The 144,179-nt window shown below is 42.7% G+C and overlaps 3 protein-coding genes across 11 annotated transcripts; all 3 read right to left on the bottom strand.

Moving 5' to 3' along the window:
- Positions 1 to 24,485: 24,485 nt before the first annotated feature.
- On the bottom strand, positions 24,486 to 46,553 carry Sohlh2 (spermatogenesis and oogenesis specific basic helix-loop-helix 2). The gene is made up of 11 exons (XM_034501415.2): positions 46,474 to 46,553; positions 39,273 to 39,487; positions 38,339 to 38,400; positions 38,152 to 38,256; positions 36,366 to 36,462; positions 33,320 to 33,433; positions 31,606 to 31,753; positions 31,395 to 31,483; positions 30,448 to 30,569; positions 26,422 to 26,678; positions 24,486 to 25,579 (listed from the first exon to the last, which is right to left on the bottom strand). The coding sequence occupies exons 1-11, from the start codon at positions 46,519 to 46,521 to the stop codon at positions 25,433 to 25,435; spliced, it is 1,404 nt and encodes a 467-aa protein (XP_034357306.1). The 5' UTR covers positions 46,522 to 46,553; the 3' UTR covers positions 24,486 to 25,432.
- Positions 46,554 to 56,891: 10,338 nt separating this feature from the next.
- On the bottom strand, positions 56,892 to 88,520 carry Ccdc169 (coiled-coil domain containing 169). Of its 3 annotated transcripts, none has more exons than XM_034501416.2 (8): positions 88,385 to 88,520; positions 86,185 to 86,264; positions 77,522 to 77,632; positions 77,386 to 77,426; positions 70,834 to 70,932; positions 69,399 to 69,452; positions 65,111 to 65,187; positions 56,892 to 57,185 (listed from the first exon to the last, which is right to left on the bottom strand). In XM_034501416.2, exons 1-8 carry the CDS (start codon positions 88,465 to 88,467, stop codon positions 57,086 to 57,088), a joined length of 645 nt encoding a protein of 214 aa, XP_034357307.2. In that variant the 5' UTR covers positions 88,468 to 88,520; the 3' UTR covers positions 56,892 to 57,085. The 3 variants fall into 3 exon arrangements, with proteins under 3 accessions (XP_034357307.2, XP_034357308.1, XP_076788517.1); XM_076932402.1 differs by having other exon boundaries at positions 57,059 to 57,185; positions 65,101 to 65,187; XM_034501417.2 differs by lacking the exons at positions 86,185 to 86,264; positions 88,385 to 88,520 and having other exon boundaries at positions 56,953 to 57,185; positions 77,541 to 77,615.
- A 2,430-nt stretch (positions 88,521 to 90,950) lies between these two features.
- Positions 90,951 to 117,617, bottom strand: Spart (spartin). 7 transcript variants are annotated; one of them, XM_034500024.2, is made up of 10 exons: positions 117,467 to 117,602; positions 114,188 to 114,271; positions 111,693 to 112,498; positions 107,695 to 107,892; positions 105,099 to 105,272; positions 103,518 to 103,641; positions 102,370 to 102,564; positions 101,625 to 101,783; positions 101,408 to 101,498; positions 90,951 to 92,859 (listed from the first exon to the last, which is right to left on the bottom strand). In XM_034500024.2, the coding sequence occupies exons 3-10, from the start codon at positions 112,494 to 112,496 to the stop codon at positions 92,589 to 92,591; spliced, it is 2,016 nt and encodes a 671-aa protein (XP_034355915.1). In that variant the 5' UTR covers positions 112,497 to 112,498; positions 114,188 to 114,271; positions 117,467 to 117,602; the 3' UTR covers positions 90,951 to 92,588. The 7 variants fall into 7 exon arrangements, with proteins under 7 accessions (XP_034355915.1, XP_076788514.1, XP_076788513.1 ...); XM_076932399.1 differs by lacking the exon at positions 117,467 to 117,602 and adding an exon at positions 117,075 to 117,396; XM_076932398.1 differs by lacking the exon at positions 117,467 to 117,602 and adding an exon at positions 117,154 to 117,396.
- Positions 117,618 to 144,179: the final 26,562 nt, after the last annotated feature.

Genomic DNA, 144,179 nt, shown 5'->3' with positions numbered 1-144,179 from the left:
GAAATTTGATTTAACTACATCTGCCAGAAGTTTATTAAAAAGACAAATAATTCACTTGTTGTATTCATGAAGACACTTATATTAAATCTACTGCTTTGGTAATTATCATTTCCTGTGAACTCTCAGTGATCTTATAGAACAGAAATATAATACTGAAAAAGACATAAAAGTTGAGTTAATTCTCTGGGAGTGCAGCACTCCAGAAACTCCACAAAACTTGGACCTGAGGCTCAGAAATCCTTTCACTGGGTATGTCTACCAGCTGAAGAACCACATCAGAAAAGTCCAGGAGCCTTGAGCAGGTTTTTAACAAATCCCAAGGTGTCTAGTAAAATAAAAAATTTAATTAAACTTAATTTTTATTTAGTATAACTTCAACTTTTAGAAGTAGATTTGTGTGTGTGTTTGTGTGTGTGTGTGTGTGTGTTGAGCATACTAGTATGTGGGTACACTTGCTTGTGCAGCTACATATGGAATCAAGAGGCTTACATCAAGATGTCTTCCTCAATCCATTTCTCCTCCTTGCTTTTGAGGCACGATCAGACAGTGTGTCTCCAAGATCTGCCTGTCTCTATCCCCAGGCACTGAAGTTACAACAGCATGCTGCCACACCTAGATTTCTACATGGGTGCCAGTGATTTGAACTCATGTCCTCATGTTTGTGCATCATGCACTCTACCCATTAAGCTATCCTCTAGCCCTTGAAATCGATTCTTAATATATCTTCTAGGCATCAAAGCATTGTGTCTCCATGTAGAATTCATTCTCAAGAGATTTCCAGTTGAGTTTCAAAAAGTATCACATAATGTCTAAGTAATTTTTTCAATGTTGTGTTGAGCCCCAGTAATACCTACCCTGGGCACAGGCAGTCTGTGTGCCTCCAGTCAGATAGTCTTATAAGGGGGTAAGGCCTGTAGCCCAGTGGAAAAGCACTCCCATAAGGCCCTGTGTCCAAGCTCCAGTCCTGGGAAAAAGTAATGGAGCACTTGCTATAATTCTACTGCTGATAAACTTCTAAATTTGAAAAAAAAAAACATGTGTATGCTTTTCTAAGATGTTTCTTTCACATGTACATAAAGCAAAAATATAATTTTAAATAAAAATGTGAAATGTAAATGTAATAATACTTAGCATTATTCATTTAATAATTGACTGTAAACATGTTGGATCTAACCTTAAGGGTGGACACTATAAAAAATTCCAAACAAAATATGAAGGAAATGAACCTTTTGTGACCTTTGGCTATGCAGAGGTTATTTAAAGAAAATGCAAATTATGAACCATACAGAAGTTACTAAGTTGCCTCCCCACAAAATTTTAAAGCTTACACTCTATACAACTCTTAAGAAAAAGAAAAGGATATCACAAAGCAGAAATTATTTCCAAAGCATGTTGAAAAAAGATTATTAATTTCAGAATAAAGATGCCTAATAGGTCAACAATAAAAACATAAAAGCGGGAATATTTTAATAAATATACCACACAAAAGGTTCAACATCGCTAGTCACCAGGAAAATGCAAAACATGCCACAATGAGACACCAGTACAGTGCCAACAGCAACCCCCAGTAAGACTGTTGGAGTGTAGGAGCGGACAAAGAGCCACTGCTGAAACTTGTCACTCTTGCTCATGAAGATAGAAAGTAACACAACTATGTTATAAATAAGTTGCGGGTTTCTTACGTATACACCCACCCTTTCACTCAACAGTCCCAGTCCTGGGCACAAAGGCTGGCAAGCAAATTTTCATGGAAGGTTGTATTCACAGTATCTAAAATTTATCCAAATGCCGCTCTAATGGCGAATGGATAAACAAATTGTGGCTTGCCCACACAGTGCACACTATTCAGCTAGTTTAAACCTGGGCAAGCCGGAACTCGAAACACACAATGACAGAGATCTCAAGCAGAATAATAAAGTATTAACTGAAAGAAGTCTGGCCCAACTGAAAATTCAGCACTGACAGGAGCGCTAGCTGGAACAAGCTTGACTGTAAATGACACACATGAAACTGGAGAGATAAACTATGCTACATCATCACTGGGTTCTGGCTACATGGTAGCTCCCATTTGTCAAAACTCAACACATGGCACACCACAAATTTGTCATTTTAAACATATGGAAATTATAGCTTAATAGAGCTGATTAAAATTTTCCACATGTTAAATACAAAGTCAAAAGGCAAATGACAGTCTGAGAGAAAATATTTGAAAGCTATAGGGCCAGCAAAAGCTTCTGATTCCTAACTGAAAGTGCAGGTCATCGTAAACGAGACTAAAACGAAACGCATTGTCTCTCATCAACCTGGCATCTACAGGAAACAACTGATAACAAAAGTTTCTGATGAAAATGTGAGGAACAGAGATTCTGATACAACTGTGATATTCGCTGTGGAAAGTAAATTAGAAGCAAACAGAGCCTTGGATTCAGCAGACACCGTCCTATAGGGTTAAAAGCATCTATCTATGAAGACCGTGTACAAAAACGCTAATTTCTGTACTTTCCCAATCTGTAAATAGAGAAATTACTGATTACAGAGCTACAGAATATAGTGAGCTATAGACTACCATGCTGCAACTGAGAGCATACGCTAGGCTGTATGTACTGCAGGAATGAATTGATATTCTGGTCTCCGGAAAGCAGAACCATAGAAATGCATATGATGTGAGCATTATTTGGCCATGAAAGTGAAGAAGACCTGCATTATGTGTCTGTTTGTGTATGGTCCTCTGAGTTTATAATATTAGAAAGATAAGTATACAACTGAAGGTATTCACCTCTGCTGCTTGGAGAGGAGGGGAGAGATGGGTGATTGACCTTTGTGTATCCTTCTAGTGTGTCCTGCGGTGGTGAAGACTTGCTGCTTTGATAGTCTGAAAAGGAAACAGTTCTGAGAACTGGGTGCAGAATGAATTTCACACTCTCACTCCTCGTGTTGGGCACTTTCAAAATTCTAATGTACCACAGATGCACGTGACAAGGACCCTGAAAAGTTATTCCATCTTTGGTTCCAGTAATATTGGAGGCCACAGGATAGGATCATAGAAATTTTTTTTATGTTATCATTTGTTTTTAATTCAGAAGGTGTGGTTCAGATAGCAAACATACAGAGAGATGGGAAAGAAGATAGATTGGGATTAATTCGCAGACTCCGGGCTTCTGCTCTTGTGGTTTCAGGGAAAAGCATGGGTAGCTTGACCTACTGACCAGGGAGCTGCATAGGGCTGTGACCTTAAAGAGATATACTCTCAGGATGGTGATGTCTTAATGTCAGGTGCTAGCCAAAGCTGCAGACCAGAAGACTGGGTGGGTGGGTGCACTGTAAGGATGGGTCCATGCTCTCTTGACCCTTCCCATACTCGTCTCTGTTGTTATTTGACTTGCTTGAGTATAGAATAAAAATGAACGAATCACCCCAAAGACATAAAATACTTCTAAAATAAAAGCAAGGCAGGGATTCCTCCTAAGAGGCTCTATAGTAAGAGCCTTGTGGGTGAAAACAGGACCTTAAATCTTCACAGTAGATGCAGCAACAAACTCCAGAAGACTCCTTCGGCTCTTATCGATCTGCAGAGACCTGGCAGCCCATCACAGGTGAGCTCAGCAGCATGGGAGGGACTGCACAGGACACTCTCCATCCCAGGGTGAGGCAGCCATGCTTTAGGCATGTTCTGCCTTGCCTGCTGCGGCTGTTATGGTAAACACCATGGCCAGAACCTACGTGGGAAGAAAGAGTTCATTTCACTGTACACTTTACAGTCCATCATGGGGTGGGGGAGGCTGAGAAGGGAACTCAGGGGTGGCACCACCCACAGTGAGCTGGGCCCTCTAGCCTCAGTCATCAACCAAGAAATGACCCACTGACTTGCCCACAGGCCAATCTGACAGGCAATCCTCAAGTGAAGGTCCCTCTTCCCGGGGAAGTCAAGTTGACAACCTTTTTAGACAGCACAGGGTCAAGTTTTGTTATGGGGTCAATTTAAAATTTGTTCTTCTACTTTTTTTTTTAATCTTGGTTTTAACTGACACATAGTAGCACTCCAGTGAAATTATGTAGCTTGCCCTTCTGGGTCTGGCTTATCTCACTAAGCCTAAGGTCTTCAGTTCAATCTATGTCGCCATAAATGACAGGATTTTGTTCTCTATTGTGAGGAAGCAACAGCTTGCTGTTTTACTTACAGCACTTCAGCTATGTGCACTCATTACCTGATGGGCACTTAGCTCAACCTGGTATTACAGTGTTGTGAATAACACGGACATAAGACTTGGTGTGCGGCACACAGCTTTGATCCCAGCACGCTAGAGGCAGAAGCAGGAAGATCTCTGAGAGCTCAAAGGCCAGCCTGATCTATGTAGGATGTTCAAGATCAGCCAAGGCTGCATAGTGAGGCTCCGTCTCAAATAAATAAATAAGCAGACATCCCAGTGTTCCCATGGAAGATGGGAAGTGGGGACCAAAGAATGTCTTGGAAGTTGGAGGGCAATGTGGTAGGAACAAGAAAGACCCTGTCCTGGACAAGGAGGATGATGGTTTTCTGACTTCTGACCTTTATGTGCACACCATAGCACACAAACACACATGCTCCCTCTTCCCCCTCTCCCCTCCCCTCCTCCGCCCCTTGCACAAGTGTGCACAAATAATTATTTTCTGTTTGGTTTTTTATTTATGTGTCTATGTGTATATGACACTTGCGTGTGAGTGCCCAAGAGACAAGAGGGATTTAGGTTCCCTTAGAAGTAGACTTACAGACAGATTCGAGCTGCCTAGCATGGTGCTCTCACAGACAGTCTTATTCTGCAGGTAGGAACACTAAGAAACAGAGAAAGGTTTCCACCCGGGTGCAAGGCACTAACAAAATAATCCTAACTCATTTTCCTTGGACATATGTCATCTTGTCAAAGAAGGACTGTGTATTTGGAAGAACCTGGCCTTACTAAATTTCAAAGTGGGCAAGTTACTGGTTTTATAGACAGATATTTGTACAGATAGATAAAGATTTTTTTCTTTTCTACTTTATGGTAAACTGATATACACAGCACACATCTTGGGTAGCGTGTCACTTTCTGCAATGTTACCAGGTAGCATCTCTACCATGTGTCAAGACTCTATGGATAAGAGGCCATCCTCACATGCTCTGACAATCTACTGGTTTGTTTGTTTTAGTGCCCAGAAATCGGTTTTTTTTTTTTTTTTTTAATTTATGGTGACTTTGACAATATGGTGACTTTTGACTTTGAGCCATCCACTGAGCCACCTTTCATATGTGCAGGAAAATATTCATTCACATAAAGTAAGTCTGATAAAGAAGAAAATAAACACATGCATAAAAGTCAATCATACAAATTCAAACATTACTATAGAAATAAGGCACACTGTGAATCTGCCATCCTCAGAAGAAATACAAATATCATGCATATAAATTTATATTTGCATGTACTTGCATATACACACATGGCATGTGAAAATAAAAATTAAGCACTAAATGACAATAACAGGTCTTAATAGTATCAGATCAATAAACGAAAGGACCATGTTCTATTATGTGACTATCAATTCTAAGGGAAACACAACCCTTACACACAAATGTGTACTAAATGGTTACAGGGCTGATTCATCAGGGCAGGAACAGAGCAAGTGACAGTGAGGGCTAAGCACAGGCTCATGATGAGCTCAAGGCGGCTTAAGCCACTTCCAGGACTGAAAGCTTCCTCCCCTGTCTCAGCAGAAGTGGCCTGGAGATCTCTGATGTAATCCCTTACCGTGATGGAGTAAAGGTTAACAAAGCCGGTAGGCGGGAATTCAATCAAAGCTCATTCTCCCTTGCCCTGGGGTAGAAACAGCAGATAGGCTTATTACTGGCATTAAGGTGAAGTTTTTTTGAGTCCCACACATGATTAGAAAGCCACTTAAATTTAGAGGCTTATCTTAGAATTGAGGAAGCTGGGGGCCGGGAGTTTGCACCTGTCAGTGATAACTCCCATAGTCTGGTTATTGCCAGCTGCGACAGTCATATTCTGTCACTGTCTTTCTGGTCAGAAAGGGGGGAAGAACTGAGAAAAAGACATATGTGACCGAGGTAGACTAGTTCTTCCTCAGGGAACAAGCTTTTCTGAGCTGTAGCCTGGTCTCTAATCCAGGGGAAGAGCTGAACCCCCACAATTCAATCCTATTTCAAATGCAGAAGCATTAAGGAGCTAAGCCAGGCACCGCCCAGTGGGTGGTGTCAAGATGACTAATCTCTAATTACATCCTAGGAGTGACAGCAGAGGCGGTGAGCCTAGGCACTCAGCTGTCAGGCGAAAGGGCAGAGGTCAGGAGGGAGTGGCTGGTGACAGGTGCAGTTGGGGGCAGACCCGGAGAGGCCTGGAGAAGGTTGTGGGGTGCGCAAGGCGCAGTCTGGAAGCTCTTGAGTGCTCATTGCCCGCAAGCCCCGCTGCATTCTCCTGGTTCCCAAATAGCAATACCCCGCCCCGCCCTCTCCCCCCCCCCCATCCCTACCACTGCTCCCTCACTGCAACCCTGCCCCAGCCAAGTCTTTTAAGAGCTCTGCCAGTCTTCTCAGAGCTGAGCTAGACCCCACAACAGCTGCTCAGGCCACGTGAGACCCACAAGGTCTGAAGCCGCATAATAAGGGGATGAATATTTCCACGCAGGAATTACGCGACTGGATTAGGGAATGTAAAACACCCGGCCTCTCAAATAAATAGCTTTGTGGGTAGAATGCTTAGAGTAAGACATGGCTTCCCAGACTCTCTCTGACATCAGCCCTATTTATGTTCTGAAGAAGCTTGGGAAACCACGGATGCTGCACCCCTGGCCAATAGGGCTAGTCGGCGTTTTGCTACATCTTCAATGCAAGTGGCTTGGTTTTGTGCTTCCCTGCGCAGTTTTCTGTAATTGAGAGCAGACAAAACACAACCAGCCAAACAGTACATGCGTGAAAAACAATGGTTACAAAGAGGAACGCCTCTGCTTGGATTTAAATTTCTACAGTCCTCACGTGACCGGCTCTTTAAAATAAGAAATGCTCTAAAATGGAAAAGCAACCATGTGTTGAAGATAAGGAAGAACAGACAAAGAAAATTTACCTCACTCTATCTCTGAGACATAAGCTTTCCATTTAGGCCCTTAGACCCTTCTAGAAATGCAGCCTATTTGATCTTGCAACTTGCTCGCTCCTGGGTGTTGGCTGCAGAAACGAAGACACCCATACGAAAGGGGAGGTTTCTACCACAGTGAGACCCCCGAGCAAGGACTTGAATAGAACGTTAGCCAAGCAATGTCTCCAAGTAAGTGGCACACAGAGAGAGAACTGTAAACACAATGGCCCTGGGGAGGCCAAGTCCAGAAGCTGAAGCACAGCACAGGAGGAAGAATGCTGTCAGAAACCGTGTTGTCTTGGGAGGATCAGGACTGTGAAAGGTCTCCTAACCTGTGATCAGGATTCTGTTTTTTCACCAATGGGTTGAGACCCCACTGCAAAGGGATGAATGGGATATTTGGAAGCTAGGGCTATGGATCGATCAGTTAGCAGAGTGCTTGTGTGGCTTGCCTGAGGCTTTGGGTTCTATCCCAGTATCCCATGAATTGAGTGTGGTAGTACAAGCCTGGAATCTCCTTACATTGGAGGTAGGAGCAGGAGGCTCCCAAGTTCAAGGTCATGCCCAAACAGTGAATTTGAGGCCAGACCCTGTCTCAACTAGTAAGGAAGTAAACAAATAGGTAATCAGATTTAAATATTGAAAGATCATGCTGACTGGTGCTGAAACAAAAGCAAACTTTTAGTAGCAGGGGGATTGGGTGAGAACAGCTACATTGTGGCTTAGATCAGGGTGGTCACAGCAGAGTGGATAGGAAGTAGCCAGGTTTAGCAATCCAGCACTTAGAAACAAAAAGACCAGCCTGCCAGACAATCAGGGCGAGTAGAGAGCCAAGGCTGAACCAAAATCTCCTGGCTTAGAAACAATGGCCTTGCTTTTGGTAAGTGGGATGGAGTGCAAAGGTAGAACAGACAGAGAAGGGGTCAGCTTGTGTCTCCATCTCAAAGACCTCTCCTAACCCAGCAAAAAAAGTTTGATTAAACAGTATTTTCAATGAGATCTTTTTTTTTTAAATCTTGTGCATGAGACATCAGAACAAGAGTCACCTTTTATTTTTCTTGAACAACAAATTCCTGCTTTCCAAGCAGATCCTAAACTGTTAACAAGATAGTAGACTTCAAAGCTCCTTCAGGCAAGAAATCTCTGTACCCATAGGAGGGTCAGTCAGGCCAAAGACAGAAGCCCCGAGCATTCACAGGGAGCCTCTTCTGGGCTGAGGTTCTAGTGCTGTGGGTTTCGAAGACTCTTGTTCTCCACAGCTCTATAACTCCCCAGGTAAATGAGACACTCACTTGTGCAAATCCACAGGGGGGTAAAAAAAAAAAAAAAAAAAAAAAAAAAAAAAAAAAAGACTGAGGCCAGCATCCTGTGAAGGACAATGGCTGGGTTAATGCTGTCATTACCCACAACAGGGGTGCTGTTTTTCAGACCTGCCAATGCTTTCCTCCCATCATTCTTTCCTCTTTTGCCTCTTCTTCTCCCCCTCCTCTTCCCCCTCCTCTTCCCCTCCTTTTGTTCTTCCCCTTCCTCCTCCCTTCCTCCTCCCCCTCCTCCCTTTCCTTCTTAAACCCAGAATCAATACTTATCATCAAAGGTTTTGATTTCTGCCTGGAACACTCTGGAAGTGGCCTAGCAGCTGCTTCACCAGTTCTGGGAGGAATTCACTGGTGCAAACCTCCTTGCTCCCATTGGCCTCAGATAGAAACAACAATGACAACATCAGCCACACCAACAACAACAGAAGCTGACACACACGGTGTTTCTGTGCACTTGGCCCATTCTTTAATCTGCCCACAACCTTGCCAAGAAGGTCCTACTAATTCTGTTTCAACTGAGCAGGACATTGAAGTGTAGGGGTCTACGTGACCCTGTCTGACCACCCAGTAGTAAATTATGTAGATTGGATTTTGGCTTGGGTTTGTAGGGTTCCAAAGCTCTTGATCATTGGCTTCTGGTCCAACCCAGGCTAAAGTGATTTTATGTTTTAGTCAGAAGAGAAGGCAAAGGAATTATCTGCAGAAGGTTGATAAAAATCAAACAGCTCATCTGAATGATTGGCATAGCAGCAGCCATGTGCAGGGCTTGGGTTACCTTGATGGGACCACAATGGAGACAAAAATCTGTTTGAGTCACTATAAATAAACCCCTTGAAAATGTTTGCTCCAACAGAGAACACTTCTTTAGAGGGTGCTCAAGCTAATGCAAAGGTGTGGGTCAGGGCATTCTAGTGAAGGCAGCCACCGGTCTGTGGTTAGTAAATAAGCAAGATCAGTTTTGAGACTGTAGTGGGCCTCTGTCCTCTGACCATGACATGACTAACACCATCTTCAATCAGAGCAATATGAAGGAGACATTCATGAGATCATGGCTACTGCCTTACCCCAGACTTGGGGAGTCATCAGACTCTCATCTGAGGTTCCAGTCACCACTCCTTCCTAACCCCCAGCTTAATGTGCTTTTGTGGGGAGATACAAAGGTGATTGTGGTTTGAGACCACAGTGATTTGGCTTTCCTGAGTCGTCTCCCATTCTGGGGTAGGGTTTTTCTGTCATGTCCATCTTCAGAGTCTCCCAAAATCCTCTAAGTGATTTAATTCTGATTAAATCCATTAGTTCACCCAGCTAGACTTGGATGGCATTGGGTTTTGTGGCCTGGTGGGTATCTCATCTCAGGCAACTAGACACTTTCTGTATCTCCCCAGGAGAAATAATCCAACAGGGATCAATTAAAAATTAAAAATTAATCACTTTTATTTATCGAGTGTGATCCCACTAGAATGCCATGGTATGAGTGGACGTCAGGAGACACCTTGTAGGTATCATTTTCTCCCTCCAACAAACAGATCCTGGAGATCGAACTCAAGCTACCAGGCTTGGCAGGGGATGTTTTTACCTGCTGAGTCCTCTCACTGGCCCTGCAATCAATCAGTCTCTGGATGTTGTCATGGTGTGAGGTGGCTAGGTGTCTCTACAAAAGTGCCCACTGGTCCCACTGACCTAGGCAAGTTACAGAATTGGACAAAGCAGGGTGTGCTATTCTTACCAAAGATCTAGATTTAAAATAGATCAACTTACAGGCCCAGTTTTGCCCAGAGTCCTTTGAAAACAACGTAGACTCAGATAGATAGCCTGATATATACTAAATGAGAATATTAAAGCAAAATATTAAATGAGAATACCAAATGGCATTTCAAAAGCTTGCAATTCTCGGCATCAAGAAAAATATGCAGGGCTGAATGAAAACCAGACTTGGCTTTGTGTGAATCATGTGATGGTGCTTGTCACCATTGCAAACCCTCAAGACTTTGTGATATTTCCAATGTTAAAAATGCAGAGCCTTGGGGCTGAGAGATGGGTCAAGGGTTTCTAGAGAGCCTGGTCTTGGTTCCTGCGTGGTGTCTCACACCTGTCTGTAATTACAGTTCAAGAGGACTCTGACGCCCTCTTGTGGCCTTTGTGGGAAGTGCACACATATTGTGCACAAACACAGACGAGGGAAAAAAAAAAAAAAAAACACTCATGCACATGAAATTCCAAACAAATAAAAGGTAACTGTGAACAGCAATGCAAACAGCCCTGGCCAGGTTGTGCCTCTGCATTCCTAGTTACCATCTCTAAGGGATTCATGCTTTCCTCATTATTGATCAATCAGCCTAGTCATCACCAAACTGTCCTTGCCATTATAACTGAAGTTATTCTGGTCTTCAGGCCTTGAATAAGCTTTCTGTGTTTGAAAAAGTATTGATTTAAATATACAAGGACTCAGAATATCGAAGCTTCTATTTATTTTCAGTCATAAAGTATCCCATTCTCATTTTAAGAATTACAGTTGTTTCCCAGAGTTATTTTTGTTGTGGAGGTGTTAATTATTTCCTGGGCTAAATCCTAACAGCTGACCTAATTATCACAGGTCCATGCCTGAGATTGCTATATTATGGCTCTGACTCAGCTCCCCTGAGGGTCTGACCTAAAACTTTTCTTTTTAAAACTGGAAAATGCAATCCTACCATTGGTTAACCACAACAGTTTCCATCCTCTGGGTCTTCATCCTCCACCTTATCCTCCAACCCACAGTCTGCCCTCAAGGTAGCAACTAGGTGCAATAACAGTCTGACACTCCTCTGTGAAAACCTTCATTTTCTCAGGAAAATGAAAAAGAGCAACTGCTTAGGCCCTGAGTGGCTCCTGTTAGGTGTAGCAACCAACGCTGAGCAAAAGAAAAGCATGCAGAAAGAAAAACAACATTCTATGATAATTTTCCATAAACATGGCTGTAGCCAAGGCAATGGCTCATTAGGGTCGACAGGGATGAACTGTACTTGAAAGTGTGAGCAGCGTTTGACTTCTTGTCCTGGATGTTGCTTTGCGGTGTTTGCTTTTCGATAACTCATTGAGTCACAGTCCCAAAGATGTGTGCACCTTCCAGCAGGGTAACTGCACTGGAGCACGTATGCGGAGCCGAAAATTGGAGAAGAAACAAGTGTTAAGCAACCCTTCCCAGGGGCTGCTCCCAGGGAAAGAAAGGCTGGTGTTACAAGTGGGCTGTGTTTTATTTCCTAAGTGGGAGACTTTAAGGATGTTTATTTTGTTTTAATGAGAGATTAAAACTATTAAGTAGTGATGTGCACTGTGCTACAGGACTTATCCTACATAAAGCAAGCCTACGGTGTTCAGGACCAGCATAGCACAGCTGCTGGAGGCGTTTCCTTGTACTTGGAAGAGTGTGAGACAGAGGTGGACAGAAGGTTCACAAGGGAAGTGCAAAGGGGGATGACAGAGTCACAGAGCCACAATGTGGAGAGGGCAGTGCTTCGCAAGTGACACGAGAAGCCTTGTCCTCGGGTTGTAAGCAAACTGAGCAGGCAGCAGAGTGATGGGGCTGGTTATGTTGGCCTTTTGTGTGACCATTTCTAGTCAAAGCTCTTTGGGGATTGCTTTTAGCTGACTGTGGTGAAGCACACTGAGATACAATGTGGATAGAAAAGTCCCTGGCTGTCTCTGGAGGAGGAGGAGGAGAACTTCAAAACACAACAAATTCCTAGAAATGAAAATGTGAATCAGACTTAGGGCCACCAGAAAGGTAACTTCAGCTGAAGTCCTGTCCATGTGTAATAAGTATTTCACCCTCCCTGGACAGCATCACTATCTATAAACTGTCAAAGAGATGAGAAATGCTCGGTCTCTCTTTTTAAACTGTTATTGTTTTTGCTGTTGTTATTTTATTTATTTACATTTCAAATGTTATTCCCCCCCCTTCCTGATTTGTCCTCCACAAACCCCCCATCAACAATAAGAGAACTTCTAGGAAAATCACCATCCCTGATCTCAAGCTGTACTAACTACAGAACAATAGTGAGAAAGATTTAAAAAACAAAAACAAAAAACAAAACCGCATAGTATTGGTACAGAGACAGACAGGCAGATCAATAAAATAGAATTGAAGACCCAGAAATAAACATATTTATGGTCATTTGGTCTTTGACAAAGAAGCCAAAACCATTCAGTGGGGGGAGGGAGGTGGAGGAAACAGCATATTCAACAAATGGTGCTGGTTCAACTGGAGGTCAGCATGTAGAAGAATGCAAATTGATCCATTCTTATATCCTTGTGCAAAGTTCAAGTCTAGGTGGATCAAGGACCTCCACATAAAACAAGATACAATGAATCTAATAGAAGAGAAAGTTGGAAAGAGGCTCGAACACATCAGCACAGGGGACAATTTCCTGATCAGAATACCAATGGCTCAGGCTCTAAGATCAACTATTGACAAATGGGATTTCATAAAATTGAAAATCTTCTGTAAGGCAAAGGACACTGTCAATAGGACAAAACGGCAACCAGCAGATTAGGAAAAGATCTTTATCAACCCTATATCGGATAGAGGGCTAATATCCAATATATACAAAGAACTCAAGAAGTTAGACTCCAGAGAATCAAATAACCCTATTAAAAATGGGGTACAGAGCTAAAGAAAGAATTCTCAACTAAGGAATCTTGAATGGCCAAGAAGCACCTAAAGAAATGTTCAACATCCTTAGTCACCAGGGAAATGCAAATCAAAACGACCTGAGATTCCACCTCACACCAATCAGAATGGCTAAGATCAAAAACTCAGGTGACAGCAGATGCTGGAGAAAATGTGGAGAAAGAGGATCACGCCTTCATTGCTGGTAGGACTGCAAGCTAGTACAACCACTCTGGAAATCATCCTCAGAAAACTGGAAATAGTTCTACCTGAAGACCCAGCTATACCACTCCTGGGAATATACCCAAAAGATTCCCCGACATATAACAAATACATACTCCACTATTTTCATAGAAGCCTTATTTATAATAGCTAGAAGCTGAAAACAATCAACAGAGGAATGGATACAGAAAATGTGGTACTTTACACAATGGAGTTCTACTCAGCTATTAAAAACAATGACCTCATGAAATCCTTAGGCAAATGGATGGAACTAGAAGATATCATCTTGAGTGAGGTAACCCAGACACAAAAGAACATGCATGGTATGTACTCACTAATAAGTGGATATTAGCCCAAAAGCTCAGAAGACCCATGATACAGACCATATGAAGTTTAATAAGGAAGATGTAGTTGCTTCAGTCCTACTTAAAAGGGGGAACAAAATAATCATGAGAGATAGACGGAGGGGGCACCTGGGAGGGAGAGAGGAGGGGGAGGGAAAAGGGGACAGAATCAGGTATGGGAAGAAACAAGAGAGAAGTAGTGAGGGTCAGGAAATTGAACAGAAATAAGTAGCAGTGGCGGATGGGGAACTGGGGGTAGCCACTAGAAAGTCCTGGATGCCAGGGAAGTGAGAGGACCCAAAGAGATGACATTAGCCAACTGTTATTATTAACATCAAATATTTTTTTCTCTTATGTTGTTCCTTAATGGCAGGCTAGCTATGACCTCTGCCCATTTTTCTCTCTGGTCACTTATCTTTTCTGTATGAATTTGAAGAGGACTTTGCATGTTAGGGAAACAGGTCATTTGACAGTCATATTTATTGAAAATTTGTGCATGCATGGGTGGGGATGTGTAAACATGTAGACTTAGGCATCATTGTTACTCTTTGAAAGGAGGCACCACTTCATATTTATAAAAAATGGATGCCTGTTTTAAGGGCTTTACATCTTCATTTTAAAATTCCCAACATCTATCACATACCATGGATTGACTTTGTTGGCTAAAATGCAGTACAGCTTTACTCCTGATTCTCCCCTCTAAGTGGCTCTCCTCTATCAGATTATCCTGCTTTCCCCAGCATCCCAGAGATGCCAACTGCAACCTCCCTGTCTCAGAAAGCACTTATAATTTACCACGAGGGGCAAGGCTCCTCGAGATCCAGTTGTAACTCATCTATCTAAGGACTTGAACTTGTTACTTCCCACACTTACATAGGGCTCTGAATCTGTGTCTGAAACTACATAAATCTGAGTCTCCTGCTATGCTTCTGGGTCTTTAATGCATCAATGCCCTTCTTGGACAATATTGACTGGAGGTGGATGAGTACTCAGCAAATAATTAATTAGGTCCCTCACTACTTGTTGTAAAAATGGAGATTGATTACCCTGGGAAGGCTCTGTAAGTCCCTGGAAATGGCTGATCTTTGTAAATAATGCTACATCTTTCCTTTAGACGCTCACAGTCCTCTTCCTGTCTTGTTTGTTGGTTGGTTTGGTTTTTTCCACTGCCCATGTATGCTACTCTATGGTAGTGTGATTGAAGCTTCAAACAAAGTGTTTACTGGAAAGAAGGCCATCCCAGTCACTAAAATTAAGTCCGTGCTTTACCTATTTGTCTTCTGAACTGTTCACACAAATATGAACATCAGAGGCCAGAGTGAATGAGTTCTCTCCATGTGACCACAAAAAGGATAGAAAAAAAAAAAAAAACATTCACACATCCCTAGTGATGACAGTGGTCAACACAGCCATCACTATAATCTGGCTTACTCCTCAAGCCACCCATCTGCTCTTCCACTACCGTCTGCTCCTCCTCCTTCTGCTACTCTTCACCTGTCCTTCCTCCATCCTCTGCTTTTCCTTCATCTTCTGCTCTTTCTTTATGCTGTCCGTACCTCTCATTCTGCTATCCACTTTGGTGTCAGCATTTTTTGCAAGATATTGTTATTTATGTGTATGTGTACATGTGTGTGTTTCTGTGTGTGTGTGCGCGCGCGCGCGCGCCTGTGTGTGTGTGTGTGTGTGTGTGTGTGTGTGTGTGTGTGTGTGTGTGTGTGCGCGCGCGCAAGTTGTGAGTATGCAGGTGCCCAGGCTTCTGATACCCTGGAATGGAGTTATAAGTGGTTGGCATGGGTGATGGAACCAAACTTGGCTGCTCTAGAAGAGCAGGAAATACCACGAGCCATCTTTTCAACCTCCTGATATCAATCAACAATGTTCAGACACACAGCGATGAGCCTCGACTTGCTGACAATTGACTTCCAGCACCATCTCTCCTGATGGTGCTCCTCTGGCCTTCCTCCCCCACTCTCTAAGCTTGCCTTCCCTGGCTTCTCCTAATCAAGTCATTCTAATTGACTTCCTGTGAGTTTTCCTCCCTGTCAACAGTTCCTGGTGAAACTTGGCCTGATTTAGCCCATCTACACAACCTCACAGGCCTCAGTCCCCCTGAAGAACCCATGCGGATTATCTGAGCAGCCTCATTTCACACCCATGCTTCTAGGATCTGGCATGTTCCCATAGTTCATTCACTCTTGCACAACCCTAGAAAAAAATTGGAATTTTCTTCTCTTTCCCCCCATTTTTCTGTCCAAAGCACTCACCATCACCTGTATCACCAGTCTAACCTGGTGTTGGCTAGCTTACCCTGTCCCCCAGTGACAGAGTATCTCAGAGGTCTCTCGGCCCTTCCCTTGTGCCCCAGTGACAGACTATCTCGAGGTCTCTCAGCAGCCTCTAGCTACTCAGGAACATAGCTCCATTATACCGTTACACTCAAAGGCCTTCCTTTACCAAACAAGTCATTCCAAACAAGTAGGGTGACATGCAGAAGTTTCTCATTTCATAAAATGCCCTATCCCAACTCTACAGGCTTCCGTTATTTTAGCATCTCTTGCTTTGTAACAAAGTAAAGGTTATCTATGCATGCTATTTCTTCTCTTTGTCTCTCAACCACTCCAGTCAGGTTGTGACTTCACCAGCCTAACAGCATCGTTCACAACAGACTTTTTCACCAGCCATGACCAAAGCACTGGTCGGTTGCCTGGACTACTGACAACTTCTCACCCAACATTCTGCTCTTCTCTTGCTCCCTGAAGTTTGAATTCTGTCCAACGGTCAGATCACATCCATCTCCTCCTCCATTGGCTTCTGTCTAGTAAGAAGCCAAGGTCCTAACAGAGACACCTGGAGCCCGACATCACCTGAGTCCTCATATCTCCTTCACCTCCCTCCAACCCTGCTGACCTCCCTGCAACAATAGTACAATAGTTAAGTGTTTACTAAATCCTTTTTATTTAGCAGTCAATGTTCTGGCCCCATCCCTCACTTAAAGGGGTGAGGGATGCCAAGTGACAGCCCTGTTCTTTTATCTAGAATGTTCTTTCCCGGAACCATTGCCTGGCTTGCTTTCTCCTATTAGTTTTTTTTTTTTTTTTTTTCCAAATGTCACTTCATCAGAGCATCTCCTCAGACTTCCCTATCTCAAATAACATCCTACCCCAACCCTGCTTCCTTTTTCTTTAAGGTATTTAAGACTGCTCAAAGACAAATGAAAAGATATTTAATGGATTCCGTACTGGATTCTTCCTGTGCTCAAGCCCCACCTCCTCCACATGCCCCAACCACGCCCATCCCACAGCCTGGAACTTTACTTCACAATGAGTATCGCTTCACCTCTGAGCATCCACAGCAGGCTAACTGACATTTCATATTTATTGGCTATGTTAATCTCATGGATTTCCTGCTAGACCATTCACTCCTTTAAGTGAGGGATGGGGCCAGAACATTGATTGCTAAATAAAAAAGATTCAGTAAACACTTGACTATTGTAATATGGTTTGTGAAAAAATACAAAGTCAGGAACCGTATTCCTATCATTGGAAAACTACATATTCTTTGAGACGATCTTAAAATAGAATTCTTAAGCAATAAAAAAAGGTGAGATTGTGGTTTTAATTTTGTAAGAAACCAAAATGTGCCTCTACATGTATAATTCATTCAGTTTCATCCCTCATGTTCATATAAGAATAATATAGAAGGAAATATGTCAGTATGTTATTAGTGGTTACTTTTGCGGGGTTGTTTGGTTGGTTGGTTGGTTTCTGTGAGACAGGGTCTGACTATGAAGTTTTGGCTGGCCTGAAACTTGCCTGAAGTTTGCCATGTAGGTCAGACTGGCTATGAACTCACAAAGATCCTCCTGCTGCTGCCTCCCCAGTGCGGATGCACCACAATGCCCAGAAAATTTTTGTTTTTAATATTGTATGTAAGTATGTGGTGGACGGTAGGGTTTGTGTACATGAAGTTCCCGAGGAGAGCCTGAACTGGGGCTACAGGCTGTGAGCTGCCTGATGTGGGTGCTGAGATCTGAACTCAGAACCACTCAGTCACCTCTCCAGCCCTGTAAGTGGTTACTTCTAAAGAACAAACATCAAGGGAAATGAGAGGGTCTCACTCGATTTTGAAACTCATATTACTACTTGTGTAACCTAGATTAAAATATTTTTCAGAGAAATTACAAAGTACTATTTGTTGACATTGCTGATGGGTCTGATTAAGGCGGGCAGGAAAAGGCAAGTGAAAATTGCAAGGGGGGAACCTGGGGTGCTGTGTTCTTGAGAACAAGATTTATAGAAAAAGGGAGCGACTAGGTATAACTAGCACATTTTATTTATTGATCCTTACTTTGGGAAGATGCTGTGCTTGGTGACCTGGTATATGTATGTATATTCTTTAAGCCTCCGAACAAACTTGCAAGTTAGGTATTAGCTCAATTGATGAGAAAAATAAGGCTCAGAAAAATGGTTTACAATCTTAGCGTTGAGGACAAATGTTATGGGCACTGAGTCTCAAAGACACAAGCCCCAGAAACAGGAGTCAGGTGACAGAGTCCTGGAAGTGGAGGGAGCTGACCTAGCCACTTGTAGAACCCACACAGACCTATGCACTGACTGCTATGTTAGCACCTTGCTGTAGACTGAGTTTGGTGGAATTGTGAAGAGTGTGGGAGGAGGGCAGACAGGAAGATGGAGCAGGGCGGACAAGACGGTGGAAGAGGGTAGATGAGAAGGTATCAAAAATGTATCGTGGGGCTAGTAACTGAAGGGGTTGGCTGACGCAAGACTTTATCCAGTTATTTATTTTATGTGTATATGTGCATGGCTGAGTTTATGTATATGCACCTCGTATGTGCAGTAGCCAGAATAGGTCAAAAGAAGGTGTCGGTCCCCCTAAAACTGAAGTTATAGATGGTTGTGAGCTGCCATGCAGTGGCTGAGAACAGAACCCAGGTCCTCTGGAAGAGCCATAAACACTCTTAACTGCTGCCGAGTTTAAGACCTAACAGGAGGGAAAGAAACCTAATGGCTCAACAGAACCCTAACTCCCTTGCTACTTAGAGTCCTGTGGTGCTGGGAGGAGAGGCTTTAAGACTTTAAGAATTGAGATCTTGTGCAGTGTCTTAGGGAGCACACAGATCGCTAGGAGGCAGGTGACCTAAGAGATGCCTTGCGCTGAGGGTCTGATAGGTGTCAGGAACTTTATCAACTGTAGCCTCAATCTTGAACATTAATAAGGAAAGTAATGTGGCTATTAATGTTGTAAAAAAAAAGAAAACAGAAAAAGAGAAAGATGGAAGTTGCCCAGCAGACAGAGCAGTGGAATAAAGTTTATGACATAATTGTTGAATTCCAATCTGGTGCTCTTCCCAAGACAGGTAGCTGCCTTTTATGGGAGGCTTGCTCATGTGTCTGAACAGTGGACAAGCATCAGTTATTGATGATATGGAGAATAGGCTGTATTCATGACAAAGTGGAGGTTGGGAAGCAGAAAAGAGTGGTATTAGGAACTTGGGGAGGTGGGGCCTGGATATGGGGAAACAGCTGCCAATGCTTTTGTGTAAGAGGGAGCCGACCAGCCATGCAGACAGTGAAAAGCAATTTTCAGCTGGAAGTTTGCCATGATTGGTGTGGATCTGATTAGTATTCTTGAGCTCTCAGTAGCATCTGCAGAAAATACCCAAATGACACAAAGCCAATTCTAGTAGCAGAGGTTTAACATTTTAACCCAGTTTCTCTAACACAGTTAATCTGCACTGAATTGCTAGCCAAGCATCTTTTCATACGATATTTTAGTTCTCAGTGACCAGACCACTTAAACAAACATGCAGTCGTTCACCTTTGCGGAGCCAGGTCAGGACTTTGACATGACGTGCCTCCTCATAGAGTGGACTCCTACCGGCACTGCTGGTGGGGCAGAGAACTGGGTATACTTTTTCAGCCTTAACTGAACCAGGGCCAAGGTTGCAGATGAGAATATTTTAGCATGCTCTCTCTGAATCTGCCCTCTGCTGACACAGTCCCTCCATTTTTGTGCATCTGTACTGTAGACTTTCCATTTCAAGCAGAATTGACAGCAATACAACATATAAACACATTTTCTACCAGAAAAATCCTAGGGTAGGTTTTTTAAAGGCTCTAGGAAGTCTTGTGGCCAGCAATAATATTTATATTGTAATCCAGCCATCTTGATTCACAGGGTAGAGGCAACGGTGGCCAAGAAAAGAATTCCTTTCTCCATATTCAATTTCCCACAAGTCTCAAGATAGCTAACAAGAATTTTGAGCTCAGTAGACTCTGCAAGAATTTCTCCCAGGTTCAGGGTTGACATTAACCCTTTAAAGTGCTCCTTCATGCCAAAATAATCTGTCTGTGTACAAGTTTTTTTTTCCCAATAGAATTTTTGCTTTTTAAAAAAAATAGCTTCTCTGAACTCTCACTTGTCTCTTTTCCTGAACTCAGTCAAAGGCTTTGGGGGCATTTTTGCCCAGCATTTGACTTACTGCCACTCTGAAAAAGAACTTACTACTATGTGGGGGAAATGAGTGTTACAGAACACCTTCTAGCAATGGGTTAAGAAATCAGGCATTTGAGAGCTGAAGATGGTTCTGTGGCTAAGGTTGCTCCCGAAGAAGACCCAGGTTCAATTCCCAGAAACCCATGGCTGCTCACAACGATCTGTAACTGCAGCCCCAGGAGATCCATTGCCCTTTTGGCATCTTCAGGCACCAGATAAGAAAGTGGTACATATATACATGCAGGCAAGACACATAAAAGTCACTCTTTTAAAAAGTCAGTGTTTAGTAGTTAAAGACAGTTCAATTACAGCATTCCACTAAGAGATAAAAATCAGCATGTCAATTTGACATTTTTTAATGTAGTAAATAAAGTAGAATAGACCTCCAGAGTTTAAATCCAGCAGGCTTCTCACTCCTTACTATTTCCTGAACATGGGTATTAGCATGGCACAGGAGAATACCAGGATAAGCCTAAAGCAGAGTACAGATCAGTACCTTCTAGGCTCTGTGTACCGACTCAAGTGCACATATGGAATCTTACTTTTCGATAGTTCCTAGTTCAAACTTGAGTTGAGTCTGTGGGGAAAGTAATCCTTGAGACACTTGCAAGATTTAAGCCTGTTTTGGGTGTTTTTTAAATGATGCAGTTTTGCCTATGCTCTAAGTCTGATTTTTAAAATTAGGCTATTACTTTGAAGGTCATGGGAACAGTCTACAGCAGGCTGAAAGGAATAAGATTTTAATGTTTTATAAAATGCTATCAGTTCTTCTCTCATGCAACCTCATGTCTATCTGGAAAAAATTAAACTGACAAGAAATATTTGTTTGCAAAGACCACTTTTCAAAACAAGTTGACCAGACATTCTAGAAACCCATTTCTCTGAAATCTTACTTACCACACAGTATGCCTGCTTCATAATTGGACTTCCTAGTAATAACCTTCTTGTTGAGAAAAGCATCCTTAAAAAGCTTTGTAAGAGTCTGAGAAACACTTTGCAGCAGCATACAAGATCTTGTTGCTAAAGCAATCACAGCTGCCTGTGTTCTCCAATTATTTTATTGTTTCCAGAGAGATGATTATCCTGGAATGTAAAACCAACCTTAAAAAATAGAGATAAGGAGTTTCTCAGTCTTGCACATGGTTCTGTGTTTCCATGGTGATGAAAACAGCTCTTGATATCAGATTAATCAAGGTGATTCAGGAGTTCCCTCTTTGCTTCCTCATTCCACATACCTAGGAACCCACAAAACAGAGAGGGAGAGCCAGAGGCCAGTGGTACTCCTAAGAGCTAGACAGAAAACTGCCACAAGGCTCGGGGACTGGTACCAATCAGCCCAGGCTGGCCATTTCACTGTTTTACAATGGTAGTCTACTTTAAACAATACCCCCCCTTTTTTGGTTACTTATAACATTTCAAATGTTATGTTCTCCCCCTTCCTAGTTTTCCTTCCACAACCCCCCTATCCCATCCCCCTTCCCTGCTTCTATGAGGGTACTCCACCACCTGCCTCACCACCCTACCATTTTCCTACTTTGAGGCATCCAGTTTTCACAGGACCAAGGGGCTCCCTTCCCACTGATGCTGGATAAGGCCATCTCTGCTACATATGCAGCTGGGGTCCTGGGTCTCTCCATGTGTACTCTTTGGTTGGTGGTTCAGTTCCTGGGAGCTCTGGAGGGTCTGGTTGGTTGATACTGTTGTTCTTACTATGGGGTTGCAAATCCCTACAGCTTCTTCAGTCCTTCCCCTAACTATGCCACTAGGGTCCCCATGTTCAAGTATCTGCATCTGTATTGGTCAGGCTCTGGCAGAGCCTCTCGGGGGACAGCCATACTAGGCTCCTGTCAGCAAGTGCTTCTTGGCATAAGCAATAGTGTCTGGGTTTGGTTCTGCAAATGGCATGGATCCCTAGGTAGAGATCCTTTAATACAAATTCAAAAACAGCTTTCTTCACAGTTTCCACTCCCTCTAAATAGTCCCTAAATATAGCTTCCCCTCTCTCCTCTCTCGATGGAGTCAGAATGATTTTTGTTATTGTTGTTATTGTTGTTTTAATGGATCTATAATGTTGCCAAGTTTAGGGTCAATGAAGAATGACTGCTTACCCATTCTTTTTCCATGTCTGCTACAGGTATCTGCATCCATTTAGGTGTATAGGGAGTGTTGAGGTAGGATAATCAGATATATGCTAACTCATCTGTCAGTGCAGAGTGCTAGGTACCAGCACTGGGGGTGTGCAGCCTGGAAACTGATCAAACAAGATTTCTCCTACTCCTGTGGATAAGTGATTATTCATACAAGAGAATCAACAGTCTTTAGGAATCAAGCTGGAATCCCCGACCAGGCAAATTATCCTGAAGAATCAGGCAGACCAGATGGCGGAGTGACCAATGGGAAGCAAATGCCACTCAGAAGTTTATTGTGTGACAGACAGCTAGTTTGCACACTGGACAAAGACCTGGCATTGTCAAAGCTTTAAAACTTCTAGAAGCTAGAAATAAGGAGAAATTTAGAGGCACATGATTCAAACAACCAAAAACAAAAACAAAACCTAACAGCAGCCACTGCTTTCTTGTGCTGTCTTTAAGGGTTTTACCCCATATACATGAAATCTCTGGAAGTTGTCACCATAGGACACCATGAGAAGCCTGGCCAAGTGGCTCCTTGGGATGAATTATGTAGTATCAGAAAAGGATGACGTCATCCACCATTCAGGTCTCCTGGCCTTACTGTATGTATCCGGATGCAATTAGGTAGCATCCACAACGGCAACCTGCCACACTGCAAATACTAATTATGGCTGTTACTCTTTCATGACATTCTGCCAAGTATAGCCTTCCTAGTTTCTCAGGGAACTTCATTACTAGCCACAGAAGATGGAAGCATGGGTGTCTGCCTTCATCCTTTGCCTCTCCACACTGGCTATCTACCACATCTTGCTAATCATTTCCTCTATCATTTACTCTAGGCAACCTCCTTGTACATTTTTCATGAGGAAAATAATACCATACTCTCTCATGACCTGCCAGCTTGATTTTTAAAAGAAGATCCTGGGGCTGGAGAGATAGGTTGGTAGCTAAGACTGTTCAAAACTGAACACGACTGTGTGTGCCTGTAACATCTGCTTACAGGGGTGGATACAAGTGGAATCTAAGAGCTGGCCTGCCTGCCAGCCTAGATGAATTAGAAGCTGTGGGTTTGATGACTAGAGAGAGCAATGGAGAACGACACTGGACATCTTTCTCTGGCCTCTGCATGTGTACACACAGGCATATATGTGCCTGCATACTCCCATGCATGCACCACAGAACATACACCCATGTACAAAATGAAAAAAAAAATATCTTACGGGCTGAGGTCTGCTAAGTCTTTGGTTGAGAGATGAGCTTATCTGAAAGAGCATAATTTATTAAAAATGAAATTCTAACCTAGAAGACTTTGGACACCTGCATGAAATTTAGGAGTCTAGAACTGGCTGTTGTACGTGACTAGCCTCTGATCACAACTGCCATCTTGGGAATTCAACACTGCCTTGATCGTACATGGCTTTATGGAGAAGCTGGAGTATATGGCTGAGGGAGACCAGAGAAAAGGTGCTCCATATAGGTAGGTGGCCACAAGACAGCTATCATCTATGATGAAGAATTTTTAGGCATAGCCTTTGTTGGTGGGATGCCAACACCCCTGAAAAACCCTCACCTGTGCTTTTTATAAAGAAGCCTAATAAAGTCATTGGCTCCTCAGAGAGAACTTTGGGGAACTGCACCTTTGTCTGTGCTTGGGGCCTTGGGAGAAGCAGATATTCTCATGTCTCCCCCAGGGGAGGAATTTTAGCATCAATGGCCTCGAATAAAAAGGCTTTAAGTATAAGTCAGGCAGGCTCCTGTTCACATTGAAAGGAAAATGGGGGCAGAGGGAGCAATAAGCAGACAAATGACTCCTGGAGTCATACTCAGTGAGACTTTCCCCCTAGAATTCCTGGCCATAGCCTCTCTCAGAATCCACACGTTGACCTGGAGAAACCCCCATCCGAGCAGCGTTTCCAGCAGTAAAAGAGGCCAGCCAGGGTAGGGCGATGCTTACAGAATCCAAAACATCTCAGCAACTCCTCTTCCAATGCAAGGCAACTGCAGCTGGGACTATGAACACTCATTATCCATGTAAGAGGCATAGAACCTTAGTTGGACACTTCAAGTTCCTTCACACCCTGTACCCCAAATCCACAGAGTTTGCCATTTGGGCTTCTTCAAAGAACTTATAACCAGAAAAAAAAGCCAAAGTAATTATTAAGCTTCTTAAAAACCTAATAAAATCAAATTCCTTGCACACTATTATTAAAATAGAAAACATTTTATTAAACAAAACAATAGATTACAGGGTAAACCTAGACACTTTACCAATAAGAACATCTCAGTGAAATATAAAACAACCATCTCCCTCTCTCTCTCCTTGTTTCCAACAATTGCTCAAATACCCCATACAAGGAAAGGACAAAGCAGAAATGTGTGGGTCCAGCAAGGAAAGTAATGCCCCTCCTGGCTGCCATTCTACTCACAAGACTGCAAAATGCAACTGAAAGCATATCAATTATCCATAGTCACTAACCGGACAAAGGGGTGTTGCTCTATATTTCCCTGGTTATTTTAGTTTGGAAGATGAATGAAGAGGGGGCTCTTTAAAACGCCAAATCTAGAAAAGATACCAATAGAAATTAATGACAGAAACAATCACCAGACTGCAGGAGCCATGCTTGGTGACCTGGAAGGATCAATGTGCCTTCCTGGCCTTAGATGCTTACATTCACATGGGTCTTCTTTGTAGTATGATTTCCACAAAGTGAACACTTATTTTTTGGTAGAATGAATGTGTGTGTGTGGGGGGGGTCACTCAGGCTACTGCTGCTTGCAGCTCTCTGGCCAGGGAAATCCCAACATGGATGAAGATGCCTGAGAACACAAGGCTATCACTGCCATCAACCATACTTCTATGTACCTTTGGAAGGTTCTAGCACATTTATCAGGCTACAGGATCAGCAGCTTTCAAATATCTTTCTTTGTCCCTCCTTCCTCAACTGGACAACTGTGCCCAACATGTGGTCTAGAATATGAGCCCCACACATGGATTGTTAACATGCCCCGGACTGTTGGGAGAGAAAAGTGCACATTAATTGAGTCTAGCCCATTCTTACAATGTCACAAATGAATTTCTGTATCATCAAAGTTAATAAAGATAACTGGCGTCATCAGGCAACTAAACCTACATATTTTCAAATATTAATTTTTCTTAAAAGTAACTACTGTCTTGAGGCTGTGGAGATGGCCCAGCGGGTTGCTGAGAAGCCTGGTGGTCTGAGTCTGACTCTTGGAACCCACGAAAGATTCTGGTTGAGGCAGTGCGAGAACTGGCTGGAAGCTCACGTCCGGGAATGCACTGCAGCAGAAACAAGAGAGAAGCCTCAACATGGAAGAAGTAAGAAACAGCTCCCAAGAGTTGTCCTTGACCTCCACATGTGCACTGAAAGCACACAGACACACACAAACACATACATACTCCAAAAAACAAAACAAGATAAAAATATCAAAAATAATGATTTTCTTATAAAAACTGTACAACAAAAGACATATAAGGTAAGTACATGCCAGCAAATAAAAATTAAAGTGAAGAGATGCATTTCACTGCATAATGCTGGTCCGTTTACCCCAGACACTTTTTCTCTGCTCATCTCTGATTCCAGAGCCCCTGTGAGGTTAATTCTTTGTCTTGAGATCTTGGCTTAGACTGCAAGTACTTCTCCACGGGTCTGCAGTAACTAACTCAACTATATGTCCTCTACCTGCTTCAACCCACATCACTGCTGCCTGCTTCTCTGGTTGTATCCCTGACACTTCATGAGTGTGAGCATAATGTCTGTAGACATTACTTACCCAGAAATACCAGTAAGCACAGTGTCAAAGCCCAAACAACTGTTGCATAAAAACTGCTGGTATCTGAACTCTGCCTAATGGTGAATAAAGCATGGGTTTTCATCTAGTGAGGGTACCTACTGATGCTGAGAGACAACAGAGGCAGTTAGGGGGTCAGCTGAGAATGAAGATCAAAGAATGGGTTGAGTTAACTACAGCAATTATCACCATTCAGAGAGTGACTTAGAAACCAACACAGCTCTTGGGGTGCAGACTCTGAGCTTTGAGACCAAGAGTGGCTCAGGGCCTTCACAGGCTGGAGAGGATCCAGTCTCACTCACAAACCCCAGAAGTCTCTTACTCACTTACCAGACAACTGGGACTGGATGGGCGTGTTGGGCAAAGCATGGCATTGCAGTGCTGAGGAATAAAGTTGGACACACTGGGCGCAGTGGGTGGCAAATAAATGGAAATGTTCTGGTTTGTCCTGGCAGCTGCCTCATGGGGAGAGATGGGTGCAGAACGGTATCTGACAGCATGGAAGGAGTTCAGAGAGAGGGTCGTGCTGGGGACGCGAGTCTTAAAAAGATCCTCATTAGGGCTCTCTGAGACAGAGCCTGGCTGACCTGTGACAAGAAAGAAGACAGGTATCTGTGAGCACTGTGCACACTTCTGTGGCTCTGACTAATTAGAAACACATAGCCCCTATCTCATTTCCTCATACTGCATATAGCTACTGTTCTTAAACACTGGTGGAAAAACCCAGCCTGCTCCTATAACTGCTTGATATAAGCACTGCACGTTAGCATTCGTGTATCTCAAGAGCTTTCAGAGGACAGGCAGGGTGTGTGTGTGTGTGTGTGTGTGTGTGTGTGTGTGTGTGTGTGTGTGTGTGAGAGAGAGAGAGAGAGAGAGAGAGAGAGAGAGAGACGGACGGACAGACAGACAGACAGACAGAGATATTGGCTACCATCATAACCAAACTGACCATCTGTTCTTGTTAGTTCTATGTTAACATGACACAAGCTGGAGTCATCTGGGAAAAAGGATTCCCAATAAAGACAATTCTTCCCAAAGACTAGAAAGTCCATAGTACACTTTCTTAATTGATGTGGGAGGGCCAGCCCTAGGCTGGTGGTCCTGGGTTTAGAAGGAAACAAGATGAAATAGCCAGGAAGTGCATTCTTCCATGGTCTCTAACTCAGTGCCTGTCACCAAGTTCCTGCCTTGAGCTCCTGCTCTGACTGCCCTGGATGATGGACTGCAAGTTGTAAGATGACATAAACTCTTTCCTCCCCAAGTTGATTTTTGGTGGTGGTGTTTTAGAACCCTAACACCATTCCTCTAAATCAAGGAAGAATGTGAGAAAAACAAAACAAAACAAGCAAACAAAACCAAAATACATTCAGCTACAAAGAAAACTTGGCTTATTTTTTTTTCTTATAAGTAAAGTAGGTTAGACCAACACACAGTTATATTTTAGTTCTATAAAGTAGCTAGAATTCAAAGATTTGCAAAACATGTAATGTTTTAAAAGTAGTCTCCAGGGCTGGAGAGTTGGCTCAGTGGTTAAGAACACACCCTACTGTTGTAGAGGACTGAGTTAGGTTTCCAGCACACACAACAGGCAGCTCACAACTCCAACTCCAGTTCCAGATGATTCAGCACCCTCTTCTGGCCTCCACAGATACTGCATATACATGGTACATATACATACATTCAGAGAATCACTCACACACATAAAATAAATAACTATTTTTTAAAGTTAAGAGATAAAAAATGGGATGATCAATCTAGAGGGAATATCTATATTTATTAATATAGTCAGTTACTTTTCAAATAGGAAGTGGCCAAATTAGAGGTTCTGACTCATTGACCTTCAGATCTCTTTGAGGCTGCATGTCCTAGTATAACTATGTCTTTCCCAGAGTGGTCTCTGTGGGTGATGTGATTTCACAAAGCACTCACATACAGCAAATCCTGAACGTGTAGCCACCAACACTGTTTTACAAAACATAAATAGTATTGTATTGATATATAGACAGATCACTAAGAGGCATTGAGCACGGCCCCACCTTAATTTGACTTAATTTGGATCACTTGAATCATTCCATGTCACACTGAGCCACAGGCACTTTGAATAGCTTAACTGGATGATGTGTTGTTTTTTCCTATTCTCCTCCAATTTCCCCCAAGTGGTCAAGAGAAAGGCCTACATAGACCACTGGAGTGTCCTGCATTTATTTCCTTGATTGGAGGACCAAGGAGGGCTGTGTTCTACTTTGTCACCTTATCTTCTGACTTTGGATACAGCTGTAGGAATGTCATTTGTCCCGGAACTGCCCCTGGTCCCATAGCCATGCATGCCATGTCTATATGCCTATCACCGTGCATCTATTGTGCTCTTAAACACACTGAACAGAGCAGTTTGCTTCTGTGATTCTGTCTGCCTCTATACAAAGAAGTGCTGCATCTCATCCATCCAGGCATTGCTATCTTTGAGGCAGGGATGCCTAGCTGAGAACCAGAGGACAGTTTTGCAATTAGTTGGGAGGGTGATGGTCAAGGGTATTCCCAGCACCGTGGGATGCTATGACAACACAGTTCTTTGGAGGAAGGAATCAGAAAAGAGTCACAAAAGACAAGCTGAGGACAGGAGACTTCCTGCCACTCAGCACCAGCCACTCTATTAGAAGGCCTACATTTTACTGGCTCCTCCAAGGGGAGAGTAGCCTTCAGGAACACCAACAGCCACACACTGGACACACTTCCTTTGGCTTGGTTCGTTCCCACCATTATTTCCATAGCTACGTGGGAACACCAAGGTTTACCAAAAATATAACAGAGTACCTCTGGAAGGAGGGTTGCATGTGTTTACATGGGTATTTGTAATGTATGTATTTCTTGACCTCCGCTGCTTTAGTGTAGTGTGGTTGCTCTGCTAAAAATATAGCAATGAATAAAACAGGAGGGAAACTCTCTACCTTCATGGAGCTGGCACTGTAATGGAAGATGGCCAATAACAAACCACAGTAAAGAGCACAGGTTGTAAGTACCAGGAGGACAAATCCCAAAGGAAAGTGGACTGAGAGTGGTCTGTACTGTGTGTACACACAGGGATGAGCAGCTTTAACTAGGTGGTTCAGAAGGACTCACAGTAGGGTCTCTAAGTAAAGACCTGAAAGAAGTAAATACATTAACATTCTAAATGCTCAGCACACAGTCAGAACTGAACTAGTGAGCACAGTCAGTCTTCTCTATCATTGAGCTAGGGATTCAATTAACCATGGATTCAAAGGCCTTTGTTTTTTGTTTTTCAATCAACTACAGTGAGGCTATACAAAATATGGACAGACTTTGTTCCTTAAATAATGTAATGTAACAATCATTTGTGTAAATTTACATTGTATAGCAGGTGTCATCCAACCCACAACAGACTTCAAATAAGCAGCAGTGAATGCCCAGGTTATATGCAAATGATATTTCATTTTATGGAAGGGACTTGAGACTCTGAAGATCTGGTATCTGCAGAGGGACTTTAAACCAATCCTACATGGGTACTGAGAGATACTGTGCTTCCTGTTAGATTTTATTTCTATGAGAAATAAATTTATCAATATACTTATCATCTGTTAGCAAGATCTTTTTGGCAATAATATTCAGTTTTGAGGCAGTTTCTAGGATAACTTTTTAAAAGATTTATATGTTTTATTTTATGTATGTATTTACATACATTTCTGTATGCTTACCATGTGTATGCAGTACTCACAGAGGCTCTGTAACTGGAGGTACAGTAGACTGTGAACTACTGTGTGGGTGCCAGGAACTAAACCTAGGACCTCTGCAAGAACAGCCATTGCTTCTGCCCCTAAGATACTCTCGTGGTTGATTCTGAAATGTCACCCTAGACCTGTTTTAAAAACTTGTTCCCCAACTGGTGGTACTGTTTTGTGGATGTGTGTAACCTTTAGGTGCTGGAATATATCTGGTTGGAACTGGGGCCTTCAACCTCTGCTTCCTTCTTGCTCAGATTCCTGATCCCTGCTTTGTGAAGCCCTACTGTGTGAATCCTGCTCTAATCCCTAGTCCCCTGCTTTGTGATGTCCTACTGTGTGAATGGTGCCATGCTTGCCTCTGCCATCTCTAGCATTAGGAGTTAAATATTTCCTCCCTGAGGTCACTCTGTCAAAAATTCTGCCACAGTGACACAAAAGGAACTAAAAGACTCAATTTAAATACGTCAAGATGGTGAAGCCAGGACTTACTGGGCAATGTTTCAGCTCCACTTGACCATGTGCTTATGGCAGGAAATGAATGGGGACTCTGGGGGACCCAGGTGCTGCAGAGCCTTCATTCACATGCTCTGTGAGCTACACATTGTTAGGCATATCTCACCTCTCACAGCTTCCTTCAGAGGTCCTCCTGCAGCAGGCATGGAATACACATTCAAGCCCTGATCAGCCAGGAGCTGGATCTCTTGCACAGGGGAGAAAGCACTTGTCAGCACAGCATCTTCCCTGGAAAGACAAGAAAGATTTACTTTGTACATATCTCTGGGTAGAAAGATCAACAGTGCCGAATTCAAAGGTTTTTCTAAGTTGTGTTTTAAAAGGTTTGTTTATATGTATGCATGTTTGCTTGCATGTACATCTGTGTACCACACCTATGCAATCCCTATAGAGACCAGAACAGGACAACAGGTCCTACGGAGCTCAAGTAAGTTGCCATGAGGGTGCTAAGACTGAACCCAGGTCCTCTGCAAGAGCAGTCAGTGCTCTTAACTCCTGAGTCATCTCTCCAGGTCCTTAAAGCTTTTCTATTCATCAAGAACTGAAAAACCCTGACGAGTCTCAGCTCTAGACTATTTAAATATAACACAGTGGTACTTGGAACCTTTGAGGATCCTTCAGAGGTCTTTTTTGTTTCTCTTTGCTTGCATATACATGTAAGACTTGAGTGAGGAAGTCATCCCTTGGTACCTGTGAATTTCAGGACTGCTTACTAACTCGTTTTAGATGCTCCATAGCCCTTAAGCCCTGCCAGAGAATTATAAAATCCATCCTGGCCCTGCTGGACAAGCAGAGTCACTGATGGAGTCAAAAGGCCCCATTTTAATTCTCAGGGCGAACAGGGTGTGTGTCATAGGATGGAAGCCCCCAGCCCTGGGGATGCTAGATATGTCCATCACAGTGATAAGAGGATCAGTATTGGTAGTGGGAGACACTCAGGAACCCCTAACAAATACCAGGGCTTTTACTGGGCCTGTTTGGTCCTGTACAATCATCCAGCATGAACAAGTCAGGGAAACACAGAGACTGTGGACTCACACACCCTTGCCATACCTCTGTGATGTGGCTGTGCATGGAAGGAACAGCTCAATGGGCGTCTGTCTCTTAGAAAACCTTTTATTGCTCTGAATGGATTCTGTAATCTAAACAAGTACAAAGATGCATCTGTAAAAACAGACCTACAGACACATGAATATGCAGTTACAGAAACAAAAATAAAAAACTGGTGCAAGGAAGCAGGAATAGGACTTGAGAAACTGAATACCTGGGCCATAATGGCTGGAGAGAGAGACTCCCGGACCTGCTTTACATAATCAACTGTGGCCTCAATAACTGAAGCCACATCGTTCTTCCTTCCCTCGTCATATGGCAGGAGAGTGCGAAACTGCTCGCAGCAAAACTTGATGCGTTCTCTGTTCAAACAATTGTATAAAAATAACAAAGCATCACCTCTTTGTCCATCAGACAGAACAATTCTTCTTCCTGAGATTTTTGTGACAATGGACTGTCCCTATCTTCATCTGATCTCTGTTTAAGAGGAAGGCTGTGTTCCCACAGGCCTAGAGTCCTCATGACTCCTGAAAGCACAACCCAGGGTCCCCACTCAAGGGTACAACTGCCAAAGTACAGACTCTGTGCCATGCTAGCATCTAGACCAGGCCCACTGCTGTGGTGCCCAGGGTGCACAGATAGTTCAAAGCACACCCCTCAAATCCCATGAAGATCTGCAGACACTCTACCCTCATGAAAGAATCTCATGATTATATATGTGTGTGTGTGTGTGTGTGTGTGTGTGTGTGTGTGTGTAATTTTTAAAATTCACAGTAGAAGCTTAGCAGGCCAGGAAGAGTCAGGATCTAGGTTTGGACCATATTTTTACCAAGAAATAAATCATTTGTGTCCTGTACCATGTGAGTTTCATATATCATGCTGTGGCCCGAACTGGAGGAAAGTAAGAAGATAGTTTTGCTAAGCAGATGAACTAAACTACAAGACAATGTCCAGGCCAGAATCCAAAGGACCCTAAATCTTGAATGTGTCTTAGGAGAGACACAGGAAATGTAGATGTAATCGATTCAATCGATCCAAGCCTTGGTGTGTCCCCTGAGTACTTGTTTTGTCCAGTTACAGTCTTTCCATGTGCAGGCTGACCGACAACTACTATCTGGAGTCTTAGGAAAGTTCCTAAGTTTCTCTTAATTTCAGAATAGAAGACAGACAGACTAAAAATATGTATCATTTGGCATGTAGTCGGGGTAGAAAGGAAGTGGTGCTCTTATTGGGCTTCAGGATCTTCGGGACTCTGCAGAGCTGTCTCAAGAACTATTCTAGAGGCAAAAAGCACTGAGCAGCCAACAGCTGGACACTTGGAAGGCTTTGAATGTTTCACACAGAGAAGATTCACTTACAAAAGAATCTAAGATGAAACACAGCAGAGTCTCTATGGGCAAAGCTACCTCAGCAGAATATGAGGAGTTGCCTAATAGTGCATTATGATAAATCTTATTTTCAGAATTTCATTGGCAGTGGGACTAATATGTTATAAACAAGAATGAAATACAAAAAAAGGGCTGAAAGCAAAAGCACTAAGCCATTGTTATCTATAGATGATTCAACTGTCAACAATCACTTCCCCCCTTTCTATAGTTTTGCTAGATAGATATGTCACTTTCACAGTGGAAAATGCCATCACTCATTGATCAACGTGTATGGAGAAAACATCTGAGTACATAGGGAACTTAGGAGCACTACAGATGAGTGTCTCTACTCCCACCACTTAGAATCGTTACTGTTCTCCAGTCGTGCTGCCACAGTGGCGCCTACTCAGCTCTTTGGTCCCTCACGGTGCCATATATTCATTCAGTGGTCACATTCACTAGTTCCATCTAGACTTTTAGCAGTGTTAAAATAGGGGACTTATGGAGTAGTTTCCCTGTGTGAAGAAGTAACCCGTAAGCACGGGCTCCACCGGCACACACCGTCTCAGCTTTTCTTTGCTTGAGTGAAGAAGAGAGGAAGCCTTCTTGTTTCTGTCTGGACTTGACAACGGGGCCTTTAATCCAGGTCTGTTGTCATTTTTCAGTAGTTCAGAGCTAGAAGCAAGTGGGAATCATGTCACATATTACAGAGAAAATGCCGGGCAACTGTCAACAATGAGCAGTGATTCACTAGTCAGACAGAGATGTCGCCTGCTTCATACAAAGGAGCAGAATATATGAAACCACTGTACCTGACACATTTGGTACTGAATCATTTCCTTCAGATTTCAAAATATCATACATCCAATGATCAAAATTCTAAAATACACTGATTAAATACAAATATAATCAGGACTAAGACATTCTAATCTTATCAACCATGGCTATGCTAAATTACACACCATCACTGATAGCACATTTTTTTTTTAAAACTTCATGGTATTGTAAAAGCATTGTAACACCAGTCCTCTCTCCTTCCAGCTGTATCTGGTAATTACATGTGATAGCTGATGCTTAGACAACCTGCTATAAAGCAGACTAAGTTAGATGGCTCCTGCCCAACTGTGAACTAACATTAAGTATTCTGAGGATGTTACAGGGCAAGCTATATTAGGCAGATTGGATGCAGTTTTTACTCACAATTGTTTCTACTGTGTCTTACAGTCCCACTGTAAATCACACCACAACTGTTCTACCCTTTAAAAGTTAAGGCCCATGGAGCTAGAGAAATGGCTCAGTGATTAACAGCACTGGATGGACCTAGATTCAATTTCCATCACCCATGTAGCAGTTCATAACCATCTGTAACTCCAGTTCCAAGGTATCTGATGCTCTCTTCTGGCCTCTTGAGGGCACTATATGTCTGTGGTACACAGACATACATACAGCAAAACACAGCTAAATACATGAAATACATGTATTAAAAGTTAAGGTCCATTACAGAGAAAAGAACAGGGCAACTTTACATGTTCTATTCCAACTTGATTTAATGGATGTTGTTCTAACTCTACTAGCTAGAACAGTGGTTCTCAACCTGTGGGCCTCCATCCCTCTGACAACCCTCAATCTCCAAAAATATTTACATTGCATTCATAACTACAGCAAAATTAATTATGAAGTAGCAGCAAAGATAATTTTATGGTTAGGGTAAACTGCAACATAAGGAACTGTATTACTGGGTCATGGCATTAGGAAGGTTGAGATCTAGAACTTTATGTTTTGAACTATTTTATTAATTTTTATTTTATAGATATATATGCAACACATATGTGCCTGGAGCCCACGGATGCCAAGGGAGGAAACAGGAACCCTGGAACTGGAGTCACAGACAGGGTGACTGGGTGCAGGGAACTGAATCTGGTTCCTCTAGAAGAGTGACCAATGCTCTTAATTGCTGAGCCATCTCTATGGGCCTCTTTTGTACTGTTTTATATTGTTTTTAATTTTTTGAAAAATAATTCTGTGTGTGTGTAAGAGAGAGAGAGAGAGGGAGGGAGAAAGAGAAAAAGAAAGAGAGAGAGAGAAAGAAAGAGAGAGAGAGAGAGAGAGAGAGAGAGAGAGAGAGAGAGAGAAAGAGAGAAAGAGAGAAAGAGAGAGAGAGCACAAGCAATCAACCTTGGTGACTTTGCTCGGGTGCTGTGCCCCAGGGTCTCTGACTGGCCTGAAGCTCACCTGGTGGCTAGGCTGGCTGGCCCGGTGCCTCAAGAAGCCTCTCCTGTCTTCATCACCCCAGTGCTGGGATTCTAAGCACTCACGCCTTAAAGCTTTTGTATTTGAGTTCTGGGTCTGAAGCTCATGTTCTCACGCTTGACCACAGTAACTCCCTAGCCCTGTAATTCCATTTTCTTTATCCAAAAGGGCAAAACTTGACTGAAAATTTTACTTTGATTATGAGGGGGGATAAAGAAAAATTCAAAGTTGGTATACACTGAAAACTGCTTTCATGTAGCATATGAAAATAATGAAACCTCCCAATACCCTTCCCTACCTCATATGGCAGATAAGGGGTCACCTTTCCAGAAAGCTCTTTAAGGCTCAGCTGCTAAATAAGATTCACAAAGCCTTTGCTATCCATGTGCCATTTAAGTGAGGTCATCTTTGGTTTGCCACAGAACTGGCTGTCAAGTCCCTCCCTTGTTCACACAGTAGATGGCTACATTCTACACATTCTAGAAGTACACATTCTGACCTGGAATTTTCACCATCATCAGCACTTACGGGCGTCAGCACTTGTCCATTCCTGTGCTCTAAGCTCTATTTAAAACCTCCTTGATGTAAAGAGAGAGGGCAGCATTCACACGAAGCTCGTTTTTATCAAACATGCAAAGCTAACATAGGAAGAGTCTGACCCAAGTTCAACAGCCTGTAGGAGAACAAGCAAGACACACACACAGAGATATAGAAACAGACAGATAGTCAGACAGTCAGTCAGTCAGACAGACAGACACACAGACAGACACACAGAGACAGAGTCAGAGTCAGAGTCAAGAGTCAGAGTCAGAGTCAGAGTCAGAGTCAGAGTCAGAGTCAGAGTCAGAGTCAGAGTCAGAGTCAGAGTCAGAGACAGAGACAGAGACAGGGAAAGATTGCCCTATAAAAACAAAACAAAGCGTTTCCTTCACAGAATGGATATATGAGACTATAACTCACAGGCATGCAGCAGTTGAAGTTTTGAGTTTATATGTTCAAAACAGACAATGAGGAGACAGTTCTGTAAACATAGACTAGGTAAGGCTGCACTTTTGCAAATATCTAGAGTTTTGAATGTATGGTTAAAAGGGGGAATCTGCTGTTATTTTATTTGAATATCAGTGTGCTTTCTTAAACCGAGTAGAATCATCTTGTGAGGTGTACCCATGATCTCAACTCTAGAATCTGAAACAGAAGACTGTCACCTGTCTTCCAGGGAAGAACCCTTCTCTCTGCACCACACTCAGCACTTGGGCAGGTGTCTTATTATTAAGTTCTCTGCAGTATCTTTAATAAAATGTACACAGTAAACATAGGTGACATGGAAAAGTAAAAAAAATAAATAAATAAAACTAACCAAAAAAACACATCTGTAGAAAAATGTCCTCCGAGTTCACTGCAGGAAGTCTGGAAGTACAGTCTGCATTCTGGAGGCAACTCAGTGTTTTCCATATCTATTGAAAGTTTGGAAAGAGGCTCATTTTAATCATAAATTCACTGCCAATTATTTTTACAAAGCAGGGTTTTAAAAATAGAAAGCAAGTGATGGGTTTCAGTCCATGAAGCATAAAATCACTAAGATTAGAAAGTACCATTGAAAGGCTGCACACACTGCACCCCAGGACATCCTCTTACCAGTAAGAACCTTCTAAGTGACATTTTTATAAAGCGTCCCCAACTGAGTTTATGTATCACCTTCCTATTTATAAGTAAATGTCAAGCAACTGCACTGTCAAGTTATGGCTTCAGGGCCATAAAAAAAATCTGCAGCTGTTAGTCCTTGGACCAATGATAAATCAACTGGAGATTGGTTGGGATCCATCAAAGGTGCTGGACAGGTGCTGGACAGCTGCTGTTTGACCGAAGATCATAAAACAGATTGCAAAGGGACCCTGACCACATGCTTAGTCACACCCAGAAAGAACTCTGAAGCCACAGTGGGTAGGGTTGGGGAAGAGGGTGTGTTGAGAGGAGGTGCCACAAAGAGCACTCACTACTCTGACCATTGAAAACTAGCACTATAAAGAGGCAGACACGCTCACTCTAGAATGTAAATTTACATATACAATAGTCCTCAGTATGTTTCAAGAAAATATAAAATTTAAGTTTTAAAAAGGTTGCTAGCCTTATGGAAATATAATGTGGTATGTGCGTGTATTTGCAGTGTGTCTAGTTGATAAGCATATACAACGTAAACATAGCACAATCAAGTTAATTTGTGTTTATCACCTTATATAATTATTTTCTTGTGCATGTGTTGAAAACACTTAAAACAGTTGGCCTCAATAAGTCACAAGTATCTATACAGTATTGTCAATATAGCCATCAAACTTTATCTTAGGTCTTCAGATTTTACTCATATGACATATCAAAAACTCTCCACTCCTTGCCCAATGTTTTCCATGTGATACCAACTTAATTCTGAAAGATTTCTCAGCTAGTATTTCAGCATATATCAAGCAAAAATAATTATTGAACTACATGAATTCCAGGAGTTAGAGGCTACCTACTGCCACTTTAGGGCAAGCTAAATTAATTAGTGTTTAAATGTTGCAATGCACACAATACAATCAGTAAAGGGATTACAAAGAAGAGGTCTTATTGAGGCATTGTCATTAATGATTTGTATCTAAAATTATGAAAGACAAAGAATGACTGTGCATGCATTAAAGAGGTAAATAATTATGAAATGTTTGCAATGGAGTTACTGTGCAATTCCATGTTAATGCTCTACTTTTTGGATATCTCTGTAATGAGGTAGCCTGATCAATTGTATTTTAATAACAAAGATATGACGGTTAGTTGGTTACCAAATGAAAAGAAACATAGTAACAATCCCAAACAAAAAAAAAAAAAAACCAAAACAAAAACAAAAACAGAGCCCTTCATCACATAGTTATCATGTAACTAACTCATTTGAAATTTCTGACTCTCTTGAAAATAAAAAACAAAAGATTTTTTTTACTCCTTATTTACTTGTATTTCCTGGCTATGATTAAAAATACACTCTTATAAGATACACAGCAAATTGTTAATTCACAATAAAAGGTATAAGTGGGAAATCAATTTAGAAACATGCAAACATGGTTTTATAGAATTTTAATGACAATTTTTAAACCTTTATAAATGTATTTTTAACTCACCCGTATTTGTGAAATATGTTTTCCAGTAGTTTACCACAGTGTTCACTTTTTCCAAGGTCAGCGGCTCACTGAAACTAATATCAGCTCCATATTCTGAAAGATGGCCTACAGAAATCATGTTAACACCAACCTTGTAATTTCTATTTGGAAACAAAATACATGTTATAGCAGGCAGTCAAATACATACCTCTAAATTTTTCAGGAAATACAAAAGCAAACAGCAAATGTGTGTTTTTCTTCTTGCCAGATCTGAGGGGAAAGTGTTACAATGAAGCAACATAGTCACACAAAGAACAACTACATCAGACTTGCCAGCTTAACTTACTAGAAACTAAACTAGAGATGCCTTTAACTTTGAGAATTTAAAATGATGGAAAAAATAAACTCAGCATCTCAAATCAGTGAGGGTGTGATGGACTGTTCTTTCTAACTGAAGAGAGCAACCTAACCTCATCCACATTTTCAAACTCCTCATGAGTTTAAAAAGGTTGAGGAACAGAGGACATTTCAAGACCACTATAGGAATAATAATTTATATAAAACTTAAAACACATACCTCTGTGTGTGTTTGAAAAAGATACACATGTATAATTTAAGACGAAAAATCCCAAATAATACAAGAAGAGAAATTAGAATTTTGAATTTTTCAAGTTTTTTTAAGAATCATAAGCAGGAAACACTTGATTAGATATTTCAACATTAAAGAATGGTTAATGTTCATTTGCTTTAAAATCCTTCAGAACTCTTAATCAACTCTGAAAAGAGGAACCACTGTACTGACAGTTATTTAAAAAGCATGCCTATGGGATTAATATCAGCATTATACCAAATAATTTTCTATGATCAGTTAACCTCTCTGATGTCACTCATGCCTATTCCTGCTCAAGTTGGCATGCTAATTCTTACAATGGCATGTCAAACCTGCCATAGAACTGCACTATGAAACTTCTACTCATGAAGACATGCTTTATCTTAAAGCTCACGGTGGACTAATTTGATGTCAAGTATATCAATATACTGTATATCAATCAAATATATCAATATATTATATCTTATGCATTTAAGAAGTAGGCTTTATAAGCAAATTTAAAGACACTAGGTCAAGACTTGAAAAGTTTTACCTAATTAATTTGACGGCTTCCTGCTCCTCCGCAGTTAGGGTGGAAGTCACCTTCAAGAAAATTATGTCAAACGAGTTAGCAGCCAAAAGCGTGGCTACTTTCTTCACGTTGCTAATGGTCAGGGTGATCTGTGCTGTGCTGGAAAAGAACTTCTGCACAGAGCCAGCCAGGAAGTATCTTGTGGCATCTCCAACTAGCAAAAGGTCTACTCTGCCCTAAAAGAGAAGGGAGGAAGCAGAGGCCACATGTAATTACCAAATAAGAGTGACAAATAACTCAAGGAGCAGGACAGTCGACCCCAAACTAGGCACTTGAGGGCAGGAAGCTCTTCACTGCTTCCGTGGATGGGTCTGAGCATCCAGCTACTTTAGTAAGATCCTGCCCACTAAGGCCATTATAGTGTGCTTTCCTTAAAACTTCTCTCTTATTCCATTAACAGTAAGATTCTTTATTATTGTTGTTGTTATTATTATTACTATTATTATTCCAGCTTTTTACAGACAGGGTTTTTTGTGTACCCATGACTGTCCTGGAATTCGATCAGTAGATCAGGTTGGCCTTGAACAGAGATCTGCCCACCCATGCCTGCTTAATGCTGGGTCTAAAGGCATGAGCCACTACCAAGCAACAGGTAAGGTTCTTTTGATCGAGCTTCTTAATCAGACTTTTCTCCTGGAAGATGTATTTTGTGAAAAAGGCAAATCGGCGAGTCACATATTATTTATTTTGGTTAAAAACACATTCCAGAGAACTAATTTTTTAAAAAATCTAAATGTGGTGCTGGAGTGATAGTTCAGTAGCTAAACACTCTGCCTACCCTTACAGAGTACCCAGATTTGTTCTCTGCACCCATGTGGGAGCTTAAGGCTGTTGCCTTAAGGTGCCCTCAAGAAATATGGTGTCCTCTTCTGGCCTCAGAGGCACCAGGTACATATACCACACACAAGCATACATACAGGCAAACCACACAAAACACTTCATAATGCTTAAAGTGAGATTATGACTGTGTGTTGGGACTTGTCATAACAACACTTGGCCACATGCAAACCGTGGGTGGACAGTGAGACCCTTGTCTCTCTCCATACAAGCAAGGCTGCACTTCTGCTGGCAATGCCTGGGATTTAAGACTGTATTTCATTTTTGTGTGTGTGTTTGTAATTAATATTTACGTGCAATGATTTTTGCTGTCATTTCTTTTATCTATACTGTTCCTTGTAGCTTGTATTTGCTCTTCCTGGGATCTACTTTACTGAATTTCAGTACAGGCTCAGGAGATTCTTCTTGCCTGAAAATTCTGTTGTGGTGTTCTAACAAGTCAGGGCTAGTTCTAGCTGGTCTGAGTCAAAATCACTGTCTCTGAATTTTGAAGACAATGGTCCATCAACTTGTGATATTCAGAGTGGCAGTTGAAAGCACCAAACAACTTTGCTTTCTTTGGGTGATTTTGTATGGCCGATAAGCACTTATTACCTGCTCTGGAAACAGGTAATATTTCTGCAATCACAGATCACTTTCCCTCTTTAGGAATCTTTTGTGAAATGCTAGGAACCTAGGTAGATTCTTTTTCTCCATTTCTCTGGGACAGAATAATCTTCCCAGAAAGGTTTCTTGATCTTTTGTCCTTTAAAAAGTACTGAATGTAATATGAATTGTGAATTTTTAAGGTTTTATTTTCTAAATAACCCATTATGTTTAGGACGTGGTCACTTCTTTGAAGATACAAATTCAAATTTTACTTGTGTCTCTGTGTGTGCATGTATTTGTTGCTTTGTGTGATGGTCACAGGACAACTCTGAGTGTCATTTTTCAGGTATTGTCTACCTTGTGTTTGGGGGCTGTTCTTCTACTGAGTTTGAATTTTTCTAAGTATGATAGGTTGGTTGGCCAGGAATCACCAAATCTCCACTTCCCCAGAGCTAGAATTGCATGAGCACAGTCATACCTGCTGTGTGTTACTGTGGGACTGCCCGTGTGTGCGCGTGCATGTGGTGGGTGGAAGTCTGCATGGGCTTTCTTCCTGTTGCTCTTCATCTCATTTTTTGAGGCAGAGTCTCTCTCTGAACCTGGAGCTCATAGATTTGACTAAACTGGCTGACTAGTGATTTTCAGGGGCTCCCCCTGTCTCTGTCTTCCCAGTTCAGGGGAGTAGGAGGTTGCAGGCATGAGCTGCTGTGCCTGGTCTTTCCGTAGAAATCTCACATCCTCATGCTTACACATAAGCACTTTATTAACCACACTAGCTCCTCAGCCTTGCAAATTAGGATTCAAACATTTATTTGTATTCTCTTTTGTCCTAACCTTTCCAGCTTGCTATTTTAAAAGAACCAAAGCAAGGCTGCTTATGAACAAAACAAATTCATTTCTTGCCACTCTGAAGACTGGAAAGTCCAAGATTAAGGTGTTGGCAGGTCCAGCATCGAGTGAAACTATGATTCTGGTTCAGAGAAGGCAATGTCTAGTGTGCTCTCACATGGTACAAGGGCTGATGAGTCCACTGTGGGCCTCTTATTCGGGAATACTAATCTTACTCTTAACAGCAACGTAACTTTGTGACCTAATCACCTTGGAACAGCTCCATCTCCTCACTTCGACACACTGGGATGTGAATTTCATAGCAAAGCAGGTCACAATGTACGTGACTGATGCAGCTGCCTATGCTTTAAAAACTTAGGAACCAAGGACTGAATGGCTGTGAATATGATTTGGGTCCATTGTGAGAGAGCAGGAAACTGGAAAACAGGCTGAAGAGCAGAGTCCAGTGCTGTGCCTGCTCCTGTTCCTGGCAACACAGAGGACTGGGAAAGACACACTGGGAACCTGGGTCCCAACTGGAGCTTATTTGCCATAGAAAGCCTTTCACAGGCTGGAGCGCAAGAATCCTCGCTCCAGGTGTTCTGCATGTAGCTACTTCCACAGCAGGTGATCAGCCCCTGCACATGTGTGGTCCTGTCCACCCTCTGTTTCACCCAGCATCTCTTCTCTCCCTGTCTTTAGAGATGTAGCCTTCCTCTGAGTGGGCATGTGATCCATTGCTGTCTAGATTTTAAGCCTGACTGTGGATTTTAGGTTGTGAGAGAAACTGCTGTGTTGCAGCCAAGATTCTGTCAAGAACCATGCATTGCATTCTGTAGTCGAGTCTCCTTAGGTCTCAATGTAGAGACCCTCCCCTTTCTTATTCTGTGATATTTACTCGCTTGAGGCTTCATTATTTCAAAAGGGCCTTCTGCTGTGTAGTTCAGAACAGAGGAGGTAGAGAACGCATTTATGCTCAATCCACAGGCAGGAGCCACTCTCTCGCCTACCATCAGAAAGGATAAAAATGCCCACTCATTAACATGTAGGGGCTTTTGTTTGGTTAACTGGTTTTGTTTTTGGCAATTTGACATCAGCCTACTTTACCAAACTTACTTTTATTTTCCTCAAATACCCTAATATTTTCGAAAACATACCATAGCCTTTACCTTTAAAAATAACTAATCCATTCATTACTTGAGACAACACCCTTGGTATGCTGCCCAGGCTGGCTTTAAAGATGCTATCCTCCTGTCTCAGCTTCTGGAAACTGCAGTGACATAGGTAGAACACCAAGGCCCCTGTGACCTCTTTGACTTCCTCTGAAAACCACACCATAGGTCCAGTTGCATTTCGGGTGCAACTCATTATTATCTGTTGTCTAACGATACTGTATCACATGATTAATTCTATTCCAGCACCTTCCTGAAACCCCTAAAGCTGAGCTGCTGTAACAATCAGTAATAAGTGGTTGTGAGAGCAGCTATATGAGGGTTATAGTTTTGTTGTTTTTAAATAATGGATTTAGTTGAAGCAACTACCAATAAGCCAATATAATCTATATGATACAGATAGGGTAGCCCTAAAGTGATATGTTTCTGTTGAGAGTGTTCGTGAAATATATTATGTATGTGGTGTATGTGGCATGTGTTTATGTGGTATGTATATAATATCTGTATGGTGTATATGTTGGGTATGAGTGAGTGTATATGTGGTGTATGTGTGAGTGGTATGTGTAGGTGATATGCGTGTATAGAAGGTGTATGTGTATGCACCTGTGTATGTGATGGGTGTGAGTGTGTCTTCGTTAGTTACTCTCTACCTTGTATTTTGAGTCAAAGTCTCTCACGGAACTTGGGTTCACCTTGGGCTAGAATAGCTGGCCAACAAGCTCCAGGGATCTCCCTGTCTCGGTCTCCTTTCCCCCAGCTCTGGAGTTACAAACAGATGCTGCTGCATCAGGCTTTTATAGGGGTACAAGGTGCCAAACTCAGGGTCTCATGCTTGAGCTGCAAGCACTCTACCAACTAAGCGGCCTACCTCTCCAGCCCACTAAGTTTTCTTTTATTCTGATACGGTTGATATTTCTCTCACTGGGCCATTTGAGAACAAAACAATGTGGTAAGAATAATGACATTAAAAATGGGTATAAACCAGGGGCTTGGGGAAGGGCTAATTTGTAGAACTTCATATTAGGAAGTTCTGTTCTCTTAGTCTTCTCAAACATCTTTCCACTTCGTGTTCCGGCTTAATTGTGCTTGATAATTACTGTTGCCACAGGTAAAGTCTACTGGGCAGAAGCAGTGAACACAGGTGAAGGGCCAGCCTGTGCACAGGGCCTTCCATACCTTCTCTGTGGCCCAGGATACAGGGTGTAAAATCCTTGGAATGCAGAACAGTGTGTGAGCCTTGGTTACCAGCCTACCCCAACAGTCTGATGTGGAGCCAAGGGAGCAAAGGCTTCCAGGTAGGGACCAGCAACTGCCTTTTGGTTCCAGGTATCACTACTGGCTCTATGTGAGGGATACAATCTGCATCTGAAGGGCAGACCCACAGCACATGGTAGACATCTCTATATTTTCTTAAATACTAAACCTGAGCACAAAGGACACACACACACTCCCATTTAATCAGACAGGATGAGAAAAGGAATTACATAGAGGATGCATTCAGTCTGGGCAGCAGAGACAGCTCTAGGTAGCTCTGTTCTCTGCACTTCCTGACTCACAGGGCTCTGAGAAGGGCAGAGAACAGAAGCAGATACCTATTTGAACCTTTTTTTTCTAGATGGCACCTGGTGCTCTAACTACACGAGTCCCCTCTCAGGCTTCACTCTGAGCGTCCCCGGTTTTGTGCAGAAGAGTCAAGAGCTAGAATTGTAAGGGGTAGCGACGTAGGGAAGAGCCTGAGGAGTTGGGGGTTAATGCAGACAGGGGAGGGAAAGCAGCAGCACAGGAAGCCACGCTTTGTGCAGGAGTCTAACGTTTGCCAAGTCCTGTGTGCTGAGGCACACGGTACAAAACAAAGCCATCCCGAGAGTTTTGAGCGTCTTTCCCTGATGTACAGAGCTACAATGTATTCAGGGTGTCAGTAGTCACACAAATTAGAATAGTAAGGATGCCAGACAAGTACACTATCCAGTCATGTAAATTTAGCAGAGTGTAAGCAATATGAATCTGAATATTTACTTAGTATCTTGTTGATGGTGTCGTGTTTGCAAACAGGCAATAAATAAGGCTTGCCAATAATAAAAGAAATGGAAAACCCTAGCATATTCTCACGTGCAAAACTGCATTTTAACAGGTCTGTGATTTCTACCTAAGAACACAATTGGCTAGATTTCATTTGACAGCAATTTTTTTTTGTACAATTTGAATTGCTTAGTGCACTTAAAAATACATATTCATTGGGAAATTTAAAAAAAAAATGAAGTGAAGATGAGCTCCCATGCTCTCTTGGGGTATGGCCTATTAATACCCTGCCACACATCCTTTAATTATGGGCAGTTTTATAAGGTCGCACCACGGCCAACGTTCTTATCAACTGTTTGGTTTCAGACTGCACATTCAGGGTACTGCAGTCTCAACGACTGGAAGGCGCTAGATTTCCATCTGTAATCCATGGTGGTCTAAACCCTTAATTAGTAACAGCAAGTGCTGAAGTGCTTAGTACAAATCACCCCTACATTTTAGTGAGTTGTTATTTGTGTCACTCTTATCACAGAGAGCAGCGCTGACAATCAGCAGCAGCCGCTGCCTAGGCCTGAACTCTCAGAGGGCATCATTGGCCTCCGGTTTCCCAGAAATCCAGAGTTGTAACTCTATCTGGAGAGACTGAGCAATGCTGCTGTTTTTGCAGAGGATCGCAAAATTCAGTGGGGACTCCACACTGCGTAGTGTCAGAATCCATTCTTAATTGTGTTCTAGATAATCAGGTATTTTATTCAGAATTCTCTTTTGTGCAGTTTTGCTTCATCCCGCGCCACTGAAGTCCCTTTCCTTGGAGCTTTCGCGCACGCACAAACACCTCGCCTAGAATTACCGAAACCCGTTAAATACCTACAGAAATAATTCATTTTCCAGAAGCTTGTTCTTAAGGGGGTCAGAAGATTAAGTAGACAAAGCCTTCTGGGGGTGGGGATGGGGTTGGGATGGGGGCGTTAACAAAACTCATCTAGGTTCAAGTGTCCTTTGTATTGTCCGAAAAGATCTGTGAAACAACGGATACCTCCGCTGGCTCTGCTTTCCCGGGTGAGTAATTGTCCTCTACGCTTCTCTACGCCATCAGTTTTTCCACTCTGTTTTGTTTTGTCTTACAAGCAGGGCCTCACACCATAGCCCAGACCAGGCCCGGAATTCAAAGCAACCCTTTGGGCCATGAAAGTGTGGGGCATCCTGGGCAAAAGTCACCCGGCCTGAAGTTCACGTTCCATTTTTTTTTTTTTTTTAAATCTGGTACAGTTCCCCTGTGGGTCACCAAGGGTCTGGTTGAGGTGCGTTTCTGGGACCTCTATCCGCAGGGTGCGAGCACTGCGTACACTGGCAAGCAGGCTTTGTTTGAGCAAGGCCACTTTGGGTCGCCATCTTCGTGAGGCTAACAGTTCAGGGACAGGAAAGCCGGAAATAAACGCAGATAAATGCGCGTTCCGTTCCTGAAGCCCAAACCTTTCCCGTAGCAAAGCTCAACTCTGGTCTCCCTCTTCCAAGACCCTCCCGGGGTTCAGTTCCGAGCTCCAGGGTCAAGGGTTCGAAGTCTGGCCCTGTGGCCTGCTTGCCCGAAGTAACCTCCCCATTCCGGAGCGCGCGGCCCCAGGCCCTTGATGGAGCCTGTCCTGGGTGAACGCTTGCAGGGCTGGGCCTGCTGGTTTAGGTTCGGGTGATGCTCACAACCACCTCCCACCAGGTCCTACCTGCGCTGGCCTGCGGCCTAGCTCCCCAGTGCTGATCCGGTCGGCCATGGCGCCCACTGCTCTGCAGCTTCTTGGCGGGCCCGCTCTGTGAGGGGCGGAGCAAGAGGCAGGGAGCGGCGCCCCAGGGACTGTGGGAGCCCTGGGCAGAGTGACGTGACACCCCAGGCACGCCACTCACTCCTCGGGCTGGCCTGCAAGGCTCGACTACGCATGGGCAGAGGATGGACTGCGATGCCTGGGATGGGCCAGCAGCTTTGCTTTCTACAGAAGCGCGTGTTCCTCTGATTTAAAAAAAAATACTTTCGTCTGACGCCTGAGCATCTGTATGGACAGCGCTCTTATGGCAGTTTCTATAATTCAGGACTTTTTTTTTTTTTTTTTTTTTTTTTTTTTTTTTTTTTTTTTTTTTTTTTTTGGGCAATCGCTCTGTTTTGTACTGAGATTTAATACATTGTCCCCATTTTCTCAGCTTAGAAACTGAGGCAATGAAGACTTTTTTTTTTTTTTTTTTTTTGTGACTGTTGACATGAGAACCGAATGCATTATTCAGCCCTGGTTCAGCATTTTCTGGAGACCTATTGAAACAAGATCTTTTCCTCTTGTTACTGTGTCTAGGTTTTTCTAATGCTTAGAAACCTATTTTGTGGTGACGCAGCTCACTCCAATGCAACACAGAAGAGCTTTGTGTGTCCCACCACTGTAGGTGGTCTGTCTCCCAGCAAGCCCTCAGGGTCTCCTGAGCTACTGTTGCATTCTGCTCTGGGGGGTCTGATTTAGGTCATCAGAGTATGCAGACATAGTCCTGTGCCTCTCTGCTATTTGGATGGAAAGAGGTGAGACAGAGGGATCCTCCTTCATCCATGATTCTACCAACTGAGGGCTGAAAATATTAAGAGAAAACTGACCAGGTGGTGTGGCACCCACCTTTAATTCCAGCACTGGGGAGGCAAAGGCAGGCAGATCTGAGGCAGACTTGCTCTATCCAGCAAATTCTAGAATAGCCAAAGACTGTCTCAAAAAAAAAAAAAAAAAAGAGGAGAAAATGGAAAATGTCATCATTACTAAACAAGTACAGACCCCGCCCCCTTTCTCATTCCCTGAACAATATAATACTATCCACTATCTTCATCATATTAAATATTACAAGGTGAGTGTCCCTTATCTAAAGGCTTCAGGCCTGACACCTTTAATGGATGTCTGAATATTTTCTATATAAACTGAGACCAGATTCACTCTAGTCGACACAATGCAGAGATTCAGCCCTTACACATGATGTGCACTCGTATCCATAAACACTATATACTTAGAATCTGAACGTGATCTTAGACAGACTTAAAAGTAATTGTGCATGCCTCCCCATATGCAGAAGGGTATGATGAAGGAGGATCATGTCAGCAAAGAAGTTTCAAGTTTTAGAAGAGTTTAGATTTTCAGATTGGCTATGCTCCACCTGCATAAGCAATCTAGGGCTGATTTAAAGGAAAATGTATGTTGTTTATAGGCAAAACCAACTGCATTCTGCATAAAGGACCTGAACACCAACAGGTCTTAGTATCTACAGGGGGCCTGAAATCAATCCTCTGACTCCACAAGAGTGAAAGCTGTACATGTATGCATTTTATTAAACCTGAATTACACCTCTCTGTTGCTTTCCACCTCATGGAGCCTGAGAATAAGTAAATGTATGTGAAGCAGATGGCATGGCCTGTCCAAGATGTGGGATGGGTAATGTCATACACAGACATGGTGTGGTATGAACTGAGCCACTTAGAACATTTTTCTCTTGAACAGTAAGTTTCCAGGAGTGAGGAACGACAACTGAATCTAGAATGATTAGCTCAGACATAGTTAGTTTGAATGAAACATGGCCCTAAGATTATGTGAAAGTGGTTCCAAGGTTAGGGAAAGTAACTTTCATTTTCATCTGTCTATCTATCTATCCATTCATCCATCCATCTATCCATCCATTCATTTATTTATTTGTACCTAGAGTGTGAAAGTCCAAAATTAAAAGTATCAACCTAGATAATTTAATTTTCAGCATCTTAAAAGAAAGCTTAATTTTTAAATGTATATATATTTAGTGTTTTACAGTGAATCTCCCTGAAGGGGATTTTTTTGAACAGGCCCCTCTCCTGCCTGAAAATATATATATATATATTCAATTAATTATACATTTATAGATAATATATACATTGTATATGATATATTTAAAACAACGTTATACCACTTTTGCAATAGGCATGACTACCATAACTTCACTAACCATCAAATTCCATTGTAGAATTATAAACAGAAATGTTTCTGTAATTTTCACACTTCTGATTCAGTTCTTGTCTCCTTCCATCTTCTCTAGCAGTTCAACAAAGAGTAGCCAGGACCATGCTTAAATTGGAAGCCAGAATATGAACTCTTAGTCTTATAGCCACCACTGAAAATGTTCCAGGTCCTCTACCTTGTCCAGTAAGATGCTCTCGTCCCTCTGACTCTGTGTTTGCTGTTATTACCTCTCACTCTCTGGTCATGATGTCTTCTTCTTGTTCTTTCTTTCCACAGTTTTCTACTTAGTAGTTCTCTGCTGTGGAGGTGCCTCCTGGGATGCTCCTATCAGAATGCAGCCCCTTACTCTATTTTTCTGTGCATTGTTTACCCTGATGTAAATAGCACATCTTCTTCTTTTTCTCATCTCTAGAAAAAAAGACCTAGAAAAATTCTGACTCAGAGCTGGCATTAAAATATTTGAATCGAAGAACGTATTATGGAGCTGGAAAGAAGGCTTAGCAGTTAAGAGCATTAACTGTTCTTACAGAGGACCATGTTCAGTTCCTAGAACCCCCATGGCAGCGCATGACCATCTGTAACTCCAGCTCCAGGGAATCTAATGCTTTCCTCTAGCTTTCCAGGATGTCTACATGCACATGGTGCACGCACACATACACACACACTACTCAACACCCACACACACACTACACAACACCCACACACATCTCTCTCACACACACAATCACAAGCACATAACTGTCTCACAGAATACATATAAAAATAAATATATTTTATGAAAGAGACAAATTAAGGACACTCAGTAGTTGATTGGCAACAGTGAACTTCGTTCATGTCTTTAGAGCTATGAGTTTATTGATGCCACCCGTTGTATAAGGAGGCAAAAAAGATACAGTTTGTTGGAAAGGAAAAACTGCGTAACCAAAATGAGTTCATTATCAAAGTGAATGCGCTGTCTTCACATGGACAGTATCACAGAGAGGGAAAGGCAGGTTTTAATCTTGACCTTCCATACTTAAAAGTCTGCAAGAGCTCTGCTTATAAACTTTGGTCTCTTCCTCAGTGTGACAGCAGAGCCCGATCTATCCTCCCCCATCACAATTGAGACTCAGGGTTTATTTTACTCAGGGTTGACTTTCAAGTCACCAAATTAGTCTTTTTCCTTAACTGTGTCCCAGAATCCCCACAGTGGTTTTCCAGTACAGGATCCACACAACTGGGCTGGAGGAATTTCTTTGATGCTGTGGTGAGCTCTCTCAGATCCAGAGAAGAGCCCGTCTGCCCTCTCTGGACCAGTTCATTGACTTGGGAACTGTATTGGACATTTCCTCCAAGCCTCCTCAGCTAACGGCTAATTTGCTAGCCATTCTCACTTCTGCCTGAATGTTTCCTGCATCCGAGAGGCCAGACAGTCTCTTGCTTGCATGTCTTCTTCCTGCTTCTTGCTCAGTTCTTAACTTGGCAGTGTATTTCTAACAGCCGAACTCTCCAAGTTCACTATGCTTAGCTGTGAGCATTTTGATATGCAATGGCTCTTTCTTTTGTGGATAATCAGGGAAAACAAGAAAAATCACAATGTATCCCTAATTCCCTCTGCTGGCCACAACACATGTCTCCCTTAAAATTAATCTGCTGAAATCCTAGCTCTGAAATGATGGTAGTAAGAGGTGAGGTCTTTATGTGGTCATTGTGTCGTGAAGAAGGAGCCTCATTAATTACATTAGTGTCCTGATGAAAAAGAGGCCTGATGAAAAAGTGGTTCCCTGACCTCTCAAGGCAGTGAATGCACAATGAGAAGATACTGTCTATAGAGTTGGAATCAGATCATCCCTAGTCCACTGAATCTTCCCACACTCTGATCTTACACTTGGCAGCTTCCAAACTGGTAGAAATAAAATTCTGTTTTTTTTTTTTCCTAAGCCAGCCTGTGGCATTTTGTTATAACAACTCAGTAGGAATCCTCTTATCTCTCTGCTCAACATTGACAACTACTTTTAGCTCATACGGCAGACTGTTTTACCAGAATTCATATCCCAGTAACTAGTCAGTTGATAATAAATACATGCCCCCACCATGGCTTAAGGAGTATTTCCCTAGGTAGCAAAAAAAAAAAAAAAAAACATCACACAGGAATTGGTTATGCCCAGCGGTAGACTGTAATAGGTCTTGACAGCTTTCCTATTAACTAATATACTAACATTCAAAAGCAGGAATTGGTTGTAGCAAATGTACCTCGTTTTAAACCTCAGTGCCTTGTAAAAGAATATAGAGCTAAACAGAAGTGATAGGAAAGCCAAGGCTGAGGCTGTGTCACACCCAGAGCGGTCCCCACTCCCCGGCCACAACCATGCCACTGAGACATTAGAATCAGCAGATTCCTCAGAGCTTCTGTGGCTGTGCTGCCTGAGAAAACAGTCACAAAGGGACTGGTTTTCCTTTAGCTACAGTGACAGCTGGCCTAAGCTAGCAGGAATTTCTGTCAGCAAAAACTCAGGCAATCTTAAAAAGAGAAATATCTTGTTTATGAATGTCGGGGATGGCGTGAAGTAGAAAAGGGGGCATCTTGTGGATAGTTGAATATATATTGACAGGAGAGAAAAGGCTCCTGAACTAACTTTTCATGTTTACTTTCATGTTTACTATGGAACTTCCATAATACCCAAGTAGTGTATGTGTGTTTGTGTATCATATGAAAATGTGTGTATGTATTGGTGCCAATGTTTTTTCTTAACAGGTTCCTCAGATATATAGGTGTGTGTGTGTGTGTGTGTGTGTGTGTGTGTGTGTGTTGTGTGTGTATTATATAATTGTTTTTTTTTTTTTTTTTTTACATCTTTGGTTGATGAAGCCCAACTTGATCATTGTATAACAGAGAAAACCTTTTGTGTAGACTTTCCAACTCTTCAAGTTAGCTGCTGCCTCAATAGAATACTGAAGCAAGCAGCATTAACTCAGCAGCTCTGGGAGACCCTAGACAGAACAGAGGTTGGAAACCTGAAGACTCCTGCTTTCCATAGAGGACTAAGTACTCCGCAGACTGTAGACCTAAGAAAAGATGTTGAGAAAAATCTTAGTAGTAAGTGTGGGGTGTAGTTGGTTGCCTTTAAAAAGCAAAATGAGTCTGGACACAGTGTGTGTGTGTGTGTGTGTGTGTGTGTGTGTGTGTGTGTGTGCATGCACATGTATGTATGAGTAAGTGTGCATGTACATGCACGGAGGCAAAGGTTGGTATTTTGTGTTCTCGTCCATCACTTCCATCATTTGTTTTGAGACAGGGTCTCTCATTGAACCTGGAGCTCAAGATTAGCCTATAGTGGCTGACCATTGAACTCTAGAGATCCTCTCATCTCTGCTTCCCCAGTGCTGTGATCACAAGGTACACCATCGTGCCCAGCTTTTTATGCGGATGTCATCAGACTCAGGTGCTCAGTCAGTTGAACCCTTCACCGACTGAGCATCTCCCCAGCCTTCTGCCACTAGGTAGGTGGAATTGTATAGTCCCAAAACCTGTAAAATCGGAAACTGTGGTTTTCTAAAGTGGCACTAAAGATACCATCTGGACACCCATGCTTGTTCAGAGAATGAGCTCTGGAAGGTGTGCATGCCGGAGGGACAGTATAGTCCTTGGCGCTCCCTTGAAATGTAAGGAAGATGGGGGAGAGAGAGCCAGAGTAAAGCAACGGTTACTGAGAAAAGGTGGACAGGAGTGTTCCTCTCAGAAAATAGGATCAGGACACAGGCAGGAAGCCTGCCAATTCCCTGGGAAGAAGGTATTCACTGTGCCTGCCTATTGGGATTCCATAAATGCCACAGATCAGTGAGGCTGGACTTTCCCCTCCCAAGTGAAGCTGCTCTGGATATGTTTTCTATCCGGTCACTGACTGTGCATTACACAACTGTTTGGGCCTGGCTAGCATTGGACTATCAATTTATAAAGCATCTGCAGCAAGTCTTAAGAGAACTTCCATTATAACATTATTAATGGAAATATAAAACCAAATTGTGGTTCTAGTTACAGTCAGAAGATTTGAAAGTAGAGTTGGATTCAACTTTTGAGTGCTAGTTGAGAATCCCTTGGCCAATCACACTACAGTCCATGGATGGCCTGACTTATCTGTGTGATTGTGAAGATCTTAGTAGATACTAATATCTACTAAAATACCCAATACCTCTAAGACTTATTAGAAATATTGCTGGGTGTAATATGAGAATAGGTTAATTGCTTTAGTTAGTAAAATTCAATTATTGGTGGCCAAACACAGAACACATACAAGTAGGGATGCTTTATTCACACAACAACCAAATTAGGAGTAGCATTGTGAACAGAATAAATGTGCTATATATGGTGATTCAGGAACCTGAGAGTCTCCCACGCTGTGGGGCTACTGCACATCAGGGCTTTCAGATTGGCTTCTTTGGAATGTGTGGTGTCAGTACTGCAGAAGCTGAAGCAGGAAGATGACCAATTTAAGGCTAGCTTAGGCATTCTAGTTTGCTTTTCTGTTGCTGTCATACACAGTACTGACCAAAAGCAATTCAGGGAGAAGAGGGTGTATTTGTTTCTTTTTTCACACAATCTTCTACCTCACATTTGAAGTGGGTGCTGAGGGCTCTGCCATCCTTCGGGCATTCAGAACTTCCTTGGCTCATCCTCTGAACACACATGGATATCAAAAGATATCTTTAGATCCCTTTTAAAAATCACTGTTATACAATTTTACAACTTTTTGGTTAATATAATTCCATCTATATAGTAGCAGGGGGCTGGGGAGATGGCTTAGTCAGTAAAGTTCTTGCCTGCCTGAAGACCTGAGCCTGATCTCCAGCATCCACATTAAAGGACATAATTTAAATGCTTGCAAGGATGGAGCTCAATCAAATTGTCAACAGCAATGTATAATGCAGGGCATTCATGAAGTTATATAATGAACAGAAAATGAGATCAGAAATGGGAGGGGGGGGTGGAACGGGGAACCAGTCATAGAAACAGAGAGAATAAAGAAAATGTAAAACAAACACATTAAACCCATTATTGTGCTTACAATACATCCAAAACCATCAGAGAAGATCAGGGCAGGGAGGAGGCACAACCAAGGATGATGATCTTGGGTGCTTTTGCGGGCCAGTCCTGGAAATGGCATTCATGTCTTACGCTTGGATTACTGGCCTGGCTGTGCACAGTGGTACATGTCTTTGGTGCCAGCACTTCAGAAGCTGAGGCAGGGATGGTAAGTTTCTGGCTAGGAGTTCTAGCTTACTTTTCTTCTGCTATGATATAACACTAACAAAAAAGTTAGGAGAGGGGAGGGTTTATTTAGTTTACATCCCGAGTCACAGGCTATCATTGAGAGAAGCCAGGGCTAAAGCCTGAAAGAGACCATGAAAGAATGCCGCTCACTGGCTTGCTCAGCTACCTTCCTTAAACAGCCCAGGACCACCCTGCCTAGGTTTGGCAATGCCCATGGTGGACTAGGCCCACCTCTACAAGTTGGCTAACCAGGAAGAGCTCTGTAGATACTCTCACAAGAAAATCTGATGGAGACTCTTCAGCTAGGGTTCTCTCTTCCTAGATATGTCCAGTTCTAAGCTACCATAACATGACACTGTCGCAAATACAAAGACAAAACCAAACAAACCTGCAACAGCCGCCAGAGAGAAGTCACCAAAGGGTATATCTGCTTGATACAGGGTCTTGCACAATTCTGCACCTGTCATATGCTCCTGAACAGTGTTTCAAAAACACTCAATCCAGTGTTTATGACCTATACACTGGTAAGCAGAGTGCCTCTCATCTATGAAACAGGAGCCTCGGGTGCATTCTTCAGAGAAAGGAGACTGTTGCTTGAGTATAAAACAATCTGGATCACACACCACTAGTTTGATCACCAAATACTTTTTTTCTTCAGAACTTGCACAGGGACAAAGCCCTGGTTCTCCCCTTTATCCAGGTGCCACTAAAAGAAATACAATGATTGAAAATACAAAATGGATTTTTAATACTTTGCATTTTAATACACTTTCTTTGCTTTAAAAATATTTTAATATCAAGTAAATGAGTTCTTCAGTTCTGGCCTTGCAAGAGTGGCAGAGCCAAATTTATCCATTCACTGTGACTAAACAGGAGGGGAGATAAAAATAGATGAAACAGTTGTTTGCAGGCAGAGAGAGATCATTGAGAAAGCAGCAAGTCCTGCTGCCCCCTAGGTTGCTCCCCTATAGCACATTAGCACATCATAGACTGCAGAGAAGGAAGTCCCACGGTAACAGGACCATTTCCCACATTACAGGAGACAGAAGCTGGTGAGAGAGGCTGATGGTGAACGCAAAGGCCTGTACAAAAACAGAACCCCAAGTCTGCACAGGATACCATGAGCCCCTGTGGGACACCAAGTCTGCACAAATTGCAAAGCAGTGAACCAGCATGTCTGCAAGCCTCAGGGCATCCAAGTGTAGGCCAGGCAGAGCTATGTGTCCTTTGTGTCACTCAGGGTATCTTTACTAGGGCCTTAGGCTAGCTATATCTTAGTAACCTCAGCTGAAGTCTGAAAGGTTAAACAGAACTGTAAGCAATTTAAATGCTCACAAGAACACTGCAATCTGCAATGTAAAATTATTAATACTCAGCACCCAATAAAAACTGAATAGATATGAAGCAGAACAGGAGACCCAAAGCCAGGAGAAGAATCAATCTCTAGAAACAAACTTGGGAGAGAAATGAAGAGAAAATAAGTAAATTAAAGCCACTAATCATGCCAATATTCCATTTTATTAATATATTTTATTCTTTAATAATTTCATACATGTATACAATGTGTTTATTCCATACACACACTTGCTTCCTCCCAATTCCCAGATCTCTTTATAATTTCCTTCCAACAGCATGTCTTTAAATATGTGTATACACAAATATATATACATACACATATAAACATATACACATATATATTCCATTGAAGCCAGTTATTGTCCATAAAAATATGGATATGGGGCCATCTACTGGATCATTCTGAACCTACCATGGACCACACCCTTAAAAGGAAGGGCTCTCCCTCTCCTAACAGCCCTCACTGTCACCAGATCCTCAGCAAGGGTAAGGCCCATGTGTCCATCTGTCACTGAAGCTGGAATGTTGGCTAGCTTGATCTTGTGTAGGTTTTGTGCAGACAACCATAGCTACTGCAAGTTCATGAGTGCAGCATTATGGTTCTATTATCTACACATACATGTACATTTTATGCATAATACATACATACATACATACATACATACACACACATAAACCCCTCAGGTGTAAAAGATATATTACATACAAAAGAAAACAAATGACATTTCTCATCAGGTACAGCTCAAAACATCACTTGCTTAAACATGCACAAGAAATGTAAATTCCAATAATTTCTCTTATTTAACTAGACAAGTAAATTATATGGATCTTTCTGACCTAGATTTATAATGACAAAAAAACATTCAAGTTACAAAACACCATAAACATGAATAAATTTCAATAATGTTCATGGGTCCTAAAAATAATTTCTTATTATCCCTCTATTTCATTCTAGTCTCCAGTATTCCAAACTCTTGCAAAGTTTGGTCCAAAGACTAGACCATTGTTGTGAGTTAGTAAATATCACAAAATGACTTTAATGCCACATACACAGTGGCAGGCCACTGGGACTGAAGAGGTTTTCTAGGACTGCAAGAAATCTTGTAAACTATACAATTTACCATAGTCATTTTATAGATGTAGGGAATAAACATGAAGTGATAGGATTTGCCCTAAATCCTCAAGGTTACCAGCAGAGGGAGACCCCAAAAACAACTCAATGCATGGCTGAAGTTGCTATAACAATATTTCCCTGAAACTTTCATATACATGTCATCTGGGATTATGCTGAAACCTTGACTGTAAAAAGCTGAACTGAGCATGATGCAATCTAAAATAATAAAAAGGTAGAGATATATATTATTTTATAATATATAAAATAATATATAATTTTAGCTAATGGTCAATTTAGAAACCAAATACAACATAACAATGCAGCCAGAGCGTATCAGAAACACTCTACTGAGAGTGCCAGGATGATGCCAACCTTCAGACTCCATTCTAAGGTATTCTAAGAACTACAAGCACATGTACTGGATATTTAGGGTCACTGGAGACACATGACTTTTATGCAGGCAGAGGAATCAGCTTTTGAAAGAGCAAGAGAAGCCACTCTTCCTCATCTATTTCCTCCCCTGAGGAATGTATTGAACATTAGCTTCCTAAACTGAAGACGCTGAATGAAGAAAAAGATGGGGAAAAAAAATAGAAGTCTGCCCAGCTCTGGAATCACGGGTTGAGTTTTGGAAGATGGTTTGATCTTGAAACCTTTTTAACTGCTCCTTTCTTGGCATTTGTTGTCTTCTGATTCATGGAATTGTGTCTTCCACTGAAATAAAATAAGCATCAATCATAATTTTTCTGTCACTGCTGTCTGCAACAAAAACAGTATATGCCACATATGGAGAACTACGGTGGACTCATCTCCTCCAGGCTGGAGTAAGGAAGTCTTCATCTGTACATGTTCTGCCTACAGCACAGTCATAGACAACCATGTCATTGTCTCACTGCAGCTATGGGACAACCACTGTCAAGGCAGGTACTCAAAAGATGAGTCTCCAGAAAGCAGCCCATCAGGTACCCAGTGGGGGATCAACTGCTACTTACCTTGAATTAAAGTCAAGAACACAGAGAGGTCAAGAAATCAAATAGGTATAATAAATAATACTAATACACTGGTTTCTGTTCTTAGATCCTATGGAATCTTCTCTTGCTGGCTTATCCAGCTTTGTGCAGGTGACTTCTTTGTGTTCTTCTATGAGATAGAAGAGGCTGCTTCAGCTCCTGTGCTTTTCAAATATATCTTAGAGAGTGGTCTCAGCAAAAACAACCAAGTAAAGACCTGTCATTTTACTCCTGAGCAAGGAAAAACTTCCTCTCCCCCATAAAAGCAAAGAGAAGTTGGCAAAAAAAAAAAAAAAAAGTTTCAAAGCGAGTGGTTTAGAACTCTAGAAATCAAAAATCTGTAGCAGTTCTCAAGAATGTATAAAACAAAGAAAATAAGTTGGGGACTTGGTGAGAACACTGAGTTGTGTGGAATTTAGTTTCCCCTAGCCCTACACCTGCCCCTTACCTCCAAAAAAATCAACAGCCCATAGCTATGGTAAAACCAGGAGCCAACACACACTACAGGAGCCGTCAATCACTGACTGCAAAGCTCTTCTTCTTTGGCCTTCTCTGGACATGGTCCAGCATGAACACTTCTCTTGGAGAATTTGCTGGAACAAATTGAAGCCATCATTTAATTTCATGGCTACTATTATTTAAAACTAAGCTAACCAGGGAAGTTAAAAGGCTGGGGGTAGGTATTAATAAACTCCAGCACCAGTCTTGGGATCTGGAACGCCATACTCTGTTGTAGCTATACATGCCTAGACTCATGTGTGTCTTGACTTGAGAAGGACATACGCTCTCACCTCTGCCAAAAATTTAGGTGTTGCAAGAGCAGAAATGAGGGCAAAAGCAGAGTTGAGGTTTTTCATGGCTGAGTGTGGAGAGCCTATCCACACACATATGCTATGTCCCCCTGGAAGGAAGAGGTTTATTGATTCCAAGTACCTTGAATGTTTCTGTCAATCCTAAGGTAACCACTTTGCCAACTTGGCACAGTATGTAATAACCACTCATAACAAAGAATACCAACTTCACAGAATGAATTTTAAGATGGCACCACATAATAGCAGCCTTCAGCTGGAGGAAAAGGAGTATCTGAGATACAGAATAGCTATGTGATATTATACAAAATGCCCAGTTTTGATATAATGGATAACCAAAAAATGCAGACAAAATATAACTCTAGTGAAAAAGGGATGGAACTGTCAATAAGACCTCAGTTTAAAACATGAAATGCTGAAATAGCCATAGTTAAAAATCAACACCAAAACAAAAACAAACAAACAAACCAAAGACAGTACTTTAAGAAATGGCAATAAGAATTTATTTTCTTCATAGAAACCCAGCAGCAAATGGGATCACGAGAAATTAAAAAGCTTTTGTGTGGCAAGGAGACAAGGAGGGGGGGTGGAGAACACAGAATGGAGAAAGTTCTGGCCCATTATATGTCAGATGGGGCAGTAATATCTGGAGTATGCAGAGGAATGTAAATATTCACCTCCCAAGCCCCAAAACTTCCAGTCAAGACGTGGGCAGTGAACTGAACTGGAGATGGTTCTGAAGTATAAAAATGGGGAAACAAGCATTGAAAGGGTGTCCAACATCCTTATCCATTAGAGAAACACAAATGACCTTGAGATCCATCTCACCCAAGCAGGAAAACTAATGACAGCAAATGTTAATGAGGACGTGGGGAAAGACAACCTTAGTCTGTGGTTGAGTTATCAAGCAGTACAGGCACTGTGGAAAACGATATGGTTGTTTCTCTAAAAACTAAAAATAGAATTGCCCTATGACTCTGCTTCTGATACATAAGCAAAGGACTCGAGCCCTGTGACAGAGATACGTGTGCTCCCGTGTTCACAGTCGCCCTGTCCGCAGCAGCAAGATTAAGGAGTCAGCCTAGGTGTGCATCATCAGATGAACGGTGAAAATGTGGCACAGACACACAATGAAAATGTAATCTGCCATGAGGAGAAATGAAAACGGAAACATACTAAAGCGAGGTAATTCAGGACCAGAAGACAAGTACCACGTGCTGCTTCTCATCTGTGGATCTCAGCTTCCAAGTTTTATGTTCATTTACCTGGAAGTGAGTGTGTATGCTAGGAAACTAGACAGAGCTCCTTCAGGGGGAAGATGTTTTTATGAAGAGGAATGGAAGGGTGTGAAAGTGGAAAGGGGCATCCTGAGGTTAGAAGAATACAACAGGAATGCAGAGAGATGGGAGAGAGGAGTAGATGGGACCAGAGGGACCACTCAAACCTAAGTATATATGAAAATGCCACAAAGAAGCACGTTACTTTGTATTCAAATAAATAAATAGCATGTTTAAAACATTGTCAGGAGTAACTATAGCAACACTATTCACATTATCAGAAATGTATAAATAATTCAAATCCCCATCAACTGATGATTGGATAACCGATGGTCTAGAAAAACCTGGAATGCTAGCTAAATCGACACAGTAAATCTGGCTGTGTGGATGACCTTGAGAACAGAAGCTAGACATGTGGATGGCACTCTGCATGTGACACACTAGTAGGGAAAAAACTCTACATAAACAGATTAGTGAGCACCAGGAGCCAGACGGTAAGACTACGAATAGACATGACCTTCTATGGGAGTTGGAGGAGGCTGTTCTAGAATCAGTGGTGAAGGCTACTCAACCTGGAGAATACATTAAGACCACCATTCAGCTTTAGTGTGTGTGACAGCAGATGCTCCAGTTGTATATGGGTGTGTATGTGGAAACCATACAGGTAACCATATTGCTCAGCTGAGCTCAACAAGGTTCAGAAACCACTTTATATGTGAGTTTTACATGAATGATACTAGTGTGTTACATAATGGTTGTTTTCGTGCTCAAATTATTGTTCATATTTATTTTTCTCTCTTTACAAAAGGATGGTTTCTGATTTTGCTTACTCTTTATAGTTACTAATGTGCTACACATTGGAAAGGAAGGAAATTTGAGAATATTTATCGAGTTAGAAGGTTTTTTTGAAACCTTCTAAGTCTTCTACCAACCATCCAATACACTCTCATATTACAAGGGGGTAAACTGAGTCTGGGAGTGACTACTCATATAAAGCCACATTGGCTCATTTGATTGGAGAAAATTGATTTTCTGACTGCTTCGAATGCAGAGCAAAATTTTATTGATCACCATGCTTCTTGCATTTTTAAAAGGATAATACTGAATATACTGTTATTTTGACTTGGAGAATTCCACAGGCTAGCTTATGATAGAATTTTTCTTCATTTATTACTCTCATTAAAATAATATGAAACTGTACAATTCATAGACAATACTAAAAATGAATAAACACAAATCATCCATACCACCATCAAATTATTTTTACATTACACCTTCTATTTACTATCATAAACCTTTTTTCTACATCAGTTATATAGTCTAGCATCTGCATTCTAGGCTCTTCTAGAATTGACTAGAACTTCTTTTTGTTGTTGTTCGGTTTTTTTTTTTTTTTTTTTTGGTTTTTTTTTCTTTTATTGGATACTTGATTTACATTTCAAATGTTATCCCTTTTCCCAGTTTCCCCCCAGAAACCCCCTATCCTATCTCCCCTCCCTGATTACAACTTCTTAATCCTGTCACAGTTTATTGAATTAATTTCTTAAGGCTGCAGATGTTGGCTGTATATCTGCTTCTTGCCTCAAAAATAAGCTCCCAGTCTGTCCCTCAAGAAGTCACAATTAATTTCCCAAGGGTGCTTTTATTCTGGAGTATGAAGGACAGCTCTGTCTTCCTCAAAGGCCTTCCATTACTATATAAAACTTTCATCAACAAAGCAAAGAGGAGGCTGCATAGCAAAGAACAAAAAACGTCACCGTTGGTTCTTTGATGAGCTGTTGCTGTGTATCCATCACTGTTTGAGGTCCTTACTTGCAAAGTCCATAATTCACAGTTAATATATTCCATGGCCCATGGTCCAAATCTACCTCTCAGCTTTGTAGAATTTAGGGGCTAGTTCTAAACCTATTTCTATAAAGCATCTCCCTTAATCATCTTAGCAATTCTTTATAAACAGTATGTGCAAGGAACTTTAGAATAGATCTTCCATGGAGATGGAGATAACCTATTTATTTACAGTCACAATTTCATGGAGTCGGAGTATAATTGGTGCTATTCAACTGGGAAGAGTCATTTTTTATCAGTGTTTTAAACGCAATTTCTTTTAAATGGGTTTCTTCCGGTACTCTGATTCATCTTGAGTGTTGAACAGTATCACAAGCCAGTGTTTGAATATTGGTACTGCTAATATGGATGTTGCCTGTCACTCAAAGATCTCTCTGTTAAACATGGCCCCTGGCAGTATTAATGGGAGGGAGGCTATGGGATCTGCAGGAGGCTGGGTCTGATGGGAAGCCTTGAGGTCACTGGAAACATATCTTTGAAGCCATCAATGAGACCCAGCCCCTCCTTCTTCACCTTTCTCCCTGCCTTGAGTGTGGCAGTTTTGTTCTGCCTTATACCAGCAACCAATCAGCGTGCAGCTTGACACTGGCACAGCACAGTGAGGGCAATCAAGCATAGAGAAGACCCTTTTAAACTAAAGCTAAAGTAAAAAATAGTAAGTGATTGTGTTAGCCTCTGTGTTACAGATACATGTTGATGAGCACATATGAGTCAACCAGATCAGACATTATGGCTGTAGCTCTTGAGTTTTAAAAATATCATGCAAAACATGACATGTCCGAAAGGGTGCATACCATAAACTCACAGTTCCATAAGGTACTGTAAAGTTAAAATTCCAGGAACTATTCCCCAGGCTTATCAATAAGCCTACTGTCTGTCATCTTACTGGAAGGCTCTTCTGTACTTCATGGTTCCCAGCCCCATTTGTAAGGACCATCCTGTGTTGCTATGCCAGATTATGTCAGCCTCCTTTAAACTTTATGTGAATGGAAGCACATTTACATATTTCCTTATAGAAGACTATGAGAATTTTCTAAATGTTGTATAAAAGGTATTTATTACTATTACCTATATCGTATATATGCATAGATACTAGAAATATCCATTTCCTACTGATGAACATTTCAGGGTTGTTTTTTTATTCACTTTCGACTATCATGGATAAAGCATCTGTGACATCCATGCACAGGTCCTATGGTGTAAAGGCTCTATTGTATTGAGAAGTAGAATTGTTGAAAACGGAGTAGGTATATGGGCAGCTATATAAGTGAATGTTAAGCACCATTCCCAAGCATCTAAATCCACACTCCACCAGCTCCCACTGCACTGTTGTGAGTGTGACTCACAATGGCTGCAGGTGAGGCGTGGTGCTAACTCTTCCTCCTTAGCTCAGCACCACTTGGGTCAGTCAATGCTGCTGTGAGGTGCTTAGTACCAGTGTTAGTTATGACTCAAATTGGAACAATCGACAAAAGAAGGGTATCAAAATTCCGTGGCCAGGTCAGTAACTCAGAATATTTTAAGGCACTCTCCACTACTTATACTACTTAAATGTATTCAAATACCTAATCAGGAAGACAGAGATGTTTCTGTTGGGTGAGGTCTGAGTTAGTTTCAGACAGTGAAGGCCATATTAGTTCAGCTGCTTGACCATGCATCAGCTCACTAATCCATTCAAGGATTATTAAGTAGCAATCTATGGTGGACAGTCTCTCCACATTCAGATTCGTCAGAGACAGAATGGATCTGGGTAGAATGGGCAGTTCTGAAGGTCCTGAGGCAGCTGAGTGAGTGAAAGCCCCAGCCTACGGCATCCATCTCCTATATAGCACCTCAGGCACAGCTCAGACCTATGGCCCAGAGGCCCTAGGCAAGCAGATGGAGGCATGGTGTATGGCCATTTCTCCATAAGGAGACAGGGGGCAGGGGGCTGGTACCTTGGTCATAATCCTTGGATAGCCTCAGTCAAATATGATGAGATCCTGCAGGAAGTAGGCACCTAGCTATGGTGACGGTGATTTCAGGGTTTATTCTGAGACAGCCAACCTCAAGAGTATTCAGTGAAAATCTAGATTGTCTTCAGAATCAGGATGGGAATGTTTATGGATATGTGTATTAATGTAATGTGAATACAACCTTAGTTGAATTTCCAAAGTGCCTCTTCACTATCAAAGCAAAGTTCAAATAAGTAGTAGTGTATTTTAAAAATAGGATTGGATTAGGCTATAGATAAAATAGAAGGTGGCTGTAAAGGCTGCTGTGCAGAGAGGAACTAAGACAGTAGCTCAGGATTACTGTCCTCGGGAAAGCCTGCACACGAGGCTCCTAGTGGCAACAGTTCCCTGTGAGAAGAATATCACCCTGTGCGTATACCATCACAGAATCTGTGTATGTTCTTGGAATCTGAGATGTTAGTAGGAGTTAGGTAGATATGTGACTCTGGCCAACAGAAACATTAGGTGTTACAGCCAGTGAGCCTCCCCGGGAGATCAAAACCTAATGTGCTGTCAGCTTGCTGCTGTAACTCACTCTTGGAGGGACTAAGTATGTCAGCAGAACTCTGCCTAGACAGGACCTGACAAGGTGCCACCTAGTCCTCACAAACTTGACTCCAGGACCTTTTCCCTTGTGGATTTCAATGGGATCTTTTCTCTGTGATACATCATAGCACAAGTGTACATATGCCCTGTGTTCTGGACGCTACCATTGAGTCTCTTACCATGGAGATGTTCCTGCGAATCTTAGATACAGTGGTTTGATTCTTTCTTTTTCCATGGAGGCCCTTTGTCAAATTTTAATATTTAAGCTACACTATAATTCTATGATGAATATGTGTAGAGATAATAATTGCAATTTAAATAAGTAATGACTATTAGTGGAAAATATGCTTTGGTCCACATAGCTGAGAATTGGGCTCCACCATTAATCTTTACCAAAGAAACCTGTCATAGTACATATCCTTTAAGGACTTCTCATCTTGACTAAAGTTAGACAGGTTTGATTTAGAACTAATTTACAACTTGGTTCAATTTTTTTTCAGTATTATATGTGAATATCCTTATCATATAGACAGGATCAGGTGATTCCATATTTTCTATAGGACCTGGAAGTATATAAAACCTCAGAAATACCTAAAAGTTCCTTCATTCTTCAGCATAAAGTAGCTTTGTTTACATGGGATCCGTAGTTTAAACTGTACCATATCCATAGCAACAAACATGTTTCTCCACTGAAAAGGTGCAGACATGTCAGCTGTGCCCACTGTGTTGTTAGCAGTGTCCTTTTAACTATGCCTGGTTCTCTGTTGCTTTAGTTTAATATGTCACCTCCTTTGGAGACTAACGGTGCTTCTGGGAGCTCCAATCCCATGCATATGGCTTATAAGGCCATTAGATTCTCTGGAGTCTCTTCCCATGTGCTGTTTTCTTGTTGTTGTTGTTGTTTGTTTCTTGTTTCGAGACAGGGTTTCTCTGTGTAGCCCTGGCCGTCCTGGAACTCACTCTGTAGACCAGGCTGGCCTCAAACTCAGAAATCCGCCTGCCTCTGCCTCCCACCACTGCCAAGCCCCATGTGCTGTTTTATACATTGCTATAAAATCTCGAATCTCAGCTTCCAAAATACAACAGACATCTTGTTGCGCAAGTGCCACGGGAGGGTGAGTATAATTAACTAGCAAGGGGAGATCTACCTAGACGTACGTTTTCACCGGACTCTCCTTCATTCTAGGCAGCGGGTCCATCTGTTGCCTCTTAGATACTTGACTTAAGCCAGAAATCTGAAACACACACACACAAAACAATATAGTTACCTTTTACTTCCCAACTGATTTCTGGGTTAAAAGAGTCAATTTTCTGTCGATCTCTTTCACAAACATGTTTCTTACTAGTATATGAAGGAGCAGCTAACAGTGACAGGAAGTTCAGCCATTTTCTAATCAAGCCCTTTCTTGGCACCATAGTCCACAAAACTTCTAAATTAAATATGGTGAAAACCATGAAAGCCAATCCCCCATGTGGTGTGGACCACTAGGAATTTTTGTAACAGACATTAAACACACATAAAACACATATCCTACCAGCAAGGCAGTAAAGGCAAAGACCAGTATACATGGTAGGAAAGCAGAAAGGGAAGACAGTATTTTCATTGTATTTATTTCATGATTTTTCCAGGGTAGGCAAATGGATGTCTCAATCAATTCAAGAACTTTGGAGGCTGATCAACTTCAAGATGGCTACTGAAGCCATGAGTGACAAGATGGCTACTAAAGCCATGAGTGGATGAGTCCCTCACTCAAGAGCAACACCCGAGAGAAGAAAGATGGTGGTATAAGCAGTAGGCTACAGTATCTGAGGAACACCATTAACAGTAGGGAACCCACCTAATGCTGTCGGTGAAGATCTGTCAGTGAGTCACAGCAGCAGCCTAACCTAGGTTTAGTGAGAGGCCCTGCCATGAGTGGATAAGAGTTGGACACTTGTCCTCCCTCTTCTGGCATCTATGCGTGCCCATATACTCTCTTGGTGTATATACCACACCTGAGAGCAGATTTGACCCACACACAACACACTCTTATCCAAAGAATATCAAAAGAATTTAGAATTAGTGGACAGTCCAACAGCCTCTTATCTGTAAACCCAAAGCATTTATACTTAACATTCTCATGCCCTTCGATAAAATTCTGTTATTTGGAACAGACAGTACAACTTAAATTTATCAGGCCTTATAACATGCTCAGAAGTCAGCCCTGCTTTGCTCTTTAATAACTCTTTGTGTCCATGAGTGGTTACAAAGCAGGACCTCTACACACAGTGTGTAAATGAGGACTTGTGGAGGGCGAGTGGGTTTCAGTCCAAACACACCCACTTTAGTTGTGAAACGACAAGTTAGACATTAACAGACTTGGAAGACACAGGGGCTGCACCCTCCCTCACAGTCCACAACTTTAAACCAAGAACTAAAACAAACTTTAGTTACTGGCTAGAAAAGAAACCCAAGTCACATCTTTGACCTTGGAAGGAGACGGACACTGAGCTGCATGGAGGGTCACAAATGGAAACCTTTTAAGCCCGGCTGAAGGAGTCCTAAACCTTTATGGGATTACATATAGCAGGAGGCTTTCTGATCAAGAACAGAGACACACCACCGATTCCTCATCTAAGCAAATATCCAAGCAGGCCTGTCAATCACCTGGACAGGACAAAGTCCCTCAGGAGAAGCTGCTTGTTCTAGAGATCTTAGAAAATAGTATAATGGCTGCCTATCGTGTTGGCCAGGCCAGGGGTCTCCTTGGCCTTTGTCTGCTCACACTGCTGGAGAGCACATTTACTCTGCAATAAGCCATGTCTGTTTTCTACACTGCTGGCTGTATCTGTCTAAATTCTTCCCATAGGGATCACAGGAAAGGAGACAAGGCAGGCAGAGACTGAGTCAGGTGACAAACAGTGAATGGAAAAGGAAACAGTCAGAAGAGCATTACAGAAGCATCTGCCACGGACTGAGCAAACACAGATCAATTTTCTATTCATTCAGTGTGGAAGAACAAAACTCACCCATTAACCTTCCCAGGCGCCGTAGTTTGTGCACGGCCAGAACCACCTTTGATGATAAAGATTAACAATTCGCTCTAGAGTGAAATCCTCATTAACATTTATACCAGGACAGGATTAATGCCTTCCTGGAAAGCTGTTGGCTTTGATTGAGCATTTGATGACTCTGCACACTTAGCAAGATTAATCCACCTAAGTGGAATCTTTTTAGATAAAGGTAAATGGATGTTTCAGGGGCAAAAGACGTCGACTTTTCACCTTAGACAAAATCTTCAAGGGCGTTTTACATGAATAAACCTTTCCTAACAATTTGCTTTTTATTGTTGGTTGTATAAATGCTTCATTTAAATACTGACTGACACTCTGCATAGTAGACGGTAAAGCAACAAGAAGAGTCAAGCACCCAGTCTGACCTCCACAGGGACATAGAGTTGTGTCAGGCAAACACATTTGTTCGCTATAAGAATCCAGAAAGCCAGCAGAAATCTCATCGCAGAGCGAGAACATCCGAAGACCAGGAAGGAATGGGGAGATAGCATCTCCCAGTCACTGGACTTTAGAGCCTCTGGTGCATCAGACATTTCATCCTACACTTCAAACTCAGAGCTCTCTCAATACTCCCAGACCTGGAAACTGATGATATTATATCTTTCCTCAGGGGAGGCAAAGAAGGTGAGGACCAGAACGGTCACAGCAACTAGGGGCTGGGAGATGTCTCAGCGGCTAAGAACATATAAGAACATACAGCTGGCAAGCATGAGGGCTTCCTTCAAGTTCCCAGAATTCGAGTAAAAAGCCAGGTAGCTTGTGTGGACCTGCAACTGTAGCAGGAAGGAGACCCACAGATCCCAAGAGTTTATCAGCTAGTCAACCTAACTGAAATGGTGAGCTTCCAGCTTAAGGGAAGAATGTTTCAGGGCAACAAGGGAGGGAGCAATGGAAGACAGCAAGCAGTCTGGCACACACACACACACACACACACACACACACACACACACGCACACGCACACACGTGCACACTCACTTTTTAAGAAGCTAACACAGCAAGTAAATGAAGATCTGGATCCAAATCTAGAGTCCGTCTGGCTTCATGGTCTGTGGTCTTTCCATCAAGTCAAGGCCTCATGGAGAAGACAGTGTTCACAAGAGACCTCCAGATGGAGTGGAACAGGCTCGGATGAGAAACAGTGTGTTCTAAGCACAATGTGGAGGTAGAGGATAGGCAGGAGGGAGCCTGTGTTGCAGGTGCAAGCCTTGCTTCCCAGCCATTGCCAAGGTCAAGGACGGTGGCATTGATTGTGAGCATAGGACAAGAGATGGCATGGACTGTCCCATTTTGTTTCATTCCCTACCATCCTTGTTGAGCCCCAAGCATCCCTTTGCCACTGTAACCCTAATTTTCATTCCCAAATTCTACCATACTTGCCCTCTGGGCTCCAAATCCTCATACCTAGGGCCTTGTCTGAATTGTTTCCTACAGCATCCTCAATGCTCCGTATCACTATAACGGATGTTCCAGCCTGCCCCTGGGTCCCTCACATCCCTGCCTGCCTAGCTGCACTCTCCTTCTGGCTCCCTTGACTTCACCACTGATGCTCTTCAGAACTATGTCCTGAACTGTCTTCTCTTTTCATCTTACATGTGGATGTGGTCCCTGCTCTATCTCATTCCCTCACATGTCTGCAATTACTCTCTGTGTGCCAATATTTTCTAAATGTCTCTTCCTAATCTAGAACATTGTCCTGATCATTTAAATATCCACCCGATAACTAGATACTTGTTTGGATAATAATCATTGAAAACTGAACTCATATCCTAATCTTAAAATGTGTATCGAAATAAAGTTATATAAATTAAATATGCATGTAAGCATCAAATATCAACGTTTATACGTGCTAAATAATGAATGTGGTGGGTGTTATAAAACATTAGGGTGAAGACAATCTTCTAAACCACATGGTAACATAAGTCACGGAGCCGTGATGTAAAGCACAGCCTCTGTAATATCACCAATGAAACTGAAAACCAGATGGACCCTGTCAAGGGTCAGGAACACTTGTATTGATCACTTTCTTCAGGAACACTTGTATTGATCACTTTCTTCTCACAGCCATGCTTGCTGTGTAGCTCAGACCCCCCACAAGCAGGAAACAACATGCCTAGAATTTTCTCACACTTGAAGATTATCAGGTTATCTGCATCACAGTGATTAGGAATTAAACTATGCAAATTTCTCTCCTAACTGGGGAGACCCTTTCATCTCTTCATTAAAAGTTCTGTCTTTGCCTTTCCACTCTCCTTATTTAAAAAAAACCAGGGCCTGCTTCCTTTCATAATTCCAACATCTGTTTCTCTGCCAACCAAACAAGAATGGGAAGACAAAATGGCTTGGAGTCAGAGGAAACTTTTAGAATTTGCAATAAAAGAAGGAGTTAGTTACCTGAGTCATTTCTGCGATGTACGAACGACGTTCATTATTGGTCCTATGGTAAGCCTGTAAAAGAAACCAGGTAAAGCCGGCATGAGGGAGGGATAGCCACGCTAACAGGTCAGGCTTTTCATCTTCTGCTTTTTATATCAAATGAAGTGTGGGTTTATAGAAAATGCTAGAGTCTCAAGAAGAGACGGCTCCCGACTGGTGCCATGCAGCCTGGGCAGGAAGACCCCTGCATGATGTTACACTGCACAAGCAGGGCATAGGACTCCTGAGACCATTCCCGAGATGACCCCAGACACCCAGAGGCCCCAGGCACCACCAGGATGAGCAAGTAAGTGGTGGAGAAATGGAAGAGATAGTGAAGCAGAAGGATGTATGCATGGTGATGACAGACAGAACTGGAGACTCGAGGGTAGTGAGGGACAGCCCAATGTGAGTAGCCAGTGCTGCCACATAAGGCCATGGCAAGGTCCTGGCCTGTGCTGCCACCAAGTGCTGTCTGGGTCCATGGCCCTGCAGCAGTGGGGGTGTGTTACTACCAAAGGCAAGGCCGACTTCCCTAGTTTGGGCTGCCGCCTAGGGCCATGTCGACGACTGGGGGCTATGCAGAACTGGTCCCACTCCTGACCCGGACATGTGGGAGAGCTGGCCCCAGGGTCATGAAAAAGGAAGAACTGGCCCTGTCCTTCACTGGCTGCAACACTTGGGAGAGCAGACCCTGTACCTCACCTGGACAGCACAGTAGAGTTGGCCTTGCTGGCATAGGTGGAAGTAGGGGTTTGGGGATGGAGGTGGGGTGAGCTGGCCCTGAGGGCATGAGAACCGGAGAGCTGGCTTTGCCCCTTGCAGACTGCAGCACTGATGAGCTAACTGGGGCAGGACTGGAGAGCTCACCCTGGTAGTGTGGGTGAGGGACAGCTGGCAGGCTGACCAGCTCAGAGACCTCCCAGGCCCCGATCCAGGGCTTTGAGTTGGCCCAGTCCAACATCTCCCCCATTGGTGAACTGCTGGAGCACATGAAGGGGCCGGTCCTGCAGATCCAAAGCTGCAGGATCTCCATGATAACAAGAGATCCGAGAGGAGTTCCAGTGAAGTTCCAGTATTGACAGTATAGCAGAAGCCAAAGGCCTCAAACCAGACACATTGCAATGAACACTTGCAAACAAAGAAGTGTGGACAAAGGGTATGCTGTGTGACACACTGTGACACACTGCAGCTTCCATAATGAGATTTTCTTTTCTTTAGTGAGATAGGTGGCAAAGGTAGTGGGCCAGTGTGAGGGGATGGGGAGATGAGTGAGATTTGGGTGCATGATATGAAATGCACACAAAAAAAACATAAAAAGTTTTTTTTTTAATTAGAAAATACTAGAAATAAATGGCAGGCCCAAGTTAAATGGCAGGCCCAAGAACACCACTTCATATGGAGTTAAACCAACCTTTGATTCCTGTTCCAGTTTAAATGCATAGTCTTTCACTTGATTTTCAAGACTCCTTTTTTCTTTTTCTAGTTGTTTAAGTAATATGTTTAAAGATTCCTGGAAATATGAACAGAGAGTTATACGTATTTGCGGTTCTTAGCAACAATTAAAAATCATTAAAATCTCCCCCAGAGAATGACTGCCTAGAGCCAACGGCAACCGTGAGTCCATGAACTAACTGTACGAGGCATCCTTAAAGTAACAGCAATAAGATAGAGAGTAGCTGTCATAGTTTGAGGTCTTAATGTCTGAATTACATTAAGCACCTTCTTGATTTATTTCAGAATTAGATCTGTTGTCCCAAGGTCTCCAAAATTGGACTAAGACTCAGAATTGTGTCACTGCACAGAAGTTTCTAGGAAAAAGTAAAGGTTTATAAGATCTAAAGAGAAGTCAGAATATATCTATTTTCCTTATGACTTCATTTGTTTAGTATACAAATCATGAGATAGCCTGTCTTTCTGTTTAATGTAGAGAAAATTGCAGCCACGGGGGTTACATAATTATCCCAAAGGTGGGGCCCTGACCAATGGGAGGGCTGGAATCAGAACCCTGGTAAGCTAGTGCCCAGGGTCACACATGCTGACCTTGTCTGTCACATTATTGCTGCAACAGTAACAACGCGGTTCAGGCCAAGACTACATGTCCTCTGCTAAGTGTATGCTTCATGCCTTATACTAGTGTAAACTACCAGAGACACTAGGCATCCTCATAGAGAGAAAAGCTGAAGGCTCCTCTTCCCTAACAGAGGAGGGAATGAAGCAGATTGTGGTGACCAAGATCGATAAGGCTATCCATAGTAAAGAGTCAGAGAAGCATATGATTAAAACGCATCATTTAGATCTGTCAAGAAACACTAGTTTCCTAGTAACACTGGGCTCCAGCCCCAATGAGGCCGCTCTCAGGCCTGTGAGGTAGAGGTGGAACTGCACCTTGAAGCCTCTCAAGAGGCACTGTCATGGTTCTGGGATTCCTGGCATCCCTATCAGGGCCCTGTCCTAAGCATAACAGATCCATCTGGCGTGGGCACTCACATGCTTCTCACAGAGTCCACTTCAGCCCAAGTCCTACTGTGGGGGCAGAGGCTTCCTGAGAGCTCCTCCAAATGCTACCTGGTCTCACACTTAAGATCTTGCTCATTAACAGTTTCGTTTCTCCTTATCCTAATGCACACTGCAGTGCAACTTACTAGCAAGCCTGTATTCCCAAAACCCTGCCTCATGGCTTCTTCTACAGTATCCCATCTGTTAGGGTACATCCTAAGGCCATGATCAGGCCTTAGAAAGTATACTGCCACCGTGGGCAGACCAACTGGAGTCGTACTCACCAATCAGGATATATCTGCCTGCTACACAGTGGCCCAGACAGGCATGCCCCGCCTACCTGCTTCCTTAGATCACTTCCGGTACCACTAGCTTCCTTAGATCACTTCCGGCGCCACTAGTTTTATACCTAGTCCTCTGAGAAGTCAATGCCAAGATTAGATTAAAAGTGCAAAGAGCAGGGATGCCCATGCGAAGATGAGGGGAGGGAGAAGCAGGAGGCTGGGAGAATGACCTCATGGGCTCGCCACAACGCAGGCCAAGGAGCTTGTCTGGAAGCAGATATGCCCTAGTGTGTCTTGTAGCCTACAAAACAACTTAGAAGAAACCCTAAGCCCAATCAGCCAACAACGGAATCCCATGTATGCCAGGAATAGCTCTGCCTTTGTCTCTCTGCTGCCAGGGCTCAAGGGTGGAAAGCAGACCTTGGCAAATGTGGCCTGGATGGAGTCAAAGTCAGGCTAATAAGGTCCTCCATCAAACAATCTTCTGATGGAGGAGTCGGAGGCACGCTGCCTGGACCATCATGTTTCCTTTGTTAACTGAACAACCTTGTGATGCTGACCTGGCCAGAGTTTTCTAAGTGTAGGGTCTGGGGATGCGGTGCAGGGTCGGGGAGCACAGGTGAGAGTCAAGCTCTGCTTCTTAGAAGTGTACAGTTCCTTTCTCAGCACTGAGTTTCACTCTCACCTTCTACTTGTAAAGCTCTGAGATCCACAACTATGGCATTTTTATCCTGAAAACAGACTCCCGGCTGAAGGGAAGTATACCTGCTACACAAGGTAACTCCAGGTAACACCGAGTCCTGAGTGACCAGCGCTCACTGCTGCACCCTACCTCTTCTATACCTGCAGCTGCCAAATCCCCACGGCCAAGGCTGCTCGCCTTACCACTGCTGTCCCTCTCTGCACCCTGCTGACCCTTCTTCAACTGTGCCATGCAAACTACCATGCCTCCAGCTGTAGTCTTCCTTACATCTCTTGCCTGTGAAGTGTCAGCCTCCAGCCAGCTCAGCCATTTGCTTGAAGCATCAACTGTCATTTCTCTGCTCTCTGATGTCACATCCAAATCTAAAAGCAGATCCCTGGGTGGCTGTTCTCAGTCTTTACTTGACACTTCAAGCTAAGTTCCTCCAAACCAACATTACGGTTTCACTTACAAGGTTTGCATCCTAATACACTCATTGTCACAAACCACTAAGCATGGTTTTTCAATTTTACATTAGCTGTTGATTTGGGCTAGATGACAATAGATTCTGAATTTTTAATACAAAAAAAAAAAAAAAAACAAGAGTGTACACTTGTTGTAAGAGGGTATATAAAAATGATAAACTACAATCTTCCACTATTTTTTTTTTTAAAAAAGCATTAGCAGAGCCCAGGCTCCAGACACACACTGTTCTGCCTCTGCCTCCCTCACTTGCTCCACACATCAGAGTGTTGGCTAAAATAGAACATTCTATTCAGACACATCTGAGAAGCACAGCAGTGCTGCCATTTCAGTCATAGAGGACAATTTACATTCAAACTATGAGTCCCTAAATAAATCAAGCTTGAGAATAACCACCTGGCCTGTGGTCTGAGCGTAGGAATCATGCTGCTTTTCTCTCTCTGACTGTGCACTCATCTCCCATGCTAACCAGCAGCCTCCAATCAGTTCTAGGTTCCATCTTGTCCTGACTTTCTTCATTAGCATCTCCTGTCGCTTGCCTGGTGAGTTCACACAGAACAAGGCATCCATGTCCTCTGGCTGGCCTCAGCGCTGTACGCAAAATGGCTCCAGCTGAGTGGCCACGATTCCTGGGCTGCATCTTGTTTTCCTTCCTTCACCTGCTATGCTTCATCCCCTCTCTCTCACACGTGTGTGCACGCGCGCACACACACACACTCACACACACATACAGTGCTTTAAAATGACAGTATAGCTCAAACATGAAGGTTTGCTTGGCAATCTGGTGGGAATTAGACCAGCATCAAAATTAGTCATGCATTGGAGAAACCAAGAACTTGTTTTGAATTTCTCTAGAACACCACCGTCATCAAAATACCCTAGAGTCTAGACTCGTACAGAATAATTACTGTTTTCAGCAAAAGAAAGCCATTAAAAGTACTAAAGTATCCTAAGATAAAGTTAGGGTCCATTCTGGATTTTGATCCTTTGTTTTCCTGATAGCAAACTTACTAAACTGGGTATTTGGAAAGTGAGTTATCAGAGGGGTGGACCCGTCCCTACATCCAGAGGAGGCACTGATCTTTCTGAAATGAACTTACTGAAATGTTTCTGATTTTTCCAAGCTGGAGTGTATCTGTTTGCAGAAATCAATGGTCACAAGCCAGAAAGTTGTCTAGTGAGGACAAACTAAAGCTATAAAGGGCCTCCCAGAAACAAAATTCTCAAAATGGATACCGGGATTTCATGCTGTTCTATAAAGAACTGTTTTCGACAACAGTTGTTTCTTAGCATTCTAAGCAGCCTTTACCTACATTCTTGTTTCAATTTGCTTTGAAAAGGTTGCATTTGCAGGGCTGTATTTGCATATCTGAAGTAAAATATACTTAGGATTTAAGGAAGGGGGAAAAATAGCCTACTCTGTCTCCTATCTAGACAGAAAGGAAGCACTAACTGTCACCTCTTTTTTTCCCTCAAAACTAATGTTAATTGTTGCATTGAGGAATTCAACAACAGCAATATCAGGCAGGGGTGGGAACTAGCTACAAATTAAAACATGCCGCTGGAGGTTTTAAGAGAGTGAAACAATATGACTTAACCCCAGACACTGCCAGCCCTGGAAGATTCTTCACGATGCCGTTACAAGTGCCCACTTGTGGACGAACCTGATTATTACAATACGTAGCACATTTGTTAACTTTTCTCTTTGGTTTGAAGCTATGCACCTGCCTTCAAGTAAACTGCTTTGATCTTTGTGGAGGATGCAAATTATATGGCACATGGATCGGTCACGGGTCCACCACAGCCAGGTGGACAATGGGAATTCTACATCCTGCTTTCCATAACCCAAGATTCCTTCATTCATCTTTTCATGATATAGCTGTCAAGTCAACTTAATATACTTTATACAAAACATGAATTTGCGTGTTAATAGGGCTGTAGAAACAAAGTCAGCATTCAAATTAATTGACATCAATTTGTCAGTATGTGGGTGGAAGTTGCACCTAAAGGCTAATGATTCATAACAAAGACAGAGACAAACTAGGAGGGGGACTGGAGGACGTTTGGCTGTGAAAATTACTTCATGCTATAGTAGAAGACTCAAGTCTGGTCACCAGCACGCACATCAGGAGGCTCACAAGTGCCCAGAACTCCAGCTCCAGGGAATCCAATGCCCTCTCACCTCTTCGGACACTGCACACACATGCTACCTGTGAACTCATGCAGACACATGCTCATACACAAAAATAAAATAATAGATGAATCTTTTTTAAAGTCAGAGATTTTGAGATGTTGTATGTTTATAGTCTGTCCCATAAAACTTATTTAATTTACTCTGTCAACCTAAATGGAAAATTGAAAAAAGAAATCTACAAGGATTATATGTCTGAGCAACACACATTTCTGTCCTTTCTTCTGAAAACTAAGACAGAGTGTCTTTGTTCCTTGGGGATGGGTGATCTAGAGACTGAGTCAACAGCACTCAGGTCTCAGTGCTTGCTGCTCAGTCCTTGGTGACACAATTCCCCTTGAACATGGGCCTTGTTTCTTACTCCTTTTTGCTAGACTCCCAATCTCTGCTGCTCAGAAACCTTTTTCTCTATGTTACTAAGAAATACTTAAATATTAAATGTCCCTTTTATGAACTACAGAGTCGCTCTGAGGGCAAAGTCCTGGCATGAAGAGTCAGGTGACCAGCGAGTTTGCTTCCATAAGGAGTACTTTAAAGTACACAGGTCCTGTTAAAATCCTACCTGTGACTAAGGATGGCTCTTACAACAGCTGTAGCAGCCATACCTCAAAGTGCCACAAGATGGCGATGTGAGCCCGAGGAGAGGAAAACCTGGTTTTTCCAGTTTCAGAGAGGGAGGAGGGGTATTTTCCTGACCTTCCAAGACATTTTAGTACTCTGGGTCAGAGGTAACAGAAATGCAGGCAAACAGACTAATTTTTCCTCAATTTGTCATTAACAAAAATGAGAGGTTTCTCTGTATTGTTCACTAAGGAACAGCAGTTACTTGGAAAAACATCCATAAATTCATGGGTCCCTAGGGCCCTGTAAATGTGCGTTATCGCTGTCTCTAGCTGCCCAAAACAGGAGTGTTAGTTCTGAGAGTAGTTGTCCCTGTGTGGTGGAACGAGGGAGCGGAAGGATGAGGCTGGATGGACCTGGGCAAGCCTGCCTCTCTTTACACTCGGAATCACCTGCTACAGAGGGCATTTAACATTGTCTCATTTGGTATCTTGAGACTGACATAAAGGAGAGTCATTTGCGTACCTTGTATGTTTAATTAAAGACATTTTACTATTACAATACTGAATCCTGCAAATTCATCTGAGAACTATGTTAATATTCTCCCCCTCCCCCAGTACCTTTTGCCTTTTGGTATAACACTTATGTTTTTGTCGTTATTTTTCAAGTAAAAATTCAGCTTGGGCTCTGAGGAAAGTCTGTCTCTCATCATCGAGGACTCTTTGTGAGTCGTGTCTTGAGACTGTTTTACCCTCCTTTCAAGGATAAATTCACAAGGATAAAAACACGTGCTTTATTAAAGGATAAGCTATGTGAATGTGCCTGGGATGTAAAGGAATGTTAAAGATGCAGAGGATGTTAACAGGTGACACTGAGAAGAAGGGATGAGAAGACTCTGTGAAGCTTTGTGTCAAGGCCGAGCAGACCTGGTAGCTGTGCTGATTTGTGTGTATTGTGCATCTGTGTGTGCGCTTGTATACACACCTCTGTCTGCACATTTTGTGTTAAGGCGGAAACAGAATGCACACACTTTAGAAATGGATGCTCAACAGGCTTCTTCAGATTGTGAGAAGCAGGGACCTTCAAGTTCTTAGCCAGCCTGGCTATTTTTATGTTTGTCTCCGCATTCCATCCTGGCCCCACTTCTACCGGTCAGACTAGCCCGAAGGCCTTGGCCCTTGTCCAGCTCCCCTGAACTCTATAAGCCTTGACATTTGTGTACAACGTTCACTGGGTGAGTCTCTTTACTTAGTCCCTTCTACTTACCACCGGCATCTTCTCATAGACACGAATGGAAGACAGTCTATCTGCAAAAAAAAGAAAAGAAAGAAAGCAAAAGGAACAGTTGATATTTCGGTGGTTCCTCCTCAGCCCCACTGCACACTGACTGAAGGTTCTGTACCTGAAGGGTTTCCACGGACCTTTTCCATTTTTTCTTTCAGAGACACGATTTGTTTTTCCAATTGGTCATTCAGCTCCAGTTGGGTCTCGTACCGGGTTTTCCACTCACTGCCTGGATAAAAATGGGAAAACAAAATCATCCCCAGTGCCACTTATTTGTTCATTAAAATAATACAAATCAGGGCTGGGAGATGGCTCAGGCCATGCCACATGAGGACCTGAGTTCAGATCTCAGCACACACATAAAAAAAACGGTGAGGTTAGAGATGGGTTTCTGTGACCCCAGAGCTGGGGAAGGGGCAGAGACAAACTCTGTCTCTTTTATCCTTAAAGTCCTTAAAGCAGGTTTCCCTGTGACCCCCCCCTCCTCCCCTCCCACACACACTGAGTCAGTGACTTCTGGTAAGACATCTGCCTTAAGAGACCTTGTCTTTAAAAAAAAATTAGCAAATAAATAAAGAAGATGGCATATGATCAAGGAGGACACATATATTGGCCTCTATCACTCACATGCACACACAACACAACACGTGTGCACCAGCATCCACCCCTACACCACATGTACACACATATACATATACCGTAACATACGAACCATCTCAATTGTAGGTTGTCACTACCTGACTTCATTAGCGATGCAAGTGAATGAGAAAAGAGGTCATTCTGAAGTATTTATCTCTAAGATACAGTTTCCTAGACTGCCAGGATTAGACCCACCCTCATGCTAGCTACCTCTTAGCCAGAAGTCAGGACAGCCTCTGTGACGCCTGCACATCTTGCTCTTCTTTGTTTTCTGCCACTGTTTGTCCTTCATTTTCTGTTTCCTTATAGTATATTCTACTAGGGGTGAGAGGAGGGTATCAGGACCTGTCTCTTCCCTTGAAACATCCACACAACACCCTAGCAAACAGTACCAGTATCCCATCCAATGTCTGAATCTGGTCTTACCATTTATGTACTTGCTACAGGGAAAACTTTGGTGTTAACTGATGCAGTGCTCATATCTGAAAAGTTAGTTATTCTACTAATGAGGAGATCAAGGTTTGGAAAGCTTGAAGAACATTCTCTAAGATGTAAGCACTAACGCTGGTCACGATGGCACACATTTGTAGCCCTGTGCTCGGGAGACTGAGAGTCTGAAGCTAGACCTGCCACACTGGGGGGAAGGGAGGGTTACGGGACCAGGTAAGGCTACAAAGCAAGACCTTGTCAAAAACAGACAGACAAACAGACAGACAGATGATAAATGCAAAAGTAGAGCTAAAAAATGATGTAGATGAACACAGGCTAGAGCTGAAAGCTCCTTGTCCAACGTCATGGCCCAGTACCTTGAGGTTGGGCTTTTTAAAAAGAGAGAAAAGTAGTGGGTTATTTTCCCCTTCTCTTTAACACGCTGAGCTGAAGCCCAGGACGCTGACAGTGCTGGGTTCCGAGGGGAATGTGTGAAAGAGCAGACAAACACCACTACAGACCGGACCTCGTTACCAGGACACAGCCTGCATGCACTCCACATCTGCACTGCTAGGCACAGGCAGCCTTCCAACACTGGGATGCGCACCCTCCCAAGCTGGAGCACAGAGGCACTACACCAAATTCATCATGGAAGAGGAGGAAAGATGATGCCCTGAATTACTAAACATACTTTCAAGAGACACCACTGACCCAAAGTAGATGCAATTCTATCTCTGACCACGTAACTGAAGCCATCTTTCCCAACTTGCACAATGACAAAAGAAGCTTTATAGATAAAAATGCTATCAAAATAATTAATTTTTTATTTATATGAGTATAGCAGAATGGTTTCCTGCTGCTGCTACATTGTATGGGAGGAGCTGATGTGGGAGGAGCTGATGTGGGCGGGGCTGATGTGGGCGGGGCTGATGTGGGCGGAACGAAGAAAGGAAGGGGAGAGGCTAGGAGGGAGAGGACAGGACAGGAGGAGAGGGGAAGACCAGCAGATGTGCATGTCTCCAGCAGTCTAAGGTAGTTGTTATATCTAGGTTAGGTATTGGGTAACACCTCTAACTGTGTGAGCATCTTGTTAATTGAGCATTACCAAATATGTAAAGCTATTGGATAATCTTTAAACATTAGAGTCTCATTTCTACTAGGTACCACGTGGATGGCAGGATGGTCTGGGCTCAGCCAAGCATTGTGGAGACAGCATGGTAGATTGGCAGAGCCATCTCTCATGTTGGCGTCTCTTGGGTGGCAGGGCTGGTGCTCCTGGCCCACCTGAGCCGGTAGCCTGAGCCAAGCAGTGACGTGCTCCTTCCTCTCATGGCCTCAGACCTTGCCTAGTCGGGAACATGGCGGCCCCTTAACAGTAAGCCAGATTGGGTACCACCGTTTTGAATATTACCCTCAACATGTGCGTATAGTTCATCAGTTTAATAATATGCCACTATAAATACAAAACACAGATCTCCCCTCAAATACCATAAGAGGGTTCATTCTTAGTTAAATACAAGTGACCACAGCCCCAGGAAAGTGGATTCAAGTAGCCCCAAATACCACATCCTGACATAGATGTGTTTGCATACAACTATTAGTTTCAGAACTGAGAAAGCCATAACTTAAGCTATTTACCTAATATACTGGTGTGTCCGTGGATAGCTATGGTATATAATAAAGTGGGGTGAATTCTATGGATTGGATGCCTGGTCACATTCTTGGCTTTTGGACTGATGGAAGCTAGGCATCTGGTGGAAATGTATTACAAGATTTTACTTCATAGTCAAAGGATATTACACTAGATTCAGGGGTAAGAAATGAGATTATTAACACATGCCCAACATATGCAAATCATTGCGTGCAATACAACCCAGACTGAAGAACAGAAATCACATGACCATGTCAATAGATACCTGAAAAACCACTGACAAAGGGAAACATCCCCTCAGCACTGAAGAAAACACCAATAGAACATTTTTCAACACAATGGAGCATACAGACAACATTGTGCTGAATGCAGCAAAACTGAAAGCATCTCCTTTACAAGCAGGCAGGCAGCTCCCTCCCTCTATTCTTATTTAACAAAGGGCTCAAAGCCCTAGCTGGAACACAAAATGAAAGATGTGGAGAGGGGGAGGGAGAGGTCAGAGGACCACTGCAGCTGATAGGGTAGATCCTAGACACAGCAAACAGTTCACCAGAGCAGCAGGAAACAAAGTCAACACACAAAGTCATGACATCTCCAGTCATGAACTTGCTGGAAAATAAATCAGTTAAAAGAAATGTAAAAAGGACATTCACAGTAACTTCAAGAACAAAAGAAAACAGAAATCCTAGGAATGAATTTAACTAGGAGGTGAGACTGCTACGGTGGAAGCTTTAAGACCAACGGAGACACCGGAAGCCCTCCCGTGCTCACGGCTGGCAGAGTTAATACTGTAGACTTTATAAAAATGATCTGCAGACACAACCCAATCCCCATCAAAATTCCAAGGGAAGTCTTTGTGTGAGTAGAGAAAACAGTGAAAATTCATATGGAAGCATAAAAGGCTCCTGAGCCACAGCGATTTTAAGTGGAAAGAGTAAAGCTGGAGGTGAAGACAGGCTTCAGATTATACTACACAGCCCTTAAAAAAATGGCATGGTATTGGCACAAAGGCAGACACGGAACCACGGAATAGAACAGAGCAGCGGTTCTCAACCTTCCTGATGCTGCGACCCTTTAATACAGTTCCTCACGTTGTGGGGACCCCCAACAATAAAAGTATTTCATTGCTACTTCATAGCTGTGATTTTGCGATTGTCATGAATCGTAACAGTAAATCTCTGATGTGCAGGACATCTGATATTGCGACCCCTGTGAAAGGGTCGTTTGACTCCCAAAGGGTTGAGCCCCACAGGTTGAGAACCACTAGAACACAGGCCGAGAAACACGTGCACATAGCTGAAGCCATCGGGTCCTCAACTCTATGGGTGATGGAGTTTTTCTCCAGTTTGAAGGGAAATGCTGATCAAGCAATTTGTTCCAAGTTGTGCACCTCTACATTTCCCAGCTGAATCACCCCAAGGCCTACTACCAACAGCCAATGCTGCTTTCACAGGTAGACCCTGGCAACTGCCCCTGGCTAGGGCAGATCTCAGTTGGCTCAGTCTGATCAGGGCAATTGTGTGTGTGTGTGTGTGGTGTGTGTGTGTGTGTGTGTGTGTGTATGTATGTGTGTGTGTATGTGGTATGTATGTGTGTGTGTGTGGTGTATATGTGTGTGTGTGGTGTGTATGTGTGTATGTATGGATATGTGTGTGTGTGGTGTGTATGTGTGTGTATGTGTGTGGTGTGTATGTGTGTGTGTATATGTGTGTGTGTGTATGTGTGCATATGTGTGTGCATGTGTGTGTGTGCATGTGTATATGTGTGTGTATGTGTGTGTGTAAGTGTGTATGTGTGTGTGCGTGTGTGTATGTGTGCTGTGTATGTGTATATATGTGCATCCCACTATTCACTGATCACATGGCAAACCCTAGATAGCAAATCATCAAACTGAAAACTGTAATAATTCTTCCTTTCTAACTAATTATACTCATTTCTTTTTGGCATTCTTTTGGGGGGAGGAGCTTGGCTACAGCTTTCAAACAGATGCTATCTTAATGATGGCATTCAGCATCTGTGGTTTTTGTTTTTCCCTAACAAATAATTCAACTCCCTCTACTACCACACCTTTAAGTATTAGGCCAGGTTGAGATCAATAATATTCTTTTCTGAGTTTTGAAATGAGAAAACTTGAATTTTATGAAAACACTTCAGCATATACTGCTAAGGCCACTGTAAAAAGGTTTGATCCCTTAATAACTTGGCCTGATAACCAAAAGGGCTCTGAATTAAAACCAATTATAAATGAAGATTCAATGGAGCTCAAAGGGGAGGCTCCAGGGTAGAGGCCTGTTATCAATACAGGATGGCATTGACCCCAGGTGACCAGAGAACTATTACCCAACACGGTGTACAGATTAAAGAAGAAAGGACTGAACCCCGAGGCATTCTAAGTTGTTTGGTTTTGTTTGTTTGTTTGGCTTGGTTGTTTTATTTTCCATTCTAGAAATCTGTATGAAGAGAACCGTCAAGTGCTCAGTACGTAGGACAATTGAGAAGCCAGGAGAACAGAGTGTTTCAAAGATAAGTTTCTAATCAATGCTGGGCACAGGCCAAGGGTGAGGACTCCCGAGTCCTGGCTTAGCACACAGGGCATCACTAGTGACCCTGAGAAGAGCTCCAGGCAAATCTCCTGACTAGTGAGTGCAACTGTGAAGGAGGCAATCAGGACCTTACTGTGCAAACCTAGGTCATTTCCCACCACAGTCCCTGACAGGGGAAACTGTCCCTAAGCCTCAGCAAGCCAAAGTTTCTGTCTCCAGCTAACAAAAAACAAAACAAAACAAAACTGAAGACCAAATGTCTTTCCTATTGTCTCCTTGCTGAGGTTTGAGGTGAAATTCAGATTCAGCTACTACAGGAAACCACATTTTCTTGCACATAGATGCTTGTCATTGCCAAAGGGCTTCCAGGGGCCTGTTTTGAAACTGGTTGTGTTTGCTGTCTCACCTGTAAATTAATCCACTTACAAAACAGATTCGATGCAATAAGAGATAGATAAGAAAGAGTAGGACTCAGAAAACCACTGTTTTGTGAAGTGTGTTACTGCACAGGTGGAACGTAGGGGAATCAGCTGGAGAAATGGATCCATCTCTTGGTGTCTTTCAGACAAAGTGAATTCAGCATGTCAGCATGTCAGCATGTCAGCATGTCAGCATGTCAGCATGCACTGGGGATGATGGGAGAAGCCAGGAAGAGACAAAGGGAGGGGCCTACCTCTGGAGTAGCATCACTGACCAGAGTGAGTAGACCAGACTTACACCTGGCCTCAGCCAGGCCACCCAGAAGCAGGATGGGAGAGGGGGAATCAGAACCAGTGACATGTGAAGCTGTGGTGGTGTTAGAAGTCTTTGGGGATTGCTCTTTCTCTCTAGAAGAAGACGGTAACCAGTTGAAAGTGAGCATAGGAGAGAGGTGGTAAGGGTTCTGAGGACTGGAGAGGATATGGGAATTCATCACCCTGTGATTGTAACCACCGTTGCTAATAGTTACCATAACTTTATAAGGTGAACATAGCAATAAAATTGGAAGCTTTAACACTGCTATCAGGATAAATACGGATTTGTTAGTGTACAAGCAGTCTTCACAATGTGTCTCCTTCATGAACCTCAGCCTCACACCCTACTACATTCTTACTGCAGGCTGTGGCACCCTCCTGGGTACTCCGCATTCATCCTGAATGGCTTTGTGTTTAAGATCCCATGGCAAACTAATATGCATTTTTATATATTAGGTGTGTGTGTTTGTGTGGTCCATATGCATGTAGGTAAATGAGGAAGCCAGAAGAGGCTGTTTAATCCCTTGGGACTATCACTACAGGTGGTTGGAGCTACCCCATGTGGATGCTGGGATTTAAACTTGGGTCCTCTGGAAGAGCTATCTCTCAGGCATCTCACATGGGTCACAGTGAAATGTGACCTTCCCTTTGATACTGGTTGAGCTCAAGGCTTTTCCAATGCTCTGCTATTAAGCTCCAACCCCAGCCTGCAATACGATTACAACAGGGTGCCTGTCTCCGTCCCTTGAACCCATGATCATATTCACCAATAGAATACATGGCTCTAACCACACATCGTCCCCAAAGTACCCTTTTCCGAGCCCAGCAGTTTTACTCCTGGCATTTAGAAAGCTTGCTTAGGATTGTACTCTGTGAGAGAGAAGACAAGAGTAGCCCTGATGGATGACCCAGCTGGGCTTTGACATCAGACTCCAGCTATTTGCCTAAGTCATCTTGAATCACCAGCTCATCGGAACCTTTACTGAACCCCAGGCAGCACTGGGCTGTAACCACAGAGACCCAGCCAACCCAGCCATCTGCTACAGGGTAGCACTGACCAGAACTGTCCTGTGTGCTGACATGTTAAGTACATATGCGGCAGTAGCAGTAACGATAGCCAGGCTTTTGTCACAATCAACTGTGTGACCTAAGTAGTAATTGAAATTCTTCAATCCGTTTTTTTTTTTTTTTTAATAAATGGGGAGAAAAACAACCACCCGTTCCAGTTTCCAGACCCAGTAAACATGGTGGGAGCTATTACACCATCCACTTTATACTTTAGACCAAGGACTACAGCGCTCCTGCCATCATGATCTAGCTTCTTTGTATCTCATCCTCAATCCTCCCAAGACAGCTCTTAACACTTTACTCTCAGGTATCACACAACCGTGGTCATTTCCAGCATGCCTTCTACATTTCCTGCACCTAGAAAGATCCTCGAGGATACCCCAGCCAGCATAACTGAGTGAGGCTAGAGGCTGCTCCTCCAGGCCCAGAAATACATGTACATCTGGAGGTGAGTAGCGACTATCATAGCCTTAAGCTACAATGATATTCTTCAATTAGTCTTTAATAGGGGCTTGCTGTTTTAATTTGATTCTCATTGCTATGATAAACTTCCATGACCAAAGTGACCGGGGGAAGGGTTCATTTCAACATACAACTCACAGCTACTGAGGGAAGGCAGGGTTGGCACTCAAGGCAGGAGCTTGAAGCAGAAACCACCATGGGAGAACGCTGTTTCCTGGCTTGATAACCTCTGGATTCCTCAAGTTCCTTTCTTGTACATGTCCAAGACCACCTGTGTAGGAATGGCACTGCCCACAGTGGGCGAAGCTTTCCCAAATCAACCAGCAATCAAGAAAATGCCCACAGACACGTCTACAGGACAATCTGATGGAGGTAATTCCTCCATTGAAGTTCCCTCTTCTGGGTTATATCTAGGTTTCTGTCAAGTTGACAATGACTAACTATGACCATTGGTTATTTACTTACAGAACTGTATTTTACCACGGATCCGGCTATCAGTCCATTCATTTGTGGCTCTCCAAGAGGAATAGTGGTGTAAAACTGGCTTTAAAACCTAAATTCATTCCCACAACCCTAACAAAAGCCGCGGGTCCCTCAGCAACTGAGTTCAAGCACACGATGCTTCCAAGGGTCTCACACGCGCACGCCCCCTTCCCATCTCTGCTCACACAGAATCCTCACTCGAAGATTTTAGTCTGACCTTTTCTCCGGATCATCAAGTCAACTTCTTTTGAATGGAAGAAACAAAGATCCTTCAAAATATTGGCACGTGACAGGATCTTGGTCAATATTTGTGTGTTCATAGATTGACTATGTGACAAATTTTAAAGAACTGTGTGTGTGTGTGTGTGAGAGAGAGAGAGAGAGAGAGAGAGAGAGAGAGAGAGCCCTTCCCTCTTCTCATATTCTTCCTATTAAAACAGCCAAGCCCCGATTTTAGTTATATTCCATGTCTAATAAGACACAAAAGGCTGTGACGTGATTAAATAGACTTGTGGTATTTTATTACAAAGCAAACTACTTATCGATGTCGCATGACTAAACTTTGTGTATGGATGAATACTCAGAGCTTACAAGGTAGAAAGATATATAGTCTGAGGCTTAGAGTTCTTAAGTGGTCTACGAAAGCCTTCGTTGTAAACTGCCGGAACCATCAAGAAGCAGCAATGAAAGCTTGGCACTGTTTCTCAGTGTGAGTCATTTCAGCCACACTAACACCAGGAAGGAGTCCCACTCGTAACCACGCACCACATACCTGCAAGGTCACTGCTGAGGCTGGCCTCCAGCTCTGCTATCTTATGCCGTATCTCAAGTGTGGAGAGCTGCACGACATCCCTGTTGTCAGAAGAGTTTTGTTAATAAGAATCCAATTGAAGACAATGTGAGGAAAATAACATATAGCAACACTTCAGGAGCCCCCATACTTCAGGAGCAAATGACTTTGAAAGATCGTTTGTGGGAGGTGCAACTGAGAATCAGGTGCAGGGAAAATCAAAATCAATTAAAATGCACTGAAGCCTAGAATCTCCTGTAACCAGTGTGTGCCTGTGCTTAAATATGGTCTCAGTAACACTGTTACATGCTTCTTAGGATCCAGCTGAATATTAGCATGAAGAATAGCTATAGTGATAGGTAACAGCAGATAACACCAAACACAGATGTGGGAGGCACTAATAAAGCACACAGAAAAAAATAAAAATAAAAAGTCAAAAGCACCCCGGAGCTCACCCGGGACATGAGTGAGCTGCCCGTTGCTGCAATACAAGATGATGAATTGCCCATTATTTCCAAATGCCCATTGTGTGAAGAGCCAATCCAGAGGCAGCACAGGGTGTCGACATGGCTCAGCAGCAGAAGGCACTTGCTACAAAGCCACCCAACCTGAGCTTGATCCCTGCAAACCACATGGTTGGAGAAGGGGACCAACTAGCCTGTCCTCAGACCTCGGACCTTGGACCTCTGATCTCAGACTTGTGCGTGTGCACTGTGAATATGCAACCGCATACACACCACAAATGTAAAACAAAACAAAAACAAATGGAACCACCACCACCACCCCCAGTTCAGTGGACATGTCACAAGGATGGCAGTTAGTGTCCCTGGATGTTGACTGAATGAGCTAGGTTACGGGACCAAGAGTTCCTGGGTGACAGCTGAGATGTGACTTCACACAGACCTGTTCTGCACTTGACTGCCTCTGAAACACAGAGGCTGTACTAAGAATGCTATGAGTTTAGTACAAGACTAAGAAATAGTCAATTAGTACAGTGTGCAACTGGGAAAGAGCTGAAGTGTTTATGAGGCCTGTGAATGGGGCTGTGAATAGCTACTCCAAACACTCAGAATAAAGACAGGCACTCAAAGCAGAATCAGGCAGATTTCTGCATCTGAGTCCAGCCTGGTCTACAAAGTGAGTTCCAGGATAGCCAGGGCTACACAGAGAATCTCTCTCTCTCTCTCTCTCTCTCTCTCTCTCTCTCTCTCTCTCTCTCTCTCTCTCTCTCTCTCTCTCACACACACACACACACACACACACACACACACACACACACACATCAAAACCCTCAGAGTATTCAAGATCCTAACATGAAATACTGTATTATTTTTTGCCCATACTAAGAACTGAATCCAGGGCCTTGCAAATACTATGCTATTCGGGCCTCCCCAGCCCATGTCTCATCTTGAAACAGCAACTCATGTACCCTAACTGCCCTCCAGCCCCACACTCTCTTACCCTGAGTACCTGGGTTTACAAGTTTGTCGCCAAGCCAGGATAAAACTAGCTTTCCCCCGCTTAAAGCATTTAAGATACAGGCTACAGCTCAATGTCCCAAGTCCACGCTTCCACACCTCCATCATAGCCTCCTTTAAAAATCACAGAGGGTTCCAAAACTCATTTTTACAAAATGTCCAGGTTTCTTAAGTTTTTCAAAAATGAGCAGAAAAACATGGACTTCGCAGAAATGTCAAAACCAATCTCATATTTTCTTCAGGATAACAGACAATTATTCTATACTTGATCTACAAACGCAGGATAACTCTTGTATTCCCCTCGGCCTCCATTAAACATAAAAGGTAAATGGTGGGGGGGGGGGGGGGCGGCTGTACAGATGGCTAAGCGGTTTAGAGCTGAGATCCTACTGAGGACCAGATTCAGTTCCCAGCACCCACAGGGAGGCTCACAAGTGCCGATAAACTCCAATTCCAGGGGATCTGACACCCCTTTTAGGCACCAGGGGCACTGCATATATCTGTTGCACACCACCCCCAACCCCAACATTGCCAGCATGCTACCCCACAAAACAAAGAACCTCTTCATAAACACGGCTTTGAGTGGATGCCTAGTAAGCCTGTATTAATTCCCACACAAAGGGGCCTCCTGGCGCCATCAGAGCTCCTGCCCTTCAGGTCGTGGGAGGCCTAGCAGAGAGACGGAGCCCACACGGCCCACTCACTTCATGTGGATCTCCTCCAGCAGCTCCAGCTTCAGGCGGTCTGTGCTTACCCCCTCGAAAGTGTCTCCGTGGCCCTCTCCCATCGCAAGACCTCCCGCGCCCTTTCCCTGTGCACCACCTAGAGCTTAAGACCTGGGCACGCCTAGGAACCCTAAAGGAAAAAGCGTTGCCAGGAGCCATGGCGTGACGTCATAGGGTGTTGCTCAAGTCTGCAGGCCCTCATAAGAGCTAGGCGTAAAACAGGGCGGGGTGCCCCTTTTCTGTATCACCTTTGTGAATAGCCTGTGTGCAAGGCCAGGGTTCTGATCCAGTGGGTTGTGCCCAGAACATCCAACTTCTTCTGACCCTCGGGGGTTGCTGGATTAAGAGTGCCTTCGTTTGCTTCAACTCAGTAGGTTAGACTTGGAAAAGATAGTCTGAACTTCGACGATTGTGAACCTTCAGGCCAAGAAATTCTGCCCTGGAGTCTGGGCAGCTCTGTGCACTGACCTGTTTATCACAGTGTGCATTCTGCTCTTGAGACACCTCAGTTTTAACACTCTTGTCTTCTCTCTCATCTTTTTACCAAGCAGCTGATAGGCTCTGCCCATGTACGAGTTGTCCCCATAAAAACTGACGAATCCAGACAGCTGTTAAGAACTGATCAGAGGAGCTAGAGGTATGGCTCAGCAGAAATGAGCACCTGAGCTGTTAGACCTGGGCCTGGGGTCCCAAGAAAACGACAACACAATCCAAAGTACCTCGGCAAGGTAGATAAAATGTTTCACTTCGGCAGAAGGGAATGTAGCCAGTCACATGGGTAGGCAAACACATCCAGTGAAGGTTCCACTGGGTTTTCATTCCTACCACAAAGGGGTCCTGTGCCTTATTTTGGGTGGTCAGAGCTCACACCAAACAAGGCAACTGTTAACACATATTTTGACTTCAAGAAGTACTGACCCACGAGGAGTTCAGATTTCTGCCAAGTGATTCCTTTAGCATTTTTCATTTGCCTTATTTCTTTGATTTAAAAAAGTACATTTTGTTTATGTTTCTCACACAGCTCTTGATAAGGATGCTGGACCATCCAACTCCCTGTTCTGGTGTCAGCAGGCACTGCATGCAGGCTAAATATTTCCCTCATGAGTAAACCTCATGGTTATAAAGGGTTTGTGGGTTGTCTAAAAGCCTGTTTATCCTGGAATACCTCTTCTCCCTGGTTCTATGTTTCAGGTGCCCTGCACCCACCTTGGACATGACGTCTGATACAAGCTAGAGGAAAATGGCCACCCTGGGATTCCCCAAGGATGCTGAGTGATTCCTGACTGTCCTGTGCTAGGCATTATTATGCTGGCTGAATCATGGATTTTCCCTTTCTCTATACTAATGGTTAGACATGAGAGGCACTTCTTAGCACTCCCACCACATTTCCTTCTTCCTTGCTGTCTAGTTTTCCCATGTGTACGGTCTCTGGGTCCCAGAAAGTGCTCTTAAGCAGACATCTTGTTGTACTCTTACTCCTGCATCCCTCCTCCATTGGAAAGAAACCTCAGCTATCTCAGCTTCCCTTGTCCCACTTTTATCAACAAGTCACAGGCTAATCAATGTGTAGCATCTGCACATTCTTTCTCCAATGAAATTCCTCTCTTACAGGGCAAGCTCACAACTGCCTGCAATTCCAGTTTGAGGGTTGGGTGTGATGCCCTCTTCTGGTCTTCACAGATACTATACAAACAAGGTACACATGAAGATATGCATACACATAAAAATAAAATCAATGTTAATAAAGAAATAGATACTCAGTCTTAGTACCTGGCGCCTGACAAAGCTCTGAAAGCCCTTGAAGATTCACAGAATATCTTCAGTTATTCATAATTCCCCTTCAGCATACCTGAGGAGTTTAGTGTTACAGATGACTTAGAAGATGGGGCTAGTTGCTGCAACTAACCATGTAGTGAGAAAGCTGGGACTTTTGGCTCCGTCCCTTGAGCCCACAACCTCAAAGGAAATAAATACAAGATGGAAAGTTACTCTCCAATGGCCAGCAATTTAACTATGCCTGCATAACGACCTTGAATGGTAAGGTTTGGTGAGCATAGTCACAAGTCTGAAGTGTGGCTGGCTCTAACTCAATGGAAATGCAATAGTCACCTTTTTTAGTCTAACATGGGGGTCAGTACACTTCTCTGTAAAGAGGTCATATTTTCAGATTGAGGGCCATATATTCTTTTAAAAGCTGCTTTCTTACTCAAAAGCATAAAAAAGAAAAAAAAAAAAAAGCCACAGGGAATGAGCAAGCAGTGAGTGTAACTGTCCCAATAAGAATTTATTTTTGAAAACAAGTGGCCATTGGGATTTTTCAGTTGAACATGCTTGTAGATACCTGGTTTAAAGAAACTGTTTATTTAAACTAAGGCCCTATATTTCCCATTCTGTTTTTTAAATCTGAACAAAGCAGAGACTGACTGGATGCTATTTGCCAATCCATTTCAACAACTAGTACATAGTCCTTAGCCTATAAAAAAAAGAAAGAAAGAAATACCCATTAGTTCTGTATTCCTGAAACATAAGTCCAGAGGCCCAGCAATTCAGAAACCATTTTATTCTCAAAGCATATTCATTACCAATTTCAAATGAAATCCATAAGCTAGTTAACTACAGGTTCAGAAATGATTACAATATGGCAAAACTATAAAAACCAACATCAACCTTTTAAAATTAATAGAAATAAAATACCATGTAGTATTTAATTACATTATTTGTAACTCAAAAGAAAATCGGCAAATGTCTGTCTTGTGTTCTGCAAAAGTGGGGACTACCCACCAAAGGGTTCCATATTCCTTACGGTGGCATGGAGAGGATCCTCCCATCACTTCCTGGCTTTTAGTATAAATTCTAATGACTACATGGAGATATATTACACTTAGTAAGTACAATGTTTGTGTTCTAGAAATTTAGGAAAAATTTACAGAAGCAAATATGGAAAAGTGATTTCTTAATGCCAGTAACAATCAATTCAAAGTTTAATAGAATACCAACCATACTTTAGAATTTCCTAGTCTATATCACACTCCTCCCATGAAGCTCACAGAACATGGAGGAAGAGGAGGGGCAGACTGTAAGAGTCAGAAGTCCAGGAGGCATGGATAAACTGACGTCATCTGGATACGACAGGACCCTTCCACTCACAGCAGCCAAGGCCACCGCCACAGGATCAAACCAGTCAACACCCCAGATTGCAGTGGGCAGGGTCTCACAAGCCCCAGCCTAGCTGAGGAGCTATTGACAGTTGATGGCTTCTGGGGAGTGATATGTCACTTTTCTTGAGGAGCATGGTCCCAAGATGGTAGGTGACCAACCTCCAGTGGATGGTCCCACACCCATGAGCAAATGGGCAGCACAAACTGGATTATTTAAAACACACAAAAGAACATGAAGTTGGGAGGAGGGGTAAGGCATGAACCTGGGAGGAGCTGGGGAGTGTGGGGGGATACAATCAAAACACATTTATGCATGTACAAAATTCTCAAAGAATTAATAAAAATCATTCTATCAAAAAATTTCCTAGCCTCAACCTAAAGACTTAAGGAAGCATTTTCTTCAGTTTAAATAACAAGGCCATTTTGGTTTCCTAGTAGGCAGGAGAGCTAGCAAATAAGAGAAACATTACAGAGCTTCAAGGCACTTTCATGGCCAAGCTCTTCCCTGTTTGATGAAGATTTCTAAAACATTATCTGAGAACGAACTTTAAGATCACAGCTTTGATTAGCTTATATGCTGAAAATCCTGTTGGGCATCTCAAAAGATCCACAATTAGTGCAAACGAAGGCATCAACATTAAGTCGTTTTCTGGTGTAACCAGAACTCAGGTGGCTGTGAAATCGTGTGCAGTTTCCTACTTTGCTTTCTGAAGGCTAGCACATATAAAAATAGATTGACATTAGGTTTAAATCACATATATTATAAGCTTTATTTTAACTGCAAAAATATTTTAGCCACATTTAAGGGAAAATAAACTTACTGAGACTACAAACTGCATATGTCTAGAAGCCAGATGTAAGAATACTGATTATTTTCCTTGTAAGTGGATACATGCCCCAAACTTCCAACAGTCATTTTGTAGGAACGAACAGCCAGAAGATGCTGTTCTTCTGTGGAGAATCCACATCCACTCCACACCCTCCATCTGGTAAGGCTTTGGTACAGGTCACTCCCAGGACTCCTGTTATTTGTCTTTCTTTTTTGCCCCTTGCTTCTCTTCCTCCGTCTGTTTTTCCACATCTCTTCTCCCTTCTGTGCTTGTTGCTCCGCCCTGACTGTCCCTCTGAGGGCTCTCAATGATCTGATAGTCCTCAAGGAGAGTGTGTCCTGTCTGCTTGGCAGTTTTCTTCACCATGGCTTTGATGCCGATGTTGTCAATATTGTAGGCAGTGACCCCAACATTGATAGCTGAGTCCACTGCATTATGTGTAGCTTCTCCTGCGTTGTGGCCATACCTTTAAAAAAGATGAAAATGTAATAATAACATTAGAACACACAATATTTCTAAAGAACATTCTTCTGAAATCAGTAGTGGATAAGTTATATGATATCTGTGCCATTTCTTGAAAGCAAAACTGAAGCCTTGGTTTCAATTTAGTTAATAACTGAAGACACAGGAGAGAATAAAAACCACAGCTACAAAGCTGCATTCTCCCTTTTAGCAAAATCTGTGTATGAAGATTAAAGACTAGCTAGAAGAGTAATAAAATGATGAAAAAATTAAGTATATATTAAAGCAAACATTGTTACTCATTTGTTTAAATCTCCATTTCTTGAAGTGACTTCAGGACACAGGACTTCCAGCATCACAAATCCTAACCCACAAGCATCTGATTTGTCTTTCAGCAGGAATACTGTGATGTTCTCCTGGCACCCACCCCGTGCCACTGCCAACTCACTGGCCATCTTGCTGTCTTTAAACCAACAAAGTTCACAGAAGCCATGGCCCTCTGCTCTGTCTGGCCTCTGTCCAGACCTACATGGCTGCCTCACTGCCTTGAGCAGTCACTGCTACCTTCTTAGTATCTAACCTGTTTAGATGGTCTTGGCCCATGCACCCACTTCACTGATAGCCAACTCTATTTTAACTGCCCTTTCTTCCCCCATAGCTTATCATTCTCTATATACCATTAACCGTGTTAATGACAACTACTTGCATCTTTATCTCACTAAAATATAAACCCCACTGCAGAGGGAAATCTTTGCATTGTTCACAAATGTACCCTGCTTCTGAGTGTCTGTCATCCAGACAGTATTTAATGAATGAATGCCACAATCGCTTGTGGCCTCATCTCCCCGCCCCCTCTTCACTTTCCTCCCGTCCCCAGCCCTCCTTCCTGCAGAGCCAGGACTGAGAGTACTCTCGCTCTCTTGCCTTCCACTATTGGGATTACATGCAGATAACCTGTCTCAGAGCCTTCCCTCAGTGTACACAGACACTGTGACACTGCGCAGACACTTGCACACCCATGCTCACCACCACTTTGCATTAGTTAAGTGATCATCACTGAATGGAGAGAGAAGACTGGCTGGATACAGAAAGCTAGTGAACTTCAAACACAACCCAGCTTTTGTGAAACACAGTGGAATGATGCTTCTAGAAGGGAGCGGGCAGAACCAGAGAGGACCATGTTCAGGAGAGAAGCTGGCCTCACAAAGACCATTGTTGAACCGTTCCTCTTACACATGGCATCTTAGAATGAAAAACTGTTTATCAAGGACATGGAAGAGGAGAAGGCAGGCTGGAAGAGCAATATAGGGGTGTGTTATGTGCATGCATGGAAATGTCATAATGAAATTTACTGCTGTGCATAATTAATATACAGCAATAAAATACATAGCGAAATATATGAAAATTAAAAAGCATACAAAGTACTTATTATTGACAATGGTAGTAAGTAACATTGTGTCTCTGAGAGAGTAAATCTGAACTATACAAGGACATCACGATGCACCTCTGCACTGCTTACCCTGTCTTGGTGACAGGCTTTTAGAGCTTTTCTGATCTGCATAAGCAGCAAACAACAGCCAAAGTCAAAGTTCAAATTTCCCTACATAGGAGATCTCATGAGATTTCATAACCTCTCTGCATTTATTACATTGTGTGTGTGTGTGTGTGTGTGTGTGTGCATGCGCTATGAGTGTGACAGGGTCAGAGGACAACTTGCAGGGGTCAGTTGTCTCCTTCCATGATGCACCAAGCTCAGGTTGACAGGCTTGGCACTGAGCAGCAACCCTAGACATTTAATGCAAACACAGATCTGCTTTTGCCTTAAGGAACCCATTGCCAGCTGACTCAAACAGGCTTGCAACCCCCTGGTTTTTCCAACCCCAATGCTCTTAGTTCAAAGTAATCTTACTGTGGCCCTGGATGGCTGCCCTGATTTGTCTTCAGCACAGAATTAGTCATTACAACCACCAGAACCCACTGCCAGCCAAATCTTATCTGAGTAGCGTCCTGGAATTCCTGGAATGGGGACTTTCTTGATAGGGACATGACAGCAAAGCTCCTGTAGCTGCTCTTCTGCAACCTCTCAGCATTGTGAAGGGACGTGGCAGCCAAGAGAACTCTTAGCAGATCCGTAAGTTATGCATCAAAGAATGAGGTGGAAAGCTTTAGCATGGGAAAGTGACCATACTCACTTGACAATGATAATCAGTAAATCTTAAAGCCAAGTCGAAGAAAATTCAAAAAGACCAGAACACATCTCAGAGAATGCTCTCCAGCACTGTGGGGGCCACAGGGAGATGATCCTGAGTTTGGCTCTAGTCCTGTTTTGAAGAACTGGAAATCTTCTAGATGTATAAATGCCCAACTCTGAATGGTCACCCTGGAGAACAGTCCTCCTTAGCAATTTGATGCCTCTTATGACATGGGATATTTCTGTGTGCAATGTACTTCTAAAAGCTACATCAACCTTGATGTGTTGTTTTAAAAAAAGGTGTCTTTGTCTCCAGGCTAAGACAACTGCTACAATGTAGAAAACTCACACCAGGCCCAGAGTCAGGAAATGACATCGGACACTACTGTGCAACTGGCCATATGGCCATATGCCTTTGCCCAACTCTCCCTGTCTTTGCATCTCAATTTCTTTATCTCATAATATGACAAATAATATATGTATTATATCTCAAAACACTTCAAGAATTCCAAAGTGCCAAGCAATACATTTTATATGGCTTTCACTTGCTGTGTTTATTTTTTAAATATGTCCTCACTTATCAGCTTTAATGTCCTCTACACACAATTGTCCTAATAGAAGTCTATTCCTGTCTTCCTAGATAATTAACCATTCAGTCCTTTTCTGTATTTCAACTTAAAATGCACTGCTCAAAACTCCTCAAAACCAAGGATCTGGGTAAGATTATAAAGCTGTTTTGAGTTTTTACTTTTTAGTAAATGGAAGCTTTAGTTACACTTCATGAACAAACCCCACAACTGAAGGGCAACACAAGTGCCTGTGAAGCCATCCTAAGTGACAGGGCCCCATGTGTGACGACAATCAGAATCGATCGGATATACCCAGTGTGCTCACCGACGCCTACAGAGACAGAACACACCAAGGAGTCAAGAGCTTACAGATTAGTGCTTCTGCATGACATCTGTCATCTCAATCAAGTGATGTGCACACCAATACTATGCTCAGAAATAGAGACCTGAAGTATTTAAAGGAGAAACATCTTTTTCTCTTATTTATTGAAAGTAGGAAGGCTGTGGCTAGTTTATGAAGAACTTGTAGGTGAAGCTAAAGAATTTTTTTAAGTTTTTCATGAAAGCAAATGGGGGAAAAATAAGCAAAGGAATGGACTGGCCACGTGCATGTTTCAGCAAATCTCTGACTCCGGTGCAGTCGGAACAGAAGAGCAGACAGAAAACAAGCTGTGCACCGGACAAGAGAGGACAGGGTCTGTCTAAAGGATCACAGGAGAGTGTGGGGTCAAGTCTACAACAGTGTGTAATTGAGTCTGGAGATTAGGGCAAAAAATAGATTTGAAACTTGTTCCTGCACAGGTCTAAATCACACCCACAGGCATAGATGACTGTGATAGTTTTATGTCAACTTGATACAAGGTAGAGACATCTGAGAGGAGAGAAACTCAATTAAGAAAATGCCTTCATAAGACTGGGCTGTAGGCAAGCCTGCGGGGCATTGTCATAAGTAGTGATTAATGTGGGAGGGCCCAACCCCCCATCCCTGGGTCTGGTGGGCTATGGTTCTATAAGAAAGCAGGCTGAGCAAGCCAATAAGTAGCACACTTCCATGGCCTCTGCATCAGCTTCTGCCTCCAGGTTCTGCCTGAGTTCTTGTCCTGACTTCCTTCCATGATGAAAAGCAACATGGAAATGTAAGTCAAATAAACCCTTTCCTTCCCAACTTGCTTTTGGTCATAGTGCTTCATCACAGCAATAGAAACCCAAGACAATGAAATTATCCATGAAACAAGGAGGCTGGACTAAAGTAAGACTAGAAAGAACCGATTTACAATGAGCATAGCTAGAAGACAATGACTCGGGTGGAGGGAGATGTGCAGACTGCTAACCTCTTGGTCTTGTTAAGCAGGAAGTGCTGTGGTAAAGCCAGTCAGGATAGATGACTACACATGCAATTAGACTGTATCTGAAAGAAAATTTTGAAATAGTCCCAAACTAATAAAAGAGCAGGGCCCTGTGATTCCTTTCCCTAACCTAAATAGTTAAAAATGCCTGTCAGCAGGTTTGGGCCCAATTAATTAGTTACAGAAGATGTGGAGTTACAAGACAAAGGCCTATTAAATCATCCAAAGAAACTGACTGACGATGAAAGATAAAAAGGTATACAAGGACATCCTTAGAAGAACAGAGATATGTCCAAATGAGTAATGGGCTATCTGGTATTCCTCCAACACCCGCCCCCTCCCTTGAGGTTTTCTCAAGGTCCAAGAAACTGCAATTTGAGTTTAACTAGATACTATGCTAACTAAGCTTCCGCCTGCAAGAACTGCCCTCTGCCCCATTGACTAGTACAGTCTGCTGATGTAAAACACCAATCATGTGTACCCATGTAAAAATCTCCCACTTTCCCCACCCCTAGCTATAAAAGTCCTAATCCTTAGAGCCTTTGAGTCAGTCCCTCTATCTCCTATGTGAGATATGGCGGTATGGACTGGCCCAGAGCTCTGAGTAAACTGCCTCATGTGTTTGCAGCAAGCTGGTCTCTTGTGAGTCCTTGGGTGAGTGCCATCCTGAGACTTGAGTGGGGTCCCTTGGGGTCCCCTTCTGGGGGGGTCTTAAGCCTTTCATATCCACAAAAATTAGTGGAAAAACAAAACAGCACCTTAACAATGGGTAGAAATCAACAAAGTGAAATTAAGCAGTGTAAAGAAAAGGTCTTAATCATAAACAAAACAGGGATGACCCTAAAACAATACAGGTGCAGGGCTAGAAGGCAACTTCATGGGAGAGCACTGCTTAGCATGGACAGTCTGAGCTCATTCCCAGCATTAAATAAACAAACATGAAAGGTCCGGACCTCAAAGTTTTTCTTTTAAAGTGTCAAATATGATAAAAATCAGTAAAGACTGACTTATGTGTCAGTGTCTTTTGTTCTCTCATCAAGAGCAAAGTTGAGCAGCACAGGAGCAGCGATCCCACAGAACCTGTCCTGTCAGCATGCATCTGAGCACCCAAGTCAGCTCTGCTTACCTTCAGAATATGTTTAGAAAACTGACAAGGCTGTCACTAAAATGAACAGTGATGGGGAGATAAAGGACCTGGAAGTTATATTTACAATTGTTCAAGCACTCAGATAAGAACAAGAGACAGGGGCAACAGTGCTGTTTAGATGCCTGTTCAGATCTGTATTTGACAGAAGAGGACAGTTGCAACTCCTGCGCAGATGTCATGCAGACCTGGTTTCAGAGACTATGACAACTGTCACTGGAGTTAATTCATTACCTCTGGAAATTTAAGAGGAATTTAAATTAAATTTTACTCTAAACAAACAAATACAATCTAGTACCATCTGAGACTAAATTTCTTCCAGGAAAATATTGTTTAAGCTTATTTTCAACAAATCGATATCCAGAGATAAATTCTACAAACAGACCTAACCTGCTGCAATGACATCATTCTCCTTAACAACACAGAGTGGAGCTAAGGAGCCTCGGGCTAAGTGGTGTGAGGGTTACCCAGCCAGGCAGTGCTGCAGCTGAGTTCAGTGGGTTAACATGCTTATTGTTTTCCATTATTCCTGTAGCTTTTCACTTTCCTAGATCTAAAAATGTGAAACCGGAGTGTTAATGTAACTGACAAAAAAATTCTATACACATTCACCTCAAGGCTCAGTGTCCCTGCTCCTCACACCAGCACCAGCAGAGACTGGGTAAGGAAGCTTTGCTAAGGTATTTTTCTTCCCCCCAGGCATAATGCATACGATGTCAGCAGATTTAGAACTCTGGGGGAGAGCAGTGCTTTCCACAGCAGGAAGGACACAGCTTCAGGACACTGAAGTGAGCAGAATACAAACGTATATTCTACTTTCTACAGTGTCAAAACATAAGGAAAATGCTAGATTATCTCCACAGGGGTAAAATCCAAAATATTGGAGGGAAATCTTTAATCCCCCAAGGCCTCTCCCTTCTTCCTAAGATTCTATCAGCATAAATTAAATCACTGTTAAGAACAATCACCCTTACAGTCACAGGTTCAAGGCTGGGCAACTCTGCTTTGTTTATTTGCACTGTGTCTTTGGAGAACAGAATAGAGTGACACTAATACACAGTATCACAGGAGTGAATCCACTCAGAACCATGTTAAAATACCTTGTTCACCACACCAGTCTCCTCCCGAACAATCTATACATAAAGAAAATACAACAGGCACCTTCACTTTCTGTGCTAAGAAATGGTAATCATAATTTACTCTGTATTTGCTTTCAGCATTCTGGTTAAGAATGGCAGCTAAGTTGATCTGTAATGTTCCTTTGATTTGAAGGCACCCCCCCCCCCCCCCACTGAGAGAACAAATCAATCTAGGACGGAAATTAAGTTTAGTACTACTTAAGCCAAAAGCAATCTAAATTATGGTAGGTTAATGGTGCAGAGGTCAGTCCAGAGCACTGAGGTTGTGCACAGCCCTTCAAGGACAGAGGGGAACAGCGCTCTGCCCTGACTGCTGAGCATGGGACCTGGCTTATATCACAGCTCTGCCACTCAGCTAGGGATGGAAACTGTAACACATTTTTAAACTTTTAATGTTTTGGTTTCCTTGTCTATAAAACTGATAGAAATGTAAACCCTGAGCACAGTCCTAATATGTAAGTATGAACTCAAACAGTAGCAATATTAATACATTTTTTGCATGTGCATATCCTGTGCATGTTTGCATTCACATGTGTGTGATGGCATAAAGCTGACAGTCCTTGTTCTCTTTCCACTTGATTAACTGAGGCAGAGTCTCTCACTGAACCCAGAGATCTCCAATTCCATCTTGCTGGACCGAATGGCCTGGAATCCATCTCTGCCTCCCTTGCTAATGCGCTTGGTGTGGCCTTATTGGTTTGGGGTCTGAACTCCAGTTCTCGGGCTTATAAGACAAGAGCTTTATCCTCTGAGCCTCTCTGCAGCCCCACTGGTCCCTCTTCATAAATAAATAGTAAGATTCAAAATAAGCTAAGAAAACAACTCAGGGCCCACTAGATTTGGTTTTTTTAATATCCAGATTTCTCTGATTCAGACAGAAGGAAGGAAGAGAACATGACCAAAAGTATAATCCATGTACATACTTCCTATGCACATGTGAAATGTTACTAAAAAAACCACTATTTTGTACAATGTAATATACACTGATAAAAACCGTAAGTTCAAACAAAGAAGACATCCCAAAAACTGCATTTTAAATTTGTTCTTTAATAACACTGCCAAAGTATTTGTTTCTCAAAAGTAAGTGGAAGCAGGTATACGGTACCACTTTGGCCTAGTTTAAACTTTACTCTGTGTGTAGCTTGTTGGTGACTCAGTAGACTTGTTCCTCTCACCGGTTTGATTCCACAGCTCCACTCCACAGCTGCAGACTGCTAACAAAGACTGCCAACACCAGAGTCCTGAGTAACTTTCTGAGTAACTTCCCCTTTCATGGTTTCTCTAAAGCAGCTAGCCTAACCCCCCAACCCCCACACTAAAGCCCAAATCCCATGGACTTTAATAAAGTTGAAGGCCCTCTTTCCTCTCCTCTATAGAATGTCTCCCCGACCCCAGTGCCGCCTTCTGGCTGAGGCCCAGCTGACGGAAGGCTATCTATGGGGGTCTCCTTTTCTCCATGGGCCTGCAGTGAAATGCCTTCATCTTCCTGTGCTTCGTCATACTGAGCCTACTGTGTCTCACCAGCACACAGCAATCTCTCCTTCCAGTCAAGAAACTTGACACAGATCTCAGGAGCCTCCTGGGACAAAGGCGCCTGGCTATGAGATGGACACAGGCTTTAGGTCACCTGCCAAGGGGATGAGGTCTGACAGCAACCAGTGGGGCACAACACTGAAGTTGCCCTGCTCCAGAGACCTCAAAGCCAAAGTACAAAGAAATCATTCCACCAATTATCAGTTAAGCTGTACACATCCATTCCTATCCTGTCTACTTAATGTATCAAATAGAAGGTAACTGTCTCTCTAGCCCAGTAGCAATGTGCAATGGGAATCCTAACTTAGCCAGGGCACACTAATGAGCTGATGTTAAAGAGGACTCCAACCCAATCAAGTCTTTTTTTCTCCTTCAAGCAAACACTACTATCAAAATTATGTAGTTAAAAATTAAATATATTCTTTGTGTTAATGAACATTTGCAACAATTGGTGGCATAAATCAAAGCCACAGGAGCTCAACCAGTGTACTAAAAATGTACTATTTAGAAAAGAGTGAACGGAAAAATAAGTTTATCAGAAACCTAACTAAGAGAAAGCACATAAATCTCAGCTGTATGGATTGAAGTGATGACACTGGAGACTTATTCTCAAAATGGAACTGTACTTACTTGTATCTGACAGTCTGGACAGTTTCTGCAGACACGTTGTTAACGATGCATTTAGCTGCACATTCCAATCCCTGCCAGACAGTTGAGAATCCTGTAAACATATTTAAAAGTCAGTCTCACATGAAGAGCAAACCTGCCTGAGTTTCTCAGGTAGCCCAGTGCCCACCCAGAAACACAACACAAATGAAAGAACACAATAAACCAGGCCTTTTGTTACCTTGAACACTACTCGCTGCCACAACCATGGCGCCATCCAGGGCAGACTTCCCGTCTTTGTCTCTCTTCAGAGATTCTGGAACGAGTTTGCTTCCATGCTTCTTGACATGTGGAGCAAGTTCTTTTCCAACACAATTCGCTACTGTGCAGACACCATCAACTAAACAAGCATAGAGAAAAGACTCAGAGAAATCACTCCCTTGACTTTAGCACTGCACTGAACAACGTTCTCTTATAGTTTTGGTTGTGAGCCTAGCCTTTAACGGCTGAGCCATCTCTCTAGCCCTGAACAACGTTCTCAAATGGCCACCCACAACTGCTTTTCTGCATGGTGTCACTGTGTCTGTTAGGTGAACCTTGGTGGGCCCTAAAGTGATTTGAAGCTCTGTCTGTAGTGTCTATAGAGACCCTGCCCCTCAGGCAGAGTTCGGTTTAAAAGAAAATCACCCACTTTTATTTTTCTGATTCAAAAAAGACTTAGTGTGAAAAAGATAGTGTTAGTCAATTTAATGGAAATCCACTAAAGATCTATATGACTATATAAAAACAAATTTTAGTGATTGTAAAGTGTCATCTGGGGAGATAGACACCAGGCCCACTGTGTGGCTGGATTGTTTAGCTGTGGGGAGGTGGAGACCCTGAGTCCTTGCCCTTCTTTGTGAGACTGAGCAATTTATGCAAATATTTAACCTGATGTGGATTAGCAGCACATTTCTAGCTCAGCCTGGAGGGAGCACAGCACTTACCCAGGAGCTGACTGACTTTAGCTGCTCCTCCAGTTGCCTGCTTTGCTATGTAGAGACCCCTGGTGACAGCTGGACTCACTTCCACTGGCTTTTCCTCTGGCTGAATGCGCTCTCTGAGTTTAGAAGCACCCTTTTGAATTGCTTTGCCAGTAAATTCAGCACCTTTGACTAAACCCCAGCTCACCCAGGAAGCACCTTTTAAAAAAGGGAAGTTCAAAATTACAGAGATTAAGGTTAAGTGTATCTTTAAATCCTTTAATTACATCAGCAGAAAACAAGAGTTCAGTAGTAGATCCTAGGAAAAACATATATGTATACATACAAATAAATAAATCTTTTTTATGTGTGTTGAGTTCCTGACTTAGAGGTTGAAAAGTTTGAAAAAAAAAATAAGCCTGAATTTGAAGAACTGAGAAATCACAAAATAAAAGGCAATAAACAAGTGGGTCTATAGTTAGGATTATAAGAAACAAAATCCAGAGAGGAATATTCCTTTGTGTAGCGGGAGAAAGTTAATACACTTCTAATGATAAACAGCGAGCAGTTATTCTTTCTCTTGGGAGGAATCTTAGATGGTGCTGCTGTAATAAACACTGCAAAGTTGTAGATGATAAACAACAGAGATTCATTTCTTGTGGCAAGTGCAGGTAGATGGATCCTGGGGACCACTTCCAGGTTCACTGAACACCAGAGGAAGCAAGGCAACCTCCTGGGCCCTTCAAGGAAGGAATTGTCTTGTTCACAAAATCTCCTCCCTCACAAACCAGTTGTTGCTCAAAGACTTCACCTTCTAATCTTGTGACCTTTGGGGTTGACACTTCAACACGGGGATCTTAGAGGACACAAAGTCCAGAACACAGCACTGGAGGGAAGGAGAGGAAGGATGAGAACTCATGGGACACAATCATGATTTATGCTCACAGCTCCTCAATAGCCGAGGAGCCCTGGAAGAACACACATTTACACAGCATGTGTGACCTCCTGAGAAGTCCAGTCCTCTCCCCATCAGAATTTCTAAATCAGTTATTTAAAACATAAATTTATAAGCAATATTGTTACTAGTTCAAGGTCCGACCCATGGGGGTTGACAAGCAACTCTGGGACATCTGACAGAATGTTGTGGGGGTTGACAAGCAGTCCTGGGATACCTGACAGAATGTTGTGGGCCACTTTCTCACTCCATTCAGGCAGTTCTTTCGACTTTTCTTCTGAACTCGGCTCACAGGGCACAATCTGGCTCAGATTAACTTCTTCACTTGAAGAATCTTTGGTCTAAACAGTAAATATGTTTCAAAACGTAAAGGTTAGTGAAGTACAAAGGAAAGAAACTGAAAGCATCTTATGATAAAATATCAACAAACACTAGCTGAAGTTAGTGAAAAAAAAATCCACTATCAATAAAAAAAAATGTAAAACCAGAATTGCCACAAAACTGGAAAGGATCAGTTCCTCGGATGGGCTCTGAGTAGAAATACAAATCCACCACTGCAGCCACCGGATCATAATCAAACTGTATTCTCCTCCAGCCATGACTCACGTCAGAGTTCACCCTTCAAAGCTGCATGTATATGGTACTTCCAGATTAACAGATTAAAGGACTCAGCCAGTAAAGAAGGATGGAGTAAGTAAACTGGTTGTGATAGAAGAAAAAGTCCAATTTGAAACCTGAATATCCAGATACACAATGACTGGCCATTCCACTTACATGGAAACAGCAGCACTCACTAGACAACTGCCAGGACTTTAGCCAACACCCAAACTCAAAGCCAAATTCCTATTTTCTAAGAACATAGACCTCAAAGTGTTATAACTTGAAAAAAGCCAAAGGTTTTATGTGCCCAACAGATGACAGAGAATGTGACTTAAAATACAGAGATAAGCAGAGGACTGTCTGTGGATTCACATGCTAAGAAGAGCAAACTCTTGTCTATGGGAGAAAAGCTTCCTGTCAGTAAATGCAAAGATAATCTGGGTGCAACATTTGCATTGCTAGGGCCAATGTCTCTAATATATAAATAACCCTGGAGACTGAGAAGGACTAACAGCCCAATAGTACAAGTGGGTGAAGGAGGGGAACACACAGTACAGAGCATCCAACCTCATCCAAAACAAAATGAATGTAAACTACAAGATTCTAGATATAAAAACCAAACACTGACCACCCACTCTTGCCCAGGCCATGTGGAAGTGAGTATGGAGTGCCCCTAACTGCATGGGGTCCAGTGGATACCTGGTCACAGGCAGTGCTCAGTCCTGAAAATATTAGGACTAAGTTTCTTCATGTGTATGATATATAATCTATATGATAAAATATTATTAGAGATGTCAACAGGGAGCGAATGCTTCACAGGAACAAAAGTAGAATGACTTTTTCTTCTTCTCAGTTTCAGACAATCCATTCTTCATTTATTACTTATTGGAGGAAGGAGTATAGCCCCAGAGCAAGCTCTCAGCCAACAAGCCAAAGAACCATAAAAAAAAAAAAAAAAAAAAAAAAAAAAAAAAAAAAAAAAAAAAAAAAGTATGTGGTCCTTACTATAAAAATAAAAGTCTTTTGAAAAACTGAAGAAGAGTCCATCCTCAAATACTCAAATACAAGGTCTCTCTCAAAGCAGTGTGAGCACAAATGTGTGGTGACCCTAGTTGTGGCTGTGACCTGTTTGTGACATGCTCTAGTGGTGTGTGGCCATCAGACAGGGGGCACACTTCCCGCTGCTTCTTTAACTTGCCTTTTTCCCACGCTTTCCTTTATGGCGGGCATCCTTGCTGCCTTGGTCTATTGAAGAATCTGAAGAACTTGACCGCCTGACATCGGTGCCAGAAGCTTCCTTTGGTGGTTCCGAGGGGCGACTTGCTCTCCCAGGGATTTGGAATTCATCTTCGTCTTCTCTACTCCAATTGGCCTAGAGCATAAAGGACTAAGCTTAGCTCAGCTGGCCTCTGCAGGACACTCCTCCAGACATACCATTCCTTGTACTCATGGCACACATGTTCAAATACCAGTGTGTCTGACTGCATGGAGAACTACTGTTGCCATGCTTTGTGAGTGTGTGTGTGTACATGCACACATATGTGTTTGTACAGCCATATGTGCTGATGCCATGAAATACATATACTAGTTACAGGACAGTCTTGGGTGTTGGTCCTCACCTGCAAACCACTGTTATTTGAGAGGATCTCATGGCTTCTGTTTGGCCAGGCATACTTTGGGTTCATGGAGATTTTCCTACCTCTGCCTCCCAGGTCCAATAGGGCTGTGCTGGGCTTACAGATGCTGCTGCTACTGTATGGGGCTTTTAGCAAGATGAGAATGTGTTCAAAGGCAAAGAATGAAGACAGCATGCATAACTGCACCGTTAGGCACCAAGTGTCTGCATTTAATGCCACGGGCACCATTGTGTCCCATATTCTGCTGTGTGAGCAAATGCTTCAATGCAAAAATCAGGGCCAATACTTCTAGTTTACAAGTGACATTTTGGAACAGCACAGAGCCAAAAATAAAATAGAACCAAAGATTAAAATTAAATGGAACAGCTTCCTGCAACCCTGGAGTCTACTTAATTTCTTTCCCAAGGCCTGACAGAGCTAAGGGCAAAGTGTTCTGTACTAAGTCAGTGAGCACCTGCAAGTTACTGCAGTGAGCATGGTGGTTACTCTGTCAGCCTCATAGGATGTAAATCCTTCAAGGAGACAAGTCTCTGGGCACAGGTATGAGGTGTTAGTGGATACATTAATGGAGGCTGGGAAAGCCACTTGAAATGGGGCCACAGCATCCCATGCTCTGGAGTCCAGGACTGAAAAAAAGGAGAGGGCTCTGAGTGGCAGCATCCATCTCTCTCTGCTTCCTGACTGGGAAGGTAGCATGACCAGCTGCCGCACACTCTGCTGCCATGCTCCCCAAACCCCAGCCCACAGTGGACTACACTCTCCACCTGTGAGCCAAAATAAACCTTTCCTCCTATAAGCCGCTTTTGTCAGGAGTTGCAGCAACAAGAAACAAACACAGCAAGTAAGCATGGAACTGGGATGTGCCCGGTCCACTCAACCATGTCCCAACCTTTACACACTCCTTCCTATGGACACACAAGGCAGGGCCATACTACATAGAGATTATGTGTTATGCACATACACAGAAACACCTACATATGACTACATAGCTGTGATATCTTTATATTAGCCTGTTCTTGCTCTTGGCACCCTGCCATTTATCAGTTTAACTGGTTGATAAGCGTCCATGCTTGATGACTAAAAAAAGAACAAAAGATCAATACTCATAGTGTTTAAAAAAAAAATTAAAGGAAACTTTATTATACTCACTGAGCCCAACATTTTGGCAGACAAAAACACAGACAGGGCAATCAGGCTAAGTAAAGAGGGTTTGCAGGCTGAATTCCATGGCTTGCTTGTGAAGTGTCCCCCAAAGGCTCCCGTGCTGAAGGCTTTGGCAGGCTCCAGTGGATGGGTCCTGTCACTCACGGGACTTGCTTGTGAGGGTGCTGACATAAGTCAATGGAGTCATGTGCTGACAGACAGGTAACTGAATGGACTATTGGGACCTGGTAGAAACTGGAAGGCAGGCCTGATTGAAGGACGAGAACCCCTAGGGGGTGTTCATTTGAAGGAAGAATCTAGTCCCTGGCTTCTTCCTGTGTCTGTGTCTGTGTCTGTGTCACTCTCCCTTCTTGCCTTCCTCAAACCCCACTTCATAGCTGACATCAGTGTTCCTCTGCCATGACCCCCTGTCATGCCTCTGCCTTGTCACAGATCTACAAGTCTGCACCAGCAGGTATGGACTAAACTCCTTGGAAACATTAACCTAAGTACCTAATTAATGCTTCCTCCTCTGGTGACAAAAAGCTACCACTCACAATGAACACATTGCTTTTTATTTGGCCTTTATTCTCCAAGAGATTAAACATCCTTCTGTCCACCTGAAATACCATCAGATATGTAAAATGTCCAAACCTACTAAAACAGAATTATCTTCAGAATTTTATACCTTAGGCCAATCTCACTGTAAACAGGGTCAAACAAACAGGCATCCTTTCCTGGGTGTGGCCACCTGATAGCTGTCAAATGAGAACTTCAGTTCATCCCACTGCCCTGTGGGGTGGACATTATCACTGACCCCATGTTTTCATTAGAAAACTACAGGCAGAGCAGGTCAGTAACAGCTGAGAATAATAGTTACTATACCGAAAATTTACCTCCAGAACAACCAATGGCAGCCAATTCTCATCACCATGTCATGAAGAAAATCTCCTCACAGCTTTGAAAGCAGTGGCACTCACAGTCAAGTTTGTTTTACCTAGAAATCCAGGTTACCTGGAGCCGAAGGTCAGACATCTGTCTCAACAGATCTTCAAACAGCTCTCTGTCATCTTCTGGGAGCTCAGATGAAAGAACAACCCCTACGAAGCACCCAGCAGCTTGTAGCATGGTGTCTGGAAACATGTAGGCTCCCACAGTGCACTTCAGAACGGGTGACCTATCAGGAACTAGAGGGTATAACCAGTCACACACCTGCAAGAGTCAGATGGACACAGAAATCAATGAATGGAGCTCCATGAAATTGTCACATAAAAGCAAATATGTCAGTTTGATGCATGCTAAAGGTTTTACAGACTGACTATCAGAGGTCCAATTTACCTACACCATCTTCTATCTTGATCTTCCTGCATTAAAAACTGTTGCAAATGCTCCACTGACAATAGTCTTACAGCCTTAAGTGGTCCTGAGTTTGACATAACGATGATGCTAGCTTTAAATAAAAGATGGTTAGCATAAAATGGGGGCTGATTATTCTCATTAGACCCCTTTGTAGCACTAAATTATTTTCTAGTAAAATACTGGACAATATTCATGTAATCCTGACAGCATTCTATCAAGCTGACTAGCAGTTTTTACTTTTAAATGGTAAAACTATAAAACTGTATGTATTAAGAGGACAAACAGTAATATTTTGATGAATGCATATATATCAGAATGTTTAAAGCAAGTTAAACATATTATCTCTTCATAAACCCATTATTTCTTCATAGTGAAAACCCAAAAGCACAGCTGGTCATTGCTAACTAACTTAGTATCCACCGATTAACCCTTCTACTTCAACCACGTCTCGGCCTCAGTAACCATCACTGATTGCACTCTCAGCCTTTAGCTCCTTTAGATCGTGTGCTATCTGGCTGTGTCAGGCTATTTCCCTTCACAGTTGCATCTGTGGTGCACAGTGTCCCACCGCATTCTCCATCCACTCATCCTACGAACATTAGGTCATTTCCATTGTGAAAATGTTGAATCACAGTCATTTTATCACAAAAACTGGGACAGAGCCAGGTCACGTAAGTTTCTCAGTACTGACAACTAGAAAGTGTACTTTGTACCTGAGCACATACTTTGTCAGAGATGCAGAGTGATTATTTAATTAGGTTTTGCTTTTGCTAATGCCCAGAGAACCTGATGTGTGTGTCACTAATTGTGACACTGTGGTACCACCTGGAGAGGTCAGTTTGTCCCAACAATCAGACTTAAGCTCATATCCTGGCTATCCAAATCAGAATTCCCAAATGAATCAATTTCTCATATATTATAACCCTGTAGCAACTGAAATATAACCATCCCAACCTTAGAACACTGCCTACCATAAGTAAACCCGAGGGATCGTCTATTGAAACAGGCAAAACTCAGATAGCTCAGCCCGTTTCTGACCAGCAGAAGATAAATGCGGACGGCAGCACTCAGGGCTGGCTCCTGGTGAGTGCCTGATGAGCACTGTCACATTCTTTTTTTTAATGAATGGATTTTCTTCTCTATCTCAACAGCCATTCAGGGAGATTGGAATACAGCTAACTACAATATTTTGTAGAGTATAAGTGGTGCCAGAGACAAAACAGAACAAAAAGCCCAGTGGTTAATTAATATGTATTAGAAAATCTGCCTGTTGAACATACCCTACTCTCAGGTCCTAAATATACTAACAATGACTTTTAGAGCACAGTTTACCTAATGTCTACTAGATGGCTGTGCTGTTACTGCCTATTTTGTTGTTGTTTGCTTGTTTTGTTTTTTAGGATAGATTCAGGAGACATGCGTTAACTCCTTATGAGAGCAGTGCTGCAAATAGCTAGTATTTGAGTGATGGCCGATTAAACTTGGGGTGCAATTCTACTTATTTAGGACCCAAAACAAAGTATATAACAGGTCAAAAGCCAAATTAAATAAATGAAGACAAGACAAACTGCGGGTGGAGCCAAAGCAACTCCACAGCTGAGATCTGGCAGCCAAGGGCAGTCTTTCTGGTACCCAATTCTGGCTCTTCCAGTTTCGAGAACCCAGAGTTCTTATAGCCATGACTATGCAATACTATTACCAAACTGGCAGAAACTCTTAGCAATCCCTTCCCTTCCCTCAGTAAAGAGCCCTGTAAAACTTAAGATAACCAAGTCAGTCAGTTCTTGTCCACTAATGAATCTTTCAGCTGTGCCCAAGAATCTGTTTTCCACGCCTCTCATAAGCTTCTAACTGTTATTAAATGACTTTCAAGTTGGCTCCCATAAGAACCAGGGCAAAGTAGCATTAGAAGGACTGCAGCAGGCCAATGTCTAGCTAAATTACCTTATCTGAGGCTGAGTACAGGTAACTGCTTTGTTTAAACATAAATCCATTGAATGTACACTGTGACCCAGTTTCAAAAGCCCATCTCTCTGCACCTTTGCCCAACCTTTTCACTTCAGACTGTTGCTGGTCTGTACCCTGAGAAGATCCCACTGAACTCAACACACTAATTAGTCTTTACTCTTGGACAAACTGCATCTGCAAAGCAACCCTCTAGGCCAGGGCTTCTGAACCTTGTCCTGACTGAGGTTTAGGGACAGAACATTTTCCTCTTGATGGGCTGCACCCTGTGGTCATCTAGCAGTTTCTCTGACCACTTTATCTAATACACCAGTAATAACCACTCTCAGCTGTTGTACTGGCTGGTTTTGTGCGTCAACTTGACAAGGGCTAGAGTCATCAGGGAGGAAGGAGCCTCAGCTGAGGAAATACCTTCACGAGATCCAGCTGTAAGGCATTTTCTCAACTAGTGACCAATGGGCAAGGGCTTAGCTCATGAAGGGTGGCGGCATCTATAGGCTGGTGGTGCCAGGTTCAAGAAAGGAGGCTGAGCAAGCCATGGGAAGCAAGCCAGTAGCAGCTTCCCGCCATGGCCTCTGCATCAGCTCCTGCCTCCAAGTTCCTGCCCTGTTTGAGTTACTGTCCTGACTTCTTCCAATGATTGACTGATCTGGAAGTGTAAGCTAAATTAACCTATTCCTCCCCATCCCGAATTTGGGGCATGGTGTTTGGTTGTAGTTATAGAGACCTAGATTAGACAGCTGTGATGGAAACAGGTTCACACTGTCACGTAATCTCTCAAGGGGCAAAACTGCCGTTGGCTGAGTGTTTCTAGGCCGGCTCAGAACTTCGGTTGGGTCTTGAAAACATGTGTGGGTATTCAGTTACATATTCAAATGTAGCACATAAATTCCCTTTGAAGTTTAAGTAACATTTCTTCTTCAGATAAAAAAAAAAAATTGTTCTCTTGGGTCCTAAAATCAATCACAAATAACACCAAACTAGATTTTCTGTAGTAAGAATTTTAGAGCCTTAGGTTCTTTAAAAAACACAAAAATACTACAGGAATATGTATTGTTTTAATCCCAGGTGTGGGACCTGGGGTTGCTTCAATGCAACTGATGATTTGCCTCTTGCTCTAGCTGCAGAGAGTCAGTGGGATGTTGGACTTCTGGGAACTTTTCAGAGGGTACATAAATGTTGGAGGCCCGAGAGGTGGGGTTGGTGGTTAGTAGTCTTTCAGGGGGGTTGGTGGAGGTTTGTTAATCGTCAGTGCTCAAAAAAGAAACAAGAAGAAAGAAATCAGATTCAGGGATTTCTCTCTCTCTCTCTCTCTCTCTCTCTCTCTTTCTCTTTCTCTCTCCCTCCTCTTCTTCCTCTTCCTCCTTTCTTCTTTTATCTATTTATCTATCTATCTATCTATCTATCTATCTATCTATCTATCTATCTATCTATCTATGGAGTGAACCAGGAGATATAAAGGGTAGAGAAAGTGTAGGAAAGCCCACAAAGTAGCAAAGACCAGCTACAATTTTCTATCATTAAAAACAAAATAAATCCCAGCAAACACAAACATGGATGTGTTCAGAACCCAGTAGAATCATTTTTTCTTGTGCTCGTATCCTGGACATGGTATATATATCAACAAATGAAAATGAAACATTCCATCCACTTTTCGGCTTATGCTCATGTTGTTTTGAAGGGCTTACCTGGAGAAATCCAGGAGGGCGGTTCAGAACTGTATCCAGAGAATTATCCAAGAACCTCACAATCCGCAGGTACCCGGGGTATGAGGGAGCACTAACCTCTCCCGCCGGGTTTACAAAAAAGATCTGCACTCCGTTTGGTATCAAGATCAGCTCATCTGCATCAAGCCCCAAGGTCTCAAGTGGGGGCGGTTGGGAACGGTTCCTATAGAAGTCTTCTCCCACAGATGAAAACTCCCCAGAATCTGTTCCATAGGAAACAGTGTAGTGGCCCTCAGCGGCCTGTGGGGTGTAGGCTGGTGGCGCTTCAGCGGGGCAGCTGGATGATGATAAGGGCAGAGCAGAAGGCGCAGCGCTCGGTCCGGCAACTGCAGCTGAGGCGCTTCCATCCACTTCAGCGTGCTGGGGGTCTGAACTAACAGACTCTGGGGACTTCTTGCTCGTGTCTTTTGGAGGGAACTCTGGGTATAACTTGGGCACATCCTGAAGGTCATTCCGTAGAGAAGTGGCAAGGCCCTTCTCCAGGATCTCTAGCCTGGTGCGGACGTTCTGAAGCGTTTCCTTCATTTTCTGTTGCATCTGCCTGGCAGACTCCCATGCAGGGCCTGTGTGCCCTGGCTCTGCTGCGGAGATGCTGATGCCCCTAAGCAAGTGTCCTATTCCTTGCTTGTAATAGTTCTTTGCTTCTTCCTTCTGCCCCAACTCGTCCGTGTTCAGTCCTTTATTAACAAACATAAAGGCCTTCTCGTATGCTTCCTTGATGATCTTAATTTCAGCAGGTTCTCCATTTCCCGGCTGTCTCTCCATCTCTGCAAGACAAGAAACAACACCTGCAATTACCCAGCTAGCTCTCTTTATACTTCGCCCTCTTTCCAATGAGAATATATTTTAAGGACAGGGGCCTGACTCTCTTCCTATTCATTGATTCCCAATCCTTAAAGAAAGTACCCAATAAATACTTGGTGAGTTGATAAATGTTATTGGTAATAGTAAAGAGGGCTGGAGAGGTGGCTCGGAAGTCAGCTCCAATCGCCAGGTCCTCTTAGTGAATGCTAACCCCAGCCAGGAGGTGGATCCCTGGAACTCACTGGCAGGCTGGTAGTCTACCTCCTCAGCTCCAGGACAGTTATAGAGCCTATCTCAAACCAAACCAAACCACGTGGTGACTCCTGATGAACATCACCACCCACAGCTGACCTCTGGCCTCCAATGCATGCATGCATGCACCATAAGAAAAAAAAAAGCAACAGAATATTCCATAAAATAAAGATATGCATGTGCCCAAAAGGACATACACCCCATCCCCAGAAAAAATAAATTAAGCTTTTAGAAATTACACCTAAAATAGCTTAGAAGGTGAACTCGATAGAGAGAGAAAGAGTTTATAAAGTTAAGAGAAAATGCCCAGAATGTAGAGCAATGAAATAAAGGAATGAACAACAGAAAAATAAGTATAAAATTAGGACTTGTTCTAGCAGGCCCAATGTGAATTCTAAAATGCTCTGAAATGAAGAATTAGAGAAAAAATGATGGACAGAAGAGTAACCGGGCTAACTCACAGATAGCAGATAAATCCAAAAACAGAAGCACAACTTCCCAGGTTTAAACAGATCTGACAGAGGCTGGAGAGCAGGCTGCAGTGCCAGGCAGACCTCAGGACAGTGCCCTGCACACTTCAGGCTTCCTATCCTCTGACCTGGTGAGTGGAATCTCTGACAGAGGCTGGAGAGCAGGCTGCAGTGCCAGGCAGACCTCAGGGCAGTGCCCTGCACACTTCAGGCTTCCTATCCTCTGACCTGGTGAGTGGAATCTCTGACAGAGGCTGGAGAGCAGGCTGCAGTGCCAGGCAGACCTCAGGACAGTGCCCTGCACACTTCAGGCTTCCTATCCTCTGACCTGGTGAGTGGAATCGCAAGCCTAAGTTCGAATTCTCAGGGTAGTTACAAAGTGACAGATCTACATTGGAAGACAACTCAGAAAGCATTCAGGTAACAGAAACTGACAGTGTCTGGTGTGTTCCTAAGTTTTAGGAAAGACTTACACAATCCTGGGAGAATTCAGGGTTTAATTAATAAAAATGAAAAACTACAGAGATAAAATTCAAGACAATTAGGAACTCCAGGGAAAAACAAATGCCAAACAAAACCAAGAAAGTAATCAGGGAATAACCTGTTTCAGTTTTATTTTAGTGCCATAATATTAAAAACAGTGGATCTTGATGTTAGCACAATGGCACACTAAACCGTCCTGAGAGAACAGGATGGTGGATGGAAAGTTTGTGCAAGGATGAAGGAGCCAAAAACCTCATCTTTACCAGTCAACTGCAGTGCCCAAGACTGCACAGCACAAAGTAACAACGTTAGTATACTGCTGAGAGATAGGAAACACCAAGAATTGGGTCAGAAAACTGATCCAAGCTGCCTTCGGAAGGAAAGGAGACAGGTTGGCTTACAAAGGTAGTTAATTCTTTATGTATATGGTGAAGCTAAATTACTTACTTTACAAAATAAATGAAAAGTTCAGTCTTGTCCAGAAAGATTACACTGGAGGCCACAAAATTAATTTTTATTTTCCAGGAACCACTAACAAAGTAAAAGGAAACAGGTGAAATTTCAATGGCAGTTTTTATTTACCTAATATAGCCACACTGTTATTCTGACTTGTAACCAGTATAAAAATGATTTGTGAATATTTTGTTTTTCTTTGTCCTACAAAGACACCCTACACTGTACTTAACAAGTCCAATATATCCCACAGCTAACAGTCAGTTGTCAAGTGTGTCCCTACTGGTCACTGTGGACTTCTTACAGCTTCTCAGGACAGGAAATAAAAATCAAGGGACAGAAGAGTGTTTCTATAACTTTCGACACATTGAAGGCACCACAGACTTTGGTAGTCAGACTTCCTTGAACTGAAAAACAGGCCAATAGATGGCCCTATCACACAGCAACTTTACGATCGTGGACAAAACAAACTCGATCCCCAATTCAGGAACTAGGGTATACAAGTAGCAATATAAAAACCCACATTTGCCCTCCCCTGGGGTCATTGCTGACACACCTTCCCTGGGATTCTATTCTGCTGTGTCATCATAATGCCTCAGGCTTCACAGATCCCCACCTCTTTGTTCCTCTTCATCCTCTTGGGGCACAAGAAAACATGAACTCAAAAATGTACAACCTTCTGACAGTGTCATCTATCTAGTGCTGGGCTGTAGCCGTGGCTCTGCTGGACTTCATGTGGTTTCTGGGAAGCAGGCTGGGCTAGTGTCCTTAGAATAAACAGTGAACCAAGCAGTACCCAGGCATATCTCTAAGAAAAACTGTTTACCATGTCTTGAAAAGACTGAAAAGTGAATGATTTCATATGCTTTAATTCTCAGTGTTGGGAGCAAGTCTTTGGCGTGCCAATCTGAAGTACTAAATAAACAGTGCTTTCATTAGCTTAATAGTCCAATCATCAAATCATGAACCAATACCTGCTCTAGATAACAAGGGTGGACTTTTAAACATTCTCGATCTCTTGGCCTCTCTGTCTCTCTGCCTCTCCCTCCTCCAGCCCCCTCCTCATTTGTGTACACAGATCTCTGTACATGAAATGTTGACAGAGACATGTCTTGGGGCCTGGGAAGGTCAGAGAACAACTGGATGTGTGTCCTGATCTTTCACCATGTCTGAAACAGGGTCTTTTGCTGTTTTTTTTTTGTTTGTTTGTTTGTTTGTTTGTTTGTTTTCAAGTTTGGTAGATAAGGCTAGCTTCTGGGGAGTCTCCTGTCTCTGCCTCCCATCTCCCAATATGAGGGCAGAGATTATAGCTTCATACAGGTTTGGGAGGGGAGGGGGATTTGAACTCAGGTCCTCAGGGTTAGTCTCCTTACTCCTGTTTCAATTTTCTAGTACAAGATTTAAGAAACACCTACTTTAAACACAGCTACATATGTGGTTCACTCTGCACCAGAAGAAATAAAGTTCTGATTAAAAATACTTGGAAGCTCAGTTCTATTCCATGACAGAGAAAGTAGCAAATAATTGTGCTTACAGAGAAACAGCCAGCAACAGGAGTTCTGCATGCTTGGTCTGTTACAAAAAGGGGGAATGGGAAGGGTTTGTTATTCAAATTATACACTGACAAGTTAACATTTATAGGGTACAAAGTGATAGTAAAGTCTGATTTCTGAACTATTCTAATTTTTAATATTTGTCTTTACTATTTTTAATTATGCATATGTGTGGGGGGGGGGCTATGTGCACCTGAATGTAGGGACCCAGTGAAGCTGGGATTAGAGGCAGTCATGGTACAGAACTGGGCACTGGGAACTGACTGGGGTGCTCTCCAAGTGCAGTACCTGTTAACTGCTGAGCCATCTCTCCAGCCCCATTATTCTTTTTTTAAAATAAAATATAGAATGATGAAATAAAGCTAATTAACTTGCTCATCATCCAGATATAACATATTTTTAAAACATGAAGGCAGCTGAGACTCATCTATCGCTGACCTGTACAATATTCTATGATTAGCTATACTGAGCAGACTGTACTAAGCTCCAAAAGCTATATCCCTTACTCTTCCTATCTGGGTAGGGAACATGGGAGATTGAGAGCATCAGAGAGAGTTTTAAGGTCTCTGTTAACTCCTGTACCATCCCACCAATTCTCGATTGCTAGGGAACTGTGTGTTTCAGATAGCACTGCGCACAGCGTGTGGGCAGCAAACCACATTCCACATACTACAGAGGTTTCCCGTTTCAAACACGTCTTCCACAAACACAATTAAGACCATCAGGAAGGCGCAGGAACCAAGACTAGTTCCCTCAGAACTAGGAGCCTTCGTCTACTGCCGCGTTATTCACTTAATTGCTTCTGTAAAATTTAAAACATTTGCTAAATTCTTAGATATCCAAGGTCATTTCATCGATTAAAAAAAAAAAAAAAAAAACCGTTACGTTTATAACACAACAAAGCAAACCTCGAGGATCCTTAAGCAATACCACAACCATGGTGTTGGAATAACGGGACCAGCCGTACACTCGCGCAATAAAGTAGCGTCACAAAACCACGCACATTCCCAGAGAAAACTTTCCCAGACATAAAGTTAGGCCTCAGGGGTCCTCTGAGATGCTGGAAGCCAGTAAACACGTATTCCAGTTAACAAATGCGCATGCCATTCATTGCCAGTGTTGTGGCTCCCGGCGCTTTCATCCGCCCAACGCTAGACAGGCTGTAGAGGAGCAAGAAAGCCAGTAGGGTTTGGAGAGGGAACCGTGGAGGACGCACACTAGGGATCACCAGAGATCAGGGATGGGAGGATCCGAACCAGGGATTCAGAACCAGGGGACCAGAAACAGAACTCAACCCGGGGACAAGGATCAGGGGCAGGTACACGCACACCAAGGATGCCTGGGGGCTCAGGGTTGAAGGACCAGCGCCAGGGGATGAGCAGGAACCAAGGATGGGAAGACCCGCACCAGGAATGTGCGGGTTCCTGGGGCAGGAGAGTCTAGGACCTGAGCGCCGCTCCCCGGGCTAGAGCTGTAGGAGGTGAAGGGTGGGCGAAGGCTCCTTCAGTACTAGCTGGAATACCCTCAACAGGACTTCTGGAAACTTCTTTGGCAGAAGGGCTCCCAGCAAGATGCCGCCGGGGCCCGGGCCGCAGCCCCCATCCCCGCTGTGCGTCCCGGGGTGGGCCCGGCTCACAAAGCCTCGCGTGACGCCCTCTGGGTCCGGCCCCGCCCACGCGTCACCACACCGGCGCGGAGCTGTGCTTCTGCCCACTCTGACCTTCCAAAGGCGCACGGGAGGCCGGCGGTCCGCTCCGAGCCCGAGAGCCCACGGAGAGCGCGCAGCTGCAGGTCCCAGACACCCTCCGGCCTCAGCCAGGCCCAGGCCACGTCGGACCGCGCCTGCGCACTCCGTACTGGCCGCCCTGGGGCCGCTGAAGGGACCCGCAGTGCCACGGCAATGACAGCTTCCGGCCGCCAGGGGGCGACCTGGGCCGAGCACTGAGGACCGGGAGACCAGAGGTTGACTGGAACCCTGGACAGACCTTACCTTACCTGTGTAAAGTGTTATATCTGTGACATAAAAACAAAACAAAACAAGCAAAAACCCCACAAGGCTGGTGGCTGGAGAGATGGCTCAGCAGTGGAGAAGAGGTCATTATTTATTTGTCTCTATAACACATAAAGAACACACCATAATAGTTTATGAATGCAACAATTAAAAGTGAATAAAGGATTTGAGTAGATCCTTCAGACAAGATATACAGACCACCAGAAAGCATATTAAAAGATGATTAATGTCATGAGTCTTCAGGCTAACTCAAATCAAAATGAGGTGTGACTTCTGTCTCGTTAGAATGGCTATAATCAAAAGAGAAGCCGTAAAAGGTTTAGCAAGATGTTTTTCCAGTACTCCTGCATTACTGGTGGGAATGTTAAGTAACCTAAAACAGCCCTGCAAGTCTACCCCTAGTTAGAATTGTTCATAAAAGTATCCATTTATCTTGACTCAAATAATTCAGTGGTCATAAAATTGCTTTCACTCTCTTGACACCACCTGTAATCACCTGGGTGGATTCCTTTCTCTCTGTTCTTGGCTGTAGCTGTGATACATCTAGATGTTTGATTTCCTGCTTGACTTTCTCATAACACTAGATTACAACTCAGACCTGAATTAAACCTCTTGCCCCTCTAAATCACAGCAACAAATGAAACTAGGACACACTCCTATTTATTTTATTTAAGTGAATCAGACAGGATTTTATAGCAGCATCCTGCCTTAATTCTTTGAACTGCTTCCAAATTATATGCTTCAAATCACTTTACAATGCCATATCCATAGTGTGTGTGTGTGTGTTAGGCAATAAATCCCTTCATTTCTTCAGGCAATAAAATTAAGCCACTTGACTACAAAACTACTTGTTACCAACTAATTATAGTTACACTCAATTTCTAGGAAATACTTCAAAATGGCTTTACAAAAATTGACAATTTGGAGTGGTTGGGACCTGGTATTTCCAGCGTGCAATGTTCAAAGTAATGTCTTCAGCCTCTAGTGGTATCTAAATGGCTCTCTCTCTCTCTCTCTCTCTCTCTCTCTCTCACACACACACAAACACACACTCACTCACACACTCACACAATACACACTCACACATACACACACACTCATACACTTACACATTCATACACACTCATACACTGACACACACACACAGTCACATACACACACACTCACACACACTCATACACACTCACACACATACACACTCACACAGTCTCTCTCTCTCTCTCTCTCTCTCTCTCTCTCTCACACACACACACACACACACACACACACACACTTGCAGCCATCTTCATCCCTAACCTAGCTTCAGCAACAGGTAGGAGAGGTAGGGGAGAGATGCTAGGACTCTTCCTCTCTGGGGAGGAAATCTCTCTCAACTGTTGGCCATGGAACCTGCTCTTGGATGTAACAGTCTGGGGTGGTTTTCATTTCTGTGGCCTGGCATTAGAGAAGGAGACAGGAGAAAGGGAAGGAGGAAGGGAGAGAAAGAAAGACTGGATTCAAATGCCAAAAACTGTTCTTATTGAAGTTTAGAATTTTTTTAAAGAGGTTTCTTCATTTGCCGCATACTATTAGGAAATCTGTGGAGACTTAAATTTAAAACAATACTTATCCCCCCCCCCCAGGGCGTGCTTTACAGAGCCACAAAAGAGAAGACCCCAAGATCCTATATTTTAATGGCTTCAATAAAAAGTATACAGTATATGTAAAATTGGGGTAAAAGTTTTATCTGGGGCGTTTTATCCTCTACAACATTGATCAGCTCGATAGCTCTGATAAGTATTACCTTTCTGTTTTAAATGCTCAGCGTGATATGTATTACTTGACTTCCTACCGGTGAGGGTTTCTACTTTGCACAGGTTACTTCTAAGCCAGTTCCTGATATATGCTCTGTGGTCATATGTATTTTGGTGAAAATTCATGGGCTCTTACTAGCTAAAACCACTGACTCTCCATTTTCTCATCCTCACTGTTGAAATGGATATGGGGATTAGAAGATCGGACAGGTTAAGTTGGATATATGTTTTGTCTTTGTTTTGTGAGTTATGTTTGTATTGGCTTCTGTATATGACTAAGCTACTGCTAGCCACAGTGAAGAAACACTGACTCCCACCGCAGGCCCAGCTGACCCTGCATAACCCTGACATAAATGAGACACTGTCAAGGGGCCACACCGCTCTTTCATTATATTGCATCCCTCATCCAAAATGCATGAGAGCAGAAATATCTCCAACTTCACATATTTTAAAATTCAGAATATTTGTGCAGACATGATGAGGTATTACGGAGATGACAAGACCTAAATTTCAACAAAATTTATTTACATTTCATATATAACTTACACACACAGGCTTAAGGTAATTTTATGTGGTTTTAGTGAGTTTACATCTTGACTGTCACCTGTGAAATCAGATGAGGGGTTTGGCACCGTGGCATTACAAACTTTCCAGTCTTGGAACATTCCAGCCTCCCAGGTTAGGAAAGACCAACCTGCACAGTATTCAGCACAGTGTGGGTGGAGCAGAGACAGGAGTTGAACTTCTTAGACTAAAGTACAACCTACAGAGTAGTCCAGCCTCTAGGCTCCGACAAAAATATAAGCAAAGACCTTGCTTTTTTCATCAACAGCTTGCCAAGCCCTCTGTCAGTAATCCTCAGATTCTATAAGTGAGGAGACGGCTAGACAGGTAAGAGCATTTGCTGAACAAATGTGAAGGCACATGTTTGAATTCTCAGCATTGATATAAAGGGCCAGTCATGGCCACACCATAGCACTGTAACTCCAGAAGAGACAGGAGGACTGCCGGCCTTGCTGGCACTGTCTCACTCCAGTGTCAGTGAGAGAGCCTGTTTCAATACCAAGGCGAGGAATGGTAGAGCAGGACCCTGCGTGTCTTCCTCCAGCCTCTGCAATTCACAACCCACCAACTCCCACACACCAAGTAATGAGAATCAACTCGGAACTGTCCATATTAAATTACAAAGTCGGAACGAAGTCTCCTAGATTCCATAATGTTGGTCTTGACAGACAACGCTAAAGGAGATGAATTTTATTTACTAATTTATTCTTTCTCTGGAAACCTTACAGAGTTTCCCAAAAGAATGATTGTTTAGACAAATTAAATTTAATAGTGTTTGTTTGAGCAAAACAAGATGATTTGTGAATCAGAACTTCAGTACTTTCTGAGAAATACAGCATGATCCGACAGCATTAATAGACAAATGGAAGGCAGCCTAGGGTGATATAATGAGCTAGGCTCTGTCAACCAATCCATTGGTTACAGTTTAAACAGTAACTTACAGATTAATTAGTTAGTTAGAGTTAATGGGCCTTTTCCAATCTAGCAAAATCATCTCTCTGAAGAATTTGTACCAATATCATTTTCTTGAACCAAGCAGAGATATCTGGCTGTTTTATTTCATTTCCCTTGAGCTGGAGAGACAGCTGTGTTTAACAGCACTGGCTGTTCTTGCAGAGGACCCAGGTTCAGGTCCCAGAACCCACATAGTGGCTCACAAGCTAACTCTATCTCTAGTTCCAGGTGCTCTGACATCTTCTTCCACGGTTACTGCACACATGAGGTATATGTATATACATATATGCAGGCAAAACACACATACACACAAAATAAAAATAAATATATCCTTTCATTTTTTATTTCAGGTCTTTTTATTCCCAAATAAGGTGGCTCCCTCTGACAAGAAGATGAAAGCCCCAAAAGTTTGCATTGTGGATTTCCAGACCAGCAAGTCCCCGCCAGAGCCAAGATTTCCACTCCTTTCAGACCTGTTATTTTCTCTGCACTGAAGACTGTATGTTCAGCATGAACGGTTTCCTTACATCAGCCTTGAATTCAATCCAAACAGTGTGGAATAAAGTCTGTAGACAGGAAATGTGGACAAACAAAGGTTTTGTAGTTAGTCTGACCTACAGCTCACCCTAGAGTCTTTGATTTTAAACCTTGATGTGTCTGAGTGTTCTTTATCCCAAGAGGTAATGTAGTTTTTTTAAAATCAGAAAGATCTTAGTAAAGTAATTTTGCCAAGGTAGAGGAGGTTAACTTTAAAATCAGATATATTTAATACCATGGACTATCAGAGACCAGTATTTGAATCTTAGTATCTTTGCCTACTTCCAGTTTGAACTTAGGTGACCCATTTACTAACCTCAAAGCTCCAATTCCTGATTTATAATATTGAGATGGCACTGATTTCTTCAAAGGCTTATGCTCTGGATTAAGCTCTGGATTAAATAAGGTAATCTATGCAAAGCTCTGGCTCTCAGTGGAAGAGACAGGCTGCCGAGCAGCAGTCTGTGCAAGACCTACAGACCCTGGAGTCGGTGCCCACACTGAAACTCAGAGTCCGACACTGATCTTTGTGACTGACTGTGGGCCAGTTTGCTCCGTAGAGCTGCACCTCCATTACCCACTGTTAAAACACTGCAATGATAGTGATGACCTATTTCCTATCTGTGTGTGTGAACTGCTTAACAGAATCCCTAGCAGAGTGTATGCACAAAGCTGTTTTCTAAAACAAATCTCTTTGAGGAGCTTGAAAGATGGTTCAGCAGTTCAGTGCATGGGCTACTCTTGAAGATCTGGGTTCAATTCCCAGCATCCGCTCGGCAGCTCATAACCATCTATAGTTCCTGTTTTGGGGGATCTGACACCCTCTTCTGGCCTCTTCAAGGAATGCACACATATGGTGCCTGAACATAATCCGCAGACAAAACAAAAAATTAAAATTAATCTACTGCTAAATAAAATGGAGGCTATTTGACACTGATCACAGGTTAAAGTTGATTTCCCCCAATATTACAATTTTGGACTTTCTGTTTTGTCTTTCTTTTAGGAAAATAGATAACTCAGCATACCCAGAGTGCTAGGCCTTATGGTTACTAGAGTAAGGGGCTAGAGTCAGGAGCAGGGGAGATGGGAGGAAGGAAAGGTATTAGAAAGGTCCTTTAGGTCTATGTGACAAAGTGATCATGTGACACACATTATTTCCTGAGAAGGAACGGAAGGATTATACATATGAGAAAATGACAGAGGAGCTCTCATGAAGCTCCCCCCACTCACGTAACTCTAATGTTTGGCAAAGCGGCATTAAATCATCACACTGACAGGGAGTGAAACTCACTGTGTAGCCACATTACACACAGCAGGAAGACTGATGTTACCCATCTTAATTTCAACATTCACGCCGTGGAAGCGCAAACCAGAGTACGGGGTTTCTCTCCCTGTCTTCTGAGGAGTGCATGCTGTATGGTATGCTTAACTCGGAAGCATGGGGAGTATCATACAGTAAACAGAACCAAAACTAAGCGGAAAGAATGCAGGTGAGTTCTGAACTTGCTACAGGACACAATTCTGTATCATGGAGCCTAGTTTCTAAAAAGCTGCAGAGGAAACTGCTATTCTGTGTGGGGCAGTGGACCGTGCGAGGGACAGAAAACCTGTAAGGTCGAGCGGATTCCGGTATCCCAACAATTCTCATAATTGAGAACGGCAGATGTTTAAATCTACTTCCAAACAGGTTCCTGTCCTGGAACAACCACAACACCCAATTAAGAGGACTATGACAAGCAGATGAGGCAGTCCTAACATCTCAGGCCAAGCCAACAGAAAGCATCTGCTTTTAGATCCCACCCCACCCCAAAATATTTATAAGGTCCTATGCACAAGTTATTTCACCCAAAATAGTCAGAGAGTGCCTGTCTTATTGAGCTGTGACACTCCAGGGAAGACTATGCGACCTTGATCCGGCCCAACTAGCTGGGTGCTCAAGCCTACTGAGTACTTCCGGCTCAGTGGCCCCAACCTTGGCCTCTAGCCACCCACTGAGCTCCCTCTGCCTGCCACTGACTAGGGAAGCTTTCCTCCAGCTTCCCCTCAGAGAGCTGCAACTCTTTGGCCATGCTAGCTGGGCCAGAGCCCCGCCCCATTTGCAGACCAGCAGTTCTGTGCAAATTCCACCAGGTTATAAAAAAGATGAACCTCTGTGAACTTGCACACTGGGTGCTTCTGTGTAGTTCTGCCTTGTAGATCCACAGGCTAGTCCACAGCTCCGAGGAACACTGGTGTGATTATATTCAAAATAGCTTTTCATCCATCAAAACCTTTCTTCATTATGATAGAAAATGGAGAACATTCTAAACTTTTCTAAGTATCTCTACTGTTTTCTTTTAAAATCATCTTATCATCGCATGGAGTCCCTAGTTCTGCCTTGCTCCACCACACAGACACCTCTCTGTTCCGCCATCTTTCCTGCAGTTCTGGGTGGATGCAATATAGGGCCTTGGTCTTCAGTGAGTGTGTGAGTAAAGAACACACCCACACAGGAACAGCTTTGGAGAATGTTTCAGTTTATTGGGGGGCAGGTTCTCTGGGGCAAGGTTGTGTGGCCATGTTCAATTGGCCAGGACAGGGGCATTGGAAAATGCTTCATCTGCATATTCAGGGGCTGGAGAGGTCCAAGGGGAAAAACTTTATAAGATCAAACAAGAAGTGAGGCCTGATAACCAGCAGGGTACAAAATTCTTACTAGGGTTGACTTTCAGGCCCTAGGCTGGGAAAGGAGAGGGAGCCAGGGCCTGCCATCCTCATAAGAGGTATTCGGGATTGAAGCTTTCTTTGAGACCCTCCCCCCATTTATCCTGGGTCATTGGAGTCCCATACTTTCCCACTTGTCCACTGCATATTTGTTCATTGTAGTGGCATTGGAAAATGCTGGCCTCACCCCTGAGGGTCATGTGGATGTCTATGCAGCCACCTGAGGCCATGTCTGGACAGCAGCCAGAGACTGAGGGTGTTGATGTTGGTGACCTGTGTTACCGCTGAGAACCATGAGCAGATCTGTGCTGTCACCTAAGGCTATGTTGATGTCCATAATCTGGGCTATTTCCTTAAGCTATGTTGATGTCTGCGTGCCCCGGTACTTGAAATACCCATGCATGACCCCAAAGGCCGTGTTGGTGTCCTCAATCTGTGTTGCCAATGACGGTTATGATGGTGTCTGTGACCCACTTCAGCAGAGGGCCATATTGATGCTAAGACCATGCTGATGTCCATGCCAAAGCTGGTGCAGAGGACCATGAGGAAGTCCTGTTGACCATACAGGGTAAGAAAGCTACTTCTGCAATGGTATCAATGGCTGCAGACTCACAGTTGACAGGGGCATCGGAGACCTCAGTGACGACCCCACCCGGATGTCCCCTAAAATAATATCCTAGACAGAAAACCATCAAAGAGAACTCTTAAAACATGTGATAAGGATGGCTGAAGTGTAGCTCTTCACAACTGATGGCTTCTGGTGGGGGTGAGGAAGGACTCAGTTTTCTTTAAGGGGTGGGCTATTGAGAATTTGACCATACTCCAGTGAATATATGAGCTACACAGATTAAACTTGGTTCTCCTCCTCTTCCTCCTCCTCTTCTCCCTCTTCCTCTTTTCCCTCCTCCTCTTTTTCTTCCTCCTCCTCCTTTTCTTCCTCTTCCTCCTCCTCTCTTCTGGGGAGAGATCACAAGGGTGGGGGCAGACCTGAAAGGACTGAGGACTGAGGAGTGAGTGTGATTGAGATGCATGGTGTAAAATTCTCAAATTGTCAATTATCAACAAAAGGGCTATGAATAAATGAATAAATATAATCATTTTATTTTTATTTGGTTTTTGTGTTTGTAAGTCAAGGTTTTGTGATGTAGCTTAGGTTGGCCTCAAACCCACCATACAGCCCAGGCTGATCACAAACTCTCTACCGTCTTCCTTACATCTGAGGTGCTGGAATTACAGCTGGCCATTAAAACATATTCTTAAAAAGACAAATATTTTATTTTATGTATATGAGTGTTTGCCTGCATGTATGACTACTCACTACATGCATGCAGTGCCCATGGAGACCAGAAGGGGTGTCAGATCCCCTGAACCTAGAGTTACAGATGCTTGTGAGTTGCCGTATGGGTGATGAAAACTGAAACTAAGTCCTCTGCAAGAATAGTCAGTGCTTTTAACATTTATCTCTCTAGCTCCTCTTAGAGGATCCGTAGAGAAAGCAATATATACTGATTAAAAGTTTTTTATCTTAAATAAAATTATTGGTTATAAGTATAAATAATGAAAATATTTTTGCCTGTGTGACATTGGAAGGATTTCTGCAGACCCTGTGAACACTGGCCTTTGCAGTTTATTTTAAGAAGTTGGTGGTGTGGCTCCAGCTTCATTCAGCAGACAGGGCCAATATTAGCCATGAGAGAGCCTCAGAGCGTCTGTGAATCCCAACCTCAGTGGTCAAAACTGACAGCAGTGTTTTTCCTAGACCTATTAGACAAGTGACTCATCTTGAAGAAATGTGTCTGATATCATATTCTGAGAGAGACATTCCCAGGTCTCAGAATGCATACGACATGCTTCCCTTCTCCCGGATGAGCTCTCTCTGCACTTAGCTCTTCTCAGGAGGCCTTTACCCAATGAGGTTCAACACAGAGCCCCAGAGGTGTGTTGACATCTGAAATAGCCCACAATCCCCCAGCCTGCTGCCTCTCAGCCTGAAGTCAACAGAGAGGAGGAAACCTTTTTGTGTTTGTTTGTTTGTTTGTTTGTTTGTGTGTTTGTTTTTAAAGACTGTTTTGTTCCTGGGTAATTTTAAACTTCAATTTATTGTTGCAGTGTTGCTGTTGGCTATTAGGTCGTTTTTCTAGCACACTGGCAGGACTTGTTCTCTGTATCACTTTGCGAAGATGTGTGGGGTGGAAAGACAGGACCAGCTGGATTGGAGATGTTGTTCATCCTTGATGTGCCTGCACTTGACATCTTCTAAAAACTCCAGCCTGGGCCTAGAGAGATGGCTCAGTCCTTAGGAGCGGTTTGGTGCTCTTGCAGAGGACACAGGTTTGATTTCAGGCTCACAACCATTTGTAATTCTAGTTCCAGGGGATTCAACAACTTCTGGTTACTGAAGGCATCAGGCACTGGTGTGTGCATGACAAACACTCATACATACAAAATAAGGATAAATATTCAAAAAATAATAAAAATACAGTCAGATTTTCTAAGGCTGGGGAAGAGCCTGACAGTGTGGATTTTGAGGAATCCCAGGGGGTAGGAGTGGGGCACAGCTTGTGTTCTAAGTGACATGGAACCTAGGGAACTGCTTACAGCTGCTAGTCTGTAAGAATGTGACAACTACAGGACTTTCTTTTGAAAACTACAAGAATCTTAAAGATCTCCAGTTGATTTTATTTCTTCTCTTATCACCTTTTCTGTGGAAGTGTGTGAATGGAACTGCACTCTTTCCCTAGAGTCCAGGGATCAGGAATTAACTAGAACCCTCCCCCACCACACACACACACACACACACACACACACACACACACACACACACTGCCTTCATCCCCCAAATCATCAATGGTGAGATGCTGCCTGTTCTAGTCTCTTTCCTCGTTGACTTTAACCATCAATTTTATAGCTCCTGCCTGTCATCTTTGTAAAATAAACAAGCAAACAAAGTCTTGAATGATCAGAGTGTTCCAATTGTGTTGGTTTGTGTGGTTAGTCACTTTCTTTTGAAATTAGTCTGGGATTGGATCAGCCCAGAAGATGCCTGTGAAATAACCTCATACACAGTAGTTCACTCTACACCCTCCGGCAGGCTGAGCGATCCTGTCCCAGAATGTCAATATAGCACATGTCCCAGCATATCCGCAGGACAGCACTGAAGCCCGGGGTCTAACTTTTTGTTTTGAAATAAAGGCTTTAAGAAAATGCAGTTGATTCTAGCTCTGCACAGGCTTCCCACGGCTTTCTTCAAAGAGAACACTCAACAGAGCCATGATACATGCACAACACCAAGACATTTATGCTAGGTCAGTGCTGGTAACTAAATTTTGCATTAATATTTTTATGTACAGTCATGTTTTTGAAGGGAGAGGTAGACATACATCACTCTGTAAAAGCACCACCACCTTCTGGGGGGCAGAGGTTCACCTTGTTTCTCTATGTCCTTATCTCATCCCAAAAGAGCCACCATCAATTTCTGTGAGTTCTACCATCAAAGTGTCTTTAGAGCCCCTCACTGGTCTATGATACTTTCCGGTTTCTCTTCTGGATTTTTCTAAAAGCCTTCCCCCTCTGAACTCTAAATGAGTCCCTTTCCTTTCCTCATGTGACCAACATTTGCTAAATCACAAGGTTATTATACCAGGCTCCTGCTTTAGTGACTTACACTGCCAGGAAAAGAAACCTATTGCTTTCGAAAAGCTTGTGAAGCTTCAATAAACCTGGCCAACTTCCATGATGCCTCACCCCATTCTCTGGTCTCTCGCCACACCCTGCCTGCAGCTGTTCAAGGCAGACTTGGAGATCCAGCTGCTTGCTTGCTAAATCTCTCAAATGCCACACATTCCATGGAACTGGATCCTCTCTCCACCAAAATTACCACTCAGGGCTCAGCACCCCTACCCTCTTCAGCAGTACCCTTAGCGGGTATGTCTCTCTCTACCCTCTACCTTCTTCAGTATTTCTAGGATAATTATAGGGAATCCATCAATGCCTGTATTTACTCACTGATTCTGTTTACAAGAATAAGAATTTAAGTGAAATTCTAAGCATGGCTGAGTTCCAAAAAATATTACTTACAAAAGGCTGGGGACCAATGTATTTTCTCTTTAAAATAGTTTACCCATCAGGCTGGAGAGACAGATGGTGGCTATGGGCACTGGCTGCTCTTGCAGAGGACCCGGGTTCAGTTCCCAGAACCCACATAGCAGCTCGTATGCACCTGTAACTTCAGTTACAGGATACTACATACACATAGTACACAGACTTGTGTACAGGTAAAACACACGTACACATAAAAATAAACAAACCTTAAAAAAAAAAAGCCATAGTGTACCTGGGAGAAAAACCATTTCATAAGCTCCTTTTAAAGAGGGGTTCTGGGGAAAGATGGAATGAAAGATGTCGACATTTTCTTGGCCTTTATGGGATGCATAGCTTCTACATCAGTGTGATGTGCTGGTGTAAGCACTGGCACAGACATCTGGTACAGGGTTCAGTGATATTTAAATACAATAAGAATGAATAATCATTCACCTCAGATCCTCAGATTGTGTAAGCTGTGTTTCCTGTTTTCATCCTAATACAAGTTAGAGCTTAGCATTATACACAAGGGAGATGTTTTTAAAAAATTCATAATTTCTTGCTACCAACTGGTGTTCAGGGCTCTAACTCTTCGAGGTCATTGGCATTTCTTTGGCGGAGACAGTGAGTTGTGAATATTTTTAATGTATCGACAACATGAGATCCTTTGCTTTGTCTGTCCCTCCGGCCCCCTCCCTCCCTCCTAGTTTGCTGACACATTAGCTCCCCTTCCAGCTGCTGCAGGAATGAACAGCACAGCCTGTCCCCTGCTGTCAGCAGGGTGAGCACACTGCACAGATGGAGGCAGAAGAGCCATTGATTAAGAAAAAGACTTAATTTTTCAAAGTCATGTTTATTAATCACTACAATGTTCTTTTTTTCTTTTCTGTAATTCCTGTGACGCTTCTGTCCAGATATTTTCACCGTCTCCTTACGTAAGAAACACTGGTGAGAAGTTATTTCCAACATGCCGTTCATGTGTCCTTCCTAATAAACTGTAAACATATCGGTTGACTCTTGTACAGTGCTCCATACTGAAGCCAGTCTCTGTCTGTAATGCTTTCATTTCCGAGAGCAAAAGTAAACACCGCATATCACCATTAAAGAAAGCTGTTGCACTTTTTCTCTGCACCCTTCGACTTTTCTCTAAATTAGACCAGCTACTGATTTGCTTCCAAGGTCATCTGCCTCCTGTCCTTTCTTTTTTCTCTCCCAAGTGCCAACATTTTGTCCACTTCATTTTTGTACTGAGACTTTAAACAGCAAGAGGCCTGGGCACGAGGAAAGCCACAGCACCCACTAAGCCATCTAGTGTCTTGATAATTGTAGCAAAATCTGCAGTCAGAAAAATTAGAACTTCTAGTACTATTTCACTCTATTCCTCCAAACCCTGCTGTGATTTTTGCAGATCCTCCCTCCCCCTGGGTTTTAGGTTTCATTTGGAACCCTGACTGCCACACCCCAGCTGTGACAAATGCCTGGATTCCGGTTTGGAGCATGTCTGGTCCCAGTTGCTTTCCTAGGGAATCATAGAAGATCCTTTTGCCAGACTTAAAGAAGCATCAGCGTCAGACTCACCAGCAGCCTTTGTCTCATGTGACTTTACCATGATCCCCAGGTCACTGGTTAGCTTTGCAAAGGAAGGGGCTAGAGAGATGTCTCAGCAGTTAAGGATCCGGGATGCTCTTGCAGAGGGAGTGTGTTCAATTCCCAGCATCCATATGACTGCTCACAACCATCTGTTAACTCTAGTTCCAAGGGATGCCCTCTTCTGGCCTCCTTGGGTTCTAGGCATGCATATGGTACATACTCATACATGCAAGCAAACAATCACATATGTGTGTATGTATATTGATATATGTATATATATTTTTATATATGTATATGATGTATATGTATATATTATGTAAACACACAAATATAATAAAAATAAGTGGTATAAATAAAAGTAAAGGACTGCATTCTTAGGACACATGAAATCCCATTCTTATATTTCTATTGCCATTGTCATTACCCTTTCAGACTCACTTGGAATTTCTGTATTTATGCAGCAGCCTTCACTGTGCACAAGACAGTGAACTCAGATTGCATTTGAAAACATGGATTCAGCACCATGAGCTCTTACCTTCTCAAGACAGAAGCATAGTAGAAGATAGACAGAGAGTAAGACCTAAAATGAAAGCTGCCTACTCCTTAAATGACTCCTGAAGGAAGGGACAGAGAGCATGGGTAAAACAATAGGAATGGCCAGACTATCTGCTAAGATGCCACTTGCTTATGGTTCCCTTTCAGAGTTGAAGAGTGAGTCACATGAGGAAGGGGGCAGGGCAATGCAGTGCTTGGCCTTGGGGAAACAAGGAAACTGACTGAAAAGGCTCTTTCATTCTCCTGGCAGAGACAGCCTTGCAGCTGGGGCCCCCACTGCTCTGATACCCATGCTGGCTGGTGGCCTCTTGAGAGAGCCTGGTGGAGACTGGTCTTAACCCCAGTCTCTGGTAATGGGGGAGGCAGTTGAAATGACCACCAGCAAGACAAGAATATCTACTAAATCTAAATTTTAACTTGGCAGGTTGTCTTTTGAGACTGAGGATGGTGGCTCCAAGCTATTCACAGTGATAACAAAGCCTGTGTCTGCCCAAACCTCTCATGTATGATGGCTTGGTATTTGCATTGAGTCCAATATTTATTCAACTATAGCAGCTATCATCTGAAATTTTAAATCTGAAACATTCCAAAATCATAAACTTTTTGAGCACTCACTTCTGCCTCAAATGGAAATTCCATCCATGTGTTGTATTACAAATTAAAGACTTCACTCATTTTTGCTGAAAAACTACATTTCCCAGATTCCCTTGAAGATTATTGGCCTCATATACACTCTTGTAAGGACGAGTCTTCCTCAGCATTAGGCTTTTTGGTCCTCTGCCCATGTGGATAACAAAAGCACCCATTACTGATAATAAACATGGTTCCATCCCAGTTAAGACCAAACCTTTCTTTCTTTCTGCCTTCATCTTTCTATGGAAGCTTTAATATAATCTTATATTGAAAGGGTTAAAAATTTTCAAAAACTCCTAATGGGCTGAGCAGAACCAAGAGTGCAGGTCAGCTTGGTCGTGAGCTCTGTGTTTCAGGAACTTGGCTGACCACAAGATAGATGGTTGATTACGAATAGGCTCTTTGAGAATAGCGTATACAAAATGTTCCCCATGACTGTTCCTTGGACCCTGTCACAAACTGAATAATGGGCTGGAACTTTCCACAGGTACTCTCCAATAACCCCCCTTCACTCCCCCTGGGTTGTGGTTCCCCCCCCCGGGTTGTGTTTTTTTTCCTTGTGGTTTTTGCCTTTAAATTTTCTCTGCCTCCAAAGTCCCAGGGTCAGACCCCACTGCCCCTTTGTGGGTCATGGGTCTTGACCTCAGCATGCTGATAGAAATATACCTCTTGCTGATTGCATCAAATTCGGTGTCTTGTGAGTTATTGGGTGGCTGTGAATTCCTGAGACTTGGGTGAGGTCCTCCCTTCGTAGGGACCATACAATATATAGTGCCAAAGATCCTGGATAAAATTTGAGCCTAATAGTGGCTCAAGCCTACCCACAGAAAACCCCTGACTCCCTCAGCCGTGAGCCAGGTAACACTTTCTTTGTATTTCCATGTCCTTTCTCTTTTACTTCACTGTCTCTCCTTGACAGTCTGACCTAGATGGAAGGCAGCACTACATTCAACCAGAATGGGCGTGCAACATAGCAGAACACTGGGTCAACGTAATGGATTGGACCTAATTCAGAGGTGCCCTGGGTAGGTCTGGACGCTCACTGAAGCTTTCTTCTGTCTCAAGACCTGCTTGGTCAAAGGCACTGGAGACTTCCCACTAGCTGTGAGAAAGTTTGGCTAGGAATTCTAGTTCCCAGAATTCTCCACTGGCCTACTACTACTACTACTTGATTAGCTGAAAGCCCCAAGAACCTTCCACTGGCCCTGCAGTTTCTTAACACTGGAACTGTAATGGTTAGGGAGGCCCTCTCCCTTTCCAGGGGCATTTAGTCATTTCAAGACTTAGAGGCTGCTCTTTCTAAGCGACTGGATATTGACCCCTGTTTTTATCTCTAGTCTTGGCCCTGCCGTGGCTTCCAAATCCTCCATTCCAAATAACACATCCTCAGCCTGGCTGCAGGCTAATCTAAAAGTTCCCTTTGGGAGACCATATACTGAGTTTATGTGTTCAGCACCCCATCCAAATGTGGCCTCAATATACGTTGGACAAATGGCTACTCCTGACCCAAGTTAAGAATTATTGATTTTTAATATCTAAACTGATTAAAGTAACTCCACAAGATGAAATGCTAGTTTGGTCCAGGGCCCTTTCCCTGAGTAGCTCACAATTCACTTTAATCTTTCTCAAGGCCTTGTGACCACTCCAAGAACTGGATTGCCCCCATTCCTGCAGTCCTCCAAATGTACATCTTTGTAATTATTCCTAACTGAGATAGTATAGAGCTCTTTTGTCTTGGGCCTCTTTGGCCTTGTGCTTCAGCCCATTTTTGTTTCATCCTCTCCAAACCTAGGAAATCCTGCTTGTGCTGTTAATAGCTAAGGGGTAAAGGCATGTCAGATTGTTTGTTCCATTTACAGATCCACTTAAACTCATTATGGATATGTAGATCACTGAGTTCAGTCTTCAGGGCATCAAATATCGTTTGGGTATGGATAATATTGAAAAATTCTCTCATGCTTTTCGACGCCACTGAAAAAGGCTGGCTCTGGAGTTAGAGTTTGGCCCACCTGCTCCAGACCCAAGTGTATTTGTTTAAAAGTTTCCTCTGATGTCTTTGTCCTGGGTCTCATGCCTCTGTGACTGGGAGAAAGAAAACAAAACAGAACACTTAGGAAAAGACACTTTGCCCTTGACAAGGACCAAAAAATAAACTGTTTGCTATGGAGGCCACAAAGGGCAAGGTGTTTAATGCCCTGAACACTCCCTACTTTTCCTTTGTTTCATTTACTATCCCTAAATCTTTTGTTAAAAATTTAACTTTTTGTATTTTAGGACTTGTAAGTTCACTGGGTATGACTTAAAAGATCTGAAACAAAAAGTTAGCTTAAAATTTTAACAGAAAGTGTTGATAGCAAAAAAAAAAAAAGAAATCTATGTATAGATAATCTTGATTTGCTATAGCATACCATGTAACTTGGATTCTACTCTTGTTTAGGAAAAGGGCGTGTGACTAAATTTGGGATATCATATGACTTGTTGCCATCTTGGCTGGTGGCCTAGCAGCCATGAGACTCAAACACCATCTTTCCTAAGGTTAAAGAAAGAGTTTGCCATGAGACTTCATTACCATCTTCGTTAAGGGGACTTTGATGGTTTGTATATGCTGGTTTGTACAGCGCAGGGAGTGGCACTATTTGGAGGTGTGGCCTTGTTGGAATAGGTGTGTCACTGTGGGTGTGAGCTTTAAGACCCTTGTCCTAGCTCCCCTGAAGGCAGTATTCTGCTAGCAGCCTTCAGAGGAAGATGTAGAACTCTCATCTTCTCCTGTACCATGCCTACCTGGATGCTACCATGTTCCCGCCTTGATGATGATAATGGACTGAACCTCTGAACCTGTAAACCAACCCCAATTAGATGTTGTCCTTATAAAAGTTGTTTGGTCATAGTGTCTATTCACAGCAGTAAAACCCTAAGACAGTGACCATATGGTATAAGATGCTACTTTGTCTACATTAAAGAAGCAACATCAGGTCTAAGATATTTGGGATTAGGATGAACTTTTAAGTATGATGGTTTTTGTCTAAAGAATAAAAAATAACAGATAAGGACAAAACCATGAACAAGATGTCTTAGGGTTTTCATTGCTGTGAACAGACACCATAACCAAGGCAACTCTTGTAAAAGACAACATTTAATTGGGGCTGGCTTACTGGTTCTGAGGTTCAGTCCGTTATCATGGTGGGAAGCATGACAGTGTCCAGGCAGGCATGGCACTTAAGGAGCTGAGAGTTCTTCATCTTGTTTCTAAGGCAAACAGGAAAAGATTGGCTCCCATTTGGCTAGGAGGAGGTTCTCAAAACCCACCCCCTCAGTGAAACACTTCCTCCAACAGGGCCACACCACCTCCTAATAGTGCCACTCCCTAGGCCAAGCACAATAAAAAAATAAGCACACAAGGTATATAGAAAATAAGACTTAAAATATCAAAGAGCATATTTTTGATGATTAAAGTTTATAAATTCCTAAGTTTCTCTTTGCTAACTTGGTGAATTCTAGGGATTTGGTGAAATTGAGTCATATAAACACCTGACACTTTGCACATTATAAAACAGAAAAAAATGAGGTTCCCAGACTCTCGGTGAACTATATTTATGGTTTAAAATTTATATTCTTACTACAAGATCTTCAATTTAAGAATTATAATTTTTTAGGCTCAAACTTAACAAGAATAAACTTGTGAAATCCTAATCTTATAAAAGGTACAAACTTAATATGAACTGTTAAAGATAATTAAGATATACAAATTAATGGTCAGTCACGCTGAGTACAAATGTAAAATATTTATAGAGGGAAGCTCAATGTTAATTTATATCTCCATTATATAATCTTCTCTATGTATTGTCAAATTTAAGCCTAAAACAAGTGGTTCAAGATTAAAGTAAACTTTAAGTTTGTTTGATGTAAAATAAGATTTAAAATTAAGTATAGTTTAAAAAAATGGTTATATAAGACTGAATTCTTGAGTCAAGTGGGTTGAATTTACAGTACACTTGCAGGGCAGGAAGTCCCTAGGCTGAGGTACCTCCTTTGGGTGGAGCACAAGTTTCCTTGGGTGGAGCACCATCCCATCAGAGTAAGATGACGTTAGCCTCATTACAGGACAAGGATGCATGGGAAATAGGGCCTGCCAGAAGTATACTGCTTTTGCCTCTGGCTGTATAGGCCTGGCCAGCTCTGCAGTCTATAGATCTGCCTGGCTCTGGCCATGTAGGCAAAACCAGAAAGAAACTCCTCTTTATCTAAAGATGAGTTACTCCTCATGTCTCACTGGACAGTGGGATGGATTCTATTGCCCAGTGGAGGTTCTCGGAGTCTGTAGCCATATCCTAAATGTCTTAAACAACAGAAAGGCAAATAGCAATTACTCTGGCTTCATTGTCTGTCTAACGAATACATGAGGATGTTGTGAACCTACATGCTAGTTCAATCGGCCATGTTGTTTACATTACCATTCAGTTCTTCCTCTTAGCAAAAGCTAATTACAGCATCCACACCCTAATCACTCATGTTCCCTGAATGGAGGAGGATGCCAGAGAGTCTGTCAAACTCACAGACTTTGGCAGTAATGTTTGTGTATGTTATCTAAGAGATTTCAAAAGCCAATATTTGTTAAAGTTCGTTCAATGTGGTTATCTTCCTTTACAAATTGTTCCTTTAAACAATGAAACTATTTTAAATAGAATAACATTAAGAATAATGTTTACTGCTGTCAATATGTGGTGATCTAGAGATTTGTCCATCTGCAGAATGGATAAAGTCTTGGCTTTTAGATTTCTTTGCCAATTCAGTCTATGATACATGTAATTATTACAGATTTGACATGACTGGCTGCTTTCAATTTTCATCTGTTGGTTGAGTGTATGGAAGAAAAATGTTGTGCAGAAATTTTAAAAGGTTCTGGTAATAGGGACAATTTTACGAATTTTGTAGAATGTATCATTTACTCTTGACAAGGTAGTCACTCTCTTTGGGAGTGTCACGTTTTGATTAGGAATGGCCCCCATAGACTCCTATGTTCTAATGCTTGGCCCATAGGGAGTGGCACTATTAGGAGGTGTGGCTTTGTTGGAGTGGGCATGGCCTTGTTTGAAGAAATGTAAAAGTGGGCTTTGAGGTCTCCTATACTCAAGCTATGCACAGTGTGGTACACAGTCTCCTTGCTACCTACAGATCAAAATACAGAACTCTCAGCTCCTTCTCCATGGTCATGTCTGCTTACACACTGCCATGCTTCCCACCATGATGATAACAGACTAAGCCTCTGAAACTGTAAGCTGGCCCCAATTAAATATTTTCCTTTATAAGAGTTGCCACGGTCACGGTGTCTCTTCACAGAGATATAAAACCCTAACTAAGGCAGGGAGTACACATTTTAAATTGGAAATTGAAAATCACTTCGTTTTGGAGAATACAACTCAGATTTAAATTGACTCTTTATGCAGCCTGATTTCTATATAATCTTGAAATATGGGGATAACAATTTGATGTTAGCTAAACTATGTATTATGTTTTCAAATAGTAGATATAGTAATGGTCCCAATTTAAAAAAATTTTACCTTTTGCAAATTGTTTCTAACCAAAAATTGTATTTTACTTGAGACATATTCTGTCTTTGATTATTAAGTAATAGATGGTATTATGAATATTTCAAATGAATGTATAAAGTTTATCATATGTAAAAGCAAGGAATACCACTTACACACCTTATGTTCAAATTCGTTCTTTGGATGCTGACTTTAACTGACTTCTTTTACGAAGCTTTCAGGTGCATGTTTCTTATGCCTGAGTCTGGTCTAAGTAAATAGCTAATACAGTTACCTTATTCTTCTACAGAATTCTGGTACATGGTTCAGCCAGTTATGCAATTGCATTTAACCTGATGTAAATTCTATATTTAACCGTATGTTATATTGATTCATGTTAACCTTGATGTATATGTTTTCCTGGTGCAACTTTGTTTCTTAATGTTGTATAGCTATTCTTACCTCCTGAGTTGTACTCTGGATCTTTGCCAGGGGCTGAGCTTTAACATGGACCTTTGGATGAAGCCCCCTTTGAACCTCCCCTTATTGCCCTTCTATCAATGGCAAGGTACCAAGATTGGTGCCTCCATCCCCTAAAAGCAGTTCAGGTGACCTCTAAAAGGGGATGAGTGGGCCATCTGACACATCTCTCTTCTTGCCGCGCTGGACATTGTTTTGGGGACTCAGAACTAATTCAGCTGGGCTTCTTTGCATCAGTTAACCTCTCTGTCTCACCAGCTCAAATCAGCTTAACCCGGTTCAACTCCTTGGCAGCTGCAGTACCCCAGGATTAGAAAGGACTAGATCTGACCTCTGCTAAGGATGGGATCTTTGCCCTCTTCAGACAACCTGCTTCCACACCAGTAAATCCTAACCGGATTTAAAGGAGCTTAAAGACACCGAGACAGGTGAAACTTCCTTCTGGTTCCCTTCCAGTCTGGCTCCCCTTGATCACAATTTCCTCTCCATTACCATCATAGTTACTTTTCTTTTAATGTTTTACTTACTGACTTTTAATGTTTTAGTTGTTTTTAAAAATGTTTTCCTTTCCAAACATCACTCTACACAAAACCTAAATGCTCCACCCAAGCTCTTCTGGTAGCTCTCACCCTCCAACAGCTCCATTTGTTCCCACACATGAGCAAAAAAGACCTTTTTAGGTGTTGCGGAAAAACTGGCTAGAAGGGACCTTCCTCCCTTTCACCCAAGGCCAGATACAATTCTTTACATTAGTCCTCTGCTTTCACCTATTTCCTTCCTTTGCTGCTCTGTAGCTGCCTGCTATTTTTGCTAGCTCACTGTGGTCCAACAGTCCTGGCAATGGGACCAGGCACTGTCAACCTGAATCAACTCTATGTCTACTTTCTCTCACCGACCCAATCTGTCTCTCCTGCCTTTGCCCCTCCTCCTCCACCAACCTTTCCAGAAAAAAAAATCTTTCAGTTCTCCACTGTAGCCAGATCATCTGCTTATATCCCTCTAATAATCATTTTTACAAGTTTCCCCAGAAGAAACACAGGACAGCAATGGCCTGATCCATCACAGCCAATCAAATTAAGACTCTCCCCCTGCTTCTTGACCTGAGGACACCCTTTCAATGGACTCAGAACTACACCCTCTGACATAGAAAACAGCAGAAAACAGCTATAATGCTTCTGCCCTGCAAGTTTTATCCCCTCTTAGTTAGAAATGATAGTTTCTTGCTGAAAGACTACACATTCCAGCTTCCCTTGCAGACTAGGGAAGTCATTTCTGTCCCTGTGGGGGCTCTATCTTCTTCTATCGGCCTTTTGGCCATCCACACACATGGGTTACAAAAGTGACCCTCACAGTGAACATGGTCCCTCCTAAGGTCAGACCAAGCCCATTTTGCTTTAAATCATCTTAAAAACCTACATTCAGCCTGTTGTATATAAATCTGTATATAAAATATTAATAAGATCCACTTTCAAACTTGGGTCTTATTCCATACAAATTTCCCCAAAGCTGTATGGACAGGCTTTGCATACTTCATTGAGCAGAGTAAAACAATACTGAAAGCAGTGAAAGTCTTTTGACCCACAGTTTGATGAATTTATAGATATAGACACTCAGACAGGGGCGTTCAGGCTAACAGTAAGCGGAAGCAACTGACATAACTGAAGAGAACATCGGCTGTCCTGGCCTGCAGGGGGCAGAATGAACCCAGAGAAAGACAGATGAAGCAGAGCGTTACTCTCAGACTCTACACAGCCTGCTTCCCTGTAGTCAAACACTGGGCATTTCCGATGTTCTTATGTCTATCCACCTCCTAACCCCCAGTACCTATTCTAATACCAAATCTTGGTGTCATTTGAGGCTTCTTTGGGGGAGATTTGTGCCAAATCTCCAAAGCTTGCTCTAAACTCCTGGGGGATTGCAGTATTGTTCAGAAGATACACATACACCAGGCTCACTCCAAGCCGCCAGATCATACTTTGCCTGCATACGACTGCCTTCCAGGGGGGGCCTGTATCCTTATTTTCTTGGTGATGATTCTGGGGCTATGCTTTCAGGAGAGAGTGGACTTGGGAAGAAACTTCCAGAACTCATAAAATACTTGCCATGCTTATAGCCTCATCTTGCATTTTCTCAGGAAGAGCTCCCTTCTTCAGAAGTGGAGTGCAGGTTCCGATTTCAGCATGTGGCAGTTTAGCTGTGGCCTAGGTCTTGTCTGTTTTGTCTTTGCATTTCATCACAGATTCGTGACGTCTTCAGACACATGTCAGGCTCTGGGCTTCTAGAAGGTCAGAGTGCCCATGTAGCAGATGAAGGATATGTTTGATGGGTGATGTTGTTTCCCAAGCAGAACCATTTCCTCCTGTGCCAGCCTTGTACCACTGCATTTTTATGTCCTTGGTTCTAAAAGGGTGAAATGATGGTGAACCAACTTCTGGCCTCTACATGTTCACACACATGTACACATACTACAAAGACATACAAAGAAACCAACAAACTTTTCTCCCTATCTTATTTCCACGTGTTTCTTGACAAACAGACAAATGTTTCTATAGAATCTAACTTGCTGGCACAGAGAGGCTTGGCTTGCTTCACGACATTTCAAGTTGTCACTGTCCAATGTCATCTTTGTAGACTATAGACCTCATTGTGCCTTTGCTTAAGAATCTTCTTTGATCTCTTGGGGCTAAAGATCAAGAGCCCAAAACATGGCATCCAAGGCTTCTCACATGTAATCCCAGCCAACCTTGGTCCTGTCTCCCATGCTTCCTAAGCCTAATACCAGCCCAGACTACTGCATTCATTTCTTTCCAAGGGATGCCTGGCTCCTTTGTGCCTTCTTTTTCCTGTCTGGAATTCCTGCAAACCTCTTTGTAAGTCAGAAAGACTCATCAGCCTTCCCAGACCTGGCTAAAGAATATCTCCTTTTCTGTGACATTTTTCTCAGTCCTTCCAGGCAGCCTTCATCCTTTCTTGTTCACATTCCGTGGTTGGCATCTGTTGAGTGCTGCCTGTGGTCCAGTGTGTTCAGATGGAGCATCTAGGTCTGCTTTAAGAGGATAATAAGCCAATCATGAGGATCGTAAGCCATGGAATCAGGGCTGCTGGCACCTCGTTGCCGCATTGCCATTTCATACTGTCTTAAAGAAGCTGTCACTTGGTTTTTGTCTTAGGGCATTTGCAGTGACTTCCTTGGCATCATGGCCTCAGTGGGAATATTAAATTCTTCTAAGTACCTCCTCTGACTACTGAATCCAAACAGCTCTCTGATTACACTGCTGTGTGTGTGTGTGTGTGTGTGTGTGTGTGTGTGTGTGTGTGTGAGAGAGAGAGAGAGAGAGAGAGAGAGAGAGAGAGAGAGAAACTCATCATTTCATTTTGAGAAAGTTAATTTTTTCTTTTCCCCAATGAAATATTATTTCAAAAGTTAATCTTCTCTTTTCCCCAATGAAAGTCTTCTGCTAAATTCCTCAGCCACCTTAATCCAGGAAGACAATAGCTATGTTTTTATTAACCTCATTAGACTAGAATACCTGACTTCTAATTATTACTGAAATATAATTGAAATTCATAACATGTCAAGAATATTTCCTTTTAATAAAACATCTTCTTAAAATATAGAATGGGAATAAAATGAAGAATTCCAGGCAGTTCCCCCAAAAGACTTGTTAACTGTGTTTTGATCCTTTTCATTTTACTAAATGCCCAGACACCCCATCCCTTTGATTCAAATCTGAAGCACTGTAGTGATCTAGTTTATCCCCTGTGAAAAGAATGTCAGTGTTTAACCCCCATGGTGGGGAGTGAGAGGGCAGATGTTTAATGTGAGTGCTTTGTAGGGAAGGAGCCTTCCAGGGAGGCTCATGTGTGGATGTATTTGCTTGCTCTTTACCAATTTCCTTGCCTCTGTCTTGGGCTCTACAGTCCTACCCTTGACTGGGCCTGTCAGAGTCTCATTGGTTCAAGTAGTCTTGTTTTCTATCTGACTCTCCAGATAACCCAAAGGATGTGCATATGTATGTGTAGTTAAAAAAAAAAAAAAAGTCTGTCCAGAACCCTGAGCAATCCAGAGCTTCTGAGATCTCCACTGCTCTCTTTGGCTCCTTGGTTGTGTCCTCTGCCAGCCTTTCTCCCTCGAGTCTGGTGACTGACAGATGATCCTTCTCTGAGTGCATCTGGCTTGGGTCTGATCCTACAGGGCCCTTCCTGCTGTATCACTGCCAGCACTGAGGATGTGTGTGGTGCATCTTCTATGCCTTATGATTGTTCCCAAGATGCCCTGCACACGTTTATCACAGTTATGGAAAACAGGCTGGGGACACTGCCTGGAAACTATTTACATTTAAAGGGATGGGTTATAGCATTTACCATATGCTTGATCATGTTAAAGTTGAATAAAACTTTCAAGTCATTTTTTTTTTTCGTGAGGCTATTGGCCTTGGCCTAGTGACATGTCTACATTTCAGGGATAAGAATGGTTGAAGCCAAGTGGCCTGATCTCTCCCTCCCTCCCTTCCCATCCCAAGAAAACCCCATAAACAGTTGCTATGAAACAAATCAGACTATAATAGGATTGTTCATTATTAATGAGTAACAAACCATCATATGCTCCCCTGGAAAAGGCATTACCTTCCGAGGAAAATGTGCAAATAATAAAATTATTCTTTGTATGACAAAGTATCCTAAGCACCCTGACATCTCAGATATTTGTTTAGTTGATTTATTAGTGAGTAGGGAATGAGCTTAGGTTCATTTGGAAATGATAGTTAGGGAACAACAAAGATAGGGAGACAGACCTTTTCCTTTTCCTGTCTGTCTGCCTTCTGCTGATGCTGACTCCACCATGTCCTCCAGCTGCAGAGTTGGTTACAGCAATACATAAATGCAGGTTGTCATGGGCTTACTTTCCTTTCCATTCTTGGAGCTTATATTTTCTCTGTATTTAAGTTTGTATTGACCTTGCTGGACATAATGGCACACACCTTTAATCCCAGCACACACTGGGGAGGCAGAGACAGGCAGATCTGAGTTTATGGGCAGTCTGGTCTACATAATGAATTATAGGACAGCTAACACTACATAAAGAGAGCCTGTCTCAACAAGCAAACAAATTCATTGACTTTGGGTGCTTTGAAAATTCTAATTTCAGAAGTTGTTTGAAGTTAGGCAGCAAGGCCAGATCCAGGGGGATCCATCTTCTGCTCTTGAGGACCAAGAGTCTGTTTCTTTCTCTCTGATACAATTTCCCATGTGCCCCTAGGATTGTAGCATAGGTAAAGTGATAAAGCTAATTCTTTTTAGGTTGTAACACGGCAAGTCTTTCCAAAATAGAATTGTCTTCTCATCTTTTCTTTTTCTGAAACTGTGCCAGGAAGTCCAAGCAATGGCCAGAGTCCTGAAATTCAAATGCATATTAATGTGTTAGAATCAGAGGGCACTGGGGAAATCAGTTTCATATTCTTTCTTATAGAAAAAAAATTCAATTTTCTTTCAGGGTTGGCTGCATGAATTGGAGATTGGCTGTAGGGGTTTTGGGAAAAGGTAAATTTGATTATTACATTTGGATCTATTGTAGGGATGTTGGTCCAAAGATGAGATGATCAGTGGAGTCTGCGTTTCATTGTTAATGCTTCAATGGAGCCACATAAAGCAAGGCAATCCCTGCACGGCGGGGCACTTCCCAGGAGCAGGGAATTAGAATTAAGAATCTTTTGAGTTTGTCCTATTTGAAGAATTTGGGGAGGGGGAGATTTCAATGAAATTCTAGACTTTTCCTTAAAAAGAAAGCTAATTAGTCAACCCCCAACTTCTCTATGTCTGAGTAGCTGAAATCAAGACATTTTAGTAACTTTTGCCTTCACTAGGTGAAAGTCTCTGGCTTGATGTAAGATCTATTGTCCGATGTGTCAAATTTTGCAAATTTTCATCAAGGAAATGAAAGCTGAAACACTATGAGGACTCCAGTTCAAGGTTATTTACTAAGTCTAAACTATAAAGTCCCTCCCAGACCAGCTGATGTTCCTACAGGTCCCAGGGGGAGGCGCTGTTATCCATTCTCGGCAGCTTTGCACCGCAATTACCTTTGCAATCTTCCTCAACGGAGGAAAACAGAAGAAAAAAAAAAAGACATTCAATAAACTCTGAGGATGAGAGAAATGTTAAAGTCAATGCCTTCTAGATTTGTGAGATCTCACCCCAATTGGACGTGTCTGCCTCACTCAACTGTCTTATCACTTCTGAATAATAGCTTGCACAGCAAACATCCTGTTCATTAGCTGGGCATTCGGCCATTATTTGTTGAATAAAGTTCAGCAGAGAAAACAACTCTCAAATTGTCTGTCATTCTTTAGGTATATAAAATAGATTTCTGCTTTAGTCTTTGGTGTAATATTCCACTATAATTACTCCATAGATAGGAACATATATCTGATTTCTCAATTCAAACTGCCATGATAGACTCTGCTTTGAATATCCTGGCATCTCTCTTATGGCTTTGAGAAACTATAAAGTCTACAAAAGGCATGACTGGCCTGTGGCTGTCACTGGGGGCTCACGATGTGGCTTTACCAACTCATCTCCACCTTTATCAAACTTCAGTTAATCTATACCAGGCCAGATAGATAGATAATCAGGCTGCCTGGCAACAACACTACCCCTGTGCTAAGATTTTCCTCTCACATATTGTTATGGAGATTTTATAGTTTTTGCATGTATACCTGTGATCTATATTTAGGTCTTAGTAACAATGTGGGGCAAGAATCAACACATTGTCCATGAGGATATTCAATAACTATTTGCTGAAAGGACCTTTTCACCCTTGAATATGATGGGTTGGACGTGGAAATTCTACTGAACACTAACATAACAGCTCATTCAGGACTCTCTGTTCCTCTTATCATTGATGTTTATTTTCCATGGTGACTATAATTCCTGTAGTATAAGAATAAAAACCGTTTATCATTTCATTTATTAAGCTACGTTGGCATTAATTTTTGCATCAACTACCTTCCT

This window comes from Arvicanthis niloticus, chromosome 4 (assembly GCF_011762505.2).
Source record: "Arvicanthis niloticus isolate mArvNil1 chromosome 4, mArvNil1.pat.X, whole genome shotgun sequence".
NCBI classification, from domain to species: domain Eukaryota; kingdom Metazoa; phylum Chordata; class Mammalia; order Rodentia; family Muridae; genus Arvicanthis; species Arvicanthis niloticus.
Note: the sequence above shows the minus strand (reverse complement) of the source record. Positions and strands in the feature narration are given on the sequence as shown.

Excerpts from the sequence above, each read along its gene's own strand:
- Sohlh2 (XM_034501415.2), bottom strand. The coding sequence starts at position 46,521 with ATGGCCGACCGGATCAGCACTGGGGAGCTAGGCCGCAGGCCAGCGCAG. Across the intron at positions 38,401-39,272 it reads GAAGCCGTCAAATTAATTAG|ATCTGGCAAGAAGAAAAACA; the intron begins GTAAAACTTTTC and ends CTTTCCCCTCAG. Across the intron at positions 30,570-31,394 it reads TGCACAGCCACATCACAGAG|GGAAGATGCTGTGCTGACAA; the intron begins GTATGGCAAGGG and ends TTGTCTTTCCAG.
- Ccdc169 (XM_034501416.2), bottom strand. The coding sequence starts at position 88,467 with ATGGGAGAGGGCCACGGAGACACTTTCGAGGGGGTAAGCACAGACCGC. Across the intron at positions 77,633-86,184 it reads CCTCAGCAGTGACCTTGCAG|GCAGTGAGTGGAAAACCCGG; the intron begins GTATGTGGTGCG and ends ATTTTTATCCAG. Across the intron at positions 69,453-70,833 it reads AACTGGAACAGGAATCAAAG|GCTTACCATAGGACCAATAA; the intron begins GTTGGTTTAACT and ends TTTCTTTTACAG.
- Spart (XM_034500026.2), bottom strand. The coding sequence starts at position 112,496 with ATGGAGAGACAGCCGGGAAATGGAGAACCTGCTGAAATTAAGATCATC. Across the intron at positions 105,273-107,694 it reads TGTCTGACCTTCGGCTCCAG|GCCAATTGGAGTAGAGAAGA; the intron begins GTAACCTGGATT and ends TTTATGCTCTAG. Across the intron at positions 103,642-105,098 it reads AAGGAAAGCGTGGGAAAAAG|ACCAAAGATTCTTCAAGTGA; the intron begins GCAAGTTAAAGA and ends TTTACTGTTTAG.